At 30.8% G+C, this 119,507-nt stretch overlaps 6 protein-coding genes, 1 long non-coding RNA gene, 2 other non-coding genes and 1 pseudogene across 10 annotated transcripts; 8 read left to right on the forward strand and 2 right to left on the reverse strand.

Annotated features, from left to right (window-relative positions):
- Window positions 1–1,016: 1,016 nt before the first annotated feature.
- LOC108464355 (telomere repeat-binding protein 4-like) lies at window positions 1,017–5,339 on the forward strand. 2 transcript variants are annotated; one of them, XM_017764622.2, is made up of 10 exons: window positions 1,017–1,289; window positions 1,914–2,064; window positions 2,183–2,987; window positions 3,126–3,335; window positions 3,427–3,489; window positions 3,571–3,650; window positions 3,731–3,975; window positions 4,102–4,422; window positions 4,526–4,589; window positions 4,844–5,339. In XM_017764622.2, exons 2-10 carry the CDS (start codon window positions 1,984–1,986, stop codon window positions 5,066–5,068), a joined length of 2,094 nt encoding a protein of 697 aa, XP_017620111.1. In that variant the 5' UTR covers window positions 1,017–1,289; window positions 1,914–1,983; the 3' UTR covers window positions 5,069–5,339. The 2 variants fall into 2 exon arrangements, with proteins under 2 accessions (XP_017620111.1, XP_017620114.1); XM_017764625.2 differs by having other exon boundaries at window positions 1,023–1,289; window positions 2,186–2,987.
- Window positions 5,340–25,588: 20,249 nt separating this feature from the next.
- LOC108463033 (laccase-17-like) lies at window positions 25,589–28,419 on the reverse strand. Its single transcript, XM_017762975.2, has 6 exons — window positions 27,915–28,419; window positions 27,684–27,835; window positions 27,320–27,564; window positions 27,100–27,228; window positions 26,033–26,995; window positions 25,589–25,938 (listed from the first exon to the last, which is right to left on the reverse strand). The coding sequence occupies exons 1-6, from the start codon at window positions 28,023–28,025 to the stop codon at window positions 25,808–25,810; spliced, it is 1,731 nt and encodes a 576-aa protein (XP_017618464.1). The 5' UTR covers window positions 28,026–28,419; the 3' UTR covers window positions 25,589–25,807.
- Window positions 28,420–34,735: 6,316 nt separating this feature from the next.
- On the forward strand, window positions 34,736–36,669 carry LOC108462402 (berberine bridge enzyme-like 8). Its single transcript, XM_017762350.2, has one exon. It carries the CDS (start codon window positions 34,874–34,876, stop codon window positions 36,500–36,502), a length of 1,629 nt encoding a protein of 542 aa, XP_017617839.1. The 5' UTR covers window positions 34,736–34,873; the 3' UTR covers window positions 36,503–36,669.
- Window positions 36,670–39,835: 3,166 nt separating this feature from the next.
- LOC128286755 (uncharacterized) lies at window positions 39,836–40,325 on the forward strand. Its single transcript, XR_008277445.1, has 2 exons — window positions 39,836–39,969; window positions 40,123–40,325. It is a non-coding gene; the product is annotated as an uncharacterized LOC128286755 (long non-coding RNA).
- Window positions 40,326–46,665: 6,340 nt separating this feature from the next.
- On the reverse strand, window positions 46,666–48,181 carry LOC108462911 (probable E3 ubiquitin-protein ligase RHC2A). Its single transcript, XM_017762822.2, has one exon. The coding sequence runs from the start codon at window positions 48,014–48,016 to the stop codon at window positions 46,931–46,933; it is 1,086 nt and encodes a 361-aa protein (XP_017618311.1). The 5' UTR covers window positions 48,017–48,181; the 3' UTR covers window positions 46,666–46,930.
- A 20,184-nt stretch (window positions 48,182–68,365) lies between these two features.
- LOC108461928 (uncharacterized) lies at window positions 68,366–71,986 on the forward strand. The gene is made up of 5 exons (XM_017761910.2): window positions 68,366–68,494; window positions 68,714–70,518; window positions 71,025–71,226; window positions 71,307–71,500; window positions 71,581–71,986. The coding sequence occupies exons 2-5, from the start codon at window positions 68,733–68,735 to the stop codon at window positions 71,655–71,657; spliced, it is 2,259 nt and encodes a 752-aa protein (XP_017617399.1). The 5' UTR covers window positions 68,366–68,494; window positions 68,714–68,732; the 3' UTR covers window positions 71,658–71,986.
- Window positions 71,987–81,986: 10,000 nt separating this feature from the next.
- Window positions 81,987–82,673, forward strand: LOC108462401 (probable transcriptional regulator RABBIT EARS). The gene has a single exon (XM_017762349.1). It carries the CDS (start codon window positions 81,987–81,989, stop codon window positions 82,671–82,673), a length of 687 nt encoding a protein of 228 aa, XP_017617838.1.
- Window positions 82,674–83,646: 973 nt separating this feature from the next.
- LOC108462400 (protein phosphatase 2C 37-like) lies at window positions 83,647–95,806 on the forward strand (annotated as a pseudogene).
- A 4,073-nt stretch (window positions 95,807–99,879) lies between these two features.
- Window positions 99,880–99,951, forward strand: TRNAE-UUC (transfer RNA glutamic acid (anticodon UUC)). Its single transcript has one exon. It is a non-coding gene; the product is annotated as a tRNA-Glu (tRNA).
- A 5,697-nt stretch (window positions 99,952–105,648) lies between these two features.
- Window positions 105,649–105,720, forward strand: TRNAE-UUC (transfer RNA glutamic acid (anticodon UUC)). The gene has a single exon. It is a non-coding gene; the product is annotated as a tRNA-Glu (tRNA).
- Window positions 105,721–119,507: the final 13,787 nt, after the last annotated feature.

Consider the following 119,507-nt stretch of genomic DNA (forward strand, 5'->3'; position numbering starts at 1 on the left):
GCTGCATATCTTTGAAACGAGAGAATTTTGATGGTTAACTTGAACTATTCACACATTTTAAAGAACCATACACATTTTAAAGAACCATACACATTTTAAAGAACCATACTTTGAAAGATCTTTTGTAAAATCTTTGATATAAGGATAGCATCGAATCAATTTGGTACCAATTTTTGGGCGTAATAAGGATACTAACTCTTCCTTATGCGTAACCGACTCTCGAACCCTCTTTTTTTTTTTGATTTTACGTGAACCAAAATTGTTTTTAATGGAACAAAACGTTTTAGTAGGTGGCCCAATCACATCTAAACCAAGAGATAGGTGGCGACTCCACATGTTGTCTAAAAGTCGATTCCTGTTTTTTTTCAAATAAGAAAATGGTTTCGACAATAATGACTAGTTTTAACAAATGGAAAACATAGAAAAAAACAGATGGAAAATAAAGAAAAAAAAAAGAAAAGTTAAAAAAAGAACATAAAAGAAAAAAATTAAATTGCTCAAAACGAAAAAATGTGGGACCAATTGTAAAAATTAATCTAAAATTTTTGTTTGAAATAATTATTTATCGTGCCATGTCAGCTTACGGTTATACCGTTAATAACAATTAATGGCTCAGTGACTAAAACACTACAACGCAATTACGTAAATGACTAAAATGTAATTTGAGATAAACAAAAATGACTATTTTAAAATTTTACCCTTAAAATATTCCATACAAATTACTTCTTACAATATTAACATCTAACGGAAAATATGGGTCTTAAAACATTATTTCAATTTTTATTAATGAAAAATAAATATCATAAACTTTTCTTTTTCTAAAATCATGATTGGTCCACGTGGAAGTGCTATCTGATTTTTAGATTCAAAGAGGAATTAAGAACCGGTCACAACTAGAACGAAGGGGAGGGGCTTTAGTTACCTTCTATTGCCGGTAAACCATCTCTAATTCACCGGTCGATCCGGTTTTGTGGTCAAAGTTATATGGGTTTAAGCACTTTGTCTTCTATTTATTTATTTTCTTGGTGGGTTTTCTTTAAGGGGTTTTTGTCTTAAAATTTCTTCAACATCCGAAACCACTTAAATCTTTAAAAAAAAAAATGGATCTTGTTTCAATGAATTTCAATAGAATTAAGTTTGGGATTTTTTGAAATCCCTTATCTATGTTTCTCAATTATTTTTTCAAGGACTTTTCTCAGGAAAATTTTCATTTTTTAAAAAAAAAAAATTCTTTTCTGTATATATGTATATTGAGATTTAAGAAACTGGACATCATTTCAATTTAAAAGGTGAGCTATTGGTTTTTATTTTTACTTGAATTCTTGGTTTCTTCCTTTTTTCGTGGGAGTGAGTTCTTTTATTCCATTGAATTATGCCAAATGATGAAGCAAATTGTGTTTTTCACAAGTGAATTTCGATTTCAACTGCTTTTGGATCGAGATCTGTTCTGGGTTTTGTCTTTGGATTTAAAACTCGAGGTCAATTTCGAAGTTTATGGGATTTTGTTGTGTGTTTAATGATTCAAGTTCTCGATTGACTTGGAGAGTTTTTCAAGCAATTTAATGCTACTTTAGTAAATTAATTTTAACGGAATTTTGATTTTTTTTAATCAAAGTTAATGCAACTATGATCTTCTCTTGTGTACTCTTTTGGGTTTTGATATCTGAACTGATTGGTTCATTCTTTTAATTTTATTTTTAAACTCTGGCAATTTGATTTCAGTTTTCTTTAATTTTGTTTTCTGGGGTTAATGTTTTTCTTCTCCTCTTCTAGATCTGCTGATCTGATTATTCATTGACAAAGACAAATAATTTGATTCCTTTCTGTAAACTAATGATAAGGTTTTTGCGATTATCTTTGTAATTGTGCTGATATATGCTCTGTTTTTCATTTTTGGATTGGCTTACATACAGAGAATTTGAATCTGGAGAGATTAAATTATCTTTCTGATTGATGAGTTGGATTGTCATACATGCCTGAGATATGGTGTTTAAGAAGAGGTTAGATTATGGATTTAATGCCTTTAGTGTCTCGAATGTACCTCGAGCCCCTCGATCGATTCGGGTATGCCTTTTTTGTATCATTTAAGGATTTTCTTTTGATTTTCTGCTAGCTTTGATCATGTTGAATTTTGTTCCAGCTTGATTAATAAAATGATGGGTTTTTTTTTCTGGGGTTTCAGAAGAGGGACCGGACTAAGAGGGTGGTTGAAGATAGTCGAATATGCGCATTTGAATTGTTAGCTTCTTTAGCTGGGAAGCTGCTGGAGGCGGGTGAAAGCTTTGCTTCTAGCAATGCATCTGCAGGACATGATCATGTTTCTGTAGTTAAAGATGTTAAACTGGAAACTCAATACGATGATAAACCGTTGAAAACTGAATGCGTCGAGCATGTAAGCTGTGATGCGAGTGTTGTTACCTCTGATTGGACCACTGAAAACAGTGACAATTCGAAGGAACCTAAACATTCTGAAAACAATGCTATTCTGGAACCTACTTTGACAAAGGCGCTTCCTGCTTGCTCAGAGAAAATTAATGATGATTTAATGTATACAATTCGGAAATGCAATGTAGGATATGGGAGCTTTACTGGTAATTTAGATGGTTGCTCCCCTGATTTTGGGGATTTGTGTGATGATATCAGTGAGAATGGTGTTAAACGAGAGATAGAGGCTAATAATTGCCTCACAATGGATCCATTAGAATTGTCTATGACATTTCCTTCACCCATTAATTCTGATAGAGATGTCAAATTGCTATCGCATAGTGATTCTGTTCCTAATGCTTCTTTTTCAAGGCATAGGAATGATATTAAGTTAGGTAGTAGAGATGATGATGAAAAATTTTCTAGGTTTAATAAACTTAGCAACAGGTTTAAGGTTTCTAGGCCTGCAACACTTATCGAAGACCGAAGAATAAGGAAGTTTCTAACATCCAAATACTGGAAAGCCGCTCCAAAGTTGAAGGATTTTGAAGATTCTCAAGCTGGTAAGTGTTTCGAATGGTTTTAGAGTTCATAGCATGCTTCTTTCTATATTTGCCGTTTGTAACTGTAGTTCATTTAAATCTTACATTGATGTTCATGAATTATCCTCTTGGTGATTTTGTGTTTCTTTATATTTCTAGATGGAGGAATAAAGGCTCTACATCGCAAGCGGAAGACATACTATAACTATGACAAATGTCAATATGACACACTTTATAAAAGGAGGAAGTTCTTTGACTGTAGCTCAATAGTAACTTCTGATGGGGGGATCGGTAGTGAAAATGTTTCTAATTCACCTGAGAAAGTTACGAACGAAAATAAGTGCCGCTCGGTGGCAATGTCGCATGGAGGTGCTTTCCTACTGCAATTATCTTATAATTTATAGGTTTCAAGATTGAGATGTCAACTGTTCTCACTAAACTATTTTGTTCTGCTGTGTAGCATGTGAGATAGCCTCCTTGCTTACAGGTCATCAAGCATCCCATAAGTCTGATGATTCTCATGGTATGAACATTTTTTATGTGTTGTTGCAAATTACTCGAGGTTTTGTGGAATGTCTTACTCATGCTTTGTTTTTTTGTACAGTGAAACTCAGCATTAAGTCCTTTAGGATACCAGAACTTTATATCGAGGTTCCGGAAACTGCAACTGTTGGTTCATTGAAGGTATTGAAATGCTGTGTTATTATATTTTTCATTTAATTAATGCAAAACTTCTAATATTAGTGATACTTAAATGTGAGTAGAGGACTGTAATGGAGGCGGTGACTGCCTTACTTGGAGGTAGAATCCGTGTTGGGGTACTCCTTCAAGGGAAGAAAGTGAGAGATGACAGTCGAACTCTATTACAAACCGGTATTTCATCTGAAGACAATTTGGATGCTCTGGGTTTCACTTTGGAGCCTGGTCCCGTGATAGCTCCTCGACCTATATGCTCCGAAGAACCCCCTCTACAGTTGCCACGTGGCTCTGCCCCTCAAAATTTAACAAGGTGTTTTTTTTTTTTTTTTGTTCCATGATAGGTTGTGATACATCTTTGTTGGTTTAAATCTCATTGTTTCGTGTGAATACATTATGAGTTACTTGTATCTTCGATTAATTAGTGCTTTTTTTCCAGCTCTTTAGTAGTCACACCAGCCTTAGATACGGGGATTTCAGCTGCCACACCTGACCCACCTTTACTGACCAATTCAGCAAAACCTGTGGATAGTAATTATGAACACGTTTTGTCCCAAACTGACATGCTAACCTATCAAAATCTGTCAGAGTCTAGAGCTCTGGTTCCAGTTCCAGCGATGAATGTCGAGGCACTAGCTGTTGTCCCTGTCAACCAGAAAATTCGGAAATCTGAGCTTGCACAGCGTAGAACCAGGAGGCCATTTTCCGTGTCAGAAGTAGAAGCATTGGTACAGGCTGTTGAGGAGCTCGGAACCGGAAGGTATAAAAGCAATTGTTTCTCTTGTTTCGATTGGCTCATTGAAGAGGATGCAGCTTAAAATGATATCAAGAATTTGAAATCATTCTTCTTCCGGCATCTGCAGGTGGCGGGATGTTAAATTGCGAGCTTTTGAGAATGCTGACCATCGAACTTATGTGGATCTGAAGGTAAAAGCCTTTTCCCTTTTAACTATTTGGCTTGTTATGAAGAGGAAATCGATGATGAACAGGAATCACCATGAATGGTAACCAATATGGCAGATTCCGGGGGCATCATTCGGAAAGTAAAAAATGAGCTGGGAGATAATAAGTTGCTATATCGATTCACTAATCTCTTCTCTTAATGTGTTTTACACAACTGGTATATCTTGTCAGAAGTAGTCACTTTGGCTGTTACTAAACTATGTCACTGTTGTCACCAGGATAAATGGAAAACATTGGTTCACACAGCAAAAATTTCGCCGCAGCAAAGACGAGGGGAACCGGTACCCCAAGAACTATTGGATCGGGTCATGGCTGCTCATGCTTACTGGTCTCAGCATCAAGCCAAACAACAAGGTAAGCATCATCCTGGAACTTTGAGAATTACGGAGCCCCAAGCTTACAGAGACGGAGTTGTGGTCGCCATTCCGACCATTACGATGTAAAACAAGAAGAAAAGGGTAAAATAACAAATGACAAAGAACAGGGGGAAAAAAGAAAGAACATGTACAAATTGATTCAGGTTTTATGTAATATTTTCACACTCAACTTTGATTCTTTGTCAGCTTACAAATCATGGAGCCATTGGCATTTATGTAAATGATTGGATAAAACATGGTCCTTAATTCATTTCATTTTCAATTTGTAATTCATATCATTGAAGTGAGAAAATAGAAATAAAAATAAAAATAAATAGAATATTTCAGTTCTTTTTAAGTTTTTCTGGAATCATTGTGCAGCTTTATTGCTATATTTTTATTTTTATTTTCCATTTACCTGTTTTAGTGTAAAATCTTTTGAATGCATAGAAAACTTTAAAATATTTATTTCATATTTATGTCTGTATTAAAGATTTTGTGTCACCCTTAAATTAAAATTTGAGTATAATTTTTCTTCCGTTCTGTTGATATACATTTCATATTTCATACATTCCTCATTTATATAGTATATCGAGTTGGATAAAATTTTATGTGATTTAATAAATAGAATAGGAATTCAATTCCATCATTATTAGATCGATTCGTATGATTCGATGAAGAATGAGTTTTTTTAAAAAATGGGAAATTCAAAATACTCAAAGAAGAAAATGGGGAAATGTCTACAACACCTAGGTTGAATCGGATGCAATTTGAAGGATTTTGTGAGGAAATGTCTACATATTTTCAAGATAAGAACGAGGAAAATTTTCTGAAAAGGTTTAACTTTATTCCCTAATATTTTTAATCTTTTAAGAATTTTTTTTTTTGTGTTTTTAAAGATTAAGGGTCAAATTGATAAAAATTATAAAGGATGAGGACTATAAAAGTTATTCTGCTTTTTAAATAATTGTCGCGTTAACAATTAAAGGTAAAATGGGTCGGAAGTTAATGAAAGGGCTAAAATTTTTGAATAAAAGAATATATAAGAACTCAAGGTTTCAAAATTAAAGTATAAAATTAAAATTAAAATTTTAAAAGAGTATAAAGACTTCACACATATTTAAACCCAGGTTTGACCTCCAAATCCAAAATCCATTTTAGACATAAATGGAATGTAAACAAAAGATGTGGGGATAAAAAGCAAGTCTTAATAGTTGCAGTTGCCTGCACTGCACGTAACGCCATGTGAGACTGAGTGAAGCATATGGGCAGAGAAGAGAAGAGTCGTAGGAACAGGTAGTACTAGTAGATGAAATTTCTTATGCTCTTCAATTTCTATATATTATTATTGCATAATTGGCACAGAAAAAATGTAGTTAAGTATGACTTGTGACTAAAAAAAATTACCAACATAAGAAAAATGATATAATTTTGGTACCAATTTGAGAGTTAAGCCTTATTATTAGCTAGGAATACAACATTTCTATATGGGGTTTGAATTTTAATTTTTTTTATATATTTTTTTTATTTGTATTCTTCATGTCCATTTTACAGTTTATATTTAAGGTTCATGGTTGCTTCTCTCAATAATATTGTCTTATTGTCTCTAAGGTTCAAACTTATACTCCTTTTGGGGATACAATATTCCTTATCATTGCACCCAACACTTATTGGTATATATATATATTTATTATTGTTATTGTTAATATTATTCATTAACCTTAACTTTTTTATTTTAAATAACATCTTATTAAATAAAAATTGTTAGTCTCAATTTGCTCTTTGTGTTAACGCGATTTAGAAACATTCCTACTCTGTGGAGCCTCGCATAAAGAATGGTTTATTCAACAATTAATTCAAAAATCTATTGGCCTAATCTACCCTTACACAAGAAACAAGTACAACCCTAATAGATAGTCTAAACTTATTACAACTACTCACCTAAATAATCTCAATTACAATCAAATATAATCTCTTCAAGAAAGCCTTAAAAACTAAGTGCAAAATTCAAACAAAAGCCTAACAAATATATCAACACTCTTCAAAAGGTTTGTCGAATCAAGCATATGTGCTGCCTATTTATATACAAAATATTGCAGTTCCCTTAGCAGATTTTGTAAAGATATAAGTTCATCAAATTAGTGCATAATAATCTTAGATAAATACCTTTAAATTTATTCGAAGATAAAACTTTATAAACCAAGAAAATTCAGTAGATAAATTATAAGAATAAAGGCTTAAAGGATAAGAATAAAGATAAACCTTATATGATAAAGACATGTCGATCACTAAGCTCTAAGCAGTCAAATTCGATTACCATTACTTTGAACGTATTAAAACATGTTTTGAGAATCATTTGCTTATAGAGAAACTGATCATAGAGATCAAAATAGACTATTGTCCCAAAATTTATGTGAACATTTGTTTATACATGAGAGTAACAAATTGTTTCAACATGAGGTAAAACATTAGCAATTGAATAACTAAAGTACGAACAAAAATCAAGTGCATCATTCATGATGAGTTGATGAGTTCATGAGTATGACACTTTATTTGTATTCCTTTCAACAAGATTTATTTTGTCTTCTTTAAAATTTTAAATTTTTTCCTTTCTTCATCCACCGAAGGTCCAATGGTTGAGTTCTTCATTGCATGAAGTTCTTCATCCTCCAGCAAAATGTGTGGCAGTCCAAATTAGCTACCAAAGTGCTTGGCTTATATTGTTCGCTTTCACCATTTATGTTGATTTATAATTTTGCAGTAAGTCTTTTCTTTTGACACCATTTAATTTCCAACATTAGCTCTTGTTCTGCATCTTCCACGGAGGACTTACAAATTTCATCGAAACTCATCTATATTCTTGATTCTTCTTCAATCATGGATGATATATAATTATCAATGTTGTCAGCAACCTGATTTAAAGGTGTTAGAATTTCCCTTCCAGTTAAATAACTTTCATTGTATCTTATGGTCGAAAAATTAGAATAGATTGTTTTAAGCATGTCCTTTCTTGGGCCGGGTCACTTGGAAATTGATTGGGAATTTCAACCTTTAAGCATCATCCTTATCTCTAGAAATAACATCACACTAAGAACCCATTTATTGAAGTCTACCCATTTTCTCTTTTAAATCAATTTGTCTAATGCGCTCATTAACGTGTTCTTTGAAAGCGTAAAAACTCGACAATCATCTCATATATAGGACATATCAATGCATGCATCTACGATATCTATATCCCTCAGAATTATCGGTTGTTGATTCGATAAATGGAAATTGAATTTCATTACTCATGGGTTTCTAAAATGGATAAGAAACTCGAATATTCTCTAACATGCATCAGACGGTCCAATATATCTGCAGCTTAAATAGGTTCTCGTTTCATCCACAACAACATTATTATCGTCATTTTTTCTTTCAATGACTATCATTTAAGAGCACAACTGGTCTATAAGGTCCTTTGCTATGTATTTAAACAAATACTTGATTGCACACTACTTTGCATTTATGTGAGATTCATGCCTTAGCAAAAGGTCTTTATTGTATGGAATAGGGATGAGTAATCAGTTAAAATATCAGTTTGCTTAGTTATTTATATTTAACCAATATTAATTTAATTTAATCGAATCGACCAATCGATCAATCGACTTAATGTCTCATAATCAAATTAATTTAATGGCATTAAGCTTAACCAAATCAACATTGCAGCAAGGGGTTCAGAAAATAAAGCAATCCACTTCCCCATTTTGTCTTTAAGAACACCACCACAACCGGCTTGACATAAATATCCTCTCGAGGCATCGTCAACATTAACTTTGAGATATCCCACTGCAGGAGGTGACCATTGAACATTAGAACACTTATTATTTGAACAAGAAGAGTGCAAGCAAGCATAGGGATCTTCCCACCACATAGCCTTACAAATAGATCATGTTACTAATGAAGCTTTTATCCAGAATAAGGACCTAAGCTTAATCAGAAAAATAATTTCATCAAATGTTTTCTCCTTGTTCTCAAACACTTGTTCATTTCGTGCCAAAGCGACCACAAACTCGCCACACAACAAGTCAGCCACCAATGCCTTGAAGTACCCGAAAGTGGAAAATGAAAGCATTCCTCCATAAATATTCGTAGAGACCTTTTCGTAAACAGCCATAAAGACCCCACCATGCCCAGATTTTGTACCAAACACGTCTCACCAAAGAAGACGAAAATAATACATGATTCTAGTCTCGGTCTCCTTGCCACACCAATTACACATACTTGGATCAAATCGAAATGTATACCTCTTAGTTGTTTCTTAAGCCACAAATTAGAATTCCCCTTTTCTTTCATCATGTACCTAGCTTTGTTTTACACAAGTACAATAATTATAAGCCGTAATTTTGTAGATGGTTTAGACAGCTGCCCAGAAATTCAGCTGACGTTGCTAGATTTACATATGAAATTCCAAGCACCATTGGCAAATGGCAACCCTTATTCTACCTTCTCCAAATAGAAAACCCAAACATTTCTCAGCCCTACTCCTCCTATACCCCCCTAAATTCTTTTACCTGCCATCTTTCTTTTCTTCCAACTTAACACGCTACCCATCCATGTCCTCTTTCTTTGCTTCTAACGTTCTTAGTCCTCTCTTTATCCACCACAAATACATCTCTTTATTTCTCTTAATACGAGAAAAGCATGTTGTGTTAATTAGTGTTCAAATTTCATTGTATAAATGTCAAGCAAAACATATGAGAAAAACAAAGAAGGATTTGTAGGAAGACGTGTTTCCCAATGCCACTTGAAATGACATCTTATCAAGGAGAGACGATCGAGAGAAACTGAGTAAAAGGATTGCTTTTATTAATTACTTGGATTTGGGTGTGGTTGAGTTAAGGGAATCTAAGTGATGGAGATGACAGCTTTTTTGAAAACCTAATAACTGTGGCCTGTGGGGTTCTTGTGGATCGAGGTAAACAAACCACTTGCATTATATTTCCCTTTTGGTCATCTCCCTTTTTTATGTTATTTAATTTCTCTTTACCATGAATTCTCTAATTCGTCTAATTATATAAATAAAAAGATTTGTTTAATTCTAGTAAGTATCACTGTATTGATGGAGGACGTGATCACATGCTCGAATATATATATAATAATGATATTGTTGATGGCGATCAATGTTTTGTGATGTTTATTGATGATGATGCCATGCAAAGCACAACCTCTTATGTAAGGTCCATAGAAATAGGGTTAATATATCATTTGGTATTTATATTTAGTTTTATGTTCAATTTGATACTTGAATTTTTTTTCTAATTTGGTACTTAAATTTGATTTCAATGTTCAATTTGATACTTAAGCTAAACATCGCGTGGTTCGATAAATATTTAACACGCATGCTTTAATAAAAAACATAAATACCTCTAAAAGTGTTAAAATAAAAAACACACCCAATAAACACTTAATTGACAACAAACACCACCTGAACAACAACTCCTTACGATAGCTCATATGGTAATTGCAAAACAAGAACGTCCTTCCCAAAACAACACCTTCAACAGTATTCAAGAGCTCAAATCTTAAAAAGTTTATTCCTACTAATGTGATCACCATATCAATCCATACAATGGTAGCATAAGAACTTCCAATCCAAAAAGTAAATCACCAAGCCAAAATACAAAGAGATGTAACTACAGCAATTAAGTAATAAGCCCATAAAAATTATTCAATTTCTAATAGCATACCCGACAAAAATAAATTCAAGTACAAAATTAAATATTAAATTTAAATTTAAATATTTATTTGAGATAAAAAATTTAAATATTAAATTAAACATTAAAATTAAATTCAAATATTAAATTAAATATAAATACCAGCGTGTTAATACACCATCAAGTAAGATGGTGATATTAAAACAATTATAACTAAAGGATTTGATCCAGGCAAATAGTTCCATGTTGATTTGATGCATTTATTTACTCGTCGAAGAAAAGGTCATATACGCTTGTCAGGTGATGGATGAGATCAGGGAGGTACATTTTCTTTTCTCTTCGAAATATGAGCTGCTCAAATTAGGGCTCCACTTTCCACAAAGGAAAACAAGTTCAAAGGACTTCACGATGTGTTCCCAAGCTTTTCAGTTCATACAATGAATAAATTCACCTTTGATTTGTGCAATTAATATATTATTATTATATTAGAAGAAAAATATTAAATTTACATATAAATTTTAATTTAATACGTAGTTTGATATATAAATTTTAATTTGTAATTTATATTTATATATGAAATTTTGATTTTAATTTAATTATATATATTTAAATAAATAAATATATATATTTATTTTATATTAAATTAATATAATTATTTGTATATGTAATATATCAATATAAAATTATACTAATTCGATAATGATGTTATTGATTTACTTAATTAAATCAAATCAACCTTTTTTCTTACAAAATGTATAGATGGATAATTATTTCAGAGGTTAAAATATGTTTTAAGTTTATGTAGGTTTTTACATTTGAAATTTAGTCCTATTTTAATCTTTAGGAATTTATTCTTATACTTTTGAATTTCAAAATTCAAATATGATTGTTAATGTTGTTAAATTTTTTCCTTAAGTTCACTAGTAAATAAAAAATACTTCTTGGATTATCTCGATCGACTTACATTTTTAAATATAAAAAGTAGAATGATTAAATTCTTAAAAGGTTAAATTTTGCTATTAGTCTCTGTGTTTTGCAAAAGTTGTGGAATTAATCCATGTACTTTTATTTGGTCATTTTTAGACCCTATACTTTCTAAATTTTAAAATTTTCAATCCTCACCAAACAATAACTGTTAAATTCGTCAAGCAAAGTTCTGTTATTTCCAAAATATGATGCTCCAAGTATATTATCATACGTCCAATATCATGTCAACTTATTATTTCCACGTATTCTTCACCAAAAATCCAGTTAATGGATTAACGACTATAATTTGCATCAAGACTAAAATTTTAAAATTCGAAAAGTACAGGGGCTTAGAATGATCCAATTAGAGAAAATGGACTAAATTTATAGTTGTATGTATGGTACAGGACTAGCAATTGAATTTAACAAAACGAATTTAACTATTGTTGTTTGGCTCAGTACAAAATTTTCAAAATTTGAAAAGTACATGAACTAAAATTATCCAGAAAACTAAAAAAAATTATTTGGGTGTTACATCCTTAATCAATGTTTAAAAGGATTGTGGTTAAGTGAACAATTTGTATATATTACTATGACTAAATTGAATAACTTTAGCCAAAATTGTGATGCCTGATTCTCCCAGTAGCTTATATTCTGTTTAGCCACTGATGGAACAAAATAAATGGGCACATTTATTTTGGAAGGTGAAGAAATTAAATTATTAGAATATGATAAAAAAAAAAGAAGAAAAATTAATTCATATTCTCCTATCTGCATCAACTGTCTTTCCCTTAATTAAATTCAACCCGTATTTTAAATTTTACATGTAGGACAAGTATAATTGTATTAATAAATTGAACAGTTTAATTATTAAACTACCAATTGTAAAAAATTATATTAGTTTTATGTCAAGATAAGTGAATTCTTCTCCTATATATATATAAATTATAATATTAGCTTAGTTGACATCGTTATTATTACAACATGTACGAAAACATGGATTCGAACATACTTAAATGCATATTATCTACCAATTAAAAGGTTATTTTAATCATTTTAAATAAATGTTTAAAAATATTTAATTATTTATTTGAGGAAAAAATAATAGATTCTTTTTAAAATAAAAATGTAACCATTACATTCATAAAAATTCTTAATTGCTATAATATTAAATCAATTTAAGATTATATATGACCCTAAATTTAATAATAAATTTATTGATTGAGTTTTAACTTAATTGATGTTGGTATTAATTTTAGAGTAGAAAGATGTAAGTAATACATTTAAGTACACTTAAGCGCTTTTATCCTCTATTTACGGATTGAGAGAGATTATGAGTAGTATTAAAATTATATATTTTTATATATTTGGAAAATGTAAAATGAGTGAAGTGGTTTTAAGGTTTTTCGCAAGAAAGGAGAGAATATATGGTTGGCAGCAGAGCATTGGTGTGTTAGACTGTCACGCGTTTCTGCCTTTGTCTCTAATTATTTCGTATTCAGTTGGGTAGGCCACAATTTTCAGCTTCTACTACAAAATATAGTTATTTCTTTTATTTTATTACATATATAAGAAACAATCTTTATTTACATAATTTTACATGTAATATGTATATGAGCGTAGCATTATAATTTTAGTCTTTGTTTTTATACAATATTTAATAGTTCTTTCTCAACCTTTAAATAATAAAATAACACGTTTTAATATATTTAAATTTATGTTCTCTTACAATAACAATTATAATTGTACCAACTAAGTTAATATTCATATTTATTTATTATTATTATTATTTGATGCAATAGCAAAACTGCTCATAGCACCCTTGCTATTATTTTTATTGTACTGTCACACAGTAATCGAAAAGAAAAACAACAATGTCAGTTTTTTGTCCATACGAGGATAAGTTGGGCACGAATGAACTAAGTAAAACTGCAACATATCCCTTTCTAGTTTCTACTGATAAAAGGCAGGATTTTTTAGATTATTCTATCTTAATACCATAATTAATGACTTAATATGTAATATTTTTGTCATGCATGGCAAATAACTTATCTAAGTACCATAATGAATGATATATTCTACCTTTCATTATTAAAAGCTATTCATAAATTTTAATATATAACTTGCTTTATATAAATAAACGGATATTTTAAATAATTTTATTTAATCCTTTAATTGAACTCATCTATAAAGACTTCTCTAGTAAGAATTAAAACTAAACAAGGATGAGAATTAAACTTTAAATATATAATTGAAGTTTTCATAAATATAAAATTTGATTTTTAGTGGAGTTTGATTGTTAAAAGATTTTTACTGACATAATGATTATCCGAAAATCTTTTTAATAGTTTAATGTAATTGATTGTATTTCAACAAGTCTTTTAACCTTTATATATTGGATGATTTGTTTAGATTAACTAAGGAATGTGATAGCAAAATACTTGTTATTTAGGAACTCATTTTAGGCAAAAATTTTGTAAGTAAACAATCAGTTTACATCTAATTTAATAATATTAACAATTGGTGATGAAGTTTGAATTTAGTCTAAAAATGAAATTTTTCAAAAAATAGAAGTATTTATGATATATTTTAACCTTTTTCTTCCCTAAACGAAGTACAATTTGTTGTTTATGCATAAACTAAAACATGGTAAATTGGTAATTGAAAACTTAAAACTGTGCCATAAAATGGTAAAGAACTTACAAAACTGAGACTGAAAAAAAGCAGCAAAAATGGAAAATGATAGGAACAAAACTAGGAAAGAAGGTGGCAGAGAAAACCCTAAGTAATAAATAGGTAGCTGAGGAAGGAAAGTATAGGAAAAGAGAAAAAAGCTTTTCCCCCATAACTAGATAGATAGTATAATTTGAATAGGGTCAAGTCAGGGCCCTGTCAATTCCTATATTCCATCACCACTTCATCAAAATAATGCTTGTAGAGGACGCAACATATGCAAAATCCCCTTTAGATCACCATTAATGGGGTTTAGAATAGGATGGACGATGGAATTAGTTAAATCTATGATTTTAGTCTATTCTGTTGCATTAGTGATTAAATTTATGGTAGAATTGAATTGATTTTGATTCATTCAATTCAATCGGTTAAAGATGCATTGATGATGTCTAAATTAATTTAGAATTTTTATTTTTAATGTGATGCGTTTAACTTTCTTTTTATCTCGCCTTATAGCATTACTATTGTATCTAATTTCATTGCCAATATTATTTTTACTTAATTGCAAAAAAACGTATCACTCTCTAAAATAATCATTAATATTAATAAGACAATGAAATACCAAATAGCACATTAAAAAAAATTGAGATAATTCTTCTGGAACAATAAAACAGTGATTACGCAAACACTATCAAAGACGAAATACTGTTACCATCCCCAAGACAAAGAACCCACCACTACAAACACAAATATCACCTTAAATGAAACAAAGAATTGTGAATCTCGCATTTTTCTTTAAAAATTTAATTGGTTGGCTGATGAAAATCTTTTCTATGTTAATGATTTGGATTAAGGGATAATATTAATTAATGACGAATTATTTTTATTTTCCAGTTCTTGAATGGACTAATGAGGAATTATTGGCAAAACCGAGTATGAGAAAAGAGTAAAGAAGTATTGGTAAATTTGGTACAAAGGATTACGATGTTTAACTGTTGTGGGGACTAAGTCTCTCTCTCACACGCACCAAAACTCACCAACCATTTCCAACCTATTCATTAACTCTCTTTTCCTATTATCTATTTATACCCTCTAAACCCTCCATTATCCCTCACTTCTCCTCTATCATCCTCTTTTTTCACCCTTTGTTTTCATCTTCTTTTAATTTTGGGGTCTTGGGGTTCTTTTCAAACTTTGCCTCTTGCTCTTAACTTCATTTTTCAAGTGTTTTTTTATAATCACACAATGGGGTCTTCCTTGTTTCACGTCCACCTTTTGAACCCTCTTTTTTTGTATTTCACTTGGGAGATGAGGTTTTTGATTTAGGGTTTAGGATTTTTTTAACCATAGGGTCTTGTTGATGATGGTGATACAACAGTCATTGTTTGCGGATGGAGCATCATCAAGATTCACGTATCATTCTTAGGGCAATCGAATATTAATGGTGAAGATCATCCTTTTTGCTTCACCATACATGTACCAATTAGTCCCTTGGATATATATGAGAATCTTGATGATGCTGCAGCGGCAATAAATGGCTAAATTTTCATTCCAAATTTGAATCCCCATGAGCTATACGATCATTTCTATGATCATGAGTATGACGATCTCTACGAAGAAGGTGACATTATCCCATTTTATTTCAATGTTTCACTTTTTTATGTTAAGAACCTAATAAAAACCTCTAATAGTTGATAATATTAATTATTAGGGTTTTTGGCTATGATCTTTGAGTGCTTTTCATATATGTATACATATTTTAAAATTTACAGTGTTGGATTATGTTATTTGGCTGTTACTTCATAAACTTTTCAGATGCAAAACAGCAGAGAATTTTCAGTAGGTCTGTCTGTACGAAGCTTTAAATTTTATGTACCAAAAAGAGAAAAAAAATATATCTGATAATTATTAAATAATTTTCATATTGAATAAAAAGAGGCTAAAAAGTAAGCTAATCTACAGATTCAGATCTCTGTATTGATCATAATATATTTATTAGTAATAATATTTGCTTTAAATGACACTTAATGTAGAAGATAAATTATGATGTGGATTGTTTTCTTAATATTTATTTTCTTTATAATCTATAATCTATTGAAGACAAGCAAATGCTCAACAAATTTTGATTAAAAAAATAAAAATAAGGGTTAAAATGCAAATTGACCACTATACTATTGTTGAAATTTGTCCATATACTTTATTTTGATTAATATTTTCTATTATACTTTGTGAATATGATTGGATTTGTTACACAAATTTTATTTGATTGAATTTTATCACTAAAATTTGAAATTTATTTAATTTTGTATTAAATTTATCACTTTATTGAATTTTGTATTATAACTTATTAGTATGAAGTTTTTAAATTGTTGTTCTATAAAGAAGAAAAAAATATAGAAAGGTTTAAACCCGGTCCTCTTTAGCCATTGCCCCTCGCCTACCTCACCTCTCAATGTGAAGCTGGATTCAAGAAAAAAAAAACCAAAACAAGGTGTCGCCAAAAGGATTCAAAACCTATAAATCCTTATTGCCAAGCTTTTAATCGCTAGATCACCAACAGAACTTGAAGATATTTAGATCACCAATCGCTGCCACAGTGCAGCAAAGAAAGCCAAATTCGCAAGTAACCATGATTGGAACCTTTGCGCTTGGGATTTAAGCCGATTTAAGCCTTTAACCACTCAAGTATTCGAAGATGTCAAAACAAAGATTTATGTTAAGAAATTTATATATTTCTTTTTTGGTATGTTTTTTTTCACTGTTTTCTTATTTTCGGTAAAATTGTTTTATGAATATATATATTACTTTAAAGTTTATTAAATATGTTTGGAATTAATTATAATTGTGATGGAAAATGTTATTAACATGTTACTATTATTGATTAAAAAAATTTGTTATTGTTGAATGATTGTATTATATCCTTTAAATTGAATTATTATTTATGAATATTTTATCATAGCGTCGTGAGATTTTATAACATATATGTGATATTGAAATTTGGTATAATGTGTATCAAATAACTTTCAAGCATTGTATTAATTATTTTATAATTTATTTTTGCTATTAATTTATAAATGTTATTATGAAAGTAAAGTTATTTTAGTGTTTGCAATTGTGTTGTCGAGGTGACGAAGACGATGTTAAAGATTTTCAGGTATATTTTATAATGATTTATTTTATTGCAACATGATTATTATAATCAGAAACTAATCATGACAAAAATATGAACATATTGATTTTGAATTGAAATTCATGCATTTGTGATGGTGGTTATGAAAAAAAAAATTTAAATTTACACATATTTAGATGTGAGCTTTATTCATGCAAATGTTTAAACCTGAAAGATATGACCTTCAGAATATGATGATTTTATACACTTGAAGTTGCAAGATCTCCTATCTAAAGCTCATTATAATTGGATGTACTTGAAGTTGAAAAATTTTAAAATTTGTGAGTGAGTATAAGTCTTCACTACCTTTTTATTCTTCAAATGTGGCTCTATATTACTAATGAGAACTTGTTAGAGACTTTTTTTTAACTTTTTATTTTTCAAATGTGCTCTTGCAGTAGCATTATCATGAAAAAGATTTTAAATGTTTACTTATGCTTGAATAAAATAACAAGCTATTAATGAAAATCGTGAAGCTCATCCTACTAGGTCTGCTCCATTCCTGAAGTGGGTGCATCAATACATAATAAATCCTAAAGATGTAACCGTGGACGTGGTAGGTGGAACTATAATAATAGACAAAGAGGTGGTCATAATAATTCTTTTCACCATTAGAAGTGGAAAAATAAAGATAAGGAAAAGACGAAAAAGAATTCCTAATAGAACACTTTAAGAAGTAGAGTAACTTATGTTATTGAAGGCCATTGGTTGCGTACTTGTCGTACGCCTAAACATTTAAAAAAAAGTTTAGGCCCAATATAGGAACAATGGTTAAGTTTAGGGTTTAAGTTGAGCAAAAAAAATTTAAGCCCTAATATGAGAATAGTTGACAAAGTTGAGGCTCCAAAAATTGATTTAACCCATTAATTTACTAGCTGTGTTTGAGCAAATATCTTGAACGAGGATTGATCCAAACAAACTCTAGGCAAGTTAAGCCTAGTACTAACCCATTTCTTTTATTGGGTTATTGGAACGTTCATGGTTTGATACACAAATATATATTTAACCATTCAGTTGATATGTTCATGGTTATTGGAGTTGGAAAAGATCGATTGTTGAATTCAACTTTGGGTAAACAGCTATTAAACTCTTGGGCAAATAACCTCATAAAAACTCTTTATTTCCCCTTTTATAATTTACTTCTTAAACTCAAGATTTTTCAATTTTCCTTTTCTTTCAGTTAAATCCTTGGCCCATATAAAATCCAATGAGTACTAGAACTCTAAAATTATTTATCAACACTATATGTTTAATTTTCAATATTAAATTCGATTTATGAGAATTAATTTTTAGAAAACCTCATGATAATTTATCAAAATTTTGCAAAATTCGACTCCCAAAATTTTGGGTGTTGCAAAAATCAATTTTGATTGCAATTTATACCGAAAAACATAGATGTAATCTAGGCTCTGATACCAATTGTTGGAAAAATTGATGCAAAAATGTTTGAGTTGGCTCAATAAGATTTTAACTTTTTTTATTATAAAATAAGACATTTTTTTTCTCAACAAAATTATTTTATTAAAATTAAAAAGGTAAAGTCTACCCATACAAAAGACTAGAAACAAACCAAAAGCAAACATCACCCACACATAAAACCAACCTTACAAGAACGAGAAACAACATTGAAAACACTAGAAAATAGAATTCAAAGACAAAAGTTAGCACCAAATTAAAAGCCAAATATGCAACAGTAGAGACCATTTATGTTACCAAGCCATCACCATCCTTCAACACTCTAAAATTGCAAGGCCAATTTGATTCAATAATTGAAGTATCCACAAAAGACTTAATGGAGATCGATTAAATTAATTCTCAAATCTTAAGGATGGACTTCACATCAACAATCTTTTGATGCTCAATGGTAACACCAAACAACCCTTTTTTTAAAGAACCTAACTATAACTTTCCACAAGTTAATAAATCCCAAAACAACAAACAACTATCGAACCTCCAACTCAAGTGAGCCATCATATCAACGGTGCCTTATACAACCATTGAGAAGGACATAGAGTTGCAAAGTAGTTGATGGTCACTGAACTAACTATAAATAAGACAAAGGCAAGCACACCTATCTAACAATAGTATAATTATGGTGAGTAGCGAATATCGTATCCACGAGAACTAAAAGTATTAGTAATTACCCTTTTTCTATTATTTAGTCGACAATTTGGATAGATGTGTTAATCTAAATTTACTAAACTAATTTAACTAAGAACGCAACAAAGAATGAATCAAGGAAATAATTGAATATTAACCAATGGGATAGACAATACCTAGGAAAGAATCCACCTATTATTATGAATTTGAATTAAGTGATATATTCACTTATGTCTTGATCCGTATAAATCCCTAAATAATGCTAATATCTCTTTCGAGAGTAAGAACAACTAACTTTAGGTTGATTAATTGAAATCTCTTTCTAATTAAAACCTTATCGTTGCATTACCTCGATCTATGGATTCCCCAATTAGATTTGACTCTGATCCAATAGATTAATTTATGTCGTCCTATTTCTAGGATTGCATGCAACTCCACTCAATTATGCTAAACCTAATCTTAAACAAAGACTTTTGCTCTATTGAATTAAGCACATTAGACATAATATCTCGGAAATATTAAAACAAGAAATAATCATACATAATTAAGAACAAGAATCAAGTATTTATCGCGTAAAAATAGACATTAAATAAAAGGATTCATCATAGGTTTCATCCTGAATGAAAGCATTTCAAAGTCAAAATAACCACAAGACATAAAAAAACTTATAAAAATTTCAAAAGAAATTAAAAGGAGATCTTCGATCTTGATGGAGATCCGCTTTCAAGTTGATTCTGATGGTGTTCTTTGAGTGTTTTCTTCAATCTTCTCTGATGATTCCCTTATGTCTTCTTCTAATTGGTATTTATAGACTTTAGAATGCTTAGAAAGTCTGAAAATTGGGCTTTTCTGCATATTTGGGAAGCAGGGTGTAAAATCGACACGAGCTGGCACATGGGCATGTGTCCAGCCCATGTGGAAATGCCTAGGTCGTGTGTGTAACAGCCTAAAATTTCAGTGGTGTCAGAACAGTGATTCGAGATCACTAAATCCGACGACTGGGATTAGGAAATTAAAATAAAATAAAATTTAGAAGTGAGAGAGATGTTAGAAATATTTTAATTAGGTGAAATTAAAATTTAAAGAGAAATTATTAAATAAATTAAGTTGAAAACGAGGTATCGAGACCTCGATCTCATAAAACCGAGCCGAAAATATTTTTATAAATATTTATGGAGTGTTAATAATATAATGTTAAATTTTATTAGAAAATTTTATCGTTTGGGTGGTTAATTAAATAAAAAGGACTAAATTGTAAAGGTGTAAAACTTGTGAAAGTGATTAAATTGCTTACGTGTTTAATGAGGAAGGACCTAAAGAGAAAATTTTCCCAAGGGAGATATTTTGGACGGAAATAGCTGAGAAAAAGTCAGGAAATTAGTGAAATAAGGGCAAAATTGGAATATTGCCAAGACTAACTAAATGAAGTTAGGACTAAATTGGAATTATCTAGGTTTTTCTTCATTTTTCTTCTTTATCATCAGCTAAAAATGCCATAGGAGGCCTGGAATAAGCTGGTTTTTCATATTTTTTCATCATGTGAGTTTAATTCTTGCTTTTTCTTTGTAATTTTTGTGTTTTTAAGACTTTTACAACTAGGTCCTACTATTAAATTCATTTGTTTTTGATTCTATGAGTGAAATTGAAAGTTTAAATGAATAATTTATGTAATTTTATGATTATTTAGCATGTATTTTAAGTTTTAATCTTATTATATGATGATTTTATTAAGCAATTTTAGTGGAAATTGATTTTAGGACCTAATTGTGAAAAAGTTTGGAATTAAGGTATAATGCTAAAATTATGATTTAAAAGGTTATGAAGTAGTTTAAAGTAATATAATAAAGTGATAAGTGAGAAAAATTAGTTCAATTGGAGGGTTAATTGAGCAAGGACTAAATTGTAAAATTGTAAATTTTAGGGTAAAAGTGAAATTTCGAAAATAAAAGTGCATAATCTGTAAATTAGAGTATAATTTGAATAAATACTAATGAATAAATAGAAAAATTTTATATTATAGATCAAGAAATCGAGGATAAACGAGGAAAAGAGAAAATTTCGGAATAGTTCTAGAAATCTCTACAACTCATCGCAAATTGTTCCGGTAAGTTAAATGCGGTTAAATTATTAAATTTCAATATTATTTTATGAATGGTGATTAATATATATGTATGTTAATTGTTGAAAATAAGTAAATTACGTACAAAAGTTACAAAATTGAACTGGGTATTTTGGAGGAACGGAACGCAGGAAATGAGTACGATCGTTTAGTGAAAAAGATGAATTGACGGTAAATTACCCAAGTACACCGAGATTTAGCATTTGTTGTGAATTCTCGTGTTTGCTTTCCGTTTAGCTCTTACGAGCTTCTGTTAACTCATATGAGTTTCAATTAACCCTTTTGGGGTTCCAGTTCAGCTTTGATGAGCTTCAATTAGCCTTCGGGCTTCCGTTTAGCACTTGTGTGCTTCAGTTAGCCTTCAGGCTTCCGTTTAACACTTGTGTGCTTCAGTTAGCCTTCAGGCTTCCGTTTAACACTTGTGTGCTTCAGTTAGCCTTCAGGCTTCCGTTTAGCACTTATGTGCTTCAACTAGACTTCGGGCTTTAAATCATGATGTACTCAAATCCGTAAGCCGTTCCTTGAATGGACAAGTTGGTAAGTCGTAAATGTAACGTGTGGAAAAAGAAATGTAAGTAATGTTATCATTATTTATATTGAGCTCAATTAAGTAAATTTTTTTAAAATGAGATTATGACTTACAGGATGAAAGTAACTTACTTGAAATGTCCATATGATTTGAATTTTGGAAAACTAATATTTGGTAAGATTTATAGTTAAAGCCGACGAACTCACTAAGCTATAGTCAGCTTACTTGTAATGTTTATTGCTCTTTGTAGATTAACGGGAGGGTCAGAGGATTGGATCATCACACTCAAGTCACACTATCTCGATTTTCTGATAGATTTTGTTATAAATACCTTAAATGGTTTATATGGCATGTATTGGAGCTTATATGACTATGTTTTGTATTAACTCATGAATATATTAGTTAAGTTAATATAAGTTGATATATGATATGAATGGAAATTAACTAAGATGTTTAAATACTACTTGAAAGTATGAATGGATATAATGTTAGATAAATAAGGACAAGTGATATTGTTATGAAACGAATGTAATTTGGATGAAGATTGTATTTATTGAGTTGTTGTTTGTATTGAATTGGTTGCAAATTTGAAATTGCAGGGAAGGTTAGATGTTTCTAAAGGGGTTATATTGAGTTTTTTTTAAATAATAATAATAAAATAAATAAACAAAAAAATAAAAAAGTAATTATATTACGAAAAAAAATTCCGGAGTACTTGAGTAAGTCCCTATTCATTTATAATACGTGATTTAGGCCTTGAGGGTTCATAAAAGAGACTTAATGATTTAATTTTAATATGTTTGTTGTTTATTCATGAATTGTTTGTAAATTAACCAATATGTTCGGTAATGCCTCGTAACCCTATTCCGGCAACAGTTTGGGGTTAGGGGGTGTTACAGTGTGACTCCTAAAAACAACTCTATTTGTCCGATTTTGGCTCGTTTTTCGCTCCTTTTGCTCCCAAACGCTCTCCTAAGTTTAGAAAAATGAATTTAAAGGATTAGGAGCATCAAATTCACTAATTTGCATAATTAATCATTAAAAAACGCATTAAGAATGAGATTAAGATATGTTACTTTTATAGTTTATCAGCAGTTTAGACAGAAAATAACTTAGCTTCTTTGGCATAATCACACCACACTCTTGTTGTCCCTCAACATTCCACTGCATCTAATAGGCCTCAGTTATGCTCGTGTTGGTCCATCAATATTGAAATAAACGACATAGTCATTGGACACTCCCAAGAAAATAGGGTAGGGTAGAATCAAGGGCAAGGCTCCACTACTTAGTCCTAGCATAAAACAAAAATTTATTGTGATATTTATAGTAATAAATTTAATCAGTTAATGTACCTATGTTTCTAAGCTTTGGGTGAGATTGAGAATGCAAGTCAGGCCTTCAAGAATATGCTGAATTTGTTAAACAGTCTAACTAGAGTCCAAATCTTTTAAGCTTCAATTGAGTAATCTTCTCCACTATTCTCAAACTCTCGAATGCTTATAAAGTAGGCTCTAACTCAAAAACCAAACACAAGGCTAAAACCAAACCGAAATACAATCTTCCAAATTTGAATTATAGTTTTCAAGAAGATTACAATTATAATATCACAAATTTAGAAAAAGAAAACTCAAGAAAAACAAAATTTATTTGAGTTCAAGAAAATTAACTCATATAATTTCACTAAAATTTAACAAAGTTTCTCCTTAGTGTTGCATACAAATTTCGACACCCCTATTCCCTTTATATAGAAGAAAAATCACAAGAGTTAAATTTGAACTAGGTGATAATAAAATAATTATTTAATAGAAAAACTAGTCCACCTAGGACTCCCGTATGAGGAGGTCAGTAGCACATTGGTAGCACCAAGGAGTAAATGTGTCGTGGCATGCATGTTTATATTGGGCTCCTTGTGCCAATTTGTATTGGGTTTGATTATATTTGCTCTTCTGTCTTGATCTAAAAAAAAAATCATATAATTATCCAAGCCAATTACAAAGTTTTTATCAATAAATAATTATTTCAATATTAATTAAATTAAATTAAATAACTTAAACAATCCGTCTAATTTCATTACAATCATGACGACTTTACTGTAATAGAATCTATGCATAAAATTATTTAATTGCCCAACTAAAATATAACTATGATGATTAATTAATTTAATTTTCACTTTAAACTCAATTATTTAATTTTGCACAATAAATAATACCCCAAACAAATTAAATTAATTTCTAAATTATCTATTGCCTTCTCGAGAAAATGCATTTAATGTTGATAGTAAATCATGCAATCTATTTCAAATTCATCGTTTTAGTCTAATCTTTTATAGAGTTCTTGTTATATAATCCATATAGAGTTGTATTAAGCTAACGGATGGACTAATTGAACATATATAATTAGGACTTAAATAATTTTTAATCAACTTTCAACTCTTCTTCTATTAATCGCAACGAAGTAATTCACTAAAGTATTATGGTTGAACTTCCTATTATATACTATTATGAAATCTATAAGTATTTAGCTTTTATCCAATGACATTGCCATATGTGTTACCTTATATAGGATGTTTTTGGTCCCTTTAGGTTAAATTTGCTCACCTAATTCAATAAAATTTTATTTCGTGGTCACAATTATATCTTTTGCGATTAAAATGATCTTACCTAAAAACAATAATGATAGTCATTCGTCCCATACCTGTGATCCATGGCAATATTCCATTTTCATAATCTTTACAATGTTAGCAAGTGGATACCAATTACTCTTTATTCGAGCAATAAATTCCATGCTTATAAGTGATACCATGACATGATAGCTCAATCCTATTAGAGCTCTGGTTTTCAATACATCAATGTATATAAGTTATACACATATGGTCTATCACTTATCGGAATTTAGGTAAGTCACACCATTAATGTCATAAATAGAAAATTAAACCCGTAAACAAATTTAGGATGAATTCAGTTTGAGTCTTTTCAAATGCATTGTCAGTCCAGTCAATCATATACATATCTCTAATTCTGAGAGAATTATTGCTATAGCCAAAACAAACTATCTCTACATTTGGACTTATATAATACAACATAATAGCCCTGTATTTATTTGAATAATTTGCTCAATTTAATTCTGCAGACTATAAATAATATAGATCACCTACTTTTAAATTGTCGTCTCACATTATAATTTGTTGTTATAATCAAATAGTATATATTATTGAGTTCACATATGATTATAGCTAACCAGTTAAGTTGGTGTGATTCAGGTTCATCAATCAGGGCGATGGTATTTTAATGAAAAAAAAAAGCAGTAAATTTACTATGAAGGAGTTGCATAATATGCATATATGCTTCAAAGGCTAACATTGAATGAACAAAAGGATGCCGATATATTATTGAGACTTCCTTGTATTGAAATTTGTACACGTTACAAAATAAAGCTCGCTTACTATCGTAACTCCGCAAGAATAAAGAAAACAAATTTGGAACAATGATAGGCCAATGCAAAAAAAAAATTCAATAAATCAAAATAGTTGAAATAAAAAGAATCCAGGTAGGTTTTTGGTCTAAATGAACCAAAGAGATCAACATTTCGGAGGATCTGCTGGAGGAGGCAACAATTTCTGAGTAGGAAGTTCACCATCCAAGACAATCCAAGCCATCTTCAAGCCCCAACTGGTGTGCACTTCTAGATGGCAATGCATGAACCATACCCCTGCAAGCATGTGGTTCTTGCTGTCATTGGTCATCATCATCAACTCAAAAGCAAGGATTTGATGAACCTAATTGGTGTTAAACATGTCATTTACCTGGATTGTCTGCTAGAAAACGAATTGCAACCCAACCTCCTGATGGCACACCAACACTGTTCCTTTCAATAGGATCAATCAGGTTGAACTTTGCAGGGTCCTTATTTGGATCAAAGTTGCCAAAACCCTGGCCGACAACGAAGAAATTGAAGCCATGTAGATGAAGAGGGTGGCTTTCAGCTCCAAGAATGTTCGTGTCCTGCATAACTAGCTCCACGGAAGTGTTAAAAGGAAGCACTACTACCTTTGTTCCGTTTATTACCACAGTATTGTCAGGTGGTGTGCCTGTATAGTTAAAGGGAATTGTCGGAGTGCCAGGAAAATCAGGGGTGTAAACTCCGTTAGATTGGCCGAAGAAATGGGCCTGGAGTAGTGCTGTAGTCGGCATTGTAAACGATATATTATTCACTGAAGCTGCAAACTTGGTTCCATTAGGTCCTTGGCAGGTTTGGTTATGCTGGCATGGGCTGGTTCCAAGACCAACTGTGAAGAAAAAATGCTTATCGACCTTCTGAGGCACATTGGCAGGATATTGAGCACTGGCCAAGCTACGGAGTCTACTCGCGAAATTTGTAGCAAAGGAAGTGTCATTCAAAGCAGGTAGAATTGGTTTAAACAAGGGAAACATTTTGCTCGAATGAAGGCTGTTGGGTGGTGACTCGTATTCTAAAATACCGGCAACAGTTGAATTATCAAATGTTCCTTGGCCTGTCACATAAGGTCTAGCAGTCATGAAGAAAGTGGCATTTGGATAGCTTGGTTTAGTCTTAAGGATCACATTTGTAGTTTGACCAGGGGTGATGAGAAGTGTTTCAGTCTCAAATGGTTTAACAAAAATGGCATCGACATTAACAGCAGTTAGTGTGTGATTTGCTATACCGAAGAAGAGCTCATCGTTGAGTGCCACATTGATTAAACGCAGAAGGTAAGTTTTGCCAGGCTTCACCTTCAGCTTGAATGTATCTGTCAAAGTTATTAGTCCGCAAGTGAATCCCATAGCTCTGTAATGTATGTGTGCATGTGTGTGTATATATATAGTTTAACACAAAATTTTAGCTATTTATAACCTTTGGCTGAGCAGTTATAAAGTGGTCCAGGGAGACCATTGATGGTATAAGCATCAGAGATATTTGGACCTCCACCAGTCTGGAATGCCTGGCTAATAACAGCCTCAGGATCTGCATTGAACCACTCTCCTGAAATTGATCATAAATGGGTTCATTTCATTTTGAGTTAGCAAAATAAATGTAGAATCTTAATGAATCAGTTCATCGATGATTTCATTACCGAAGACGATGGGAACTTCCTTGTAAGGCTTAGCAAAAGGGTAAGGTACGCCGCGCTTAGGAAGAATGACAAAGGGACCGTAAAGAGTGGCTCTTAGCCATGATATATGGGCGTGCCAGAAGAGAGTTCCTCTTTGGCCTACAATGGTGAAGTTGTAAACGTAGCTTTGACCAGTTTGTATGGGACATTGAGTCACATATGCTGGCCCATCTGCCCACCCACTTCGAAGCTGTCGAATGCCATGCCTGTTTCAAAATTACATCACCATAGCATTCAATTTAGAACTTCCCTCTTTAAGCATATGAGAACATTTATTCAACTTGTAATCTCTACAGAATGTCATTTTCAAGGTAAACTTCAATACCAGTGGATAGAAACATTGTTATGCACATGGTTGACCACTTTTATTAGAAGCTGATCACCCTCCCTTGCTACAATGCGAGGCCCTGGAAATTGTCCATTCACTGAAATAATGCTCCTTGTTTGACACAAACGTGTCACATTATGCAACTTGACCTACAAAATGATTAAGGTACACCAAGTTACAATCAAACAGATAATTGGTTGATAATCATACCAAATTAATAATACATACATCAAACTTGTAGTGCCTGGTGATCCCAAGTACGGGGTCAACAAGTAGACAGAAAGTGAAAAATGAGAAGAAAACCAGAAATGCTGGTGATGGAAGAAGAGAAACTCCCATTTTTTTTTCTTGGTCTGATTTCTCTTCGGCTATGAGTGAACTTATGAACTACTCCTTGAGTATGTATTCATTGAAGAATACAGAAGTGTGTCTATATGGTAAAGGCAAAAGGGTGTTTGGTGTGTACTTTTTTTTATTAGATGACGGAAACTATCTCAGTTTAAAATTAAAAGGAAAAAGGAAACCCGTAGCTTCATTTTAAACTTCAGTATGATCCAGACCAGTTGTTGAAACAACTTTAGAGTGGTGTCAAAGATAAGTCAAAGCTTTATATTTAAACAAAGAAATCTATACTACATGAATGTTATGCTATGTCCCATAATGGACGTGATTCTGAGCTTATTTCTATGTTAATAGTACAAAACCCACATTATCTTCATGGGTGAAACTTGGAACCAACGAAGCAATTCTGTAACATTTGATGGAATCATATATCATTAGCCCCAAACATCACACTGACATTTACCTACCATTTTTTTGTAGTAAAGCAAATTTCAGGGTTTACACCAAGCAGTCATTTCAGAGTTAGATCCCATGCTATTTCCTATTAAGTGTTAATGAAGAAACAGATCATGGAGGAATAAGGAAGCAACTGCTCTTTAAGCAAAAACAGACTAATAGCAACAAAAATGAATCTTCTCTTCAAAAGGAATATATATAAACTGAAGATTAGATTGAGTCAAATATAGGGAATGTGATATCAAACTGCTTCAATTGTGTCAAATACTGAATTGGACTTTTACATGCCAACCACTCTCTTTCTCCCAAAAAAAAAAAAAAAAAGGCAAAGATTAAAGCAAGATCATACAAGCTTCAACAATGTCTTGACTGTTTTATGGCTTATAAAGAAAGCAGTTGAAAATCGTTTTCTCTCCAGCATTGTTTTTTAAGGATCATCGTGGCATATTTATATTTACGTTGAGATATTAATGTCAAACATTCTTGAGTATTGCAAAATATTTTGTTTCAGACTAGAAAAATTTCAAGCTGAATTTGTTGAAATTTTAGGTTTAGGATCACATTGATAAAATATGTAAACATTAGAGAGGTAAATTTGTTATTAGACTAAATTTATTCATGAGCATTTATATTTTCTATGAATTTTATTATTAACTTTTCAAAAAGGATTAAATCGGTTTTTTAATAAAATGTGAACTAAAACATTAAAATTTTAATGATGGTGTAACAACTTGCATAGTAATTCATGTATATTTTATGTTGTAAGATACTATTTGTTTTATATGCCACGTCAACAAGTAATTTAAAAAGTATAAAACAAATATTCAAAAAATAAGAAATTTTATAAAAATAACCGAAATACACGTGAATTACTATACAAAGTACCATATTTAAAATTTAACGTTTTAATCGGTATTTGTGTTAAAAAGTAATTTAATTAACTTTTTTAAAGGTTAATGATCGAATTTTACTCCTCTTTTCAAATATAGCTTTAAAAAATAAAGTCCAAAAGTGAAAAAATTTAAATATTAAAAGTTAAATTTGTGATAATATTTGGTCTGAATTTTGAAAAATTTATTTCGTTTATTATTACAATATTGCTTATTGATTCGTAGTTTTACAAGTAGGTCTATGAATTATGAGACTCAAATTGTTTTTCAGAGTTTCTGCTGATTTAAATAAAATTAGTTAGCCTAAAGTATACAAATTCTCATTAAACTATTGTTGGTATTTTATTTTGGTCATTAAATTTTTTTTTTAGACATTAAATTATTTGAATTTTTTTTGTCATCAAATATTAGCAATAGCTTGAAATTTGATGGTAATATTGATGTGAGCTTTTTTTATTGGTCTAATAATAAATTTAGGCTACCTCTTCAACAAGTGCGTGAAAGACGAGTGCTTCAACACCATCAAAACATTTAGCTACATCACCAATATGGAATCCTCTCTCTCGGTCCTTGACCTTTTGGTCCAAACCTTATCTCATTTAGACAAAGGCCTTACGCGCAAGCACGTATTCGATTTGATTTTATCCCGTCCAGAAATTCTACTCGCATAGTTTTCACTAAAACAGTTATAACTTGAGCTCCCGAACTTAAAATCGAGTGCTTCAAAGTGTGTTTCAAAACTAAGAGATATATCTTTGACTTCCATGAAGACATCTTAGCCAATAAATGTTTGAATCCCATCCAAAAAGTCATCGTAAGTTTGATGATTTCTCAAACTTGAAAATTGACAGCTTCGATGAATGGAATTTAATAAATTTCACCCAATCCGTGCATGTATCAGCTAAACTATAAGATAGTGTAACACATTCCTCTAGCACACTAATGAGCTCATGAAAGCATAACTACACCACACCAAGATGCACATAAGTGTAAGGCCTGAAGGCGATATAAAGCACAAACATGTGCGAAACCTCTGACAAAACTCGAAACATGCTATAGCACTTAATTGGCATGTCAACCATATTCAAACACTTAAGGGAACTTTAAGTGCTTTCACATACTTATGATCAAATTCATAGTAGTAAAGGAAAAAGATTCGAACCCAGAACTTCGCACACATAAACATAACACTTAACCACTGAACTAGATTAATCACTTTGATCATTTTTTGACAATTCAAAAACAAGAATTTTGAGGCATTACATGGTTGACATTCTGCAAAATTCTAGTTTAGCCCGTGATGGAGCATGGAAAAAGAGGCATGATAATTTCGAGTTAAGGTGGAGATTTTTGGAGTATGTCTCTCATTTATAGGACACATTGTAGACATATTAGACAAGAATCAATGAGCAACCAAAGAAGGGTCAAAACAAGCTCGAAGTTAAAACAAGGAGCATTGGCTCGTCGGGATGAGGAGAATGGGATGTTGCGACGTCATGACGTGTTCTCCTATTTAACAGCCACCTTTTAGACTTTAAGCAGGATTTTTTCTCCAGTTAAACTCTGATTACTCCAGAGATATTTTAATATGATTAGACCTCTAATCTTAAAAATGTAGTGTTATAAAGCTTTTCTTTGAAAGTGACAAGATGTAGTCGCATATTGAGTTTTGGTGAGAGTTTGAAAAAATTTCGTGAAACCCCTTTAGTGAGAACTTTGAGTGTAAGCTTTATATTCGGGATTTGGGTTTATTATATTCTCATTATTGTACTCTCGTTTTGTTTACTCCATTAATGTTAAGTTGATGTATCTTTTGTTCGTGATTTTTATTCTCTTTGAAAGAGTTTTCCATGTAATACATTTATTGTCCAAATTTTCTTTGCTCTTTCAGTTTTTGTTCGTTGTTTATATGGGTCGATTCCCACCAATAACTTCGACTTTCCTACTAAACCGCTTCTTCCTCCAAAGGCAATTTACAATTCCAGACCTTCACTAATTGGAGATCCTGCCTCCCAAAAACAGTTTAAAATTATTAATCGGGAGGGTTTGCTTCTTATTCCTTGAGACATAAGTCTCCGGAAGATATTCAAGTACTGCCTTTTCGATGAGGGAGGGTTTGATCCCGCAGGGCGTTGGAAGCCTCAAGCTAAGTCGTATCCCTTCGATTGTGATTCTCCCATAAGCCAAATGTAAACAGGGAGGATTCTGGAACCTTGGAACCATATAGTGAACATAGGGTCCCATCAGAAGTGGCCAGTACCAAGGAAAGTAGTGGTTAACCCTTTGCCTCTCCTTCCCTCAGGTGGAGGCCCCTACGGGACGGTCCAGGATTGGACTGATCAATTCTTGAAGGGGACAGACTGTGTTCTTCCCCCCATCCTTTGGGGGAAAAGAAAACGTCGTAAGATATAATCTTGCTTTCTATTTTATGTTAAGCTACTAATTTATTTCTGACTTCTTTTGTCTGTACAAAATTTGCTTTGGAAAGTGAAGGGATTATCGAGAAAGCCAATGCCATGGTGAAGGACATACTGAAGGAGGTGCCTACAAGCCAATGCCATGGTGAAGGACATACTGAAGGAGGTGCCTACCTACTTAATAACCCTAGTCGTCTATAATATATCTAATACTTAAAATAAATATTATGAAATAAACTGAAATAATAAAATATCTATCATAAAAATAAAAGCTCCCACGTCATTCTCCCTAGCTTGGAAAACGTCGGTGAGAAAACTTTCACCACTCCAGCATAATTTTCTAGATTAGCTCTTTGCAGCCTCTTCTCCGTGATTAATAACTTTGATGACTGAATATGTGCCCTTTCATCCTGTTCATTCTTTAATTTCACTTCCATCTCCAAACATTGCTTCCAAACTAACTCGATATTCCACTGTATTTGAGTAAATTTTTCTCTTTCAATCAAAACAGCTTGCTGCATGTTTTCATCACAATACTCTCTATTGGTTTTAAGTTCCACTTCCAAATCCTTGACCTTTGTTTCTCGAAACTGTCTAAGTGCGACTTCTTGATTCAACCTTGATACAAGATCTGTCATGCTTGTTTTTGCTGCAGCTAGCTATTCTTCTATCTTTGTTTCTAGACTCTCTATGTCCTTCACAAACAATATCAAGGGACTGCTTTTGCTTTCATTCGATGCAACCTCAAAAAGTTCATTAACAGCCAGCTTTTGAACATCACCTCCCGAGCTATATATCCAGGCATAGTGAGGTAGTAGCACAGAAGAAACCATGATCTTCACAAAATCCACCAAGGTCATTACCCTTAGCAATAGATGTGTTGTTCTCTTGTAATCTTGGTGTAGTGTTTTGTATTTTACTTTTTATCTTTTCACCAAGGGCAGCAAGTACTTAAATAGTGAATATATAGTAGTACTTTGGAAAGAGACTTGAAGCTGATATGGAGTTGGCTGTAATTAAATTGTTCTAGCTATGTTAAACCACTTTATCCCCTGTTAAAGAGTAATAATAGGTAGTGCTAATAGAAGAGTACCTTTGCAGATTTGTCAACTTGATAAGTTTAATAAAATCACAAAAAAAGAATGGCTCTAGATATGCTACTAGTTCTTGTTAATCTTAGACCCAAGCCATTATTATTCTATGTTTAGCCACTGGGGTAATTGCAGACTGGCTAATGAGCCAATTGACTTTTTCACAGAAACTTGCACTATATTTTCTTTTAAAATACTTGTATGTCATCCCTTGATAAACAACAGCTAGTTTGCTATATTTACTTGTTTACATTTTATGTATGTATCTTTGTTTCTACATAGGATACCAGTCATATGTGGTCAGCGCTAGCAGATACTTCTCCTTAAAACAAATTTTAATGTAATTTTAAGCTCATTAATAAGTTGGATAGACTATTCAATTGTCATGGATAAAAACGTTTGATTCTTTGCACATGCAGGTGTTGGCGGTCAATTAATGCCATCAAGCAACAAAACCAGGTACTAATTCCATCTTAATTTAATTTCAAAGTCCTTGTTTTACTTGTGAAGCCGGCCAATCAATTCCATCTTTGCTACGACTTTGACAAATTTGGAAGGTTTTTAAAATTGAATTGCACAAAATATTGATTTTAAATTTGATTGGTTTCACTAATTGGTTGAATTAAATAAATTATTATAAAATTTATAAAGTTAAATATAATTGAAAATAATTTAAAAAATATTGAAAATCGGTTTAATTGGTTCAATTGATTTTTAATCCGCTCATTGTGATAAAACTCTAGTCCCAATAGAATAATTTTGAATATTTGAATTGATATTTTATATTTCTATATTTAGATTGAATTAATTTAAATTAATAGGTTGGAAATTTTTTATTTTTGGTTATTGATTTTTATTTGAGTAATTTAATTAGGTTTGGTTATTTTATTTTGGATAGATTTATATAAAAGTAATGGATATTTAAATATCAAAATGAGTTGGGTTTATATAATGCTTAATCGAGTTATTCAATTTAAATATTCAAAATAAAAACTTATATATTCAATAAACCGCATTAATCAAATTAGCTCAGTTTATTTAGCTTAATCTTAGGTGTCATAAACAATTTAGGTATATATTTAAGAATCTTCCTACATTCACATGGAAATAACCAATTTGCTTTGAAAATTTCTTCTCTCGTTAACGTAAAAATCTCAACTTCCATCTTCCCAGTGTCTTAATGAACTTTAAGAATATGTGGGTGGCAGTACAATATACTATATATTTGAGTAATTTAATTAGGTTTAGTTATTTTATTTTTGAATTGATTTATATAAAAATAATGAATATAATGATTAATCGAGTTATTCGATTTCAATATTTAAAATCAAAAACCTATTCAATAAACTGCTTTAATCAAATTAGCTCAGTTTATTTAGTTTAACCAAAATCTTGGTCACTCTTAAGTATCATAATCAATTTAGGTATATATCTAAGAATCTTCCTACATTCACATGGAAAAAACCAATTTGCTTTGAAATTTTCTTCTCTCATGCATAAAAATCACAAATTCCATGTTCAAATTCATCTTCCCAGCGTCTTAATGAACTTTAAGAATCTATGGGTCTATATATATTTAAGTAATTTAATTAGGTTTAATTATTTTATTTTTGGATTGATTTATATAAAAGTAATGGATATTTAAATATTGGACTGGGTTGGGTTTCTATAATGTTTAATTGATTTATTCAATTTGAACAATTTGAATATTCAAAATAAAAACCTACTCAATAAATCATTTTAAATCATTTTAATGGAAGTAATTCGGTTTATCTAGCTTAACCAAAATCATGGTCACTCTTAAATGTCATAATCAATTTAAGTATATATTTAAAAATCTTAAATAACCAATTTACTTTGAAATTTTCTTTTCTATTACCTAAACATCATAAATTCTCTCTTAAAATCCATCTTCCCGGCGTCTCTTAAAATCCATCATAAATATTTGGGTGGCAGTGCAATATACTGACTTTGGGATTGAGTCACGGACGATGGTCGGAAAAATCACTCGAGCTTATGAAAGGGAGCTCAAAGATGGTGATGTGAAGATGACGAGTCCGAAGTTCGGGATGTCAATATTATTTTTCTTCCTTCGCATCTCGTTTTGCTCTTCAACAGACCAAAGTTTCCAGCAATGCTTTTCATCTCATTTACCACCTTCCAAAATAACTTATGATGTTATCTTCACCCAAAACAGTTCTCAATATTCATCCATATTGCAGTCTTCCATACGGAACTTACGGTTTTCGAATGCTTCGAAACCACGTTACTTGGTTACCCCTTACAACGAAAATCATATCCAGGCAACCATAATCTGTTCCAAGGAACATCACATGCATGTTAGAGTTCGAAGTGCTGGACATGACTATGAAGGCCTCTCTTATATATCTGATGTTCCATTTATAGTTATAGATCTTTTCCATATCCGGTCTGTCATGGTAGATATAAAAAATGAATTTGCATGGGTTGGAGCTGGTGCAACACTTGGTGAATTATATTATAGTATTTCTGCCAAAAGTAATGTCCATGGATTCCCTGCGGGGAGTTGTCCCACTGTAGGGGTGGGGGGACACATCAGTGGAGGTGGATTCGGTACGATATTTAGAAAATACGGTTTAGCAGCCGACAATGTTATCGACGCCAAGATGATCGACGTTAATGGAAATGTTCTTGACAGGAAATCAATGGGAGAAGATCTGTTTTGGGCCATCAGAGGCGGTGGAGGAGCTAGCTTTGGTGTTATTTTCTCATGGAAACTTAAGTTGGTTCGTGTTCCTCCGACCGTAACCGTTTTTAAAACCTTAAAGACATTGGAACAAGGAGCAACCAAACTTGTCCAGAAGTGGCAAAACATTGCGTATAAGTTTCACCATGACCTTTTCGTCCATGCAGTTATACAAGTTACTAATCCGAATTCAAACCAAAACCCAACCGTTCAAGTTTCCTTCGATTGCTTGTTTCTTGGGACTACAGAAAGACTCCTCTCTTCCATACAACGTAGTTTCCCCGAACTAGGCGTAACTCAAGAAAACTGCACTGAAATGAGTTGGATCCAATCCGTCCTTTACTTTGCTGGCCACTCAATTGCAGAATCCGCAGATGTTTTACTCAATAGGGGAACACAATCTACGCAGTCGTTCAAAGGCAAGTCCGACTACGTAAAGGAAGCAATCCCCAAAATGGGGCTCGAAGGACTATTTAAAATGGTAGCGGAGGAAGAGACATCGATGTTGATATTAACGCCTTACGGAGGAAGAATGAAGCAAATAAAGAGTTCAGCAACTCCATTTCCTTATAGAAGTGAGTATTTATATGGGATACAATATATGATTAGTTGGGATGTAGCAGAGGAAACAGGGAAACGCATAGGGTGGATGAGAAGGTTGTACAAGTACATGGAACCTTATGTCTCAACAGCACCGAGGGCTGCATATTTCAATTACAGGGATCTTGATTTGGGGAGGAACAGTTACCCAAATACAAGCTATGTGGAAGCAAGCCAATGGGGTTTGAAATACTTCAACCATAATTTCAATAGACTGGTTCGGGTGAAGACTTTAGCTGATCCTCACAATTTCTTTTGGAATGAGCAAAGTATTCCAGTATTAAGGTTAGAATAAAGCATTGATTTGCTTTGTTTATATACACTTGTTTGAGGTCACATAAAGTATATATAATGCATACTGTAACTGAAAATAATCACATGGGACTTCTATTATTGTACTACAAAGTTTCACACTTATTTGGACCCCCCTTACACTTAATAAATCCGACATGTTAAGCTCAATTTGCTTCATTTTTTGGCCATAGCTATTAGCATCTTAGTGTAGTACATGCAAAACAAAATTCAGGAGGTTAAGGCCAAGAGTAAAAGCCAATAATCATTCATTTCGCAGTTTTTGTTAAGCAATCAGCTATCCTATTGTATTCTTGATGTACATACTTAATATTAATATCTCACTCTTAACGCAAAAGGTCTCAGATGGCATAAGTGATATACGAATCTGATTGATGTATTATCAGAGTACCTTTAATACGATGCAATGATTCCAAACAATCTATTTCTAACAGCAAATCACGACAGCCATGCTCCCAAGCCTATTCAAGACCATTAAGAATACCCCAAAGTTCAACCTCATAAACATTGCACAGCCCAATATTCCTTAAATCCCAAACACCACGAGCTTAATGCACCTCAGATCAGGCCGCTCTCCATACCTATTCCGTATTCCAAGTTCCGGGCCACCGTCTACATTTACTTTCCATTTCCCCATTGATGAAGGAGACCATGGATTATATAATTTTGATATCTCAATAAAATTAAAAATTCATGTTAGACAGAAATTATGGATAAAAAATACTATATTTCAATACAATCCTTTTCTGTGATTTACTCTACAATATGCATTAAAAATCATAATATTCTAATTGCCAATAACATGCATCAACGTATTGGAAAACTATTATTAAATTTATCAAATTAAAATGAAAAATAACAATTAAATTTGATAAATTGGTATTTCATGCTCAATCATCTTATATTGCAAACAATAATTTGGGAAACTATATTTATTTTAATAAATAATATGTTAGAAAATATCAATATAATTAAAATTTATTTTCTCCTTATTAACTTCCATCTAAAATCAACTATATTTATTTCTTCATTAAAATGCTCTGACTAGATTTCAATTCAACAATTTTAAGATTCTTATTTCTTAAAACACATTTTAATCAAATAATTAGATTGAATTAATAAAATAAATTATTTTAATATTTGTATCAATCATAAAACTTAACTATAATTTTAATTCAATACAGATAAATAAAATTCGAAAATTTTGTAAAAGAAAGAATTTTAAATTTTAAATAAAATCTAATAGTTTTAAATTTTAATTCAAGAACGTTCAAACTCGGCATTAAAACCAATTATAAATCCACCTAACTCACGAACACTGAATGAAAATACAATTGTACTTGCAGAGAACGTATCACTAGTAACAAGGAACAACAAGGAAGAAGAAGAACACAATCAACACTTTGACTAACTATGGAAATCGGATGAAAGGAGAAATGATAGAAGAGCGAAGGAAGGAGAAACAAGATCACAGAGAGAAAAAGTAGAATTCCAGAAGTTGAATAGAAGAAAATTTTGGCTAAGGGACCAACAAAGAAAAATTCTTTTGCTGCAACAAGAAACTAACGTGAGAAAAATAAATAATTTCAATTTACTCACACAAGATTCAAACACGGGACTTAAAAGTAAGTTGACATCTTACCACTGAATTAATAAACTCATTCTTCTCAATAATCTTACACAAATTAAGGATAATCCTTATGAACCAAGTTAAACATAGTTTTAAAATTAATAGAAAATATTCTAAAGAGAACGGAATCAAACACGGGACCAAAAACACACATTCAAAAGTACTTAATCACTGGAACATTTCAATTTACTTAATATAATTTAAGAATTCAAAATTTTAGAAAATTGGGCTGTTACATTTACACTTGTATAAGTAGATTTCTTCTCTTTTATAAATATGGATAAACTTAAAATACATCTAGGATTAGTAATTTACGGATATGAAAGGAGGTAAACAAAATTTGAAAATTGAATTTCTTATCCAACCGAACTTGAATAACATAAATTCTATTTGAGTTGAAGATGGTATTTAAATAAAACTCTCCTGAAAATATTGTGAAAACAAATGGGGGTATTTGCTTGGCAAAAAGAAACTATGACTAAAATGGTGTTTGGAACTGTGGTAAAAATTTCAACCACAAAAAAAAAAGTGTGAAAACAAAAAAAAGAATATCGAGATTGTTTACACAATTCAACCTCAGGACCTTGCCCAGAACATTAATCCACTGTCTTTCTCACAATACAAACAATGATTTAAGTCCTAACGCTAGTCTAACACTCACCAATTTAGCAACCTCACCGTTGTACAAAAACTAGATCATTCTCTCTCTAAGCTTCCCTCTCAAAAGTTTAACTTTACAATTCAAGATTCTCTTGATTGCTTATAAAAATAATACACACATACACATTGCTAACTTCAACAAATTTGTACTCTATCAAACTCTCAAAACTCTTGGTTCACCTTAACTTAGGTAAAACTTAAGTTTATATAGTATTTAAGTTTTATTTATATAAGAATTATAATATGATCACTTCTCTAAAAAGAAAGTTAAAAATCAACACAAGATACTACTTCCATAAGAGTTTTGATTTAATCCAATACTCTCAAACCATAAAAAGTGACTTTTCTTATTCAACAAGTAATCTACCTTAAGTCGCAAGAAATTAATCTTCAAGTCTTTAATAAATAAACTTTATAGTCTAAATATCTTCAAAATAATCGGCCTAATATTTTTATTCCAAAATCTATCAACTCTTTGAAACGGACGAGTACCTAAAATTATGACCACTATTTCAACTAAAAATCAAACTAATCTCCAAATATATCAACCAATATGAGCTTTAAAATTTAAACTTATTCCAAAACTCATTAACACCTCTAGATGCTACAAAAGCTTAATATTTTGCATGTTTATTGAAATCTATATGTTTAGAAATTATATACTATTTGGTGGGCCTATCGAGGCAAAGAAGCCGAGGTGATACCCACTGCAACACACACATGCTACCTTTCTCTCTCCACTTCCTTTTCTATTTCATCTCCTTTTTAACTTATTATAAATACTCACCCGTCACTCCATTTCTTCACTCCTCTCTCATTATCTCTCAGCCCCCCCTCCTCCCCCAACAAAAGAATCTACCTTTACTCTTCATTGCTGCGACAATCCACTTCACTGTTTTAGCTTCCAAAAGGGAACTCAAAAAAGAATCCAGAAAGAAAAAGGGCCTCCATTGATCCTTTTTCAAAACCTTATCATCAATGGCTTCAAGTCTCACAACAACATGTTCAACTTCACCACCACCGAGTTTCTACTTGGATGAGAAATGGAAGTTATCAAAGAAAGAAACTTCTTCATCAGCATCATCAATAAGGAGCCGTTCATCATTCATCATCAAGAACCCTTCTAATAAAAGATGTGCTTTCACAAGGAAATGTGCGAGGTTAGTGAAAGAACAAAGGGCTCGTTTTTACATCATGAGGCGTTGTGTTACCATGCTTATTTGCTGGCGTGACTACACTGATTCTTGAACCAAAAACCCTTCCTTTGTGATGGGTTTTTTTTTGCCATTTTCTTTTTGCTGAGTTAATTTTAGCTAGCTAGAGGTTTATCAGTGGCATCCAAGCAAGAAGGAAGAAGAAGAAGAAAGTGGATATCATAAGCTATGTATATATTTACACTTGTATATAAAGAGTTGTTCTTTGAATCTCTCTCCATATAAGGAGCTATGGGTTTCTTCTAATGTGACTGTTGCTTTCAAAATATTAATATAAATTAGAAGGAATCGTCATCAAAGTATAGGTTTCTCCATATTTATTTCTTCATATTTGCTGTATCCTTTTTCTTTTTCTAGGTTTTTCTATAGTTTTGAGATCTAAGAAAGTAAAAAAGAAAAAAAAAATTCATATGCAAGTTTTGTTCTGGTTTGGATCTGGGTGTTAATTTGCTTACATAGAACATTATTATTTTATTATTTTTCAATGATATTTTGATTTCTTTTCAAGTTAGTCACATTTGAACATGGGTGAGTGAAGATGCCATTTTTTATTCTATTTTTGTACATCAACTTGTATTATAAAATTAGCAGTAAATTCTTTGTTTAATTTAAGAAATACAAGATAAAAAAGTAAGATAAACATATTTCGTCGTCGATTTAAACTCATCCTTAACATATATTCGTCGATCTAAACTCATCTCTAACATAATTCAACGTCAATCTAAATTCACCCTTCAAAGGTTGAAGAAGAAGTAAAAGAGAAACGAAAGACAGAAGTAAATGGGCACTATGCTCAAAGTTTCTGTCGAAAAGAAATCCAAATGACCAAATTATCCTGCTACTTAGTGGTTTGACCAGTCATGGACCACCACTCAAAAGGGACATATTAGTAAGTTAAAATGGTGATAATATATACTTTATTTTATGGTTTTCAGTGTTAAATTTATTTATGGTTTTGATGGATGATAGTAGTAAATATAGGGGAATCAAGAGGGTATTAATGTCAAAAGGAAAAGAATACAGCTGGGTTAATGAATGGATCTGATCTGACCATTCGTTTCTAAAAAAATGGGAAAGCCCTTTGGGAATCATAAAGTTTTCAGTACTAAAACAAGTCATCTACAGTTTTATTATTACATTCTTTTTTTTTCTTTTAATAACTTCGGGAATGAAAAAGTTTGTCTATTAATAAATTATTTTTCTATTTCATTAAAATTTATTATAATAATTTCTATTATTTTTACGATAATTTTAACTCAATTGATATTGATATTATTATTAATACAAAATAAAGTGAGTTTAAATACTGTTGAAACATATATAGAGAAATGCAACTGATAATAACTATTGCAACATTGGAAACTTTAAAATCAAAATTAAAGGTAGATTGTCTTGATAAAATGTCGATAATCGCACTGCCATCATCATCATCAGACTAATCCAACCTTCAAGATAACCAATCACATCAATTATGTTTAATAAATTAAGCCTTAAATGATTTATCTTTCTCGTCAAATCTTACAAATAGAATTACATTGCTCAATGATTCCACAAAATTTTCTATTGAGTCTTGAACTTTGCAATAATAAAGATAGTATAAGTTCAAATGTACTTAAACACATATTCTCTTATAATTTAAAAATATACGAATTTCTAGATAACTTAAAACCTAAATAATTCACAAATTTCGTATCCACAATCAAACATATAATTATTTATTAAAAAAGATAAAATTAAGATTTTTTTACTAGTATAATCATTCAAAATAATAATCAGAAAACTACACTAATTTTCTTGGTAGCCGATTGATTGATAAGAACTTATCACTTCTCAAATGTCCATTGTGTGGGCTAAGACAAATTGGTACAAAAAGATTTTCTTTTTGGCTTTAGTGTTTCACTTGCATTGATTTCTTCCATCTCCTCTCACTTTCTTTTGGGTCCTCCTCATAAATAAATTTAGGTCAAAGAACCACCTTCTTTTCATCATAATTTTTTCTTTTCATGGCATGCATTTTCTAGGTGATCAATGAAACATTACTCAAGCTGGATCAAGATTTGAAACATTAAATGATGAATTTTTAGGTTGGCATGCTAAATGGGTCCCTGAAATTATAACAACAAAATTGATAAAAAAGAGAGAAATTGGAGGAAGAATATATATATATATATATATATATATAAAGGCAACTAAATTGTACACTGTAATTTATAGGGTGGCCTAGACCTGAATAGGTCAAAGAAAAAAGTGGGGAAAAAAACATAAGTCACCCCACAAATCTTAACAAAGATGATTAATATCTTTGATTTATATTTACATGTTGATTTTTTGATCATTACATTTTGGATTACAATGATAAAATCATTTTTGCCTTTTGTTGTGTATATCCTTCTTTTACCCTAATTTATATGCAACCAAATCTTTCTCTTTCTTTAGCTAATTGATTATGGAATCTTAGCTTGTCACCATAACATATATAAAATACAAAATTTTCATCCCAATAAGTCAAGATTTTGTCCTTTTATTTGGTTCCAAAGTGTATCAACATGCACTTACAAGCTATCAAGCGATTAAATTTTGATATAATGTTAATTTTAGTATTAATGTATATATATATATATTTTTCAATTTCATTCTTATATTTTTTAGCTAAATTTGATTACTAATATTTTCAAAGAATTAAAATTATTTTTTAATAGAAATGTTCACTAAAGCATTAGGTTTTTAACAATGTTGACGTGGTAATTTGTGTGAAAATATGTGTGTATTTTATGTTGAACTGACATTATTTGTTTTTAATGTTACCAGGCCTGGCCCTGGGGTCATTTAGAGGTGCGACCGCCCAGGGCCCAAGGCTGAAAGGAGTCTTAAAATATTATTTTTCAGTTGTTAAGGGTCCCAAATAATTTTTTTTTTTAACTTTTAAAGGATAAGAATAAAAATTTTACCAACTTTAAAGGGACCTAAAAAAATTTTCTCTAACTTTTAAGTAACATAAAACCCCATTTTATTGTTTTTCTTAGAGCCCCCAAAATATTAAAAACGGGCATGTATGTCACGCCCACAATAATTTTGATATCATAAAAAATATTTTAAAAAAGTTAAAAAAAGATTAAAAGTCATAAAATTTAAAAAAAAATACACGTGGATTGTCACGTGGGCTGCCATATTTAAAATTTTAACATTTTAGTCAATATTTTTGTTGAAAAATAGTAATTTTTTAAAAGGTTGATTGTTAAAATTAACTATTTTTTAACAATTAAGGGTAAAATTTAAATTAAAAAAATTAAATTTTAAAAAATGTAAATGTTAAAAATTAAATTATTTTAATGCCTTAAAGATGAGTTTGGATGGGCAACCGTTTATATTATTTTTTGTCTCACGCTATAGTATCATTATAGTATCTAATCTCACAATTACTGCTATTTTTACACTAACTATAGATAAATGCACCGTTTATCTAAAACTTAGTCTAAATTTTAGTATCTAACATTTGCTCTATTTGATAAGAAAGATGAAAAGCAATATTTAATCTAATAATTGAAATTCATAACTAGTTATATATTACTTTTGTAATTCAAATGTCGAGTTATTTTGTTGATGTTTATTCTTTGGCAAAACAATTGGTAATAAAGTGGTCCATAGTTTCAGGGAAACAGCCATTGTATCCATTGTTAATAGATTTGGGTCCAAACCCTAAACTCAAAGTACTAAACCAAACAAAGTGCTTAAGAAAACCATAAAAAAAAAAAGAGGAAATAAAATAAACTAACCCCAAAGCCATTGCTACTGTGGATCTAGCCCTAAACTCTAAGAATTTTTCCTTTATGTAGGACAAAAGGTCTAGGAAATAGGGCAGAACCTTTAGGTCCTTGTTTGGTCAACGGTCACATCATGACACGTAAGCTCGAGCAGTATGATAAACCCCTGAAATTGGAAGTAAACCACTTGTCACCTCCCCGTTGGCCAGTTACCTTCCAAATGGGACCATAAGTCACATGGGTAGGCTTGGAACTATATGGGGAATGGGACCCCATTCCTTCACAAAGGGTTTTGGCCTGTTCTCCCAACCCTAGTCGATTAGGTGTACATCCTATCCATCCTCTACACTTTGTTTCATGTCTTAGATTTTAATTTTACAAGTACTTATAGTTCGTAATAAGATTATGAAAATGTAAGATTGCGGGTGGATTGTGAGACTATTTTATTTGGTTTATTTGGTTGAAATGTAATATTCAAGTGTTTGGTTGATAAAATGTAATATTACCTAAAAGTACATTTTACTCATTTTTTTACAAGTTTAGTTCCTTTAATATTTTTTAATCTTGATTTTCATAAGATTATGATAAATTATTATAATTTTTAATTTTATTATAATTTATAGATTAATAAGTAAAAGATGTGATATTAAAATAAATTTATATAAATCATAGTTATAATAATTCATGAAAAGTGATTGCAAGACTAACCATAATTATAATTATAAGCGTAATTAATATATTAATAAATTATTAAATAAAATATAATAATTTTAATTGTAATATATGTCATCTACTGGTTCATTGTTAAATTTTTTGTTTGTTTGTTTTCAATTAGTTTTAAATTTTATTTTAAAAAATCTCGAATTGATTAAATAATAAAAACAAAGGGTAAATTGGTCTAAATTTTAAGATTATGCCCGTAATTTAAGATAACTTAAGGAATGAGCTGTAATGAGATTACATCCTATATTGCGGTATAATGACACTATTCCATAATGTGAGATTACAAGATGATTGGAATATTGACTATTTAAACACCATAATTTTATTTTGAAATATAATCATAATATTACATTTAACGAACCAAACACCCATTAAAATAAGCATAAAGATCCATTATATTTGAACCAACTCAAGTTGGCCCATAAACCATACTATTATTGTCTTATTTTATTTTTATATATTTTTAGAATAAAACTCATTTGTATTATGTAGGATTGTCGTTAAGAAAATAACGAAATTTTAATGGTAGAGTGACCACTTCGTAACAAAACAATAACGTAAGTGACTAAAATATAATTTTTCAAACATAAGTGACTAAAATGTAATATGAAGCAAACAAACGTGACTATTTTTATAGTTTACCTTTTCTTTTATATAGCATGTACAAATTAAATTATAAAAACTAAATTGTGAATATTTAACTCATTTGGGCCGAAAGCTCAATTTATATTAGCGATTGAATCATCAAACTAAGCTCCTCTCCCAACCAACAAAACTGATTAGAAAAAATTGGCCCTTGATAATAGCAAATCTTTTAATATGGTACTTTAAAAATGTTGATTTTTAGTACACATATTATTTCGTCTACTAAACTTGCATCTATTACTAACTCTTAAATTGAGCAAGAAGTGATGTGGCACACCTCTCTTATCATAGCCTCCACATCTTGACCAAGATCACAATCTTGATTAGCTTACTAATTCCGTCATTGAGTCTCAACCATCTGAAAGTGACCCTGATCCTCGACACTTTGTTGATGAAGTTGCTATGGCTGAAAAGCAATGTAATCTAATTGTTGGTGTAATTGTTGGTGTAAATGTTGCGACTGAAGAGTTGGAAATAGTAGCCCTGCAACTCAAAGGCGTAGCAAGGCGTTTGTAACTAAGGAAACCGAAACCGAGTATGACAAGATGAAGGATGCTGGGAAATGAAGGAAAAGAAAGTACTCTTTTATTTCTTAGCTTCTAAAAATTTGATACAATACCCAGAACTACTCATAATCTATCCCCAATAATAAATAAGAAGATAATACGTTTTTGCGCACTTGAATTCACATATTCCTGTATTGGCAACAATATTCATACCAATCAGCTTAAGACTCACTCGAATAAATTTCAAGCATACAAAACTGAAGTAGTACATGTACAGCTTTATCCATGTGCAATTATTTAACTTTCATGCTTCCAATGAATTAGTCTCTTTGAAGATAAATTGTCAACTTCTCATGAACCCTAGAAAAGACAATAGTGGCCAGTTAATCAACTTAACATTACAGTTAAGCTATGACTGGGAGAGAGACTCACTCACTCACTAACTCACTGTCTCCTTGTTCAATTCTCTTGTCTCACTCAAATCTTTTATACAGCTTAGCAAATTGTTTACTTAATATATTTTAATAAGTCCCCCACACAAGGACTCATAATTGAGCACCATTTCCAATTGTCTAGGCAAAGCACTTCCACCACTAACTTACCTGATTCATATGTTTCTCAAATTTGGCTTACGCATAGGATACAAGTACAATATATTCTTGAATCAGATACGAATGTCAAAATACGAATACTTTGTTCCTTAACAAAAAAGACCAAGTTACTCCTATTGGTCTCATTAGTTTTTTTTCCAAGACTCATTCAAAGCATGGTTAATTAATACACATTCAAACTTGGATAATTTTCTTTTTCTGTCAACAAGAAAGTAATTATGTACCCAAACCATGAAATGCAATGAACTGTAAGCACCATTTCTAACCCATTGCTGACATACTTTGAACACCTCTAGTCAAAAATATTGAATGAGTAGGAAGTCTTGGATGTAGAGCAATAAAAACTCAAAAAGGTACTACTTGCAAGAAGTTGATTAAAAATTGAAGACAAAACACTTTGAGATTTAAACTGTATGGCAGTTGTAATTTCATATGCCAACAAGAAAAATCAAAGATATGCTTTTTCCTTCCATTTTATTATCAGAGTTTGAACCTTTGTCTCAATTCACAAAATCATGGAATTGAGATGAAAAGAAGAAAGCCATTTCATCCCCTTTCTTTCCTCAATATTTACAATGATAAGAAAAAACATCCTATTCAATGGAACCACTTTCTATGGCTCTTAGTACATTGTGTGAATTATGTTCAAAATCATAAGCCATTACCTTCTTCTTCTCCTACTTCTAGATCTTGCATTATCAAGTTCAAGAGCCCAACCTCTTCTCCTTGAAGGAGGACTAAACAGGGAATATGATCTACTACTACTACTTATCCTTGAATCCAACCTAGGAGAAGAACTTGAACCACTAAAACACCCAAACATATTCCGCAACACCCTTCTAAGATACCCTCCTCTTTCCCTACCTCCACTCCCCCATGAAACCCTCCGCGGCACCAACCCTCCGCTAAAACCACCATCCATTTCCGTATAAACAACGGGAAACTCTCTATTCTCTCCAGCTGGAAACCTCCCCACCGCGAACCCACCACCCGGTAATCTCCAAATGGTCAACCCCATGGGGGTCTCATCCAATGAATTTGAACTCCCGTCCCCTTCTTCCCCTATAGCTGCCGGCAATTCATGGCGGCAAACGGGGCATGAATTTCGCAATCGAAGCCAAGGGAGTAAACAGTTTGAATGGTACAAATGGTTACAAGGCATGTTTAAAACTTTGGTTCCTAACTCGAATTGTTCTTTGCATACCGCACAGAACAGTTCGTTGTTGATATGGGTATCGTCTATTTCCACCATTGGCATTGCTTCAACCGCCGCTTTCGACGCCGGCGGTTGGTTGTGACGCCCAATGCTTTGGATTTCCATTTGTGATAACTGCTCAATTAACCGGTCAAACCCAGGACCTAACAGAAACTCCGACATACTCGCCGGTAAAGGCCGCAAACCCAATCCACCTCCGTCGTCATAATAAAGCTCAAACCCCCTCCCACTCTGTTCAACATTTGTACTTTCCCCGGAAGGTGACGCTAAAACAATGACGGGATTAAAAGGAGAACGATCGCCACCGTTCATCCGGCTTCGACGGAGGGTAGTTGTGCTATTGTACATCGCGGTGAATCCATCGCCGCCGACGAGACGGGAGTCAGCGTGGAAAGCACGCGCTGCATGAGGCATGTTATCGATCTCTTCGACGAATCCGCCGTCACAGTCGGGGCAAGTGATCGGATCTTCGTTGGAAATCAAGAAGAACCGATTGCATTGGTAACACCAATACGACGTCGTCGTTGCCATACAGATTAACAAAACAAAAAAGAGGGGGACTTTTACAAAAAAGAGGAAAGAAGGAAACTAAATTCCGAAAAGAGTGAACATAATTTCCTTTTACGCTGTTTGGTATGAGAGAGGAAGGAAAGAGCTCTGTTTTTATTCTAAGGGGAAAGAAAGAGTAACGAGAAATAAAAGGAGACCACGAATTATTCTTTTATATATAAAACGGTGCGTTGAACAGGATTGCCGCGTTAGCGTCCTACCTACGCGGTAGTTTTTATTTCCTTTATTTTACACCACCAACTTATATTTTATTTTTTAAAATTATTCATACACCGTCACTGTATCAAATACTCGACTTTTAAAAAATGAATAGATTTATATAAGTCAGTTCGGTCGAATTATTTTCTAACTTAACCGATTTAACATACCACCAACCGAATTATATGGTATAAAGCAACCTTATCGAATCGTCTTATTTAAAATATATATTTAAGTTAATGAGAATATAAATATATTTAAAATAATTAAAATATATTAAATATTAAGTTAGTTGTTCCAATTATGAAATTGATCGCTCTTCTCTTTTCTTCAAATTAGTACTTACATTAAATAACTTATTTATTTCGAAATCTATCTTTAAATGAATATTTGTATTATTTATAAATTAATTTGTTTCTGATTGAATAATATGAATATTTTTGCAGGCAATCATGCAAGTTGATGGTTTAAAATTTAAATGGAATAAATCTCTTATTTATGTACTAATGAACGTGTAAAGTAATGCATCTAACATTTAAACAACTTGTTTAGTACTTTATTTATTTAAAATTTGATGATTTGCTGAAATTATTGTATAGAAAAAATTAATTTAGCCCATTTTAAAGAATATAAGCAAAACCAACCATTTTGTCATACATTCTAATTTAAGAACAAAATTATTCAAGTTTTATTTCAATTATTACGAACCCTCCAATTAAATAATTTTGGGTAAGATCACATACCGACCAACTTAATCTTGTAAACATTATTTTATTAGCAGGGGCTTTTATCCTATATAAAGTTTCGATTATTATCATTTATTTGCCGATTGAATTTTAACTTTATTGATATGGGTATTATTATTAATACAGGTGAATGTAAGTTTAAGCGCGCAAAAACGCATTATCCTCCAATTTATGAGTTAAGGAGAGACTATAGATAGTTCTATACATTGTGTCAAAAAGAGCAAATATGATCAGAACTTGTTCCTCTCAATAATATTATTTCCAAAATTTGAATTCGAACACTTTCTTTGAGAGTGTAATGTATCTTACCATTGCACCTAATATTTATTAGTTCATTGTATTTTTTTAACCAATAAAATATATGTAGATTTTTACATTATAATATGAAATTAACAATGACCACTATATTTTTATGTCTTTCTTTAGTCTATAAAGATTAATTCTTTCGAGGTTCAGAACTATCTTTTTAACAATGTTATTTCTAAAATTCAAACTTCACACAATATTCTATATTAAAATCTTTGAAAATAAATTCGATAGATTTTTTAATATATATATTTTGATGATATTTAATATAAAGTAGAGATATATAAAATCTTAATTTTTGAATCAAAGTATGACTTATAGAATTATAAAATATTAATAAATTTTAAAATTTTGTTTAGTATAAAGATGGATGAATTTGTGGATAGAATTAATTTACACATAAATTCTTTTTCCATTATAGTAGAGATGTTTATGGATTAAGTTCGACTTTTATATGATATTATTGTATTTTATATTTGTCTCTAAGCTTGACTCTATTTGAAATATGAGTCTCAAATTTTGTTCAAATCTATCAAAACTTGTAAATGGCCAACTTAATCTCGCTTTAAGTTTGTTTATATTATCTTTACAAAAATTGACTTTTTAATTTAATATGTTTTTCTTTTATTAAAATTTTAAATATAGATAATTTAACTTATTTTATTATAGATTTATTTTTTATGAGATGTAAATTATATATTATATATAAGAATAAAATAAAATAATATATTGCATACATGTGCAGATCAAGTTGAGCTCGGATTTTAAATGATAGAGCTCAAGTTTAACTCATATTTAAAACGGATCTATTTTTTCTTTTATGTTAATCTATATTTGGGTTTAATATTTTATCAAAATCCTCCCAAATATTGAATTTAAATGGATAATTCATCCTTTAAACAATTTACACCATACATTTGATTATTTCTTTTAGTACCATCACTTAAAAATTATTTTTTTGGTGAATTATAAGAGGAGGGTAAAGCTCTAATAGCAACACGACTAACGTGACTCGAACCCAGGCCATATTTGGGGCAGTGCTAAAACACGGGGTTCAAATTTTTTTTTAGTTTAATATTTTGTCCAACTCCTTTTAAATTTTCAAATTTAAATGAATAAGTTATTGATTAATTTTTTAGTTCCACCATTTGTTTACAAAGACTTTTTCCCTTTTCATAAAAGAATGAAAAAGAGTGAATTTACACGTGATGCTGAAAACAATCCAAAGTCTTACTAGTCTTGATATTGATCATATTTTAATAAGAGACTATTTATAAACCCACAAAAATATATACATGTTAAAATTGAAAGGAGAAAAAAATAGTAATTTTAAGAAGATGAGATTGAAATGAATACGTTAATTAAAACCAGTATAATTCAACTTGTTACCATGAATTGAGTAGTTTAATTAATTAAAATCAATATATTCATAAAACATAAGTGTTTACACAGAACAACTTTAGACAACAAACTAGCAAACCTAACATTGAGTAATGAGATAAAGACATCATTGATAAAACAATTTGGAAATATAGAAGACTAAGTAGGTGGGGCAGGTAATTCATCCTTGTCCAAAATATGAACTAAGAAAGATGGTTGTTGATACAATCAATTGAAGTCACACATCTCCTTTTCAAAACTTTGAAGAATTTCTTTCAAAATTTATGTAGCGAGTCCTTAGAAACATTCTTCCTTAGAGGGAGTTAATTGTGATAATGGGTGCAAAAAAATATGCATATTTGGAGGATGATTCCTATGCGTTGTACTAAAGGTCAAATGATTTGGGACCTATTGGGTGATTTAAGAAGTGATATAGATGGAAGTGGTTAGTGCTAGTTACAAGGGCTATATGCAATTCTAGTTGCAACTTAATATATATTGAAGACTTTCATGTGATCTAGTTTTCTTATTGAAGAGATTTGTTTTCCTTAGAAGACTAATTCAAGAATATCTCGAAAATTTCATTCCATATTGAAGGCTATATTGAAGATTAATTTTTTGGGAGATAGTGATTCACATTGATTGTACTTTAGCAAGCCATTAAATGTCTATTTAAGTGAAGGCTTGTCAATATAGATGAGATTAAGAGAAGACTTATTCTATTCAAGTGAGGAACTTATTTTAGTGCAAATTCATTGTAAGTAAGTTGTTTTTGTTGACCAATTTACAACTAAGCTTTTAAGGGGAAAGTCTTAGTGGGGAGAGTGATCTAGATTGAGTATAAGAATGTGGTTGCAACTTGGTGAGTAAGTTGGACTTAAGTCACATTTTGTACTTGTTGATTTATAACATATTACTTTTTAGGCAAGGCTCAAAGACGTAGGAAGTTCCTGAACTGCATAACCAAACTTACATGTCTATTTCTATTTTATAATTGTTAGTTATTCTAGTTGCAACTGAAAAAATATCTAAAAAGCAAATTCAATGAAGTAACATCAGTTAACTAGACTGCTTTAACATGATGACAATGAGTGTCCCTAAATATATTGTTAAGGAGTTTTGTGTTATTAGTTGGAAGCTATGGTGGCCAAGAAATTAATTGGTTTGGAGTGACAATGGTGTGCCTTGCAATATAGTTCTTTCACAAGCTCTCTCGTTCTTAAGGTAGTGGCAGTAGGTTGGCATTAAGCCCAACCATAGGCACTAGAACATCGACTATACTGGTAGCAAATAGGGTGGTAGTGGACAAGGGTTTTTTGAAGTGTTGGGTGGATGTAGCAAACTTTGTTGAGGAAAGGTGATACCATTTAGGTGTGGTGATATGATGACACATTGAGAATTGTTCAAGGTTTTTTCTTTTGTGGTTGAAAGGTAGTTTAGGCTTTTTATGGCTGACGCACTAAAATTTAGGAAGGCTTTGCAATGGATTTTGAGTAATCTAACCACAGATGGGATGGTCATTATTGATGTTTAGTTAATCTTCTTTACTATTAGATCCATTAAAGAAGATTGGTCTAAGTTTCGGAACATAATTCATGATTACATGAAGTGTATTCATCTAAGAGAAGATATTGGGGTCTTATGGACTAGAAGATCCAACAATGAGGTTGCTCATGAGCTTGCCAAAAATTCTACGTGATGGTTATGATTTGGAAGGATATGTAAAAAAAATTGTTTATAAAACTACTCAAGTTGATGTATCAAAATTGTTAATTATTTTTTCTAAATAAGCTTTTCTGTGATATCTAAAGTAATAAATCTAATTAAATAAAGTATATTTGTTCCAAGGTTCAAGAGATGTTTAAATCACAAGGGGTTTTAGAAGATGCCTATATTTTTTCTGGTCATTTCGAACTATATTCCAAAGTCTTCAAGCTTTCTACCTAATATGATCTTCTTTATTATTCTCAAACTCTACGATCTTTAGAGAGTGGAATTTAACTTAAAGAACTAAACACAGGACGGAAAATGAGAATTCATAAAAGAGTGGAAGTTGACTAGCCTTTATGTGAATATCCCAAACTAAAATAAACTTCTAGACTTGAATTATAATTGTTGGATGATTGCAATTGTAATATCACATATCTACAATCAAAACTCAAGAAAAATATAATTTATTCGAGTTCAAGAAAATCACTCATATAAATTTCCATTAAATTTTGATAGAGTTTTCCTTAATACTTATATTTTTGTGGTGTATTTTTTGGCTAGTTTAGGATATTTATAGAGAGTTATATGCAAAAGTTATATTCTTATTTGGAGCATATTAATCAATTTATTCAGAAGAGTTCAAGTCCAATTAGGACTTCTAAGACTTCATGGCCAATGAATCCTAAAAAAAAATACCCTCATTATGTCACGACATTTACAAACCCTAATGGACTAGTTGAGCTAATCCAAGTTTGATTCAATTATATGAGCATACTTCTCTTCTTCATGTGTAAGCTTACTTCTTTATTCACCAATCTATACAGGCACCTCAATCAAGCTATTCTCTCTACAAGCTTTACCCCTACCTTTGCCCTTATCCTTTTCCCTCCTTCCCTACCCCTTGTATTCTATATTCCTCTCACCCCTTTTTACCTATAATATTCCCAACTAAATTTTTACTTTTAAAATTATCTGTATTCAAATTTAGCTCTATCAAGCATATCTTTTTTAATTAACTTCTTATTTTCTTTTGACCAATCATCAATCCTCATTTTGAGACTTATCTTATTAAATTCATCAGTAAGAACAAAATTCTCAACCACATTACCTAACTCTTTCCTAAATAATGCTTCGTCCCTCTTATTTTTTAGTTCATCCTCCTCTGGTAGTTCAACAATGTATGTGCAAAGTAAGGTATTATTGGTGTTCACAACTAGTTTTTTTTTTTAATAATATATTCATTTTTTAGTATTGCGAAAATATAGGTTTAGGTTGTTGGCTATGAAAATTAATATAAAGTTTCTTTATGCATATTGGTATTGGTAATCTCATATTGTTTCTTTAAAATTTTGGTCATTTTACTCTTTGAATATTGGTATAAAGAAACCCAGTTGTTAGCTGAAAAGGATGATTGAAGTTTCTTTTCGATAGTTGTATGAGAAAATTTAGGTTGTTGGCTAAGAAGGTTAATTTAAGTTTCTCTATGAATAGTGGTATAAGTAAACTTAAGTTATTGGCTAAAAAGGTCAGTTGAAGTTTCTCTTTGACTAATGGTTTTGGTAATTTCAAATTATTGGCCATGAAAGCTGGTTGAATCTGTTTTCTAAATAGTGATAATCTCAGGGTGTTGGCTATCTAATAAACTATTAGGTTGTTTAATATTGGTATTATTTGAACTCTTCTTAACGTCAAAAAATCACAAATGAATTTGATTATAATTCCCACCTAATCTAATTCCTAGCACACTTTTTTCACCAATTATCCCTGATCCAATATTCTTCCTCGTTCTTGATTGATCAACACATTTCCTTTTTACACTTACCTTTAATCTAACTCCAATAACATTCACCTCCTTATCGTATCTAGATCAACATTCTCTCTACTCAACTCCTTTATGATCTCTAATCTAATCCAAGACTCTCTTACCCCTCTTATCACACCTAATTTAAATTGGTGTCCACATTTTACCTCTTTCCCTTCCTTTATCTTTGTTTATTTCCTCTCATAATTCCTAGCTTGATAAACTAAATACCTCTTCTCCCTCAAATCATAACCAATTTCTCACTAGAGTTACCTTTAATTAAAGGTCATTTCTCCTATTTATATCTCTTTTTTCCACATAACAAACTTTTTTGAGCAATTTTTACCAATATGACTAATCAATCCACAATTATAACGATAACCATTAAGGTTTTTATATCTAATCGAAGCCCAGATCCATTATTTACTATATCATGGAACACAGAAGCCTGCATCAAGCTATCATTGACCTCCCTCTTAATCATTGTCCTCGAGAAGCTTATGCCAATTCCATTTCTAGTTAGAAATTACGAATCTTTATAACTCTCATTAACTTCCGACCAATTATCATCGCTTCCTCTTTGATAACCATTCAAGAGGAAGACAGTGAGATGATGAGTCACAAATAGAAAGAAGATTTTGAATTAGGGTCTGTAACACCCCTTACCCGTGTCCGACACCTGAATAGGATACGAAGCATTACCAGGCTTAAACATACACATACATGTAAAATCGGGCCATAAAATTTCAACCAATTCAAAAACATTCAAACACATGCATATTGTCCTTTATACGGGCCTACAAAGCCCAAAACATACATCGGGGGTGGTTCGGGACTAAACTGAGAACTTTTGAAAATTTTACAACACTTAGGGAATTTTCCATGTATAAAGAGTCACACGCCCGTGTGGATTAGGCCGTGTGGTCACACACGCCCGTGTGGCTTGGGACACGTTCGTGTCCTCAGCTCGTATAACTCTCTGTTTATGACATCAGCAATGAAATGGGGTCAACGGCCAAGTCACACGCCCGTGTGCTAAGGCTGTGTTCCCCACACGGCTAAGACACATGGCCGTGTCCCTTCCCGTGTGGCCAACGCTTAGGCTATTTTCCAAGCCTTGGTCAACCATAAACCCTCATACATTTATACATCATCAAAGGCATATAACATGACCTTCATTTAATGATTAAACATCTTCATTTAGGCCACAAACATAGCATTTGCATGTCATGATTCATGTGTTTTACACACTCATTTGGCCTTATCTATTATGATATCACTTATACTTTTATTCATGGTTACCATCATACCAAAAGATTTCAACTTAATCATCAAACATGCATATTCAAGGCTAACTCATAACCTTATAACATACCAACATATTTCACATGTGTAGAATAACATGCTTCTCTAAGACATTGCATACCACATCAAGTCGCATACTCACATCACATGAAACTTTTAAGCTTGTGCATGTACATATAATAGGGTTACAACCCAATAATCAATATAAGCCACATCTCATGGCTATATACAATAGAATCATCATAAGCCAATACATTTGGCCAAATCATGAAACACGTATACCAAAAGGCTAAGTCTCTATACATGCCACTCACTTGAAAATGCTTAAGGTTTATTAACACACCAAATTGATAATTTGATAGTGTGATCCTGCCTCCAACGATCTCCAACCCCAAGCTAACCTGACAACACTAAAGAAATGAAAATGAGGGAGTAAGCTTTACAGCTTAGTAAGTCCATATGAAAATAATAAGAAATAAGTCAACATGCTTCTCAAGGTAATACAATCATAATTACACATTTACTTATGTTCTGGTCAAGCTATTTTCTCGAGTCATAGTTACTAAATTATTTATATCTGGAGCTATGGAACTCCAAATTAAGATCCGCTAATTTTCCCTGAAACTAGACTCACATATCTTCTTACGATAAAATTTTTAGAAATTTTGGTCTAGTCAAAATGTACAGTTTATTCTTTAAAGTTACCCTTGTTCTGCTGTTTGACAGCTTCGACCTTTCTTTACTAAAAATTAATTATTTCATAGTATGAGATTCGGATAATGTTCTTGTCTATTTCTCTTGAAATTAAACTCATTAAGGATTTAGTAATATGAATTTTAATCCATAATTATTTTTTCAAAATTTTTAGTGATTTTCTAAAGTTAAGACAAGGGAGCCTGAAATCACTTTGACCCTATCTCACAAAAATTCAAATATCTCATAATACAAAATTCTTTTGCTTACACTGTTTTCTCTATGTGAAACTAGACTCAATGAGCTTTAATTTTATATTTTGTTCAGTCTCTAATTTGATTTCCATAATGGTGGATTTTCAAAGTCGGACTACTGCTACTGTTCAAAACTGTTTTAGTGCAATATGATGATAACTATCATAAGTTCATTTTCAACTAATCATGGACTCGCCATTTCATGGATTCCATGTTTAATTACACAAAAACATAATAATATAACCATAAAGATTATTCATCATTCAAGCCTTTTTGCATACTTATCATATGTTCATATATATATACATATACATATACATAAACTTTCTCACCATAAGTCATTCTTCATCAAGGCATTACTCATGAGTTTAGTGTACATACCTGTACTCACTCGTAGTATATCACATAACCATACCTTCTTTAACATGCCCTCCTTGGGTCTTTCATCACATTATCTATTGCATTACCCGTTGAACACTCGTAATACTATTGCACACGCAGAATAAGTTGCACATAAGTGTCACATATACATACGTAGCCAAGGCTACCTCATAACATGTAACGCTCGCAATGGAGCTACTCACGGGCCTGCTTATAAAAGTTATCGGTCAAGGTGTAACTACACGGGCTGCTCACATAAGCTGTCAGGTATTCGACCCACTCAAGGATTACCTAGCCACCGATAGGACACACAAGACCATTGCTCGGAACCCAATTACATGTATCGCATCCATTATGAACTCAGACCAACTCAACGAGCTCGAATGCCACATATATATCACAAACCTAGACCAACTCCATAAGTTAGGATTTCCTAATTCCTAGTGACATGTCACTTGTATCCTAAACTATTCCTAAGGTTCAAACGGGATTCTTTCTCATGTGTATATAACGTTTACACTTGCTTGTGATGTTGTGGATAACGACCATAATATCATTCGTACTTACAACACCATCATTAGACATAACATACATAATCATAATAAAATATTTTCAACATAATATCAACACATCAAAACATACTATATTGTCGCATTATTTACACATGTACTTACAATTCATGTAATATCAAGCATTAACATTCAAATATAACATTGCAATATTAGTATCACACGAACTTACCCCGATACCAAAAATGGCAAAAAGGGACCTAATCGTTAATTTCTCGTTTTTCCCCCGTTCTAGGTTCGAACCTTGATTTCTTTGATCTATAATTACATTTAGACTATTTATTAGTCACATTAGTCAATGTGATCCAAAAATCATACTATGGAAAAATTATGTTTTTACCCCTAAACATTGTCATATTTACACTTTTACCCCTAGGCTCGTAAAATGATTTTCATTCAATTTCTTTGTACTTTAAGCCTAGTCGAACAAATTTCATAACTACATCATCCCTCAATTTTCACTAATTTACACTTTTATGACAAATTTTATAACTTTTACAACTTAGTCATTTTATGCATTTTTACCGAAAATCACTAAGTAAAAGTTATTTCTCTAACCATAAACTTGCATAATCTACCATTAAACATCAAAATACACACATATTTATCATGGTTAAAAACCCTAGACTTCAACCATATCTCAAAATGTTGGTAGAAATAGATAGATCGAGTGATAACGACTTTAAAAACGTAAAAATCATTAAAAATGGGGCTAGAATGGACTTACGATGGAGCTTGGAAAGTTTTGAAAACCATAAAATGGTCTCCCATTGAAAAATTCAGCCATGGCATGAAAAATGAAGAAGATGACATCTTTTTTTCATGTTATTTTGGCTTTTTAGCCAAATTACTAAAATACCCTTAATGAAAAACAATTTAAAACATACCTAACAATGTCCATTTTTTTCCACAACTTAGTTAATGGTATAATTACCATATAAGGACTCCCAATTTAAAATTTCATATCAATTAGACACCTCTAGTTCTAGAACTCAAGTTTTGCCACTTTTTACAATTTAGTCCTTTTGACTACATTGAGTGCCCAAACGTAAAAATTTTTGAATGAAATTTTCAAAAAATAATTCCGTATAATTGTAGACCATAAAAATAGAATAAAAAAATTTTATTGTGTTAGATTGTAGTCGTGAAACCACTGTTTCGACTAGACTCTAATTCGGGATGTTACAGGGTCAAATGAAACATTCAATGAAAAGCATTATGATGTGGTAATTAGTAGTGAGGATAGAGGTAAAATTTTGGTGAAAGGTTGGATTTTAGGGTTGATGAAATGGTTGAGTATAATTCATATACTTATGGCAATTTTCTTGAATACGAAGAAAAGAGAGACTTGTGAAATTTGATGTTGTCAGCGAGGGTGATAGGAATTTGAATTTGGACTTTTCTAATTTTGGGGCCCTAATGGAGGGAATTTGTATACGTGTAGCAATTAAAAATATTGATGTGGGTTAAGACTCTATTAGGGATTGGGGTCTTGAATGGTCCAAATGTTAATTTTAAGATGAATTTATTAGATGGGTTGGCTCGTCCCTTACCCATAGTGGAATCAAGGGGTGAGTAGGATAATATCCTTAACTAATATTTTTCTGATTGGGTCTTAGATAGTCCCTTACCTAATTTCTACTAACCTAGTTTTGGGATCTGACATTCGGTTTGGATATTAAGTCTATTGTTGTTTTTTCTAATTATGTATGATTCTTGGTGCTTTAGATTTTTGTGATTGTAGCATTGTAAAAAATTTTAGTTTTTTTAAAGGTCATTTGATTGTGTCATACATAGGTGTAAGTGTCTTTTTGGTTGATTGATTTATGGAGACTTCAATAAGGGGGTGTTAGGAATTTTAGGGTCTTTTGTGTTTTCCATGTGTCCATTTTGGATGATGATGATGATGAAGTGTTTCCTTTTTTTTGCTTAAATGGTGTGGTAAAAGGATCTTTGCAATTTTGAGTTTCTTGGATGGTTATGGGGGTTTGAGGTGCATGCTGATGGTGAATTGTTGCTTTGGTTCTAAATTGGTTGTTGTATTGTTGAGTTTGGTAATGCTTCCTATGTGGTTTTTGTTATGTTTCATCTTCTTTCTTTTTTGGATTTGAGTACCCTACAGTGGAGTTGGTTATTGAGTAAGATTATTTTGTGGCGATGTTGATTTTGGTTTTTGTTATTTTGTTCAGGGGCTTTATTAAGTTTTGATAGTTTTGTTAGCTCTTATAGAAGCTTGAAGGCTTGTGGAATATAGTTTTGGTTAAGGTTTTTATCATGGTGTTTGTGTGTTTTTTTTCAAGGCTTTTATGGTGTTGTAAGCATTGTATGGTGTTCTTTTCCTTCCTACCTTGAAGGTATGTGTTTGAGGGTGTGTCTAAAACTTTTTATCTCTTTTTTAATAAAATTTATTGGCTTAGCAAAAAAAATTGTCTTGGGAAAATCTATCTTCAAAAAGACTAGATCTTTCTAGTTTTTGAATTGAATCAGGAAACCCATAGTTGATTATAAACTATCTTCAATCACTCTCATGCTTCACTTTTCAAATTGAAATAATATTGCATAAACATTTTCGCCACTTCCTTAATGTTGTAGGCCAATTTAACCCCATGACCCATTTACATTTTACAAGCCTGTTTACAATATTAGCCCAATTACCCAAACCCGAATGGCCCATTTTACACCCTCAACCCCTTACAAACTCATCAGACCCACTTAAGCCCATTAAACCCAATCCCTAAACCCATCAAAACCCGGAGCCCAACAACCAAACCCAATACAAAACAGACCCACTACCCAAACCTCCCCAGCAGACCCAAATTTACCCACTAACCCAATAACCCCAACTACCCAAAACCCTAGCCCCTAAATTCGGCCAACCACCCTCTGCACCCCACCGTCCGTGCCAATTCCCTGCACACAATAGAGAGATAAGACAGAAACAATAAGAAAATAAATGTAGAAGGATTATAAAAACCCGAATGAAAGATTGTAAGAGGTTCGGGATTTCAAAATCAGAAAAAAAAGCATTCGGCAGTTCAAGCAAAAAACATAATACATGCATTAGTTTTTAGCAAAAGAACAACAACAGATCAATACTATAAATCGATTAAATCAAGATCGACATCAAGAAAGGTGATAAAAAATCTATCTTCTTCCTTTTACGAATCTGTTTTTTTTCCTCTTTTTGCTTTTCTTTTTTTCTCCCATATTCTAACACACACACACACACACACACACACACACACACACACACACACACACATATATATATATATATATATATATATATATATATATATATATACATACATTATACTATTAAGCAAAAAACAATTTAAAAATATTACCTTTTCCGGCCACCTTACACGGTGGCCGACACCGGAGAAGGTCCGGTGCCCCCTGGCCGGAATTCCTTTTCTTTCCCCCTCTTTTTCTTTTTTTTTTTCCTTCCCCGGTCCCAAATGAATTTTTTTTTTAATTTTTTATCTTTTATAGGGGACCAAAACGGTGCGTTTTGGTCCCCCCCGGTTTAAACAAAAACGACGTCGTTTTGGACCCGGGTCGGGTAGACCCGACCAGCTCCAGATAAGATCCGCGTGTTTTTTTAGGGAGGGGCTATTTGCGCAATCGGTCCTTCCGTATTTTTGGTGTTTTAAATCAGGTTTATATTTATTTACAAATTGGCCCTATTAATTATTGCGCTTTGCAATTTGGTCCCCATGCATACGCTGCGTTTTGATAACTGGGAATATTGCGCTCTTGGTCCCTCTAAGTCACATGCGCGTTACAATTTGGCCTTATGCCCTATTTTATTTCTAATTTCGCCCCAAAATTGTGTTTTATGTTCGATTTAGTCCTTTTGTTAGTTTACTGCTTTATTTTCAATTTACTTGTTTTCATTTTCTGTTATTTATTAATTATAATATTTATATTTATTATATTTATTGTATTTATTATATGTCTTAGTGTATAATCTTTTATATATGTATGCGTATGTAATATACTTATGTATTATATTATATATATGATTTTTTTATATATTATATATATGTATTTTAATATTATGTTATATATATTATATACATATATTTTCAATATTATTAATTATATTTTCTTATAATCTTCCATGTATATATTTTTATATCATATATATGTTCCTAAATACTATGTTATATGTATATATATTTTAATACCATGTTAGTATTATTTTGTACTATCTTATGTGTAAATCTTAAATACTATATTATGCATGTATTTTAAACACCTTATTTTTATGTATGTCGTGTACATTTTCTCACATTTTACCACATACGTATATACATTTTTATTGTATTATGTACATGTTATTGTATCTATTTCACCCTATTATATTTATTATTAATATTGGTTGATTTTATTATACCGGTATATATATACTTTCTATATAGTACTATTTTCATATATCCTTATAGTTATTACTATACCTATTATGTTATTCTAATGATATTATGTATTCATTTTAAAATATATATATGTATTTATGTAGTATTATCATGTATATTTTTATTTCTATTAACCATATATTTTACACTACTTCATGTATATATTTTTATCCTTATTTATTGTCCTTAATCTTAGTACTGTTTTATTATATATGTATAAATTTGATATATATAGGTGTATATTTACGTAATAGGATTTTTTATATATATCATTATTCCCAATATGTATATATTATGTAAATATTTAAATATTATATTACTTATGCATTTTTTCGTGTATATACTTTTTAATATTGTATTTTCATCATACATATACTTGAATACTATGTTATCTTTTTACATATTATATCATGTATATATATATATTTTTATATACGCTATGTATATACATCTTTCAATATTTATTATTATGTATAAACTTTAACATTACTAGTTATATATATTTTATCACTTCATGTATGGTTCAAATAATATATATAGTGTATTTCTAACATTATCACTACTTATATATATATATATATATATATATATGTTTTGACGATACATGTTCTTAATATCATTTTTATGTATGTATATTCATTGTTTTCTCGTATTTGATACTATTATTACATTTAATCTTGCATGCACCGTTATTATTTTTTTAATATTATTGTCATATTCATTATTTGCTTCAATATATTTCCGGCTCTCTTATTTATTTTTATTCCATATCAGTTTGCTTTGCATTACCTCAAAAATCATATTATTATTTTCTAATTAATTTCAATAATCAAGGCAATGTACCGATTTAACATTAAGTCGTCGAATTTCATCGCTATGTTGGATGGAATTTGTCGGTTCGTGTTAAAACGGTATGTCCTTCTCAAAAAAATCTAAAAAATTGAAAATTCTTGTGTTGTAACCAAATCACGGCTAAATGTTACATTGAACTCGTATTTTTGAAAATCAAGACAACACGTGTTTATAAGATACCAATTTTGGGCGTCGCGAGGGTGCCAATACCTTCCTCGCGTGTAACCGACTCCCGAACCCTAATTTTTATCTGGCTCTTGACGTAGACCTAAACCCGGCCTTCTTTTTTTTTGTTTTAAAAAGAAATTTAATAGGTTTCCGATCGCACCTAGAAAAAGATCGGTGGCGACTCCCTTTTTATTTCAAAATCAAACCTCAGTCTTTAAATTTTCAATCAAACACCCTAATTAAATCGCCACAATTAGTGACCAAAAGTAAAATTTTTACGTCGCTACACTTAACACACAGGATTGTGTATGTTGTAAATACCCATTAATATGCCTAGCATCCCTTTTTAATAGCACTCTCTTTACCTAGATCTTCCCAACTACCACAAAACTCGTTAGGTCTTTATCTTGCTCATCCTCTTCCTCCAAGATAATATCCATTGTATCCCTTAAAAAAACTAATTATGTCCCATCTAGGGTTTTCTAATGGCAACTAGTCAACTTTTATCACTTTGCTCACAAAATGTAAACAGTAAATCAATGAAGGAAAACCTAGGTATAAAAGGAAACAATTTGATTTAAAGTAGGTGTGAATGCAAAAGGGGGGCAAGCACGGGCCCTCACCCTCCAAAATGAAAAACTATATTTCAATCCCCTTAAAATTATTAAATTATAAATTTATATATGATAAATTATATTTTACCTCCTCTAAAATAAAATAAAAAATCTATTTAATCCTTTTCAAAAATATGATATCATAAACTTATACAAAATCAAATTATATTTTAACTTTTTAAAAGTTTATACCTCAATTCCCACCTTCTAATTGAAAAAAATTCTACCCAAAGTATGCAACAATCTTATCCAATTCCATTTAATCAATAATAAAGCATGAAACTTGCTACTTAATAATTAATGACATATTACAATTGTCAAAATTTGCCTTACCAAACAAGATAGTTATCAATTTATGGACAAAAAATAAAAATAAAAATGAGAAGATAAATAAGTGAAGAAAGAGATGTAATGGAATCCAATTTCTTATCTGCCAAATTCTAGCCAAAATTAAATAAATTTGCAGGTCAAAAGTAGAATGACAGATGCCTACAACCCTATTTGCCAAATTATTTCATCCACAAACTTTGACCTAATTGCTAGTTGGACATAGGAATTCTTTGAATATAAAATTTATAGTCAAAACATATCATTCCAAAATCATAATAAAATTACAAAAAATATACTCATCATGTAATTGTTTGGTTCCCCCCTTTTTTTTATAAATATATATAGAAAAGTGAGATATTAGTAGGTCCCTGACCCTTAAAATAGAAATTTTTAAATTTTAAAATTTTAAATTAATAAAAATAAAATTATATATTAATTCTCTAAAAATAATAAAAATTAATTTAATCCTTTAAAATTATATAGATATAAGCTATTCAAATTATGAAATTATATTTTATAATTATAAAAATTAAAATTTAATTTCTATAAAAAATTCTTTGTCTTCGTTCCTGTACAAAAATTAAATGATTAGAATGAGTCAAATTTTTTATTAATTATAAAAAAACTAATCGAATATTTTATAATTTTACTTTCATTTAAAAATTCAATTTCACTTTAAATTTAATTGAAATTAGATTTTATCATATTCATAAGAGTGAACGAAAATATTTTATATTAAAAATATATATACAAAATATTTAATGAATGAGTATTAGTGGGGTGATAAGGATATTTTATAAGAACTTGTCGGTCTTGTAGTTGATATCTAAATAATATTTTTCAATTATTTTATTTAAAGATTATATAAAAATATAAAAAGATTAAAATATTCTTATAATAATATTAGTTATCTTTTAAAGTAAAAATAATTTAATAATTTCACATTTGAATTAATATTAAATTAATTCATGACACTAATTTAATTAGTCGTATAAAAATAAAAACAATAAAAAAAGGTCTGTTTCAGTACGAGAATCTTGTTAGATCTACTATTGAATTTCAAGTTGTTTATTAGTTAGAAATAATTATTTTAATTATCTTCAATTGGTTCCAATAGAAAAATAAATAAAATTGAAGCAAGTGGGACTGAAAATTCTCATAGCCAAGGAAGCCTAATCAATGACAACTCAACCATATATTTTCCATCTTATAATTTATTTTCTAATTGTTTTTGGGCTAATATTCATACACCACAATCTTAAACCATGAGTTATTTATAATTATATTTAGATTTATATAATAAACAGAGAAGTTAAAATACAATTTTACCATTATTAATTTAAAATTTTATAAATTATAAACGAGTGATAACAATGAAAAAATGGATGAAATTTCTGGTAATCCAAATACCAAAAAGATTCGTTTCAAGGACCCGGGGTCTAATATTGAAGATGTGATGGCTTTCGTAGAAAAATATAGTTATGGGGAAAGACTCCACTGTTTCTAATGGGGAGAGAGATTCAAATGCTACCAATGAGACTTTCTCCTTCCTAAAGGTGATGTTAAGAAGTTAATAGTCAATGGCATTCCCGCTATTGATTTCTCAGATTGAGTTTAGAAATTATTAGTTAATGACATCAATTCATTTGATATTAACATTTAAATTTATCATTTCATGTCATTCAACATTACAATAGAATTGATCAAATAATACCACTAGTTAAGTGCCAATCTTTATACCATTTAAACAATCAAAGCCATTTATGTATCAAACATGTATACCTTTGACATTAAACTATTAAATTTTCATGTTCAATCAATACCATTTAACCTTTTAACTTACCATTCAGATCTCTTTCTGAAGTTTACTGACTCATTTGTATTCAATTCAACTCGCAGGGCTCGATTCTAAATGGATCGCATTATCTTTTATACATTTTCTTATCGTGAAATGAATTACATATATGCACTCATATAGTTCCATATTATTACATCATTTCATATATTATTATCAATTCATAATTTCATACCATTTCAATTCAAATCATACAATATATTAGTTTACCAAAATTTATTTTATATCATTTTTTGTTTTCAAGTTTTGATTTCAATATTTCACCCAATGGAATCTGGTAAAACTTATTAGAATACACGAATTAACCACACCACATCAAGATAGCTCGTATGAGCAAAACTACTCCACATCAAAGCATTGAAGTGCCAAGCCTGTAAGAATCAAATGCATATTCATATGCAAATGCATCCCTCCACCACACCAAGGTCTTCGTAGGGACAAATAATACTTGATAATCCACACCAGATGCTGGATTTTGATATAACCTGTCATAATCTCCATACCATCAAATATCCTATACGAGCGCGCATAAGACCCTATTGGCATGCCAATTGTATCCTAACCTTTTATTAAGTTCACATGGGCATCAAGTATTCATATTTGCATTATCATACCCTATAATCATTCATATTCACATATGTAATCATTTACATTTACCTATCATACCCTGCAATCGATCACATTTATATTTTCATACCTTGTACACTATACGATAACATAACAATCATTTGTTTCATATTTCATTTCAATTCAATCCAATTAATATATAATTTCACATCCAATTTCAAAATCAAATTTCGCTTCATCATCTAAACACAATATCTCGTATCATATAACATGTTTCAATTTATTCTTATATTACAAATCATGTCTCACGAAATCATACTACTTTCCATTTTATTTAATTTAATCCACTATCTCGATAATCAATATCAATCATAGCAAATCAATTCATACGATTAATATTAACTCACGTCGATACTCAATCATGCAATATAACATGGATATGAAAAGAACAAAATTGAACTTGAATCATAAAATCATAAACTGAAATCTCGCATCACTCGTCAAATACTCTTGCTTTTCCTTTCCCTCTCGATGGTCCTGCGTCGTCTTTAGCTACGTACAATAATACGATAGGTAAAAGATATCAATTTCCATCAAATTCACATTTAAATACAAAGTCAAGCATATTTTGCATTTTATTCAATTTAGCCCCTAAACTTGGGCTAGACATATCTTTCAATATTTAGTTTTGGATCAAAATCCAATTTCACATTATTTCTTTAGGGACCCTATAATTTTATTCCTAGCATAATTTCATAACATGTTTTCAATTTATTCAGTTTGGTACCTAATGTAACAAAGTTAACAACTATGCTTATTAAGCTTTACAATTTAGTCATTATTATAATCTAATCTTAATTTCTATCAATTTCAAGTCTAATTCTTCAATTTCTCAACAATGATAACTTGTTAAAATTTCAACAATTGAACAAATTGATACATGAGCTAGCTAAATCAAGCTTCCATGACCATATATCTATAAAAATTACATGAAAAATAACTTAATTACCTATGGATTTTGGACATGGCCGTATGGATGAAAGTTTGAAGCTTTCTCCTATTTTTTTTTCTTTGGACGATGGGGGAAGAAAGATGAGTTCCTACAATATTTCCTTTTATACTTGGATTTTGGCTAATTAAGCTTAGTTAATTAGTTAAATTAATGTTTTATTTTACTTAATTAACCATTAGCTTATCCACTAATTCATGATGGAAAATGGTTAAATAACCATTTTGGTCCTTTGTATAATTGCTATCTAGGTCCTCAAGCCTTTTGTTAATTAAAATTCAATAGCAATTGGACTTTTACAATTTAATCACTGAGCCTTAATTAATCATTTTTTTCGACTAAATTACTTAACTGAACTTCAATAGATCTTCAATAGATCTTCATAATGTTTCTGTAAATAAGATTTTGAAACTGTATTTTTGACATCACTAAAATCAAATCGTTACATTTAATCTAACAATTATTCCAATAAAACTCATATAAAATGCATCACAATTTGAAAAATAGAGACCAAATATCCAAAAAAAAAAAAAGAGTTGTATGGAAGGAAATGCTTAACTTTTATTTGTTTAAACATTACTAAATGTGATTAATCAATTTCATATAAATATATTTCGTACTTATCATGAATCATTATTATAATTGATCCATATTGTTTTACTTTTTGTATTTTAATTAAATATTATAATTTCCTTTTATTTATAAAATATTATTTATTTATTTACAAATTAAAGTAATTTAAAATTTATTTTTAAAAATATTTTTTATACTATAAAATAAAATGATAAATTTTAAGAAAAATGATTAAAATTGAAAATCAATTCTTTAATGTACAACAAAATAAAAATTAGTGTTGATTGTAATTATTAAAAGAAAAGATTTGCACCCCAGAGAATTGGGGGCAAATTGGTAATTAGAAATAAACTAACCGGGTCGTACCATACCCTAACCGATCCATCAAGTTGCATAGGCCTCGGTTTATTGTTTTCCCTGTCAACTCGGTTTGGGGGAAACCAATTAGAGGTAAGCTGATTTTTTATTTATTTATAAAATTATGAATTTCTAAAATTTGATTTATTGCACTGTTAAAATGTTGATAGCTTTTCTTTTCTTATTTATTTTGTTTCAGTTTGATATAATCCAACCGGTTTATCCCAATACCCTAACCGGTCCATCCGGTTTCCTAACCCTCGGTTTATTATTCCCGTCATCAACTCCCTTGACTCGGTTCTCATTCAATTGCCGCTCTCTCCCAGAAAAGCAATTCAAAAGAATTGCAAGTAAGTTCTTTTCCTTTTTTTTTTTTTTTTTTATTCAAAGATAATTTTATGATTTGGGTTGTTTAAGATGTTAACATGTTTGTTCTAATTTCTGTCAATTTTAGGGTTTTTTTTTTTTTTTGTTACAGTTATGACCTAATGCTATTGATTTTGTCAAATGCAACTGTTTTAATGTTAATTTTTGATGAGTTTAATGTAGAAATGTGTGTTGTTTTAAAGGTTCTGATTTGTGAGAAAAATGTCATCAAATTTGGAACCAATACCAATAACATCACAAAAACATGACCCAGCATGGAAACATTGTCAAATGTTTAAGAATGGTGAAAGGGTACAATTGAAGTGTATATATTGTGGAAAAATATTTAAAGGTGGTGGGATTCATAGGATTAAGGAACATTTAGCTGGTCATAAGGGTAATGCTGCTACTTGTCTGCGTGTCCCGTCCGATGTTCGTGTTTTGATGCAAGAAAGTTTAGATGGGGTTGTGGTAAAGAAAAGGAAAAAACAAAAGATTGCGGAGGAGATAACGAATGTTAATCAGGTTTCTACCGAGATACAGGCGTATGGCGATCAGGTTGACACTAATACTGGATTGCTTATGATTGAAAAATCTGATACACTTGAGCCTAGTTCGAGTTTGTTAGTTAATCGGGAAGGAACAAGTAATGTTGCTGGGGAGAGGAGAAAGAGGGGAAGAGGTAAAAGTTTGCCTGCTGAGGCTAATGCCCTTAGTTTTGTTCCGGTTGAGTTAGGTGCAAGGAGAGTAAATAATCATGTACATATGGCAATAGGGAGATTTTTGTTTGATATTGGTGCAACTATGGATGCAGTTAATTCAGTTTATTTCCAGCCAATGGTTGATGCTATTGTCTCGGGAGGATCTGGGGCTCTAATGCCTTCATGTAATGATCTTCAGGGTTGGATATTGAGGAAATCGGTGGAGGAAGTGAAGAGTGAAAATGATAAAGTAATGGGGGCATGGGTAAGGACTGGTTGTTCTATTCTGGTCAACCAATGGAACACTCAAACAGGTCGAATCTTGCTAAACTTTTTGGTGTATTGTCCTGAAGGAACAGTGTTTTTGAAATCTATAGATGCTTCTAGTGTAATCAATTCCTCGGATGCTTTGTATGAATTGCTTAAGCAAGTGGTGGAAGAAGTTGGATCTAAGCATGTCTTGCAAGTGATCACGAATGGCGAGGAACAATATATTGTTGCTGGGAGGAGGTTAGCTGAAACTTTCCCTACTCTGTATTGGACTCCTTGTGCAGCTCATTGTGTAGACTTGATACTTGAGGATTTTGCGAAGCTTGAATGGATCAATGCAATAATTGAGCAAGCTAGATCTATTACAAAATTTATCTATAATCATAGTGTGGTCTTGAATATGGTAAGACGGTATACTTTTGGCAATGATATTGTTGAACCAGCAGCCACTCGCTCAGCTACAAACTTTACAACATTGACTCGGATGGTTGATCTTAAAAACAACTTGCAGGCCATGGTTACTTCACAGCAGTGGGTAGACTGCCCATATTCAAAGAAACCAGGGGGACTGGCGATGTTGGATTTGGTGAGTAATCAGTCATTTTGGTCCTCTTGTATTCTGATTGTTCGGTTAACCAATCCTCTTCTTCGAGTTCTGAGAATGGTTGGCAGCAAGAAGAGGCCTGCAATGGGATATGTTTATGCTGGCATGTATCGAGCAAAAGAAACATTTAAGAAAGAATTAGTCAAGAGGAATGAATATATGGTCTATTGGAATATTATAGATCACTGGTGGGAACAACAATGGCACCATCCTCTTCATGCTGCTGGTTTCTACCTTAACCCCAGGTTCTTTTATAGCATGGAAGGAGACATGCCTAATGAGATGCTGTCAGGGATGCTTGATTGTATAGAGAAATTGATTCCTGAAGTAACAGTTCAAGATAAAATCTCCAAGGAGATAAACTCATACAAGAATTCCGTTGGAGATTTTGGGAGGAAGATGGCAGTTAGAGCTAGAGACACTTTACTCCCTGGTGAGAGTCTATCTTATGGATGCTTTCTAAACTTTGGCTGCTATATTTCAACTTAAATTATTGTTGTAATTTATGCTTTTAGTAAGAGTAGTTAGTAGATTCTTTCTATTTCCTGCTACTAGATTGCAAATTGAATTACCGAATATCCTAGAACAATGAAGTCAAAGAAAATGCTGTCTTCCTTGCTTTGGTTGAATAAGATGTTGATTTGGCTAAGGTGTGGCAATTCTGGCTACTAAAGAACCTTCAAGGGGAAAAGTGTAACTAACTTATAGGTGATTTGAATTTCTGCATGCGTTGTTCTCATCATTATTTGTGTGCATGACTTGAATTCCAAATTCTTACACGTGCTTGTGCAATGGATAATACGTCAAACTTATCTGGTTGAAGTAGCTCTGTTGCACATAGAGCATGCTTGTGTTTCACCATTTGTGTCCTGTTGTGATATCCTTTTCCCTAATTTCTTTCAATTGGCTGATCATTGCTTTGTATGCTGATTGCTATAGTTGAATGGTGGTCAACATATGGAGGAAGTTGCCCAAATTTGGCTCGTTTGGCTATCCGTGTCCTTAGTCAGACTTGCAGTACTCTTGGGCTTAAGCATAATCACATTCCTTTTGAAAAATTGTATGAAACAAGGAATTGCTTAGAGCAGCAGCGGCTCAGAGATCTCATCTTTGTTCAATGCAACTTGCAATTAAGACAAATGTATGCAGAATCTCACTCATTTACGGATTATGCATTTGGCGCAACAAAATTTTATCTTCAGTTGATGATTTTTCTTTCAGAGGTTATGAGAGCAAGCAACATGATTCTATGCAGCCCTTGTCATCTGAGTCTGCCTCTATTGTGGAAGACTGGGTTACAGGAATTGACGCATTTTTGGATGACGATACCTATCCGGATTGGACAACACTTGAGACACTTTCTGTAAACACAATGCTTTTAAGACCTGGTGATGAAGTGGAAGAGTTAGGTGCAGGTAATTTTGTTTCTTGGATATGGTAATCTCACCAAAGAAGGTTCTTTCTCTCTGTGTATTTATTTGATCTTTTCATGCAGGTTTTAATGATCATGAGATTTTCAATAGAATGAAAGAGGGTGACAACGAAAATGCTGAAGATAATGTAGTAAGCTAGCCGAAGACCATTTCTAATCTTGATAATCCTAGATGGTGACCGATGGCAAATAATGTAAATTAGTGTAATAACTAATGACTAGATTTATAGGAACTGCTCTACCATTCTGTTAAGAAAAGAGTAGAAACATCAGAGAATTAGATTTTTAGTCAGGATTTGACAATATGTTAACAATTTTTATCAATTCATGGTTAGAATATTAGAAAGTTTTAAGCATAGTTCAGGCCTTTCATCTTAACCCAAAAACATGCTTGACCATTGGGCTGATATATTGTCTTGAATGTCACTTGTCATTGATTCTGAGATATAGTAACACAAATTCTTGCTAACCTCTGGATCGGGACTTACCTTATAACTATTTAGCTACTTTTAGTTCAGTATAATTTTATCATCATTACTGCAATTCATCCAAGTAGGTTTACTGTTAACCTACTCTTTGATCTTTGCATGAGTATTTCAGAGAAGATGAGCTTGAACCTGCCTGCTGCTTCTTCCTTATCTGTTCATTTTCCTTTACTTTCTGCTTTATTTAATGAGATTGAAAACATTAGCAAGTAGTAAACTGTGGTATTCTTGATGCTGGAATGCGTGATTCTGAAGCAGCGGATATGGTGAATTCTTGGAATAGAATGGTAAGCAAGGCATCTTTACCCTACTCCAACCACCCTTTTTTACTTCCTTCCCTGATTGAAGATGCATCTAAAATCATTGGAAGATGAAAATACTGATTTCATTTGTGTTATAAAGTTTGTGTGCTTGTTTGACTGATTGGTGGCAGTATATGGTGGTTGATCATTTCATTTTATTCCTAATAGCAAAGTTGAAAATTATTGGAAATTCCCTCTTGATGACTGAAAACTCAAGCTTGTCAAAGTGGTGTTTTCCCACATCGGTTAAATCCGAGTTTGCTTGCAGTCTTGTATTGAAGTTTGATCTCTTGTTGCCAATCGGTTTTAGGTCGAATGCTTTAACATGGTATCGGAGCTCAAGTTTTCTTCTGTCGTTCTTTCTTGTTACTTGTAGGAGAATCTTCTAAAAGAAACATGACAAGTTCATTTAGGGGAGAGAATATGAACTTGTTTCCATCATTAAATGATTCAGAGGTTATTTTAATTGATTCATGTAATTACTCTTAAAGTCTCATCTAGTACCTCCGGATTTCAAATTCCAGCACCTGTCATCACTTTATTTACAAACTATTATTTTCTTTATGCCAATCTTGGATTTGTTTGACAATGAAAGAATCCCTATCCATTCCAATCAAATGACCCACATTATTTCTTAGAGTGAGATTTTGTCTAAAAAGTTTGATTTTTCTTTCTCTGTAAAACACTAAATCATTGTAAACCTCAAAATTCTAGAAGATAAGGAAAAATAAATTTTGTATAGATCACCAAATTCATTGCTCCATAGCCAACAATCCCCAAAAATGAAAAAACAGCAAGCAGGAGGGCAAAATTTTTGGCAAAAACACACCTTTAGCCATAGAGATCAAATTTGAGATTTCAATGACTTAAGTTAAAGAAGTCCTGGGGGGTAAATTAGTTGAAAATTTTCTGCAAGTAGCCTATCATGAAGCAGGCAAAAGACATCTGAGTACTTAATTACGGTGAGGTTTGCCCAGGGTGGTCCACTTTTCCCCAATTGTAGCAAATATGCAGCACTTGGGAAACATCTGTAATCATAATTTCTTCAACCATCTTGTTCTTTGATCCGTCAAGTAGTGCAGTGCCATATTTTGAGTTATTTTTCACTTCTTTTTAAAGTATTATAGTGTTAAACATTTTTAGTCAAACATCTCTTAGAAAATGTATTTTTTCGAATATTTTTACGATGAGTTGTTTCATGATAGTACTTTCTATTAAAAGAGTTTGTTCTAAGCAATTAATATATTTGGAAAATAATTATTCTAAACAAGAATTGTTTTAAATGAAAATATATATATTTTAACATAATTGTTCTTGCAGAACAGTTATTCTAAATAAGAGTTGTTTTGAATAACGGTTGTTCTCAATAGGAATTATTTTCGAATGACAATTACTCTGGATGATAGTTGTTTGAAGCAAGAGTTCTATTTTGGACATATATGTTCTAAACATAACTATTCTCAAACAACAACTATTCTAAATAAAAATTAATCGTTCGAAAAGTAATGTTAAAAAATGGTTCTTTCTAAAGCCAATTATATTAGCTATAACTTTAAACTAAAGCTAGAAATGAGCATGATACATACAAGCACTTTATTAGTTCTAGTGAAAATTACTAGATACAGTGCTAGTTACAACTTAAGGAACATCTATCAGGTTATTGTAACTTGCCTTATATGGTTGGCATGTTTTGAACCAAGACTATTTGGACTTTTAATTGATTATCCATGAGGCTTTTTAGCTTCCCATTATTAAATATATTTCGTGCAAGATTTGAGCCAAGTAAGGAGAATATCAAGGCTTACAATATGATTGAAGTTCCCTTAAATAGAAGATTTGATCTTTAAGGAATTTGATGTTAAAAAAAGCTTTGCATAATATACTTATTATTGAAGATCTTTTTCATGACTATTTTAGTGGAATTAAAGATTGATATTGATTACAATTTAACAAGCCTTTTATGTTTACACATTAGATGGCTTGTTGGGTTAAGTAGTGAGGGAGAGAGAGAGAGAAGGCACTCATTTTGTTCCATTCGGAACTATTATTTGAGTGCAAAATTGTAACTAACTAAATTGTTTTCATCAGTTTACGTTTTCATGAGGAGAATTCTTAAAGAGAAAGTGATATAGTTTGAAGCCTACGAGTGAGATTGCAATTTGGTAAGTGAGTTGGACTTCAATAATAATTTGTACTTGTTGCTTATATACTAGATTGCCCTCTCGGTAAGGCTCCGTATGTGTAGGAGATTCAGAAGTGCGTTAATAATTTTCAATGTCCATCTCAATTTTATTACTAGTAGTAACTACATTGAGTTGCAACTATATGAATATCAGATAGGCAAAATCAATGAATTTTCCATTGGTAACAAAGGTAAACACTTGACACATTAAGTGGAGATCTTGTCATTGATTTCCAAATGAGATGGAAGGTTCTTCAGTTTCTAGCATGTTAGATGGCATGAACTATATCTACTCGGAGGCAAGGATGATAACTTTTTTAAAGTCCATAGATGAAAAAGCATAACATTCAATCTTGACTGGAAGGGAGCATCCAACTGTTGTGATAAATAGTGTAGCAACTTCTAAACTTGAATTAATCTAGATCAATGAAGAATAAAATCTTGTAAATGCAAAGTTGAAGGCTCTCAATGCAATATTTTGTGGAGTTAACCCTCAAGAATTCAAGGGGATTTCTAATTGCGTCAATACCAAAGAAACCTTATATTATCCCATATTGAGATAAACTTCCAATGCTTTTTAAATATAGGGTTGTACTGTGGGATTAAGTGTAATAGCCTAATTTTTAGTTGTATCGGAAACTGTGGTTCGAGACCACTAAATTGGACGAGTGAGTCTGAAAATTTTAATATTTAATTATTATTTATGAGTCAAGTATGACTTTAGGAAACTTTTGAATTAGTAAATTTGTGATTTAAAAGAATTTATTAGGTAAATTAAGTTAAAAATGAGGAATTGAGGCCTCGATTTCATAAACCGAGTCGTAAATATTTTTATAAATATTTAAAGAGTGTCATTGAGTTGTATTAAAATTTCGCTAGAAAATTTTAACGTTTTGATAGTTAATTAATTAAAAATGACTAAATTGAAAAAGGTGCAAAACTTACAAATTAATGGAATGGCGATTAAAAATTCCAAAAAGTAAACAAGGAGGACTTAAAGAACAATTTAGCCTAAATTATATAGGCCGGGTGGCATGGGTATAGAAATAAACAAGAAAACAATGTAAACAAGACAAAATTGGAAATTTTGTAAATTAAACAAATAAAACAACAATTAAAAGATTTTCTAGATATTTCTTCATAATTCTCAGCCAAAAACACCATTGAAGAACAATTGAGAATCTGTTTTTCATATTTTACTTCATGTAAGTCCAATTTTTGTTTATTTCTTGAAATTTTTATATTTTTGAGACTTTTACAACAAGGTCCAACTATTGATTTCATTAGTTTTTTTATTTCATGGGTGATTTTGAAAGTTACCATTGATGAGTTCTGGATGTTTATGATGAATTAATATGGATTTGAAGCTTTAATTTATTATATGATGATTTTATCAAGTAATTTCAATAGAAATTGATTATTAGGACTAAATTGTGAAGAATAAAAGAATTAGAGTTTTTTGTTAGATTTATGTGAATAAAAGGCTGTAAAATAGCTTAAAATAATGAAAAAAAATTGGTAATTGAGAAAAATTAGTTCAATTGGTAGGAAAATTGATAAGGGACTAAATTGTAAAAAATGTAAAAGTTGGGGTAAATGTGAAATTTCAAAAATTGAAGGGCATAAATTGTGAAGTGAATTAGAATTGAATTAGATGCTAATGAATGAATAATTCTATATTTTAGATCATGAACCCGAAGAAAATCGTGAAAAAGGGAAATTAGTCAAATAGTCCCTGAATTACAACAAGTTCTACAATCTACCCCAAGTAAGTTCATATGGTTAAATGTTGATGTTTATTTATTAAATGATAAATTTTATAATTACATTTACTCATACAATTATTGTTGAAAATAAAGTTATTGTTAAATTATGAGAATTGAATTGAATGTTTAAAATGAGTAGAACGCCGGATTGAGTACGACTGTTCCGTGACAAAAAAATGAATTGACGGATAAGACCATGGTTGGACCATGGCAATGTTTGAATGTAAGACCATAGTTGGGCTATGCCATTTTAATGAAAATACCATAACTGAGTTATGACACCTTGAACTTAAGACCATGGTTGGACCATGGCAGTATATGTATACGTGTAAGACCATAGCTGGGCTATGGCATCCTGATGATAAGACCATAACTACGTTATGGCATTAAGAGTGTAAGACCATGGTAGAGCCATGGCAATTTTGTAAGACCATAGTTGGACTATGGCATAAAGAAAACGATGTACTCAAATCTGTAAGTCGTTCTCTAATTTGACAAGTATTGGTAAGTGTAATATGGAATTAATGTGGAAGAATTTAAGTAGTTATTAATATTGAGCTCAATCAAGTGAATTTTATTAATTGAAATTGTGATTGGCAGGAAATGTTAGTGAAATGCTTATTTAATGAATTATTGTTATAGCATGTTCGGTAAGATTTATTTTTAAAGCCAATGAACTTACTAAGCTTCGTTAAGGTTACTTGTGTCATTGAGTGTTCTTTGTAGATTTTCAAGAAGTTCAAAGGATCAGATCAACCATCGAGCCATACTATCCAGGTTGCTTCGGTAGACTTTGTTATACATATTATGGTTTATATGGCATGTATAGGGTTTAATTAGAAAAAAGTTAAACTTGAAATATGATTGTGAATGATACATATATATATATATATATATATATATATTTGTATGCATGTAGTTAGTAGTAGATTTTAATAAATCAATGAATGAAGTTGTTTTGGTAAGTTTATGCAAATGAGTTTTGTGATGACATATTATGTTTAAAATATGATTTTTGGCTTGTATTGGGTTACTTGGTTGAGACATATTAGTGTATTTAAATGTTGTGTACAGGCTGATATTAAAAAGAGTGAGAAAAATGGCTTTAAAATGGCTTATTTTCGTCCACACAGGCAAAGACACAGGCTTGCGCCTCAGCCGTGTGTGGCACACGGCCTGGCACATAGGTGTGTGATCTGGCCGTACATCCCCTGCACCTTGAAATTTCAAAATAGAATGCCCAGGTTTTTACATATGGCCTAGCACACAAGTGTGTGGCTTGGCCGTGTGACCCCTGCATTTTACACACGGCCTAGCACACGGTCGTGTGGTTGGTCGCGTGGCACAAGTCAGAGAGTTACACGGGTAAGGACACGAGCTAGAACACGACCGTGTATCTCACATTTAATGCCCACGCGGGTTAAGACACGGGTGTGTCTCCTACCATGGTATGATAATTTGGGCTTAAATCATTGCTTTTATTGTGAGATTTGATAATATATCTTTATTTTTTGAAGTTTTAAATAATATATTTTTAAATTTTTATTTAATTGATGATGTGGCATACATGTGACCTACCATGTGGAGGCCAAATCAATATCTATCATCCATGTCAAAGTTAACCGTTAACTTCTCCATCTAATTCTGAGCAATTTGACAAAAGTCAAAAGTTTGAGAGCTAAAATAAATTTTTTTAATATAATTCAAGACAAAAAAATCATTTTACTTAAAATTAATAGAGATTATTATTTTTAATTATTTTATGAAAGAATCATTTAAATTATTTTGTTCATAATTATAACTATTTTTACAAATAAAAGAACTATCACATTTACAAATATCAAGTTCTCACATCAAAATATTATAATCATAATTTTAAAATTTGAAATTATTTCAACTTATATATTAATTCATGATTTACTAAATAATTTAAAATAATAAATTGGTAAATAATAAATACATCAATAAATAATTAAAAATAAATTGGCTCAATGGAAATGATAAGACTTTAGGAGTTTTGAGATATTAAGTTGTCATTCAGTATGTTTGAGTTAAAGTAGTTGTTGAGTTATCCAATTCAATGCTTATAATAATTAAATCTAATAACAACGATTAATGTAATTATAATAGATAAAATATGCTATATATGTATATATGTATGTATGTATGTTTTATTTCAAATTCTCAATCTACCATCAAGTTGAAGAATGAAGACATTTTAGGTAGAATATATGTATATCAGCACAGGACAGTTTGTTTATAGTTTTTTAATAAAGGAGTTAAGTTGTTCAATAGTAAATGATTCTAATCATTAATAATTCTTCATCTTCTTTCCTATTTTATTGTTTAAGCTTTTTGGAAATATACAAATCTTCACCAAAACTGGGTTTTGCATAAAAAGGAATCATTTCTTGGCCAGTTATGGCAATGTAAGTAATTCAGACAAAGATATGAACAAGATAATAAAAGGGACCTTCAACAGCTTACTTATGTCATCTCTTAGCCTTATTAGGCCATTTGGACCACTAATTCATCATTAGTTTTGTTTTTAGAATATATTATCAAAGGAAAAAAGTAAATATTTGGAAGAATATAGATTTTAGGAAATAAAGTAATCTCAGTTTTTCTTAAATAATCTTAAATTTAATTTTCTTAGTGTTATTGATTGAGTATTGTAATCAATATAGGAGGATGTGTGTTCGAGTGTGTGAAAGTGTATCATCTTTTTATTTTTGGGTTGGGGCTATAGATAATTACAAAATAATCACCTAACTATTCAATTTTATCTTTTTTGGTTACCAACCACAATTAAGTGGCTGCTAATGTAGTCTACCTATAAATTTTTGCGGCACCAATTTAGAAAGGTTTATTCATGACCTTAGCCTTCAAAAATAGTAAAATCGTTTCATATTGTCTCTTTAAAATTTGTAAAAATATACAATTTGTAAAATTATCTTTTATAATCTTTTAAAATTTATAAAATTATAATTTAATATAATGATAAATTTATGTGTTCGGATATTTATAATTTACTTCTAGCCTCTCTGAATAAGCATTTCCAATCGTTAACTAACTAACTAATAAGATGGATTAATCTTATGAATGTTTCTAAAAGTAAACTGGAATGTGCATCCTCAATGCCATACTCTCTAGGGAAGAATTAATTAGGACTACAACTTCAATTAGCATACCAAGATCAATTCTAATATACAATTAGATTCACCATATCAATTATCCTCCGTAATTTATTACAATTTAAATGTGATTTGAATTTATATTATTCTTAATGAAAATGAACACTCAACTAACAGATCGCAACTTAAATTTAATTGATAGCAACTAGGTCCAACAACAAGGTGTACTAACATTATTTATTTCACCACAGGAATTGATGCTCCAACTGCAAGGGTCTGTTAACTTCGAACTTTGAATTTACTCACAAAGATATATCAATTCGCTTCTAACTATAATTTAAATGAGTCACTATAAAATAGAACGTTGATAATGGCAATGTATCTCAAAGAGAACAAAGAAAAACAGAACACACAGAATTTTACGTGGAAACTCTTTCAGAAAAAAACCACGGCAGAGGAGAAGAAAATTCTCTATGTTGAATTCGAATGAATACAAGAAGAGAGACGATTACGTCTATTTATAGGTTTAAAAATTTTATTCTAATCAAAGTCAAATAGAAGTAATGCAGTAAGATTAAAACAACTTATTCTAATCAACATCAAATAGAGGAAGTAAACTTCTATATGGATTTTACTTGTGCAGCTTGTACCGTACCATACCACGGGGGTCGGAGCCCTGCACCTTCGGTTGCGACCCAATCTAGTATTTTGCTTATTAGGGATCTACAATGGGCTACGGTCTTTGCTCTCAAAAATCCCCCTATCTTATCACTTATATTTTATTTTAATAAGAATTTGAGTCACATAATTTCTACTAACTGACTTAACAACAAAGGCCAATGTTGAAATTCCACATGGAAATTAGTTTAGTAATGAGTCCATCAAATACGTTAACAAGTAGGCTTACCAGTCCCTATTGTTCTTATTTAATTCAAATCCTTAGATTTTTAAACATTGTGAATACAAAAATGATTGGTCTGACCCACTTTTGTTTTTGGATGGTTGCTCAAGCATTCAATTGTTGTAATAAAAAAGGGAAAAAATTCCAAGAGAGTAGTTTGATTAAACAAAATGTGATTAGTGATATTTAATTATTTTCTTAGAAGTATTAGAAAAAGCATTTTTTGTTTGCTACTATGTTGTTTGAAGAACATTATCAAACTTTTGTAGCTCTACATTTCTCACAACCATTTTGACTAAAATTTTTGGACTATTGATTGTATAATTATTCTATGTCGTTTCAGTTCAAACTTAGATTCCAATCCAATGCCATTATTCATTATTAATAATTATTTGAAAGTTATATTAGTAGTTGAGGGTTCGATCTTTGTTTTAGGTATGGAACAGCTTTAAAACTCTTTGTCAGTATCTACCCCTTAATGGGTTTACAAAATGTGAATGATTAGTTACTGAACTTGTTCCTATAGATACCTTGAGAAATTAAAAAAATTTATTTAAAAGTTTCAAATTATAACTTTTAGATTTCAACGAATATAAAAGAAATAAAAGTTTTACAAGAATGGCTTATTAATTTAATGATAAGGTTTAGTATTTAAAAAGTTTAGAGTATTTATATGTGTAAATATAAGATCATATGTGAAATCTCAAGAAATAGATGTTTAATGGTAAAAGTATAATAGAGATTTCTATATTAAGAGTGAGATTGCATTTTATTTTTTACTAAAAAATGAGCAAATTAGTTATTTTATTGAAAATTTTATCTATTTTACAGTTAAAAATTAGTATGATTGACGGAATAAATATATAGTTTCACATGACGTACCACGTATACCTCATGCTGATGTACAAAAAATAATTTTTAACAATAGAAATAGATGGAAGTTTTAATAGAAATATCAATTTACTTTTTAGTCTAACATATCGAGACTAATTTACCATTTTTTGAATAAAAAGTAGAAAGCTGTTAACATAGCATGCATGAAAGGGAAACAGATGAAAATTCCCAACATGTTTAAGGAATCAAATTGAAAAGTTAGACTTTAACTTATTATTACTCTTATAATTATATATATTTGTTTTAGTTGCGTAAAAACAAAAGTGATTAGAAACCCTGGAATATTTTTTTAAAAAAAAAACTAAGCTGAACCTGTTTTTATACGAGTCTTTACATGTCTTGTTTGTCTTGTTTGAAGTTTTTGAGTTTATGTTTAAACGAAGTAAAATTGCCAAAATAATACTATAAATTGGTCATCAAAGTAAAAATACCGTCAATTTGCAGATGTAGAACAATGTTTTTCACAGTTGTTCAAAACTGAGAGCTTTTAAGGAAATTGCCAAAATAAGAGCAAGAAACGACGACTGTGCATCAAATCAGCTAATTTGATGCGCCAAATCAAATCAAATAAATAAATAAATAAGCCCCCACCAAAAAGCTACCAAGAATTTTTCAGCTCAGCCTTTTTCCCTTTCTTCTTAGATACTCGGAGTAGTTTTCAATGTCTTATTTCAATCATTTCAAAAGCTGTTGTAATGCATAGCTCCCTCACTTCTTATATTAACCTATACCCCAACTTATCTTTTCTTCCACTTCAGACTCTTATCTGTTTCTTAGTCTTTAAATCAATCAAGAAAAAAAAAACATGGAACAAGCTCAGTATTTGATGTTGATGAAGAGGAGACCGTTTTTAAAATCCCATTTTCAAGTGTCAATCAACTCTTTAAGTGAGACTTGGGAAGAAAAAGCTTTTGCAGAAGATGCAGCTGGGTCTTTAGAGGGATGTGTATGGCCTCCTAGATCATATACTTGTAGTTTTTGCAGGAGAGAATTCAAGTCAGCTCAAGCTTTGGGTGGTCACATGAATGTTCATAGAAGAGATAGAGCTAAGCTCAAACAATCTCTTAGTCCCAAAAATGAAGTTGTTTCTAATCAAAATCAGAACCCCAATCCTCTAAAACCATCTGACCCTAAATCCCAACATCCAGCAGCTGATTTGGCTCATTCTTTTTCATCTTCTAGGGTTTCAGCTTCATCTAAAAACTTTGGTACTTGTTCCTTTGTTCAAGGACAGCATCAAGGGCTATTAAGTTCTTATGACGATGAGGTAATCAATTGCAAAAGAAGAAAGATTGCTGTTTCAACAACACTGCCATTTTTGGTTCCGAAGGAGAAGTGTTATTCTTCTCTTCAATGGCAGGTTCTTGGAGTTAAGCCAGCAGTTGCAGGGTCCATGGAGGAGTTGGATCTTGAGCTCAGGCTTGGTGTTCAACCAAAGGTGAAGTCATGGAATATGGATCAAAGGGATTGCAAGAGAATGGAGTTGCTCTGATCAGACTCAAAGAACTCAATCTAACTTCTGATTTTCTTTTATGTTCAATGGAAAATTACAAAGAGGCCAAGGGGCTACTGTAATTGTGCAGATAATGAAAAACTTATTTTCCAACCATGTCTACTATATTATATATAAAATTTAGTACTTTTATTTGTTTTTAGTATCCCAATTCTATGCTTCATCTCATGATGATGGTAATACTTTTGAAAGTGATAAATCTTTTAAAATGTTGGGTGTTAAAATTTGACATGTCAAAAAACATGGCTCCAATCATACATCGTCACATGTCACTTTTGACAGAAAATTTCATTTCAAATTATCTCAAGTCGTCAGTCATAAGGCATGAAACTCATCGTAAACTCTCTTTTTTTTAATTAGTATTTAGAGACAATTTCAAATAGAAAAAAACATAGTTAAGAGACTATTTTGGCTATAAGAAAGTAGAAAAACATTTTTATATTCTGCTAGTTGGCATTTGTGTGGTTCCCTGGAGTCCCAAAATGTAGAGCTCACTCTTTTGGTTCTCTCATATGCTTGTGAATGAGTACATTGCTTAATGGCCTCCGGTGGATTTCATTTGTAGTTTTTTAAAACGGGTCCAGATTCTCCACTAGGATACACAAAATAATTCTATCATGATGTAATGCATCTCATGATCAGCTTGTATTTTGAACTTTGAATGATCCCAATTAATAAATTCCATTTTTGATTGGTGGAATAGCTCCTATCCATAGAGTTTCTTTAAAGTTTTCAAAATTAATCTCTTTCTAATAAGGACTTGATGTAAATTTATTTAGTTCCTTTTTATAATTAAATCTTACATTTGTTTGCTTATTTCGAGATATAAAATAATTAATATAAATATACAAATCAAAATTGTCAACGATTTGTGTTATAAATCAATTATCACCGGCCCGAATCTCAAGTAAGATTCAGGTGGCCTACCCGTGACCTGGATAGGTTCCACCAGATGATTGAGTGTGATGCGAACTGTGAGAGGATAGCAAGGGAAGCTCGCAAACCTAGCTTGCAAGAGGAGCTCACAGACCTAGCTCACAAGGAGAGCTCGCGTGAACCAAGGGAAAGTCGCTGTCTCAGTTCGCATTTACCCAAGCAGCTCGCAGAAGGGAGACCGCATGGTCTGACAGACAACACAGAATAAAACACGTATCCAGCATGCTGAAATCCGCTCAGAATGTCAGTCCTAAGAATAGTAGGGTCATGTTGTGAACAGTAATAATATGTATAAATATCCAAATGACGTGGCCTAGGAATAATATGTCGTGGCCTCATTCCATTTTCATAATCCATACAATGTCAGTAAGAGGATATCATTTATTCTTTTAATCAAGCTATAATTCCACTATTGTAAGCTAATCCATACTATGCATAAGTCACATACCCAACATACCAACTTTTCACCTATTACCAAGAGAGCATAAGTTTTTAATATATCAATGTACATGAGTTGTATATGTGGAAATTTACTCAATATTTATGTAAGTTACACCAGAAACATCATAAATAAATAAATCTATAAACGAATCTAAGATAAACTCAACTTGGTATCATTCAATGTATTATCCGTCCAGATAATCATATTTATGCTTCTATTTTTAAGAGTAAGTCACACGAGAAACTTCCCCACCACTTCTCAATATTTAAGTAAGTAACACCAATAACTTCCCACCACTTCTCTACAATCTCGGAACTTACAGAAATAATGACAATTAATGCTCGCTATCTTCTTCACCATTACAAACAATATTATGATTACAACATCAAGAGTCCATATTTTCAAATTCATCTTGGATAACCAATGTTGTTGGTCTTTCATAGGCAATTTGAAACCTACTGCAGACCTGTAGGCAGGTAGGACTATTGTTTGTAGCCGCTCGAACCCAGACTCAATAATATGGGCCTAGTCCTTAATATACAAATATGCTCCAGATTTACAATTAGATGGTAATAGGCCCACGAGCCTCACATGGGATCTTCATCCCCGTAAGCTAAAAATGCTTGTGCATCTCACCCTCTTCCCCTTCCATGAAAAACAAAAGGAACTTGTATCAACTCAAATGGCTTAATGCCCTTAAAGATGCACAGAAAACAAACTTGCCAATAGAGAACGACAGTTAAACCCAAGCACAAGCCTATGCAGCCTTAGGCAAGCACTAAAAAGATGTATAAATACCAATATCATGACTTGACTTTACAGCATTCATCTCTTCTTCAATGGAGGATGCCTAGGAGAGAAAACTCTGGTGTCCTCTAATTTTATATATTACATACATACAATACTTACATCAAATAAACTGTTTTAAAAACTTTACAACTTGCAATATGAAATGACTAAGAATTTTGGACCGTTATAATATTATATTATTTTTTAACATAATATTACAGTATTCAATACTACGAAATTTTGTGAGTGATAACATTTAGAAATATCTTAATATTATATTGGGAAAAGTGATTAAAAGCTTCTAAAAGATAAAAAGGCCACGACCCTCTAAACTGTAATATTCAATGTATCAGCATCACAATTTCACCAAAATTAATGTTGCATTTGCAGAAAAAGAAAATGTTTTGATCCAATCAAAGTATCAAACCAAACTGTATCGAAAAGAGAAAATCATACCCCAGATTTTCTCGAGAAAAACCACAGCTTTTGAGCTCATGCTAATGTTTGGTTATAAGAGATTGATATTCATTGAATATGTGAACACAAATTCTTTGATCATGCTGCTTGTAATTCAATCGAGAAGCTAACGTCATGCTATCTACTTGCATTTAATCAAACCCTAAATGCAATTTACTTCATTACAACAACAAAATTATTTAGAAAACTATGTTATATATGTAGGATCAAACCTTATCGTTGTAACCACTCCCCGATACTATTATCGAAACCGAAATCAAAATCAATTACTTAATTTGATCTTAAATCGATATATTAAATTAGTATATTATTAATACATAATATAATATTAATACATATATAATTATTAAAATAATATAGATTATAAAAATACATATACTATTATATGATATTATAATGTTTAATCATTGATATATACACTCTATGATATGATAAAATATTATATTATTTGGGTTTTAGCTTAGTATAATGTATTTAGATTTTAGAATAAATATTTTAAAATATGAGGATTGAATTTATAAATTTAATAATAAAAAATTTATTCAATTGACAACATAATATAATAATAAATAAAAGATATTTTCATTAATCTACATAATATTATAAAATAATAAATTTTACATAGAGTAAGCACTTTAATTATTTTATATAAATTGAATTTATTAAATATATATAATTTATATTTTGTATAAAATAAATTATTATATTTAAAATTAAAATATTTATAATTTATAAATTTTAAAATTATCTTAATCTATTAGAGCTCACTCGAATCAATCTGAATTCAAATCCGAAAAAAATTGAACTCACCTAAAAAAAATTCATAACAAAATCGAAGTCTAAAAAACTCTAACTAACCCAAATTCGAAAATTTTAAAACCTAAAAAATCTAAATCTAAAATAAACTGGATCCGAACTCACCCATTCACCGGCTTTAATCAGCCCTTTAAAAAAGAGAGGCCAAGGTGGGGCGTGGCCTAATGAAAATACAAAGCTTTCGCCAGTCACGTGGCACTGATACTTTTTGGGCGTCACCTCATGCTTGCCAGCTGACACTCCTTTAAGTGGCTAATTGTAAATGGTTGGGCATCTGCTCACCTTTTTTTCTTTAATGTGGTCTACAACTCTAAGGGGTCTACTCATATGAAAATTACTAACTATCAATTCAACTCCCACCCACCCTACACCTGTACTTTGGGTTTTCACGTCATCATCGAACAAAATAGGTATTTTCCCCGACTTTGTAAATTACATTTAAAATTATTATTAGAAAATTTAAACTTTTATTATTTCAACTTTAAAAATTATAAAATAATTATTAAAATATTTAAAAAATTATTTCTTTTATTGAATTATTAAAATTATTTTGGTATAATTTTCTTTGTTAAATCTTATTTCTGAAAGAATTGAAAGTTTTCTTTCTCTTATATTCTATTGTTAAATTTTTTCATAAAATAGTTTTAAACATCATGAATATGTAAACTAAAATCTAAATATTTATATTTTTATATTTGTGATATTAATCATTAAATCAACTTAGATTTAAAATAAATTCTTCTACTTGTTGATGGGTATTGATCCATCATACTATTAGTCAAATTCTTACTTGAAGCTCACTTGTTGAACTTTCTAAAAGAACTTAACAATTTATTGACTTAATAAAAACTTTTGAATAAGTCAATGACTTAATGAAAATTTCTAAATAATTTAATGATAGTTTTGTAACATTTTAAAATTAAATAATATTCAAAATAATAATTTACTAATAATTTAATGATTTTAGTTATAATTTATTCTTCTTTTAATTGCATTAAAAGTTATTTTATGAATTAAATGTAAATTGATAATGAATTAAATATTATCTAATCAATAAGAAGATATGAATAAAATTGACGAGTGAACCATTCAACGTCAAAACTAAGGATTCTTTATTAATGATTAAAATAGTAAGATAGTTTTGAAAGTAATTGAAGTGTAGGAACAAATATCTAAACATTAGCTGTGGCAGATTTTCTAAAGCCGACTTTGAGACGGAGGGAGTAGCCGCAATGTGTTAGTAGCACCAACAAGAAAGGCAACGTTTGGATCCACCTCAACAAGACACGTTTCGAGATAATCTCAGACTTTCAGCGGGAAGTGTCAATCCAACATGACATTTGGTCCAAAACGTGTCCTTTTCTCCCTTTCTCTGTTATGTGGACACTTTCATTGCGTTGTTCCTTAAAAGAAATGATGATATATCTATCTTTAGATCAATTATTAAATATTAAATGAAAGTGGCATTACTTCCAAGTTTCTTTTAAAAGATATGAACGATAGTTAGGGGAAGAAAAGAACCAACAACAATGCAAGAGAATTCTCTTGTGGCTTCAAGTTAATGGAAAACCTGAATCTGATATCCCTGTGGAATTGGAGAAAACAGAGAGATCGTTGTCCTTGAACATAATAACTTAAGCAATGAAAGACATAGGGCAGACAAAAGTATTATTTTGGCATAAACTAATGGGGAATACTAAGACTGTAGAAGTCATCAGCACTAATGTGAGACTAGAAATGCATGATTTATCCCTCCTACATATGATAGGAGTGATATTCTAAATCCTTTAATTAGATGAGATTAAAAATATATAGTCGTACTCAAATGAATTGATATGAGATATTATAATAATTTATTTATCTTAGTCTACTCGAGAATCAAGAAATAAAATATTAAATTATATAAGTGGTATTGTTTCATGACTTGCATTCAATTAAGATAACACGGACAAAGAGATATACTATATGATAATATTATCACTGAAAGAATATGTCAAACAATAACTTTTTATAACTTAGATAACAATTATTGTCTGTAATATTAGAGATGTTTTGATATTACACCAACATTACAATATTTTACAAGATTACACCCTAATGGATGAAATGATCAAAATCCAAGTTAATTGAGATTATATTAACTTGTCATAAATTAAATTAACTAAAAAATATTCATATAAATAATTTAATTTGGCAATGTTAATTATACACATAATACTTGTGTGTGCATGACTCACATATAAGAAGGGATTCAATTAAAATGATGTAAAATCTGTTTCACACATTTTAATTAGATAAATACCACTGTTATTTGAATTAAACAGGATGGATTGGTCAAACCATTTAGATTGAGAATCGGTCAAGGGATCAGTTTGAAAAGTGAATTTGAACTAATTAAACTGAGAATCGAAACGAATTCAAAGTTAATTTCGTAGAAGCTGGAGTGATTTTATTGTGGCTATGGTTCATTATTCCATCAAAGGTTCCTATTAGAATCAGACTTGTTTTACTGAGATCATTTAGGTATACCTTCATACCTTCTTTGCAACTCGAATTCATTTGGATCCAAGAGTTGTGACTGCCGGAATTATTTTTTCGCCTCGCCACATAGAGGACTAGCATTCTAAGAAAAAGGGATTCAAAAACAAAAGTTGTTGAGATTTTGACACAGGAAGAAAGTTGATGGCATCAAAAGGTAAAAAGCTAGTAGATTTCCAATGGAGATTGAAATGCTTGATTCTTCCACTTGAGTGTCACAAATAAAAGAAAGTGCGAATATTGTTGAATCTTTTAAACTAATGATGGTGAATGGTCTAATGATGCTCAGGTGTTGAAAATATGGTAGTGAATTTCTATAAAAGCTTGTTCACTAAAGATGTGAGCTTGTATAAATTTGGAAGTGTTTGTAGGACTGTGTTTTAGATGAGGAATTTGTGTTTTAAATGCAACCGCTAAAAGCTCCAAGGATTGATGGAATACATACTTTCTTTTATCAGAAGAATTGGAGTATGACGGGGAGTAGTGTGTGCCACTTTGCTAGAAACATCATGAGCGGTGTCTCTCTTAATGGATGGTTGAATCGTACTATTCTGGTGCTTATTTTGAGAATTAATTGATTCAACATTTTTGCCCAATCAATCTTTGTACAATTTTCTACAAGATCATTACAAAAGTGATAGTGAACCGACTTAAGCCCTTTCTACCTATTTGGGGTGAGGAGCTTATCAAGCTTACTCCACATGTAACTGAACCACGCATGGGGGATTGTTATACCTGGAATGTAGTGCTTAGAGCTTTGTTGAATATGGTGAAACGAGACTGGGAGGTGGACATGTTTTGCGACATGTAGTTGATGCTATGGCCAATTTTGCGACAAGTTTTCCTTTAAGAATTCATGTTTTCAGTGAACCTGATGCTATCTTAAAAGCCTTGCATGATGATGATGATAACATAGCATATCCTAGAATAGTTATTATGCAACACACTTTTTCCCCTTTTACTGTAAAAAAATATAAACGAGTTTTTGCATTACATATTTACATAAATTTCGTATTGGACAAGGTTTGAGAAAAAATGTATTAGATTTTATTAATTTTAGGTTATAAAAGATAAAAACATATTTAGTAAGGTCTCGTAGAGTGAAGATTAAGAGTGATAATTCGGTGTTAATAATCATTATTCAGAGTGGATTAGCAACAAATAATGTCAACAGTGAAATTAGACTTATTCAAGACTGGTATATTAAATATTGGGAAGTGAAGTTTCAACAGATATTGAGAGTAATAGGGTGAGAGATCATATCACGAAAGAAGTTTAAGGCAAAATGGACTACTTTATTCATAAAGAACCACTAAAGAATGTGAGGGGTTTATTAGATTATGACAACCATTGTGTTACATTCCCATTGTTTGATGGCAATTTGTTCTGCTTTAATCTTAAGACTTTATTCTTTTATCTACTAATAAAAAAGATAAAACAGATTTTATTGATTTTATGTTATAAAATATCTTCAAAATTATTTCTTTTTGTAATTTATTTTATCATTTTCAACTCAATTCGGAGTTTTAAGTATCTATAGATGGTATTAGTATTTATCTTGATTAAATTTTATTTCTATTGATTAATATATTTTTAAAATTCTATTTGAATTTATTTTTGGGAGAATATTTAATGTATGGTTGTTGCATGTGTTTCATATACCATTAATGAATAATAAATTGCGACATAATCATTGAATAAAAAGATAAATAGTTGATGGCTTATAAATAAATATCTATAATTTTTTAAACATGATTATCTAGAAACTCTAAACCTTAAATTAAAAACCTTAAAACTTTAAATAAAACATTTATTAATATTTATTTATAAATTATTCGTAAATAATGTGATATGTTATTATTCATTGCTCATAAAATATTATTCTTTTATTTGTTTACTTCTCAAAAATATTTTTTATTTAGTAAATAAAAATTTATTGTTAAGGTTGATTTTTGATACATTGGCAATGCACTTCTTTTTATTCCACTAGTAGCTTTAAAAAATTGACATGCGTATCTTTCCTTGAAATATTTATTTCTTAATATTCTATTATACCCGTATAAGACACTAGCCACCTCTTAATTTTTTTTGTAAAGTTTAAAAATTCCATAAGCGATCTAGGATACTGCCAAGTGCCTTTTTTTTAATTATTTAATTATTATTTTATTTGGCTATTAGTGGTAGTGTACTTTTTTATTCCACAAGCAATTTTAAAATTCCGCAAAGTATCCTTTTTTAATATTTATTTTTTAAATATTTTAATATATCTTCATTGGACACTTGTCAACCCCTAATTCTACTTGTAGAGTTTAAAGACTCTACTAACAAGTATACTAAATATTATTTTTTATTTTATTATATCTTAAAAACAAATGGGATTGAATTTTTTTAGTCGATATAGGATAATAACCCAATTTAATAAGGGTGAATGTGGATGGGCGATGGGATGTGGTGCAATGCGTTTAAATTGCTTTTTATCTTACATTATAGTATCACTATAATATCTAATCTCATCGTCACGATATTTTTATACTAACTGTAAATAAATGTACCTCCCATCAAAATCCACCCTAAATAAAATATGTTTGGTAGACGTTTAAAAACCAATTATAACTTGGGAATAAAATTCATGTTGGAAGGACCCCTAGGTTCCCAATGTTGGTCCCCTTATCAATTATATTCCTGCCCACGCCAATATTAGACCCGACAGTCTGCTTAGAGAATTGACCACAAATGAGGGCAAATGGAACTTTGAACTCTTGCAGGCTTGGTTACCAAAAGAGATCATTTGCCAGATCAAGGGCATCTCACCTCTTTATCCACTTGAAGAACCCAACAGACTATCCTGGTGTCATACTTTAACTGGAGCTTTCACCATCAAAAGTGCCTTCAAAATGTTGAAGGAAGAGTCTTGGAGTCTCAAAGATGAGCTTTGGAAAAAAGCGTAGAAATTCCCAAAACCGCAAAGAGTTCATTTTTTCTTCTGAATTGTCCTTAAGCAGAGACTCCTTACCAATGCAGAATGAGCTAGGCGTGGACTAGTAGAGGACCCTTCTTGCCCAATTTGCGGGCATGCGTTTGAGGATATCTTACACGTCATCCGAGACTGCACATTAGCTAAAGAAGTTTGGAAACAGGTAATCCCGAGAACTCAACAGTTTAATTTTTTTCTAACACTTTGCACGAATGGTTGCCTCTTAATCTACAGATCAACTCAAATTCTCATGGTAGGGAAACTAGCTGGGCATGCCTCTTCGAACCATTGGCTTGGTGCCTATGGAAGAATCATAACCCCTTTATTTTTCAAGGAAAATCGTGGAGCCCAAAGGAGATAATTAAAACCTTGGTGTCTTGGGCCAAGCACTTCTCCTTGGCAAGCAGATAAGTTGCAGATGGTGAAATCAAATCGGCCCATGGAGAACCATTGGTAGGAGAGTAGACTTATCTTAACACAGATGGTGCCATTCGAGTGGACTCAAGGGTTGCAGCTGCAGGAGGAGTGCTGCGAGACAGAAATGGAGATTGGATCCTAGGTTACAACAAATACCTAAGTAATTACTCGATCCTTGATGCGAAACTTTGGGGTATTTTTAACGGCCTAAAACTCATCCAGCGAAGCGACGAGGTCAAGGTTGTAATTCAATCTAACAGCTTAGAGGCAGTTAAAGCTATTCACGGAAGTGTCCTGAAGACCTCACACTCTGCTTTAATCAGAAGGATACAACGCATCCTATCCCAAGAAAGTAATTGGATCCTACGCTACATTCTTAGGAAGCAAAATTAAAATGTCGATTTTATAGCCAAATTAGCTTTTGGAGAAAAGGAAAACCCACAACTAATTCAAGCCCCCCTCCCCAAAAGCAGTCTCAAAACTCATCAAAGTTGATAAAAAGAAGAACTTTTGTATTTCATTTTCCAACCATGTAACTTGGTTTTGTAAGTTTCTTTTTTTCAAAAAAAAAAAAACCAATTATAACCGAAATGAAAAGGGCTTTTTTATAAAAATAACCCAAAAAATTTAATTAATTACATAAAAGACCTATTTTTTAATTAAACACGTAAATAACATAAAATCTACAGTAAAAGTTGATGGAGCCAAAGAGTTTGGCGCCACCAACATGCCACGTTAGCAACCAGGATAAAAGAATTAATTTTTTGGTGGAGCCATGTAGAATGGAGCCACTTGTATAAATACCAAGAAAATACTGTAATTTCTAAAAAAATAGGAGGACTTTAAAAACAATTTTCCATTTTCTAGTTAAGCCAATTTAATTGGCGCCCTTAGATTTTGATGCCTGACACCCTATTACTGTCTTCTTTCTTCTTCTTTTTTATATTTTTTTAAGTTTTGTCCTATCTATTTTTCTTTTTTTAATTTTTTAATTTTTCCTTATTTATTTATTTTATTTTTAGGGACAAAACTTAAATAAATAAATAAATAAGTCGGTGTCAGACATCGAAATATGGTGGCGCCAATTAAATTGGCTCCACCAGAAAATGGAAATTTGTTTTTAAAGTCTCCCTATTTTTTTAAAAATTACAGTATTTTCCTAGTATTTATATAGGTGACGTCATTCTACATGGCTCCACTAAAAAATTAATTTTTTTATCCTGATTGCTGACGTGGCATGTTGGTGGCGCCAAACTCTTTGGCTCCACCAACTTTTATTGTAAATTTTAAGTTATTTACGTGTTTAATTAAAAAAGAATCATTTATGTAATTAATTAAATTTTTTAAATTATTTTTATAAAAAAACCAAATGAAAAGCGTTTAAGAGAAATACAAGTCCGTCCCCCTTCTCCACATACGTGTCAGGAAAAAGGGAACGTCACTTCAATAACTCGAATTCTTCACTGATTGGCCCACATGTCTACATACACGTGTCCTTCATTGAACTAAACTGATCAAATAGACGGTGCAGATTTACCTTTTTGTATTCAGTAAATAGACGTCACACTAATTGTACGTGTCGGGTCACTTTACCCGAAACGGTGACGATCACACTGCCCGAGCCTTAGGTGTGGCCCCCACCTTAAACTAGTGCTTTCAATACAAAAAGGCCAAAGCTCTCTCCATGCCCCCTGCCATTTTTATGGTTCATTCTCCTTCCCATTCAATCTGAAATTAGAAAAAGAAAAATAAAACTCTGATTTTGCAACGCAGCTTTGTTCTTCACTGAAGAACGATTTCAAGTAATTTAGTAGCAAACTGGTTGGAACTTATTGCGGAGTTGTCGGAGAAAGTAAAGCGGCGGCAGCTACGGTTGAGCCAACGTTAAGAGCTTCTAGTCGTCGGAGGTTAGAGCTTCGTCCGTTCAAGATAGTAGCTGACGCTGCTGTTCAACCACCGTTAGAGAACAGTTGGAAACGTCGTAAGCTCGATCGCGATTTATTCCTACTGGTATCTTCTCGGGATTGTGATGACGCGGTTCAAACCTCGAAAGATCACGGATTTTAAAAACGAAGGTCTATTTTCTAATGGAACAGTAAAATTAATGAATAAGAAGTTCATGGAAGATGAAAAGGAACGGCCGAAGTTCGGAATGGCTTCCGGTTGTGGAAGTAGACGAGATATGGAAGACGCTGTTTCGATTCATCCTTCGCTTTGTAAACAAAGCTCTCAAGTTCAAATTTCGTCGGATATTCACTTTTTCGGTGTCTTCGACGGCCACGGCTGCACTCATGTACTAAATCGAATCTTGAAATATTTCTTAAATTCAATTTTATTAACAAAACTTAATTAGTTATGTTATAACTGAATTTTTTTTTTTTTTTTTAGGTTGCGATGAAGTGTAGAGATCGATTTCACGAGATAGTGAAAGAAGAAGTCGAAGCATGCGGCAGTTTGAAGCGGTGGAGTGGAAGAATACGATGGAGAGAAGCTTTGAGAGGATGGATGAAGAAGTTAGAGAATGGACAGTAAACGCCAAGGAGTGTTCTACCTGCCGATGTGAGCTTCGAACTCCACAGTGCGACGCCGTCGGATCCACCGCCGTAGTTGCTATAATCACCCCGGATAAGATCATTGTCGCTAATTGCGGTGATTCTCGCGCTGTTTTGTGTCGAAATGGTACCGCTTTCCCGCTCTCCGACGATCACAAGATGAGACATTTTATTCTTTATTTCAAGGTTTTTAATTTATTTTTTATGTATAAGATAAGGAGATAAGTATTTATTTACAAATAAATTATATATTTTTAAATAAGATATTTAAATTATCATATTTATTTTATCAAAATATCTAAAATAATATAAAATATTATATTTATAAGATTAAAATTAATAAATAAATAATTGTTTTAAAAATCAATAATTATTTTTATAAAAAATCATATTCCGTATTTATATTTATTGATTTATCAAACAATTTTTTAATATGAATTTCAAATTCAATATGCTTAAATTTTAGCACTCTTTTTAATTTTGTGTACTTCCATATTATTCGATTGTAGCCGGATCGACCCGATGAATTGCTCCGAATAGAAGAAGCCGGTGGCAAAGTAATTTATTGGGACGGCCCTAGAGTTCTTGGTGTTTTAGCCATGTCTAGAGCAATTGGTAAGTTTTGGTTTTTTTTTTTATTATATAATTTTTCCTTTTTTCCTTATTTAAACTTTCGTTTATTTTTTTAAAATTTTTCTATCTATTTGATTTTTGCAGGTGATAATTATTTAAAACCGTTTATTATACCAAAACCTGAGGTGAGAATAACAGAAAGAAAAACCGAAGACGAGTGTTTGATATTAGGAAGCGATGGATTGTGGGATGTAATGACGAATGATATGGCATGTAAGGTGGTGCATATATGTTTATGCGCAAGAAAACCATCATTTGCACCCGGGCTTTCAGGTAATGACATGGCGGTAAAAAATGGTGCATTCGAAAGTTTTGATAAACAATGTTGGGATGCCTCTGTTTTGTTAACGAAGTTGGCCTTGGTTAGACATAGCGCGGATAATGTCAGCGTGGTGGTTGTTGATTTGAAGAAAAATCAACAGGCGAATTAATTGGGAAGAAATCATTCAATTAAAAATTTGAGTTCTTTTTTGTAATTATAAGATCTAAAATATCTTAAAATGAAATGGGAAGAAAAGAAAAATATGGGTTTTAATAATCTTTGATTATTTATTTATATTTTATAAATTATAAATGTAGAATATAATTACATTATTGTGCAGTAGAATGAGAAAATATTTGGTATTAGTTGATAAATCCTTAATAAAGATATATTCATTTTAATAATTTATTTATAAAATAAAAATATATTACTAATTTTTAACCCATATTTATTTTAGGGTTTTGCATTAAATCTTTTCATTGAATTAAAGTTTATTTTAGAATTAAAATATATTTAATTTAAAATATCTTATTATGGAAATTGTAATAATAAAAATGAAATAATATATTACCTTAATTTCAATTATATCTTTCTCATCCTTTTATAATTTGTAAAACAAGTCGCTCGCATAATTTTTGGCTCAATTTATTTAATAAACCTAATCAACTTTATTCTTACCTCTCAACTATTTTTAATTAATTAATTTTGTTGGCCAAAATTCCTAATTAACATTAAGTTATTATAAACATTCGAAATGAATATTATATTTAATATTTGAAGTTTTTAAATCAAAATTTTTACTGATTTTATTACCACATTTTTCAATAAATTATGTTTATTTAATATATTAAGGATCGAATCTAAAGGAGATTGAGTGATACGAAGAATTACGAATATAACACATGCAAATTAACAAGTCTAGCTAGCTATTGTTTAAAAAGCATAGTGCGACCAACCAAAAAATTGTAGAATTATACTAAGGTAATAGTTAAAGGATTGAATTGTAAAAGTTTAAAATTATAACAGTAATAACCAGAAACAAATGTAGTAGTTTATTAACATTCATGATAGTAATTAATTTTTGGATCAAGAATTAAATTGATTAATTTTCGAATTGGTTTAATTTTTACTTTTTGGTCTATAATTTACCCAATTAACGAGTTAGTCCAATTAATCTCTCAATATCACTTAGACTAGAGGAGTCACACTAGGCTGTGATCGAGGTGGTTGGAGGAGTAGCTTTTGCTGGTGGTAGGGTTGGAGGCTAGAGGATCTCTCAAAGCCTTCACTAGTTGTTCTAAGGTGGGGAGATGAATGTTTGCATATTACAGATGAGCTCCAGCAAGAATGGAGGCAAAAGGAAGGGTTTGCTTAGAGTTCAAGCCAGTAGAAATACCAAAGACAAATGGGATGGAGGTTTTGAGCAAAGTGGAAGAGTTGACTTGGTCAGTTGCGTTATTGATCTAGTTGGTTTGATCAGCTGGGGTGCCACTTTGAGAATGCGAGGTCATGTTGTCCACATTCACCGCACCAATCATTGATATTGTGTACAATAAGAGAAGAGTGTACGGGAGAGTGTAGTGGTTGTTATGGACGTCGGTTCACCCAATCCGGACAGAAAGCTGGAGGTTATGAGGAGTGGGGGTGAAGATGGCGTAAAGGTTAAGGGTTGAAAGAGTGTTGATTAAGTGTAGGTTTAGTATTCTTGAAGGATTGATCCTCTTCTTTATCGTTTCTAGAGGTTTTCAATGGGAGGAGAATGTCTGTGACAGAACAGATCTTGTAATTCATTTTGACTCTAATGTGATAAAGCAATTGAGCCCACGTGATATTCTGTGAGCAACAACTTCATGTTCCCAATGGAGATTAGGCCATTTGTTGCATAGATAGTCATGCCGAAAGGGTGAACTCCCAAATGACCTTCTAAATATCTGATGACAAACTTACTATTCAGGCTTTTTTTTTTTTTAACTTGCCCCATGCCCATGAATGGGGTAAAACAAGAATACGAGTCTACTTAATGGCATTAGTTTGAGATACCAACTTGTTCAGCAAAACAAATTTACATGAACTTAAGTGAATAATAAACTTTCAAAGTATCTAAATGAAAATATTATAAAAGCTAATTTTATATATTAAAATTTCTCATATTATATGAGTACTAACTATATAATATATTGTGGTGATTAAACCACAAATAGAATGACAAAACAAAGGTCCATGATTCCCACTCTGCTTTGTATGGGTCAAGCTGGCCATGAATTTATAGCCATTAAATTTAAAAATCAAAGAATCTATTTTTATTGCTATTAATTAAGATAAAATTGAATTATATCCTACTAAAATTTCTTCATGATGTTCACTTTTCCTTTTATGATATTTTCTTTCTTTTGGATTTCCTCCTAATCTTTTTCATTTGAGCTATTCGTCTAATTTAATTTGAATTATTATTACATTACAAACTTACATAAAATTTAAGAAGGATAAAATAGGCCATAATTCGAGCATTTTCATAAATTTGAAATTTAGTGTATATATTTTTATTTTTAAAATTTAATTTCTCTATTTTTAGATTTTAAAATTCATGTTCAGTTGTTAATATTGTTAATTTTTTATTAAATTTATTGATATGATATTTTAAAATTAAAAAAATACTCATTTAATAACCATATAACTAAGAAAATTGACGTTATAACTAACTTATAAAATATTTTAACCTTTTAAGAAATTAATGAATTAAGCGAGTAAAATGTTGCTAGAGAAGTCATTGGTTTAGTGCTAAAAGATTTTGTTGATTTCAAACTCTATATATTGTTAGTGTCGAATAAACCTATCCATGGATTGAGTAGTCTGTTTCGGCTCGATTTTAAATTAAATAATTTTTAAAAATATTTTCATTTTAAATTTAATTATAAAATAATATATTTTTAAGATTTTATTATTGTTTATTAAATAATGAGATGAGATATATATACATGGATGATGCTTCTTCAATTATTATGGTGGGAATTTTCAATCAATTAAAGAAAAAAAAAAGAAAAGGAAATCCACCGTATCAGATTCCTGCAATTACTATGAGTTTTCATTTCTTACAATCAATTAACCATTGGTTTTCCTGATCCCATGTGCAAGCAAATTGGAAATTGATTTTACTCATTTCAATTTTTGGGGTTTGCTTCAATTGTAATATATAATCAATTTTTGGGGTTTGCTTCAATTATAATATATAATCAATTGAGTCTTAATTCGATTGAGATAAACATTGTTGTCGTCAATATAGGAGGATGTGAGTTTGAGATTAAGTCTATACCCTCTTTTATTATTATTCTAGGTAGAATTCTATGTTTGATATTTAAAATATTAAATAGTTAATTAGAATAATTAGATCTATAATTGTCTTTTTTGTTTTAATAATTAGTAACAAGTTACCGTAATTTAATTGAATACTAGTCGGTTGAGTTGTGCTATGGGAGTGACATGAAACAATGTTAATGCCAATCGAGTTAAAACTCAATTTATTATAAATTACAATTGAAGCAAACCCCAAAAATTAAAATAAGTAAAATCAATTGTTCGACCAGAAAGATTCTATATTCAATTTTATTCTATTATTAAGTACAAGAAATTAAATTTGATAAATTTGATACTCAATCAGCAACTTCAAATCTACTCATTTTCTAAAGCACGTGAAAGCCAAGCTTCATAAATGAACATGCATCAACAACAGGGGCGTAACTAAGGGGCTGGCATCTGTCCCAGCCTCCCCTAAAATGTAAAATTACATTTTAACTCCTTTAAATTAGTAAAGGTAAAATTACACTTTGGCCCCTTAAAATTATAAAAATTTGATTTAATCCTTTACAAATTATAAAAATATAAACTATAGAAAATTAAAATTCCATCCGCCTCCTAAAAAATTTTTCTAACTTCGCCCCTGATCAATAATATCTTAAAAACAGATCATCTTACATTCTCAAAAGACTACAAATATTTCATTAAAATCTCCCAAATAAAGCCGAAGGAGGCCATTAGTGGCAACCATCTACCGGAGCATACCTACTCAACATCAAAACCTGACATTGAACACACTATAAAATCCGATAAAGTACCAAGAAGAATCCTCCTGAATTAACATGTCGAATTGAATAAGAATGCAAACACCAAATTAATAGCCAGTTCCTAAAAGATAGCCAACCCACCACTTGAATCCATAGGACTCACAACAAAACAATTAGAGTACCCCAATTTGAAACACAAAGGCCCAACCTTTTGATTCATGCAACTATTAATTCAAAAGAGCATTACTTTCCATAGTCATTTCTGTTCTTATTAAATTCACTACACAACAATCCATTGTCGTCCAGTGGTTAGGATATCTGGCTTTCACCCAGGAGACCCGGGTTCAATTCCCGGCAATGGAATTCTTTTAAATTTTTATTGCTCACCCACCACCTTTTTTTTTCTTTTTCATTTTATAAACTCGGTTAATTTTCAAATTTAGTCCTTTTAATATGCTTAAATTAGAAGTTTAATCCTTATACTTTAAATTCCAAATGTAGGAAGTGTAAAGCTCGTCCTCTATATTTAAAATAACATGGTTTTTTTTAAAAATTCTTTTCTAGACAGGACACAGTTTTTTTCAAATTTCCCATTTTTTTTTTCAATTTTGAAATAGCAGAAATTCCAATTTTCCTTTTTGTCCAAAAATATTGAAAAGATTGAACTGACTTCTCAACAATTTTCCAAGATTGTGTATTTTTTTATTTTAATATTTTAAATTTAAAAATATATTTAATATATATACAATAAATATAAAGTTTATTTAAAATATGTAATATAACATCTATTATAAAATATAATATATAATAATAGGTAGTGATAAACATTAAATAATAATATAACTGGGAAAAGCTATTTATCATGGATACTTAAAAAAATTTTGAATAGTTAAATAAAAATTTTCGAATAGTTCAAAAATTAAATTGTAATTTTTTTAATAAAGTGACTAAAATAAAACTTACTCATAGTTAATAATTAATGGAGCAGTTTACCCAAAATATCAAAAAGACTTGGGCCAATAGTGGCATTTTCGATATGAACCACTTTGAACCATATTGAAATGGGCTTGACCCAATGATGACATTTTAGATATCAACCATTAAAATCATATTTGGTACTTTGAAATTGAAGTATTTCAAAAGGAATTCAATTTGAACTTTGGGCATAACTGAATTCAAATTGAAGTTTGATAATCTAATCACTTTCTCTTTTCAAAATGCTTGAAGCATTATTCTAATTCAACTTATAAATTAATTTCAAATTAAAATGATATAAGACTTATTAAAAAATTCAATTAAATTTCTAGGAATTTGAAGAGGATAAGCGTAGTCGTTAAAAACTCAAGCTTATCTTGTAGAAATTGGACTCTCTCAAGGATAAGATCTCCCATGTATGTTTTGAGTTTGTAAGGAGATTTGTTAATTTGGCTGCTGATTAGGTGGCTTCTTTACTGGTTGCGCCAACCACCATCTTCTTTGGTCCATATTCTAGATAAAGATGACCTACGAGCCCCACCTGGTTAAATTTTTTGGTTTCTGTTCTTGTTTTAGTTTCTATGCATTGTGACTAAGGTTTTTTTTTTTTCTTTTGCCTTCAATTCTAACAACACATTTTTAATAACGTTCAAAATTTGAACTAAACAGCACAAAAAAAAAACGAGTGTTTACAACATGTCTTATAAGTATATTAAAAAAAATAAATATATAAACAAATAATAGATTTGTCGCGTTTTCAATTATGTTTGTGAAGTTTAAAACTTTACAAACTGTGTATCAAATAATTACTTAAAAAATATATATACATACCTTTTATATTATAATATATAAATACATAATCCTAAATCAATAAGAGTTATGATAATGAGTTATTATGCTTTATTTTTACTTATATCCATACAAATAATTAATATAGATTGTTGCTTAGAATAAATTTTACTCTTGTGATAAATGATGGGTCTATTAATTTTTGTTCAAAGTTTCATGTTAAATGATTGTAGATAGAATCATTTTGTAAAAACATATTAATTAATTTATTTCACTATTTTATCTAAGGGTGAAGGTAGAAAATTTTTTAAGAGACTAAAATTAAATTTTAATTTTACGATAATAAAATATAATTTCACCATTTAAATAGTCTATTATTTTAAATGGTTAAATCAATTTTATCGTTTTAGAAGGGCCAATGTGTAATTTTACCTTTATTAATTTAAAATTTTAAAAATCTAAAAGATATAAATGAAAATTTTTTCATTTTAAGGGGGATGAGTTCCTTGCCAGTCCCCTTAGTTACGCCCCTGATCTTACCCTAAAAAAGAAAAAAAATATGAATAATAGGGTTTTACATAAAAATGTGTTCATATGTCGAATCAAATATTATATATATATAAATTTATATATATGTTTAAAATTACTATTAAAAATAAAATAAAAACATAATTTTGTAATTTAATAATTTTAAAATATAATATAGAATTAAATTTAAATAAAACAATCTTTATCAATGAAATGTTTCAAGCATGATTTAAGTTAAACCTTAAATTCAAGTCTTTAGCTTACACTTAATTGCAAATTCAAACATATAAACTACACTTTCCTGCCTTCTTATAAAAAAACAAAATGGTTCAAATATTATTTGAGTTAAGATAGGTTAAATTTTAAGAATAGTTCCTATACTATCCTTGCGAGTTTAGTCTCTCTATTTTTATTTGCTTAAAATTGATCTTTTTATTTTTTAATTTTTAAATTTTAGTCCCTCCATTAATTCAGTTAAAAATTAGGTACAATCACAAATTTAACTCCTTAATCTTTCTAAGTCTTGCTAATTTGGTCTCTACTCTTTTATTTTTCCTTTAATTTTTAAAATTTTGAAAATTTATATAAAAAATATAAGATGAGCAAATCGAGAAGGAGAAAGACCAATTTTGAGCAAATAAAAGTGGAGAGGCTAAGTCTACACAAATTTATAAGAACATGGACTATCCTTAGAATTTAACCTATTTTTAAAAGAATATAGACTATTTATCAATTTTTAAAGGTATTTACAATATATTTAAAAAACGATTTTACCAATATGTATTGAGTATAGTGGTAAGTTACACTACACTTCGAAAGAAAGAACGCATGTTTAAATCTTAAAAACACGTTATAAGAAAAGCAACCACGAACCTCAATAATGAATATATAGTAATGAAAAAGAAGAGAAAAAAAAAAAACTCCCCTTACACCAAAAGAAAACCTATGATAAGATGTGTGACCCTTTTGGCCATTTTCTTTTTTGAAGGCGGTTAGGTTAGTTAATGAGTTAGGTACACTCTTCGTGCAACTTAAAGTAAGATTCCAAAGTGAGCAGCCAAAAGATCAAAGATGAGGACTAAAAAATTCTTGAATTTCAAATTTAAGTATAAATTTATCAATTATTATATGTTTAGACCAATAAATGCTAGCTACAATTGTAAACCGCATTATATTATTTAGAATTTAATTCAAGCCCGAATTTTGAAAATAATATTATTAAAAGAGATAAGCATAAATTACGAAAAGATTAATTTTAATGAAACCTAAAACCGACATAAAAAATATCTTAATTATACAAAGAAAAAAGATCATATATGTTTTGAAAAGTTAAAAGAAGTGATATATATTTTTTAACATTAAACTTGATAAGTTCTTATCATATATATGCTCTTTTTACAATGCTTAGAACTACTCATAACTTCTCCCTAATTCTTCTTCAACACACTCGAACCCATATTCTTCTGTACTGATAATAATACCGATACTAATCGAATTAAAATTCAATCGACGAAGAGATATAAATTTTAAAATGGAAGGCAAAGATAGAGAATGAGAATGAATGATATGTTGCATGAAAAGGAGGAAAGAAAGTTGGAAGATATGATTCCAAATTTGCTTGCTCAAGAAACTAGGAAGCATTTTTGTTTTCTTTCAAATGGGGTAGCGTAAAGCTAAGTAAAACAAATAAATTATAATGGAACATGTTTTTGTTGTAAAGAAGAGACATAATTTGGGCAATGGTCCCTTGACCCAAGCAACTGGTCTGCTAAAAGATCAAGCAATTTGTCCTTCCAACAAATCTTGCATTATGTTATGCTTAAGGAATTTAGCACTAAACACTTTATTTTCCCTTTTATAATTCTCTTGTAATCATTCTCCTCTATGGCATGTTAATTAAATCTCAAACACTTATTAGTCATCCTTAAATGTGGTAATTGATGGTAATTAACCTTTGAACAGAATAAATTATAACTCAGTTAGTTCATTTATAATTTTTAAATGATGGGGTTTGAATTTGAATGTTAAATATTTTAGATAAGTTCATGGAGCGGATTATGAAAGTCCGTTTGAAAGTTAGGAAGTTTTGATAATAAAAAATTAGACTTAAATAAACAAAAAATTAAGTCTATTTAAAAATTGGGTCTAGCTCAAGCTTTAATGTTCAATGCCTGAGTTGGCTTGGCCTAGCGCATTTTAAAGTTTATAATATATTATATTATATAATTTATAACACATAAAAATTAAATCTATAGTAATATATAATACTACAATGTAAACATAAAAAAAAGTTAAAATGATTATACAAAATTTTAATAAATGAAAAATATATAATTATTAAATATTAAATTTTAAAAATATAAACATTTTTAAAAAATAATATGGGATGGTCCAAAATGGACTTAGGTTAGTTATTTACGAAAAGTGGCAGATTTTAACAAAATTTTAGACCCATATTTTGGGTTCGATCTGACTTAAACAAATATGAAGTAGGCTAATATTATGTTTAAGTCCGACTTGAATTCAACCCAACTTGACCAAAGAAATAAGCCTACTAAAACCTTCTTCTTTTTTTGTCATTGTTTTAAGGGTAAACTTTCCAATTGGTCACTTAACTTTTAGGGTGTTTTCATTTTGGTCACCCACAAAGAAATCCTTGCAATTTTATCACCTAACTTTTAGGATGCTATCATTTTAGTCATCTAAGCATTAAATCTCTAACAATGGTTGACTGTACACATCATATCATGTTTACACTTTTGTTTTGGTCATTCAACTTCTAGGTCACTTTCATTTTGGTCACTTCAAAAATATATATTTTAAAATATTGATCGGAGTAAAAAAAAAAAGGAAACATTAAGGATTAAAGTGAAAAGTATTAGAAACTAAATTAATGCATTAAAATTCCATCATATTGTACTTGTTTACACTATTGATGTAACTTCTACTTTTTTAAATATTGAAATTCTAAATATCAAGACATTAACTAAATTACTGAAAAAATTATCTCTTGATAGTGTCAATGATTTGTTAGTATAATATCGAATTTAATTAATTTAATCTCCTTCTAAAATTTACAATTTTATTTTATATTCCTAAACTAAAACTAAATCAAATATTACAAAATTTTGGTATTTATTATGATTTTTGTGAAAAAATAAAAATTACAAAATTTTTGGAGCCCAAAAACGGTGATATATATTTTTTACAAAGCTTAGATTTATAAAAATCCGTCGAACCGAACCTAACTGAACTGCGATTACCGACTTCAAATATTGCAGTTTTTAGTCTATACGTTTTCAATTTTGATTTTAGAAGTAAAAAATCGAATGGAACAATTCAATTCAATTTTTGTCCAAAAATCGAACTAAACTGAATACACCCCTAATGAAACCTCATTAATAACCCTTTAAACAAATAAATAATTAAAATCAACATAGTGTAACCCAAATTCAAGGTGGGGTTAGAACATAGCAAGATAAGACCTCTCCAATCCATTAAATGTTAATCACAATCTCCATTATCAAGGACTTGTCTTGTTATACCTCTTTCAACCGTTAATAAGTTTAATTGATAAATAAATACAAATAAAATATAAGTTTTGAAAAATTTCAACAGGAAAACCAATATTGCTTGTTGTTTTTGGTTACTCGTTTTTTTTAGATAGGATAATTAAGGCATATATAATCTATATGTAAGAGTATGACCTTCGTCGATTTTGTAAAAATAATACTATTAATAGTAATTACTATACCACGTGATCAATAATCCATTGTCGTCCAGTGGTTAGGATATCTGGCTTTCACCCAGGAGACCCGGGTTCAATTCCCGGCAATGGAATCTTCTTAAATTTTTATTGCTGTCCCGACACGTAGGAACACCACGAGCTTTTTTTTTCTTTTTTCATTTTATAAACCGGTTCATTTTCAACTTTAGTCCTTTTAATATGCTTGAGATTTAATTCTTATACTTTAATTTCAATTTTAGTCTTAATATGCTCAAATTTAATATTTAATCTTTATACTTTAATTTCAATTTTAGCCACAATATGCTTTATATTTAAGATTTAATCCTTATACTTTAATCTTTTAACATCATTTCATCTCTATATTTTTATAATTTTATTAATTATTTCAAATAGTTAATATCGTTAACTTTTCAATTAAGCGTGATTACATATAATTTGAAAATAGATTTTTAAAATAATAAGTTAGAGAAATAAATTCTAAATATACAAAGTGTAGAGAATTACAGTTATGGTTGTTTGAACTTAATCAGATCGATTGGTTGGATCGAGAAACTGTCAAGATATCAATCCGAAGAGAGGCATCAGATTGATTGACCTGCGAATTGATACGGACCGATTGAACCAAACAAAAAAACCAATTGAATCAAAATTTTTTAATGTTTTTTAATAATTCATTTAATTGAATTGTATGAATTAACGGTCTCACCAATTCAACCACTAATCTAGTTCTGAAAACTTTGCTTAGAGTATATTTGATCTTCAAAATTTTACTCTATAATTTCACATTAAGAAATAATCAACCAGACGTGGGTCAACCATATTAATTCATGCTCAAATATGAAAAAAAAAATTGATGGGGCACTCATATTTATTAAATATAATTATATTTTTTTAAAATAAATTAAAGTGTAAAAATAAAAATAATTTTATATGTAGCACCCCAAACCCGGCCCAGTCGTTAAGGCCGAATCCGACGTGCCACTTTGAAGTCAAAAACCCGTGTTCCCTTTTTAGTGTTTTAAAAAAAAACCGACTTTTGTCAAACTAACCAAGTGAATGGAAGCTGGGCACCAGGTAGGTATCCAAAACAGAGGAGGTGAGCCATGAAGGCTGCTTAAGTACCAAGCTCTCCGATTGGATCCAATCCTAGACATGCCCACATCCATTGCCACACTTGGTTATAACAAGTTGAAATTTCTTTGAGTGATTATCTTTGGTAAACCGAATATTCGTGACGTCGTGTTATTTTTAAAAAAAAACAAGTATCGTTTTGAAATCACACCCTAAGTCTAGCCCATTTGAATTAGTATCCATCAATTTAAAGTTGTTTTTAATAATATAATCCCAGAAAAATCAAAGAAGAAAATAAAGTTAAAATGGCCTTATTACAACCCAAAAATTAAATAGCAATTAAAATAACTTAAGAAAACCAGGTCTTTTTTCAAACCCAAAAGTATTCACCATGGCCACTCTGAATCCCCTCCGCTTCAAGTCACCCACATCAAGGCTCACCGCAAGGTTAAAGAAGGGGTGAGTTTGGGAAACTTAGTGTGTAAGGAAAACCCATTCAAAGCCCAAGTCACTTAAGCCCATTGGGCCTAAGCCCATTTAGGTAATGAGGTCTTGGGCGAGCCCTTTCAGATTACAATAAAGCTGGGCCTTAGCCCTTATTCAGATAATGATATGGCCCATAGGCCCATTTCAAAATACATGCAACATTAGTAAACATATGCAAGCCCATTTGGGAGACTACTCAACCCACCAACCACTACACTCCACCGTACCACCATACACTCCATGTGGGAATAGCTCAACCCACCCACCCAACACTCCACGATTCTTGACCTTGCTGCTCGATTATCGATAAATTGAGGCAAAGCCTCCAATCGTGGACAAGCCACTTTCGATTACTTCCTCCGTCAATATCCCAGTCCATGCATCAAATAATAACAACATGGCATGCAATAAATAACAACGATCAAACATGCATTTAGGTCAATTTAACCCTATGGGTATTTCAGTAATTTATCTCCTAAGGGTAAAACTGTAAATTTTCACTTTTAAAGGTATTTCAGTAATTTATCTATTTTAGGGTTTTTCATGCATATTCCTACCTTTCACATACTAATAGAATCACTACTGAGGGGTTCTTACGAATTGGGCTGTTGGCCCATCATTCCAATTTTGGCCCATTAAGCTCAAAAATATCGAGGGCACAAAAATCATACACTTTGCGGTCAAACATTGCAGCTTACCAAAAACATTAATCAATTTACCTCACGAGCATTCGCACACTCACAAATCTACAAAATACGGTTTTGGCATTTGACTTTTCGACTTTTGCCGATCCGGACTAAGAAAGAGGGTGTTAGTTACACACATTTGCGACGATATCTTGTGAGATCTACACACGAACCGCCTACAATTGGATTACTAACACGTTAATCTAATTATTCAAATACAAACTACGTATTAACCCCTTACAATATTCGCCAACCACACTTACGGATCATAGTAAGCTTATAAGAAATCAATAAGCAACTCATTAACAAATTTTTGTCAATGTTTACCACATAATCATAATTTCACTGCAAGCTATCTTCCGAACAACAGTCACTAAATCATTTATAAGCTGGAGCTACGAAACTCCAAATCAAGTGCCGTTAATTTTCTCGAAAATAGACTCATATATCTTATATCCATAAAATTTGAATTTTTGGTTTGGCCAATCAATACCAGATTTTTCTCAAAGTTTCGCATGTTTCACTATTTGACTAATCTGACCACTCTTCATTACAAATCAAATTTCTCATTGTACAGAATTCAAAATATATTCTCGTTTATTTCATTTGAAACTAGACTCAACAAGATTTAATTACATAATTTATTCAGCTTCTAATTCATCTCCCACAATTTATGGTGATTTTCCAAATTCACGTTTTATTACCAAATTCACTATTTCACACATAACTTGCATGCATGTTATTTAAACATGTATATCACCAATCAATCATCACATATCTATGATTTTACTTAAGTATAATCTCCATTTCATCATTTTAAAGCACATGTTAGCCAATTTTTCCCCTTAGCATCTAAGGCACATGCATGCTCATTTGTTTGGCTCAACTTCACCTATCTTCCATTTTTCATCAAAAGAACATGAAACAACAACCATTTCCTTCATTTTAATTCATGACTAAATGCTCACAACACAACTAAAAACCAAAATACGCTTCAAGAGTTAAGGTAGAATCAAGAAGAACTCATGAACCTCAAAATAAAAGCAAACTACCATGAACTTACATTCAATTTTTCTTCCCCAAGTGACCGAACATTCAAGAGCTTTCTCCTCTCCTTTCTCTTCTCTAACTTTAGGCTATGATGAACAAAGATGTACAAAACTTTGTTCTTTTCACCCCTTTTTTTTTAATAAAATTTCATATTTCATCCATTTAATTCTTTAATACAAAAGACATGAAATTCCCATCATGGAACATTTACCTAACCCATTATCATGGAACATTTACCTAACCCATTATCATGAAACATTTGCCTAACCCATTATCATGGAACATTTACCTAACCCATTATCAATTTGTATCAATTTGTACCATAAATTATGGATATCAAGTGCACATTTTGTCTACAACAACATGATGACTAGCCACTTCATGTAAAATGGGAGGTTTGTCATGCAAATCTTCCTATTTTGCACTCCTATTTATTTGGCCACTTCAATTTAGCCTATAGCATTTTCAAACATTTTCACATAGGTTCTATTTCATAATTTCACCCCCTTTTTCTTATGGAACAAAAATTAACTAAAATTGTCGGGTTCTATCTTAAGCTTGGCTTTCTAGAGGCCCACTAACATAATTAAACTTATGCCAACATTCACAGAATTCCCGAAAATTGGGGCGTTACATTATAAATCAATAATTGTTTCTAGTAATAAAAAATAATTTCTTTTACTGCAAATGACATATTTATCTTTAACAGATAAGTTTGATATACTCAATTTTTTCTTTTTCTTTTTTTGAATTATAATAATAGAGTAAAGCCTGAATAAAAAACACGACTAGCGCTACTCGAACTCAAATCACACCTGGGAAAATGAACATCCTATGTAACACCCCGTACCCGAGACCGTTGCCGGAGTCGAACACGAGGTGTGAACGGACTTAATTCATTTGCTTACACAGTTCATTTTAAAATTTTCAGACAAGCTGGCCAACTGCATCACAGTTGCTTTAAAAATCATATCTTGAGTTCCAAAACTAGAAAACCGATTCCGTAAATTTTTCCTGAAACTAGACTCATATGTCCATCTACAAATTTTTTTCTAGAATTTTTGGTCAAGCCAATTAGTACAGTTTATTAGTTAAAGTCTCCCCTGTTTCAGGGTTCGACTACTCTGACCTTCATGCATTCCGACTTAGATATCTTCCTGTACAGAGCTTTAATACTTATGCTGTTTATTTCTAACGAAACTAGACTCAAAAAGGAATCTATAAATATAAAGAATGACTTCTAATTGTCTCTGGTTAATTTATGGTAATTTTTCAAACTCAGAACAGGGGATCTAGAAAACGCTCTGGCCCTGTTTCACGAAAACTTAAACATCTCATAAAATACGGCTCATGTGGTCATTTTGTTTATTTCATATGAAAATAGACTCATCAAGATTCGATTACATAATTTATTCACTATTTAATTCCACTCCTACTATTTTTAGTGATTTTTCCAACTTACGTCACTGCTGCTGTCAGCATCTATTTTAAGGTACATTTTTACCTATTTCATAATTTTCCATGAATCAAATAGCAAATTGACATACATTTTTATCAAGGGTAATCCCGATTAGCCATGGCGTACGTAGCACCAATAGGACCATGATTGGCCATACCAATGGCTAGTCATTACCAAACATTTCCACACCATTTAATAACCATATCCGAGACCATAATGTTATACTTCGAAATATACGAGCCATTTTCGCATGGCTATACTGAATACACATTACCAAGGGTACTTAATTAACAACAAGGGTCAGCCCTATACATGCCATTTTCAAAATTGAACTAAAAGAGTACCAAAAGTGGCTTAGATAGTGTGGATGACTTGACTTTGACACTCCGAGTCCGATGGTGACGAACAAAATCTATAAAACAGAGAATCAAAGTAATGAGTAAGCATTTTAATGCTTAGTAAGTTCAAGTAATGAAATTATTTACGACTAAAGTATAGCTTTCATATTACTAAATGAATAATTGCATATATGCATGTTCTCAAAATCATACTTACTTCACGCTTCAACCATTATATTCATACAGGAATTAAACCTAACTAGAGGTCGGAAGTTCGTTAATCAATTGAGCGAATACTATTTAAAAGGAATCAACCTTTCGATGCATATCTGAAACATACCTTATCGTTTGGATTTTATGAGCGTATTAATTGAAATTATTACAGCAAGATCGCTCACTTCCAAACCCAAGTACCTTCGGATTTAGCGGATATATAACTTCGCACAAATGCCTTGGTCTTAGCCGGATATAGTCAATAGCACAAAAGCCTTGGGACTTAGCCGGATATAATCACTAGCACAAATGCCTTGGGACTTAGCCGGATATAATCAATAGCACAAATGCCTTCGGGACTTAGCCCGGATATAATCACTAGCATAAATGCCTTCGGGACTTAACCCGGATATCATTCGAATACTCATGCACATATATCAATAAATCATGACACATCCATATTTCATTTTCATTACTAAAGCTCAAACACAAGACACTTATCAAACCTTACCAATTTCGGCTCAATAGCCACATACAAAGAGCATGATTTTGAGTGGCTTTCTAACATGATCTCTATACACATTCGGCCACCCGTCATAAGTATAAACTAATCATTATATCTCCGTTTATTCGTTATGCTTATATGACATGACTTAATCAAATCATAAACTAAGTTTCATTACTCGAAGACTTACCTCGAATGTTGTCGAACGACTTCAACGGCTATTCGATTACTTTTTCCTTTCCCTTATCTGAAATTGCCCCCCTATGCTCTTGAGCTTAAGTTCAACAAATTTTAAACTAGTCATTAATTGACTATTCAAGTATTACTTTCAGAATATAATACATATAGATTCGACTTTCACACACATAGATTATAGTAAGCTTTATAAAAATCAATAAATAATTCATTAGCAAATTTTCATTAATGTTTACAATATAATTACAATTTCCCTATAAGCTGACTTCCTGAGCAACAGTCACTAAAGTTTTTATAACTGGAGCTACGAAACTCCAAATCAATTGCCGTAAATTTTCCTTGACAGAAGACTCATTTATCTATTATCCATAAAATTTTCAAAATTTTTAGTTTAGCCCAACAATACCAGATTTTTCTTAAAGTTCACCTTGTTTCACTGTTTGACTAAACTGACTATCCTTCACTACGAATCAAATTTCTCATTGTACAGAATTCAAAATATGTTCTTGTTTATTTCATTTGAAACTAGACTCATTAAGGAGTCTAAGCACATAAATTTTATCTTAGGTCCATTTTTGTACAATTTATACTGATTTTATAAAAACAGAACAGGGAATCTAGTAGTCATTTTGACTCAGCCCCACAATACTTCAAATATCTCAAGATCGGTAACTCTTTTGTTTTTATAGTTTCTTTTGTAAGAAACTAGACTCTTCAAGCTTTAATGACATAATTTACTCAGCTTCTAATTCAACTCCTACAAATTATGGCGATTTTCCAAAATCACCTTACTGCTGCTATCCCCAAGCAGATTATTACCAAATCAAATGCTAACATTTGCATTTCACCTTAGTAGCTAGCTTAGCAAACCTTAATTTAACATATAATTGTTCATAACACAATTAAAACATCCTCTCCATTCCATCAATTCAAAACACATACATTGCCCAATAGTATCCAAAATCATATTCGGCCTTAGTACACAACTTGTTAGCCGATTTTTCTCCATTTAGCAACTAATGCACATATGTGCTCATTTGTTAAACTCTACTTCACCTAACTACCATTTTCTTTTTCATCCAAATAACATGAACAACAACCATTTCTTGAACATTTTCTCTTCAACAATTCTTCATAAAACATAAAGACTATAACCCAATCTCATCCTTTAATAACTAAAACCGAATGCTCAAGACACCACACCATTTCAAATTTTGGTCATGGGTTAAGCAAAGAACTTAATGACTAACTAAAAAAATGCTAAAATCCAAGAATCATCCTTGAACTTACCTTGATTTAGCTAACCACCATAGCTGAATTTTTCAAAGCTTTTCTCTTCTAGGTACGGCGATGAGGAGCAAGGATGGAGAAACTTTGGTTTCTCCTCCCATTAACTAGTATTTTATTAACCTTATTCCTTATTTCATTTTGTAACATAAAATTATTAGCGTAAAATGTTGACACAAAATAATTATAATATGCTTTAGTCCATAACATGGCCGGCCACCATCTAGAATTTGGCCAATTTGACATGCAAGTACAAGCATTTCTAACATGCATCAATAGGCCACTTTAACATTTGCCTAGCACATTTCTAAATTTTCTCACACAAGTCCTATTTAATAAAATTCACTTACAATTAACAAAATTCAAACATGAAATTTTCACACATGCATATATACATATAATAAGCTTCAAATATGACGGTTAATTATTTTTATGACTCGATTTTGTGGTCCCAAAACCACTTTCCGACTAGGGTCATATTAGAGCTGTCACATCCTATCAATTTAAATAATTGGTGATACTAAATCAAGTGATATTTGGATAAAAAAAAGTACGTTTTTCCAAGAAAAAAATTATTATTCTCAATATTCATAAGATGAATTGGTTGTTGTGGTTTCTATAAAGCTTAAATTCAATTATACAAAGCATTAAGACCAATCTTTTTTTTCCTAATAACTTAACAACCACCGTCCTTATTAAACTCATTTCAATCGACTTATGGACTCTATCAGAAAATTTGATAGAGGGAACTCCATTAACGATCCTTATTGCAAAATCCCCCTCCATAAGAGCAATATCATCTTCATCAAACGCTACACCATTTCCTTTGGATCCTTGACCATTATGCATTAATAGGTCATTGAACCCCATCGTCCCCCCAATCGGATTAGAGTCCATAAGATCACCCAAGTCATTAGGCAGTTCTGCCTCTTGCCGATGAACCTTTTTCATAACCCTACCGCCATTGGCAACGCCCAACGAGGAAGAGGTTAGAGTGTTTGATTAAAGTGTTTGATTGGAGCAATTTAGAGCTTAAGGACTCAATTGAGTTGTTTTTTTTCCCAAAGAACATGATTGATTTTTTTAACAGTACAAGGACTTTCCATACAAATACTTGAGCTATAAGATACGTAGAAAGTTGAAAACTGAAAGGAGGCCAGTAATTATACCAAATCTTTGCCCTAATTTCTTCTTTTAACTTTTTAAATTATACCAAATCTATACTTATCTTGTAATTTACTTCAATTCATAGAACTCCCATAAGGAAAAAAAGAAAAAAACAATTATATAGCACAATTTCAGCGTACTAGATTTCAAACTTGATAATTTTTTTTTATTTAGTGTAATGATTATAGTATTTTATGATTGTGTCACATCATCACTTAAATTTTTTTATAAAAAAATATAATTTCTACGTAATGACATGGCACAATATTATAGTGTTATGTCGTCACATGGACCAAAAGTAGAAAATGTTAACAAGTTCCAAGATTAATGTGAACTAATTAAAAAAAATTACCAAGTCAAGAACTAAATATTACTTTATCCCATATTAAAATGGTTAAAATATGTCATAGGTCATAGTAGTGTATTCTTCACGAATTTAAAATTAAGTCACTGTACTTTTATTTTTAAGAACTTAGCCCTCTAATTTTTAGATTTTAAAATTCAAGTCCAATTGTTAAATTTATAAAAAAATATAAGGAGTTATGGGCATATTTTAACCTATTGAAATCATCTACCAAAATTAGCTGCTTCATAATAATAATAATAATACATTCATGGTGTAAGTGAAAACAAAATTATGTGATTTATAAAAATATAAAATATCAAAACATCCTTAAAATAGTACAATTCAATTTGTAAAGTGAGAGTATTTTTATCTTCTTAATTGAGTTGGTACATAATTAACCCGTAACACCAATTTAATTAGGAGTTTTATAATAAGTACAAATAGATAATATCTGTATCGGTTATCTGTAAGTGTAATAAATTTTATTTGAATTGGATTGATTTATAATGAATGTTTTGTATAATTCATATTAGCTTAATTCAATTAGAAAAGGAATGACATAACATCAAATTTAGCTCTCAAAATATTTATATTTTTTTGTCAAATTAAATTAAATTTGGACTTCAACCTTTTAAAAAAGTCAAATTTAATAGAGAATCTTTCAAAAAGAGTAAAAATATTTTTTAATTAAAAACTGACTACCTACAAGGCGATTCGCATGTACTCTATGCTATTTTTTAAATTTTTTAATCTTTTGAATATTTTTATAAGCTTTAAATTATTTATTCACGTAGTATATAAGACAAATATTGTCATGTCAATATAAAGCATACGCAAACTACTATGCGGGTTGCCATGCCAATATTATTAAAAAATTAATATTGTTGATACAATGGATCAACAAGGGAGAAGACAATAAGAAGAAGGTGATGGGAGTTTAGAACGATTCACCCTTGTAGAGTGGAGAATGGTCAATGGTGAAAATGAGGAGAGAAAATACGGAAAAAAAAATGGCCTTGGTGGCCGTAAAATAGAATAGAAGAAGAACCCCAAAATAAGACCCATCATCTTACCCTAATCCCAATAAGGGTAGATATATGGGTTATTGGTGGAATTTACATTGCGATCAAAATGTACATAATTTCGTATGTATTTCTATTAAAAATAGAGATTTGATTTTTTTTAAAGATTAATAATTAAATTTAATTTAAAAAATAAGAATCAAATTGATAGAAAATATACATATAGCATTATACCAAAAAGAATAAATTAAATTTTTAAATAAAAAAATTTAAAAGAAAATAGTTTTATTTTGAACCTGTCGGTCCGACCAATTAAGTGAGTGTAGGAAGGGGGTTTGGTGGCAACATCACATGCAAAAAGCAAAAAAACTAAGTTGAAGAACTTAATTTGATCACATTCAAAATCTCTACATACGATTTGGGGGATTTGTTGTTCAACAACAAAGCTATGATTTATTTGTGACGTGTTCCATTTCTTCACATTTCATACCTTCCTTTGGATTTCATTATATTTATTGCTTTCATCTACACACCTCTTCCTCCTAACTGTTTTCTACCTTTGCCCTATTTTTATACATTAATTCTCTCTTTTTCCATGCATTTTTAACCTACTTTTGCCATTTCCACAATATATAATTATAGTCAATCATGTTTTATCTTAATTATTATAAGAAACGTTGATATTAACTGTAGAACGATCGCAAAGTAATAAGAACACACAAATACGTGAAAATCCTTTCGAGAAAAAAATCATAGGTGGAGGAAAAGAAATTCATTAATGTTCAAAAATGAATGATACAAGAGGAGTTTCGATTACATCTATTTAATAGTTGAAAATCCCTTTTCTAATCAAAGTCAAATAGTAGAAGTATAGTTCTATACGGACTCAACTTGTGTAGCCTCTAGCCCCACAAATCCTTTATTTTGTAACAAGTGATGAGATTCGAGTCACACAATCTCTAACATTAATAATTTATTAGAGTTTTAATTTTGAAATTCAAATTGATGTAATTTCATGTTAAATTTACTCCTTTTAACTTAATTCATTGCTTTACTTAGGGACTCAGCTATAAAATTTTGGTGTTCAAAGTTAAAAAAGATTTGTATAATTTTTCGAAGGAAGCTAAAATTGAATATTTTAATTTTTATGAGGTATTTAAAATAATAATAATAATTGTTGTTTGGTCAAAGCCCCTGGTGACACCCTTGGTTTTAACATCAGATGTAATAATTTCGACAATTAGCCATTGGTGTAATGAAAATGAACATGTTACGTCTTTGTTGACTTGAGGTTCTGGGTTCATACATGAAAACCCCATCACTTATCTCTTATAAAAGAAATGTAATAATTTGATTTTATGATCTTAATTCCCTTTATTTAGTATAATTTCAACATAAAAACCTTATTTTTATATTTGTATTTATTCCCAATTTGTCCTAATAAAATTGTTATATATTATTACAAAAATTAAGTGGATAATCAAGTATCTTTGTTCTTTAGTTACACTTACGTAAACTTCAAATGTTTATTGAATTCTTTAATCATATGATTAGAGATTCGATCTTTGTCTTGTGAGAATGAAACATATTTTATAACAAACCTTTATGTGATTGAAAGGTTCGATTCCTGCTCATAGAAATAGAGCGTTTACTTCTTTGAAAAATATTTACAATAAAAAATTAATCACTTATATTAATGATAAATACCCTTATTATAATAAGAAATTAAAATGAATATTTTTATTACAAGACCAATCGCTTTCACTTTGATAGGAACAAATTCTTAAAAACCTCGATTTTTTAATAAAATTAAAAAAAATAAAATAAAAAAGAAAAGGATTGAAAAACTTTTTGACTTTAAAGTTTACACATTTGTATCGAACGTAATGAAAGTGTAAAAATATTGAACGGAGTTTAGTCCACTACCAACGTACGGCTAATGCACGGCGTAATACTTGGCCCGATGAATGCGGTTTGTGGGTCCCACTTCTCTCCATTTTGGTCTCTTTTTTTTCTGCCCTTTGAAATTTGCCGTTTTTGTTTGTAGAATCAATTATTTTGAAAATAATCCCCTTATTAACGTCTGAATGTATAATAAATCTAATATTTTCCAAATGCATGCATGCATTTGCTGTTTTTATTTGACCATTTTCCACTTGTTTTTGTCCCCTATTTTTCTATATTTTTTTCCTATTTTTATTTAAACATTAACTTTATCTAAACATAATTAAATAATAATTATAAATAAAGATTAAAATTTTAAACCCGACCCAAAATCCTAGATTCAAGAGTAATTAATATTTATTTATAATAGTTACGGTTAATGTTTAATTATGTTTAAATAAAATTACTAGCATTTATTTACAAGTCCATTTTTGTTTAATTTAATAATGATGTGTCGTATTATTATTCACTAATGGTGCATGAGACTTATACACTGATGGCGCACCAAATATTTTACTATACTCCTACAGGATACTTATCAGCTCATTGCTTGTGGAGTTTAAAAACCTACTGATAATGTATCAAATATTTTCCCTAAACCTTTACCGAATAATATCCAAAAACTCATAAAATAAAATCTATTTTTGTAAAAATAAGCACAAAAAATCAAAATCTGGATTTAATATAAAAAATCAAATCAAATTATCATAAAAGATTAAAAATATAAAAAATCCTTATTTTCAATAAATAAAGTTATTTAAAAAAAATCAATTTATAGAGAAATTTGTGGGTAGATAATCCCTTGATTAGAAGCTCATATTACTTCATCAATAGCACCTTACTATATAACTACATAAAACGCTATTGTAATTAGTGATCTTAATTAGAGCTATCTAAAAAAGTTATTATACTATTTGGTACTTTTGTTTAGTGTTAATGTTCAATTTGGTATCTTAATTTTCTTTTTCTAATATGGTACCTAAGTTTAGCTTTAATGTTTAATTTCATACCCACGCCAATTGACATCATATGGTCTAATGAATGTTAAAACATGTGTGTTCTGGTAAAAAAAATAGACATAGATACTTAATTCGAACAAAAAAAATTCAGGTATTGAATTCAATATTGAAGTTAAACTCATTTTTTTAACTAACACAAAAAAAAGTATCGAATTGAAAAAACTCATGTACCAAAGTGAACATTGAAGATAAACTCAAGTATCAAATTGAGAATTTAAAACAATCTTATTATAAGTTCTGCTCATATTTGCTCTTTTTTACACAATATCTAAAATTAGGCATAGCCCCACCTCAACCCATAAGTAGGAGGATAACAAGCTTTAGCGCACTTGAACCCATATCCTTCTACATTAACAACAATCCTCAAATCAATTGAGTTAAAGCTCCATCATCAATTCGAAACGTGAAATAATATATGAACTTAAAAAGAATAATAGCATAATTAGAAGCAAATCTATCCGTACAATTGTTGACCCCACTTTTCCCTCCATTTCAAGCTTGGAAAGAAGGAACATGGAATAAATAAACAAAAGAAAGGTAGCAAGTAGGCAAAGAAGTGTTCTACGATTGATGGCACAACTTGTAGCTAAAGCAAAGCAATTTTCATATAGCTCCAAACTTCATAATTCCACTCTACACCCCTTGCCTTTTCATCAAATCCCTCACTTTTTTTTGTTATAATAATTGTTAAGATCAAGGATAATTATGTCATTGAAAAATATATTGTAAAATAAATCGCAATATAAGAATAACAAATAAGTTGTCAACGAAGTACTAGTTCAGTTCGTACCGAGGATGTTGAAGACTGTTTAAATAAAGGTGAATTCAAAAATAAATTTAGGGGTCTAAAATTGAATTATAAATTATTAAGATGTCAAATATAGATTTTTTTATGTATTAATTTATTATTTTATCTTTTTGAAGAGATTATATAGAATATTTTTTATTTTTGGGAGACCAAACCATAATTTTCCCATATATTAATTTATAATTTGATCATTCATAAAGGGGCTAGAATTGCCTACCCCTTGTATGTGCCCTTGCTTGAAAGATGCGGATTAGGGTGAAATATCTCTATTAATATTGAATTT

This window comes from Gossypium arboreum, chromosome 13, assembly GCF_025698485.1.
Source record: "Gossypium arboreum isolate Shixiya-1 chromosome 13, ASM2569848v2, whole genome shotgun sequence".
NCBI classification, from domain to species: Eukaryota; Viridiplantae; Streptophyta; class Magnoliopsida; order Malvales; family Malvaceae; genus Gossypium; species Gossypium arboreum.

What these genes read in the sequence shown, in the direction of transcription:
- LOC108462401 (XM_017762349.1), top strand. Translation starts at nt 81,987, where the DNA reads ATGGAACAAGCTCAGTATTTGATGTTGATGAAGAGGAGACCGTTTTTA.
- LOC108464355 (XM_017764622.2), top strand. Translation starts at nt 1,984, where the DNA reads ATGGTGTTTAAGAAGAGGTTAGATTATGGATTTAATGCCTTTAGTGTC. An exon ending in CAACTGTTGGTTCATTGAAG is followed by an intron (nt 3,651 to 3,730) that starts GTATTGAAATGC and finishes AAATGTGAGTAG; the next exon opens with AGGACTGTAATGGAGGCGGT. An exon ending in GAGGAGCTCGGAACCGGAAG is followed by an intron (nt 4,423 to 4,525) that starts GTATAAAAGCAA and finishes CGGCATCTGCAG; the next exon opens with GTGGCGGGATGTTAAATTGC.
- LOC108461928 (XM_017761910.2), top strand. Translation starts at nt 68,733, where the DNA reads ATGTCATCAAATTTGGAACCAATACCAATAACATCACAAAAACATGAC. An exon ending in AACTTGCAATTAAGACAAAT is followed by an intron (nt 71,227 to 71,306) that starts GTATGCAGAATC and finishes TTTTTCTTTCAG; the next exon opens with AGGTTATGAGAGCAAGCAAC. An exon ending in AGTGGAAGAGTTAGGTGCAG is followed by an intron (nt 71,501 to 71,580) that starts GTAATTTTGTTT and finishes CTTTTCATGCAG; the next exon opens with GTTTTAATGATCATGAGATT.
- LOC108463033 (XM_017762975.2), bottom strand. Translation starts at nt 28,025, where the DNA reads ATGGGAGTTTCTCTTCTTCCATCACCAGCATTTCTGGTTTTCTTCTCA. An exon ending in GGAAGTTCCCATCGTCTTCG is followed by an intron (nt 27,229 to 27,319) that starts GTAATGAAATCA and finishes GATCAATTTCAG; the next exon opens with GAGAGTGGTTCAATGCAGAT. An exon ending in TTTTCTAGCAGACAATCCAG is followed by an intron (nt 25,939 to 26,032) that starts GTAAATGACATG and finishes ACATGCTTGCAG; the next exon opens with GGGTATGGTTCATGCATTGC.
- LOC108462402 (XM_017762350.2), top strand. Translation starts at nt 34,874, where the DNA reads ATGGTCGGAAAAATCACTCGAGCTTATGAAAGGGAGCTCAAAGATGGT.
- LOC108462911 (XM_017762822.2), bottom strand. Translation starts at nt 48,016, where the DNA reads ATGGCAACGACGACGTCGTATTGGTGTTACCAATGCAATCGGTTCTTC.